Source organism: Sinohyriopsis cumingii, chromosome 19 (assembly GCF_028554795.1).
Source record: "Sinohyriopsis cumingii isolate HCF-2022 chromosome 19, ASM2855479v2, whole genome shotgun sequence".
NCBI classification, from domain to species: Eukaryota; Metazoa; Mollusca; class Bivalvia; order Unionida; family Unionidae; genus Sinohyriopsis; species Sinohyriopsis cumingii.
In genome coordinates this window covers 39,543,901-39,688,079 of record NC_142979.1, presented here as the reverse complement: position 1 = coordinate 39,688,079, position 144,179 = coordinate 39,543,901, and the positions used below count along the sequence as shown (strand labels likewise).

Genomic DNA, 144,179 nt, shown 5'->3' with positions numbered 1-144,179 from the left:
TTTAAGAAACTTTGAAATAATTCTAATACCAACATACTACATCTTGAAATAGTTATTTTGTATGGTGTGTGCATGTTTGCAACTAAATTAGAAACGTTGTAGTGAGTGGTTCAGTAATTTGTAAAGAAGTAGATAAGCGTGTAAGTCTGTCTGTTCGTCCATTAAGAATTGTTGCATTCCGTTATCTGAATCTTGTCATATAATAATAATAATAATAATAATAATAATAATAATAATAATAACAATAGTGAGGACTTTGTATGCGCCTAATCTTTAGAAGTTCTAAGCGCTTTACAAAATTAGACAACACCTATAAGGTAAAAACCATATAATGATATGATTACAAAAACAAAGACCATGAAATTAGAAAAACATAAAAAGAGCATGCTGAGAATATTTAAGGTAGGAAACATGATTAGGTCTTTAAATTTGTTCTTGCAGTCGAAATAAGTGAGTTTTAAGAGCACTCTTGAATGCGATCACTGTGTCTAAGTTCTGTGGGCAATTTATTCCACGTTGCTGGGCCCTGGTATGCAAAAGAACGCTGTCCATATGACTTTGTTTTCATAGTGGGAATAATGAGTATACGATTGTCAGAAGTGGAGCGTAAGTATCTTGCTGGTGTGTACATATGGGTGAGGTCGGATAGGTATGTTGGACTAGAGTCCGACAGTGAAACGTAGCACAGAGAACAAATTTTTTGTTTGATTCTGGATCGAATGGATAGCCAGTGCAGGGTACATAGCAGCAGGGAGGTGTGCTCTGATCGCGGTACTCTAAGTATGATCTGAGCAGCTGTGTTTTGAACTTTCTGAAGTTTCTGGAGCAGATATTGAGATGAACCAGACAGAATTGAGTTACAATAGTCCAGTCTTGAAAGTACTAATGACATGTTGGTGCAATGTGAGAGTACTGTCCAGAGTAACACCTTGGTTTCATAATGTTGTGTGAATTTAATGTTGGTGTTGCTGATATTTGTTGTTTAAGGTAAAGGATGTGAATGAGAAAGTCTTTGTGTTGTGATCAGAATGGCCTCAGTTTTATCATCATTCATCTGCAGCTTGTTACATGTCATCCATGATTTCACATCAGAAATGCGCCTATCTACACCTTGGATGGTAGCATCAACTTCAGTTGGGTGGCTAGATTTTTATATGTGGGTGTCATCAGCGTACAATCGGTGAGACACTGGATGATGATCTATGACACCTGAGAGCGACTGAGTGTATAGAATGAAGAGAACAGGTCCAAGAACAGACCCTTGTGGAACAATACAACATAGTTCAACTGGGCCGGAGTGTATTCCATTTGCAGATACAATTTGTGTCCTGTTGACCAAGTAGGACTTGAACCACAGTAAGGCTGTATCATGAATGCCAAATACATGCTGGAGACGGTGAAGTAATATAGCATGGTCTATTGTGTCAAATGCTGCAGACAAATCAAGGAGGGTGAGGACTGTAATCTTTCCGCTATCCAACGCAGAAAGAATGTCATTAACTACTTTTAGAAGAGTAGTTTCAGTACTGTGGCAAGGGCGATATGCAGATTGTACATTGCTAAAAAGACTGTTTGAATTCAGATGATATACAAGCTGGGATAGAACAACCTTTCCTAAGATTTTTTATATGAATGGGAGATTAAAAACTGGGCGGTAGTTCTTTAAATCGTTATGGTCTAGTGTTGGTTTCTTCAGCAGAGGCTTTACAATGGCAGTTTTGAAAAAGGATGGGAATTCCCCGGATGAAAGAGAGGTGTTAATAACATCAGTTAGTGAAGGTAATACTGGATCTAAGCACTCAAGCAGCAGTGATGTTGGAATTGGATCAAGTTCACATGACTTTGTGCACTCTTCATCACGATTGTACGTACGAAATCCATAGAGACAGGTTCAGATGCTGCTAATGGTTGCCGCTCAAATTCTGTATCCCAAATGTATGTTGACGACGAGTCTGTTGAAATTGTGGTGTCAAGCTTATCTCTAATGGTTTGTACTTTGTCACGGAAGAAATTTGCAAACATGTCCGGAAGGTCGACTGGAAAGAAAGTAGTTGGAAGTGGTGTAGATTTGTTCCTTGACATTAGCTCGTTGGTAATCTCGAAGAGCTCTTTGCAGCTGAAACTTGCCATGATCTTAGTAATGTAGTGGGCTGATTTCGCTACATGGACTCTATTTGTGACATTCTTCTTAGCGGCTTCATTGATTTGCTTATGAATAGTGAGTCTGGTGGAAAACCAAAGCCTCTCAGCTTTACGGCTTTCTCTTTTAGCAGTACGAAGCTCGTCCCTAAGATTGCTATACCATGGGGAACACTTTTGAATTGATAATCAGCACTTGGTAGCTGGGGCACGTTTGTCGATCAATGAACGCAGGCAGTTATCGAGTTGTTCTGCTGTAGGAGGTAAGCAAGTTGTTAGGTTTGCTTTGATGGCGTGCATTAGTTTGGTTCTATTTATTATACGGAGATTTCTCGTAGTAGCAGATAAAGGTGGCGGGTTAGGGACTGATACGTCAAGATGGCATATAATGCAGAGGTGATCTGATGCAAGGTCATGGGATACCAGGGAGGACCATAGGATGTTATCATCAGGTCTATGAAGAATCCAGTCTAAAATGTGACCATGTATATGGGTAGATTGGTTAACTGACTGTTTGAGGTTGAAAACATTAATGGAATCTAGAATTTTTGATGTGTTTAAGTTTCCGGGACAGTCATAGTGAATATTGAAATCTCCAAGAACAATCGGGTTGCCACCTATCGAATTTCCATACTCGAGGAGATTCGGAAACTGCTCCAAAAAGAGAGATTCATCCAGCTAGTTTTTTTTACTAGGAGGAGGGCGGTATAGGCAGACAAAACGGACTGACCTTTGCTCCAGTGTGAGTGTGGTTTGGACTAGTTCAAACGATGTGTGGTCGAAATTGAATGTTGTGGTGTGGTTAAGACGTTTGATCATGGAGTTCTTTGTGATGACAGCAATTCCACCTCCGCGAGAGTTATGGAGGAACGACTTGATGGAGTAACCAGTGGTTGCTAGATCCGCACACTTGGGCTCATCGCCTGATGTTTTTAGCCATGTTTCTGTCAGGAAAAAGACGTTAATATTCTGGTCGTTGATAAAATTAACTATTACTGTGCGCTCTTCCGGTGGACCTACTGACTGGGCATTAAATAATCCAATACGCAGAGGTATCTCTTGGATAATTGACACAAAGGTTGATTTAATAGGGATTTGAATACATCAGAATATATTGTGAATTGTGTTTTCGAGTTGTATCCTCCACTTGTATTAATTTCTAGTATTATAGTATACTTATTGTATACATCAGAATATATTGTTAATTGTGTTTTCGAGTTGGATCCTCAACTTGTATTCATTTCTAGTAGTATAGTATACTTATTGTATACAACAGAATATTAGTATAGTACTAACGTCCCATAGGACTATTACGTCCAAGGGAGGGGTTCATTTCCTTTTTTATTTTTATTTTGGTGTTGCACGTTTTACATTGACTCTGCCAAAGTGGTTTTGTGCTGTAGTTGCTCCCCCTTTAGATGTAAAGACGGCACTATCTAGGTCAAATACATTATAGTTGTACGTTCTGATCTAAACCTATTTGTGTCAAATGAAATTCTGAATAAGTATTTAAAGCCGAAAATAAAATATTTAGTGTTGGAAAAATAATAAAGTGTTTAAGTGCTTGAGTTTGTTTGGTGAATTCATGTTTTGCATATTATTGCTGGTGTTCTAATTATTATATACGCCTTTGCATATTGTGACTGTTGTTAGGATTTTTTTTTTATTGTCAATCGGTAGTACTTAGTTGCATGATAAAAATCCGTCATAAAGAGTTAATCCCTTCCAAGATTTTAAAGTATATTCAGATTATTAAAGTTCGTTATGACAATTAAATAAAAATGGTAAGTATTGCAAATAATAGTAAATAGCAAGTCTTGCTTCGGCAAATTAAAAGTAATTCAATTGAGCTGAAATGTGAAAATCACTAGTTGGTAGTAAAAAAACATTAAGTTGTGGTAATTAATATTTATAATCAAATTCTTGGATGTGTGTTAAAATGCCGATAATTAGCATTTGGTAAGTGTTGCTTCGGCAAATTGAAAGTATTTAAATCGATCTGAAATGTGAATAATCACAGGTTGGTAGTAAAAATTTAACTTGTTCTAATCAATATTTATAATCGAATTCATGTGTTTTGACTAAGAATAAGTTATCTTATGGCAATTTTGAAAGTAATCCATCAAAATCGTTATCCAATAGGGTCTCCTTTCCTTTGGTTCGCGTTGCTGGGTATCAAGATTCTCCTCCTTTATCTTGAGTTTTCTGGGGTTGGCTCCGTTACAGAGTCAGAGCTAAGCCGGGTATACTTCAGACGAAGTACCATATTATTCTTTTTCTAATTTCGTTATTTTAGAATGTCTTGTCCATGTATATTTGTGTTGGTCCAGAATTTTCCGCATGGTTAAGTTGTTCGTTTTGCGTTTTATACCCCTTAGAGGTAATAATGAATCAATCTGATGTCCACCTTGCTGACGTGTCAGGCCCGTCCGCAAAACCCGACATTATGTCTGTTATGATAGATTAATTCTTTGAGTTCCCTTATCTGAAATCACTTGCCTAAATCGAAATCTTTGTTTCCATTCCTGCTCCGTAGATAAATATTTTATTTTGTGGTTTATACCCCTTAGGGTTATTAGTGAATTAATTCGAGGTCCACCTTGCTGACCTGTCTGGCCTGGCAGTAAAAACTGACATTATGTCTGCTTTGATAGACACAGATTAATTCTTGCATCACTATAGTAGACCGCTCACTGACAAGACGTTCTGTAACGTGATGTTTAACTCGACGATATGGTAATTTATACACATGTCATGTAGCCATACACTGCCTGTGCGCTCATGGTATGTCAGATTTCCCATCGTAAACACTTTGCTCGTGCAGCATGGGCCGAACCGAATTCGTCATTTCGAAATAATATACGATATACATAAACCACCCTCAGTTAACGCTGTACACCAAAAGCGAAACCTGACATGTATTTAATCCATATAATGAATAAACGATAGATATATACAATTCCGTGAAACTCAGCATGAGCTCGAGTCCATAACCTCTTGCATCCGAGCCGACGCAAAAACCACTTCAGCTAATGATGCAAGTAAAATACACGATACAAGAATAAATAAAGATCGTTTGCTTACATATTTTGATGTGCTGATATTTATATACGATCTTAGTTTATTCGAACAAAATATAATCATGCTTAAGCAAGATATTCTTTAGTTTAAACACGATATTATCTTGTATAAACAATATATTTTTTTGTTTCACCCTTATATTATTTATTTTAAATTAGATATCCAGCCACCGCGGTATATAATGAAAATTACACAGTCGAACCCATTCCATTCTTAATAATGCACAAGAAGAGAAATTGCGAAAACCTTAACGCAGACATATCTATGGCAAAAAGAGTATTATTCGATCAATTTCGTTCACTACTTTGTCCATAGAGTCTTACTTAATGCCATTATTGTTTTGCACAGATTATTCAATTATTTTTCGCTCTTCTCAAGACAATCAAGATATTACAAATCTACTCCATGAACTCAAAATTAATTTTCACTCACCTGAAAATATGCGGTATTGAGCTATAAAATGCCGCTCTGGTTCAGAACGCAAGGGTATTGTATTCCATTACTGATCCAGAAATATGTGCAATCAATAATCCACAATAAAACTGATGACATATTTATTGAACAAAATATTTATTATCACAGTTTATACACAAGTATAGATAGGGAAGTGTGCAGTCGAATTCTAACTTGATGTCTCTACCTGTCTCAAGGGCTCTATTCACCGAGTATATCCGAACATACCGCACAGTGTGGAAAAATGTCAAAATCATCAGAAAGTTCTATAGTCTTCAAACGTCTTCTTCACTAAGTATAACTGAACATCATGCACAATGTGGAATATCGGTTAAAATCATCAGAAAGTGTTATGCGTTTTAAACACTCTGTTCACCGAGTATGTCTGAACATGCCGTACAGTGTGGAATATTTGATAAATGATAATAGAGCATTATACGTTTCAAAGGTATTTTTTCAATTTTAGAATAGTATTCTCCGCGTATATCACTGACCAGTACATTATTGTCTTATCTTTAATATATGTTTTAATATTCTTCGTGATAAATGTAGATAAATGTAAATGATCTTTGTGGAAAATATGGATTTGAACATAAAATCCCCATACAATGATGGAAGTGTAACAATGCTAATTATATGATCCTCATTTCACTTAAAATGAAAGCTGCCTTCGTACTCCTTGTCATTTACCGAAAATTCATAAAAAAGGAAGAAATAAATAATGAATAATAGGTTGCGAGAGATTTGGTCTCCACGAAAATAAGTTACTGGTATGAACACCTTACCTCTTTAAGCCAAATGACCAAGTTCGACGTTCTATTTTAAGGGCTGGGAAAAGAAATACGAGATGGTACAGAAATCGCGACATACCATCCATCTCAAAGTATAGTCGATCTTATCAATTGCGTCTGATTAACTCACCTAAATTAACGCAAAATTAAACCATATGCGACGAACTGATGAATCTATTGTCCTACGTACGGTCCCTGCCAGATGTGTTATAGAGCAACCCCAGTCTGAGGATGATATAAGCTATTACACATAAGAGTATGTAAACTGTTATACGAATTTCAATTAGAATATATTGTCAGTTGCATCACGATAGCCAAAAACGTGCCAACATTGTAAATTATAAAATGGATATACTAGTATATTTCAGCAAAAATCAGTTAAAAAACGAGCGTGTCGGATTTTAACCTGTGTGTCATGCGACGATGTCTCTGGATACATGAATGATGGCAAAATATCTTCAGTCGAAGCAACGGAAAGGGGAAACTTAGAAACAGAGAATAGAAAGAATTGTATGGTTGGTAGCAATGTTAATAAACTCATAATAATGACATATATGAACAGTATTTACGTTTAAATGTTTTAATTACCACCTGCCGATTCCTCATTCCTACTCGTTTAAATATCATAGCCGCTATATGAAAGTTAGCGTGTTCAATGTTCAAATAGTTAAACACACTGTGTTTAAAGTGCTTTATGTTCTTCACTTAAAGAATCCTTCTTTTTAAGACATAAGTGTGTCTTGTATATATATATATATATATATATATATATATATATATATATATATATATATATATATATATATATATATATTTCTAACGGCAGGGCTGTGCAGAATTCGTTTATTCCGTCAATATACAGTAGTTTTTCATCAGTCTTAACTGGGTTGGAAATGCACGTATGTGTATTTATATGTGACATAAATGATATGTACAGTATTACCTGTATCTTTGATATACCACACGTTGTAGACATTTTTCATGAAAAGAAAACTCGACATCGGCAAACTACCTTTCCTTTAAATTAAACATTTATACAGTGTGGTATACCAATGATACAGCGTACATGCTATACAAATGTGCTCTCTTTATATATATATATATATATATATATATATATATATATATATATATATATATATATATATATATATATTTATATATATGTGTGTGTGTGTGTGTGTGTGTCTGTATTTTGCTGAGTTTAACACACTACGGCTTGAATCTACAAAAGCAAGGTCTGTTTAAGCGACTGTCATCCAATTTTATAGCATTATTTTGGCGAAGTCATATTTTTTAATATTTAAATAACCAGTTGGGAAAAGTAATGATTTTAATTTCGTCGTCATAACACCGACGTTGTCGTCATCATGATCATCACCATCATCGTCTTCATCATCATTTACATCATCATCAAGTAGATATGATATGCTATGTTTCACTAATTATGAAATGAATTAGTAGTTACAGTTGTATTGCTGGATGATTCATATTGGCTATGTCTTATCTGTTTGGCGTTGAACGCAACATCAATATATTAAAGATTATATTGCGCCGAGGCAAAAACTGAATTTGTTGTCAAGGTACTATTATTGCCTCCGACACTACCTGAGCTGAGTTGGATTTGAACCTGCATCCTTATAATCAGTAGTTTTACAGGCTAATCGCTGCGGAACCGGGCACCAACAATAAACAATGTACTCAACTATTTCGAAGTTTTAGAAACGCACCTTCCTTCTCTGAACCGCTGAGAAAAAATATTTTATATAGATTTGTAAGTAATGAAGTGGTTTACATCCATATCCAATTAGCCATCCTTTTATTCCAGCTACGATAGACTTGCAAGGAGGTACGTGTAGGTGTTTACTTCAATACTTGAAAATAGCTAAGTGTGAATTATTATACAACATAATCAACGGGTTACTTATCACTTATCATCACAATACATTATACACTGTAAAATATTGTATTATTTCTGGTCTATCCTATAATGAGAAATTATCACCTGTTTAATGAGTTTGTTCAAATATCAAAATGCAAATATGTTTCTGAAGAGAAGTAGAAATTTCTTACCATATTTTCTCCACAACTGGTTCTTCTAGAAGCTTTGAAATATTCCAAGATGCAATTACCATTATCTGGATCCGTACAGTCCATGAAAAGACAAGTATCCACACACACATCCTTGAAAGAAAGCGAGAGACGCATAACTCGATGTTTTTGAGGACTCTTAGGCTATCAGCTACTGTACTACATTTTCTTCAGCAAGCTGCTGTCTTAGCGGCTGATGATGCCATGTGATACAAGAAACTGTTTCATATGTTTAGATGTAGTATTTACGAATCTCAAGGTATGACAGCGCTTTTAGTTTCCATAGTTTTCTTCCTTTCAACTTCATTTTCGATTAGGTCCAGTTTAATCAGTTGCATGCTCAAATGCAGGAAGAATAGCATGTTTATATTAAGCATTGACACGAAAAACAAAAACGTTTTTAAAGATATCAGGATCGGCTGTACATCACCATCCCGGAATAGTTATATTCGGACGCAAAGACTAGAATTTTAGTGCAAATGATATTTCCAGAACCGACCGAAACGCGCGCATAAAATTATAGAAAGGCTGGTTCTAGCCTCCAGCAGGAACAAATTTGTTGAAATTTGTAATCGCAAGCTCCCTTTAATACAACGCAGAATGTCTTGTTAGTCAAGCTTGTTTAAAGCTTGATTAAATCTTAAACCCACTTTAAATGAAAGATTATTGGATTGGAACTTTTCACTCCTTGAGGTTGATTTTACTAGCGGAAGGTAGACTCATTATGGCATAGCATGTATTTTCTAGCTATTGCCAATTTGTTTTCCTGTATGTATGTAGTTATGTACCGTACAATCTTTGATGCATTTCATTATCCACAGCTTTGAAATTTTCCAGAGACTTGAATATTTCTAATGCTTGAGAAAAAATAGTTGGATCAAATGTTACAATTTATTTTGCTAATTGATTATTGTATTCAAGGGTAATCTCATATTTTTTATATATCGTGGAATTGTCAAAACATGACCTATCCATTCTAAATCATGCTTGAGGCTTCACATATCATCGTTTTGCGTCTATGCAACTTTGTACCGGGGTTAGTGGAAATTTATTCCTTTCTGTTTCCTTTAAAACATTCAGACACTTCTGACTACTTAATGTTTTAGCTAACTCGGAGATTCAACTGATCCAAGAATATTCATTTGACTTAAACTATCGTCTGCGTTTTGGTTTACAATTTGAAAAGCGCAAAAAAGTGTTTTTGGAGATATGAAACTAATAAAGGAGAAAACGTTTAATTTAATCTTCATGAAGTAAAAGTAACAAAATTATTTTAACTATTCTGCAATATTCAGATCTTCATAAGGTAGTTTGTTTTATAAACTAAAGGTGCTGTGTATATTCGCTACCTCACTTTATGCCATTCTCTCTTACTCAGACTAGATCTTGGAAGAAATTCAAGACTTTTAATTACAACACGAACCTCAGTATGTATGTATGTATGTATGTATGTATGTATGTATGTATGTATGTATGTATGTATGTATGTATGTATGTATAAAATGTAACTATATAATTTATATAACTGGTAAAAGATATTACATCTAAACTTTATGCTAGATATTTTGAAACCTCTGCTAGTGATGAAAGCTTAAAAAGGATGTCAGTGAAATTTTTTTATAAAATAATGTAAACAGTCTTGTCCACGGAAATCGATGTAGAAAAATTCTAATTCAGTAAGAATGGACTGCATAAGAATTCTAGACCACTAGTTAATTTCAGCTATAGAAATTTCTCGCTGAAACTACCATTGTTGGTACTGAGTCTCGATGACCTCTAATCTGAAATGAAGTGCTATAAATGTCCTTAGGTTTGTTTATATGGGTTTATGTGCCCTTTAATGAAAATTATTGATGTCACATCTGCATTTTCTAACTAATACACCGTTTCAAGTGACCAACACGAAGTTATTCATTATCCACAACTCAGTTATATAGTCACTATATATCATCAACATTCAGCCTGGAGTGACCGTCACCCAATTATGAATAACCATCGCAGATTTATACTATCCAATACATACACTATAAAAGGAACACACACCTTCGAGTAACCAAAACACATATATTTACCATTCAGCACACAAATATCTACTATTCAATACTCGCACTGTATCAGTATATCGCTGCAGGAGCGACCAATGCGTCACACTTCCTATCCAGTACGCGTGTAGAGCAACCAGCTTCAATTTATCAATTATCTAACACATCCACTTTTATTATTCCACGTGTCTTGGTCTCGTGTGGCCGAGTGGTCTAAATCGCTAGCCTTGACTTATTACTACCATCAAACCTCTGTCCGCGTGGGTTCGAGTCTAGGGCTCGGCTAATGTGGTAATGTGACAAAGCTGCCAGTAGCTTCCAATGGGTCGGTGGTTGTTATCGAAATTTTTTCCGGGTTCTTCCTCCACCAATACCAGTGGTTGCCATTTGTAGCCTATATTGCGCTAATAAATGACGTTAAATACAAAAAGCCAACAGCAACTACTATCCAACAAAAAGGATAGGAAGATATACAAACACAAAAATCCATCTCATCCAAGAGGTTAGGATGTCAAGATAAATGAGAACTGGCTCCAGAATGTGCACATCGTAAAATAATATGAACCACACAGACATCAGAAAAGAAACAAATGAAAAGATATCAGATTATACTGCAAATATAAAGGTCATTTGTCATCAGAGTGACCAGAGAAACAATGAATAGGCAGAAGGATTGGAGCTTTCAGAAGCAGAAACGTAAGTTGGTTTTTTTTGTCGGGGGGTGTTGAATAGCATATCGAAAAATGTGCTATATATTACTGGTGTGTGCAGAGTTGTCATCAGAAAGAGGTTGCTGGATAGTACAGTGTGCCTTGGATTGTATAGATAAACATTTCACGTGGAGCCCTATAATGATAGCAATAAGTTGTGTGTGGGTATGGCGTGTCTATAAACACTCATGCCATTGTGTGATATAATGTATGTATGTCCGTAAAGTTTGTATAACACGCGAACAATCTTTCGTTAGATAGTACTTGTGTGTGTTTGACTATACATTAAAACCGGGTGATAACTAGCTAACATATATGATGTATTGCAATGAAAAGCGGTGTGTCAGGGTCCATATGTAAGATTATAATCAAACAGCGGCTGATGGATTGTTGGGGTGCATGATGCTAGATTGTAATCAAACTTGGGTGCTGGATTTTTGGAGGTGAATGATGCTAGATTGTAATGAAGACACTTGTATGGCATTATCGGGGATGCATGTTGTTAGATTTTAGTAAAAGGCGGATACTGGATTGCAGTCAAAAGGAAGTAGTTATATAGTACATTTAAGTAGTTATATAGTACATTTCGGATTGTTTATATAACACAATGAACATTACGATTCCCGTCTATCATTATTTTGTGCAGATGTAATGTGTCTATAAACAATCCTATTCTTGTGAGATTGTTGCTGTTGTTGTTGTAGGGTTTAACGCCATTTATCAGCACACGATAGGCTATACATGGCGGCCAGTATTAATGGTGGAGGAAGAACCCAGGAAAAGAACCACCGTCCCACGAGAAGCTACTGGCAAGCTTTCTCACATACCTACATTAGCCGAATCCGAGACTCGATTCTTGTGAGATAGAATGTTTATAGTTATATAAGTACAGTGTGGCTTTAGGGCACCGTAGATCCCTAGGCTTTCGATTTCCTTAAGGAATCAATGCTTTGTACGAAACGGAGCGATTTGACATTTTGTGGGTCCTGTTTGAGAATTCGCCTTTTGAAAGAAGTTGACCCAGTTAGGGATCTCTTTCACGTTTTGCGGGAGGTTCATAAGAAACATATTTTGTACAATGATGTTGGAGTACGTCTGTTGCTTTTTGTCACTAATGTTTAGTAGCTGTTTATAGACTGTACATTTTTGTGGCTTGAAATTTGCATGATATCAGTTGGGGAATGTTTTGTCTCTTAACTTCAGAATTAGGTACTTTCGGCTACTAGTGTTTGTTAATTTCTATCTGTCTATAATATTTGCCTTTTCTTTCATTTTTTCATCATGCATCCAAGTTCGCTAATTCCAACGACATGTTTTCTAAACCATTTTGGGTTTGTCGCTGAGATTGGCGAAGTGTTGGGCGCAATATATAAAGGATCTTCATGTTGACAAAAGTATACTGGTCTTAGCTCAACATACCATTGGTAGATACAAGTGGAACTCTCACTTTGTTGTTTTTATTTTCATACATCTTAGGATTAGTATCCCTGATGTCCTTGACATTGTCTTGTGTTCTTGTTTTTGTCTGCCTTTCATTGAGTTCAAGATACTCGAGGCCATTCACATCTTTCTTTAGTGTAACATACCCTCATTTCAGATCGTAATTTTCAAGCACTCTCCTCAAACCAAAATGCACATATTTGTTAAACCACAATGTGTTACCAATGGCTTCAGGTGTTTCCATCCCCATTACTTATTTTGCTATAAAAGGCATTTATTTCTTTGTCTGTGATTGGTTGACTCCAATTGGGTTTATTTATTTTTCCTTTAGAGTTTAAATCTTTTTGCTTAGCCCGAAGAGCTTCCTCTGTTAATGCACAATTTGTGTCTGTTCCTCTCTTGATTGTACTTGCATATTTCTTGATTTTAAGGTGGCGGTCAATGAAGCTGATGATGCTTCATAAGCTGTTCGGTTCAAACTCAGATCCATCTTTTCTCCTAACACTGAATATAAAACCAGCCAGGTGCTAATCCATTTCAGATTGGTTTTCTTGTGTAAATTTCTGAATTCATTTTATGTTGCAAGAATTCTGTCACTAGAATTACATCAAAAAGTGTCTTTTTTAAAATTTGCATTCTACTTTCTATAAATTTCAGTATATCATCAGGCTCATAGTGTATAAATCTGTCTTCCCTAAGAAGCTCATATTTGGACACAGAATGATCATTTTCATTTACAAATGTCTCAGCCATGTCTCCATCAAATTCTTCAATTACTCACGGTTTGTAGATTAAATGTTGCTTCATCATCTTGCTCTTTATCTAATGTCATTGTTTTCGTTTTTCCATTGATTTGCAGTGTTTGATTTTCGCCAGAGGGAGAGACTGGAAACAGCAGTGCTGACAGAGATGACGGCAGACGACACAGGGTGGAGCTCAATAATATTTATTTCCTGGATTGAGCATGGTTGTTTTCTTTTGTATAAAAATGTTAGTTTCTATAACAATCATTTACATGAAAATCATTTTCTTGTTATTTTTATTTTTATTTTTAAATGTAATATTATGTTTCATGTTTAGAGAGTATAATAGCTATAAAAACATGACCATCATGCATATTCATACGCCATGGGCAAATCACAATTTGATATACCGATACTATTTGTATATCAAGTTGATTTAACCAACACTTCAAAGGCCATGCTATTTTAATGTATGTGGTATAACTATATATATATATATATATATATATATATATATATATATATATATATATATATATATATATATATATATATATATGCTCATTTATTTTCGTATCCGTTAGCTTTACATTGTCATACTCGTTCAGTATTTTACGATACTGAACACCTTCAGATTGCACACATTTGCATGGCACGTGTGCCCAATTGTATTATAGTGAAACAGGAACTACTTTGTAAACAAATCTCGTACACTCATGTACTAGGCACTTTACGTTTTGGCTGATTGAATTTGTTTCTGAATGAAGTAAAGCAGCTGTTTCGTGGACTTGTACATACCAGCTGCCTTGCAATATTCAGCGATAACATTTTTGATCCAATGGTTCGGATTTAGGATATCTATAGATGACATACAGGTCATAACATTGATGGGGTTACTCCAAATAGTATACAGTGACAAAGCAAACACGTGTCTTCTTTAGCTGGTAATAAGAATGAAAAAACTTATGTTTCAGTTTTACATCCTGAATGTCCTCAGAAAGTAATCTCTTAGTTCTGCAAATCCGAATAGCACGAGCCATGTCATGTTTTCTAAAGCTTGATCACACATTTCGAAATTGTGTTGTAATTTCGACTACATTCCAAGTGCAATAACATTACTGCTCTCAAAATGAAATGAACATTATATTCTATAACGTCTTTGGATAAATACAATTGAAAGAGTTTATATTCCCCCCACCCATTAAGATTCCAAACATTCAAATTATAAAACAGAAAAACACTTGCAGATGAGTCAAGATGCCTCCCTTGCTGCTCCAATAAGATGTTTTTCATATAGAATTAACACAGATAAATTCGGTCCAAAATCACGAAATTTAGCAGAATCGACAGCAATACCAGAATCCATTCATTTCAGGCCAAATAGAAAAGTTGTCGCAATCAGTATTCATTCACAATATGACTGTAAATTTCAATTTTAAGTAGACCAAAACTACAATTTCTTTTCAAAGTGATGTCAAGCGCGAGACTACATTCAAATTGTGCTTGGCGGAGTTATTTGGGCATTAATATTGTTATTGTGTACTGATGAATCTGCGCTTGTGTGTTTAGTTTGGAATACAGCATACATTCAGTTACTTTATTTCTTTTAGTGTATTTATGTTTGTATAATTAAGTCTTAGGTAGAATACGAAAATGAACATATAAAAAACGGTTACTGCATTTGCATGGGAAGATACTGCGGTATTTCTGAATGTACTGCGATATGTATGGTTTAACGCAGTTATATTAGGGATAATCAAGTCAGTCTTCTATGGCAGAGGACAGACACTTTTTGCTATATATCTGTCTGTAAGTAGTAGTTGGAAACATATTTTGCACTGTTCTACTCCAAAGTAACACCATATTAAATCTGTGACATTATTTGATACAATATGAATTATCTTGAGATGAAAGAAACAAAATATTTCAGCTCAAAATAAAATCACAATTCAGCCACATCCAGAAAAGTAAATAGTGAGTACCGTATTAAAAATGAATTTGCTGTGTGAATTTTAATTGTTATGTTATGTATATCTATACTATGTTTACGTAATTCATGTTTATAGATTGTCAGAGTTATATAGTTGATAATATTTTAAATACAAGTTTTCTGAATGAATGGGTTCGTACTTATAGTACGAGCCATTCTAATGGTTTGTAGAATCATTCATACGTTTCATGGTTTCGTTATCCAAATAAATATCCCGTGATATAGCTGCAGGTCACGTGTTTTTTTTCTTTCGAAAGGCCAAGGTGACATCATTTCTGATTAGATATTGTAACCCAAGCGACCCTGTTTACCAGTTCCATGTGCAATGCAAATGCTTTATTGAACCGTCATTATGTTTTAGTATTGTTTTTATGTAATCTAAACATTAAAATTATTAAGTAGAAGTAGGCATTCACAGTAGTACTGCCAGTCTTGAAAGCTATGTAGTTATATTGCGATTTATTTAATATAATCATTCGTTGGAATTACAGTGCTCGGACGATTCGGATTAATTTGTATCATAACTGTACGGGAAATATTGAGAATTCACATACAGGCATTTGGATATTTAATAATTGTCATGGGAATACTGTAAATTTATTTAAAGACACTTTGGGATTCTATGAAAGTGATTAATCTGTACTGTTGATAAATCAGCAATTAAAGGACATAATTCGAAAAACCATTGGAACTCACTCGAATTATTCGATATTTTTGGACTTGATAGAATGCTTAAGACTGTTTAGGATTTCAGTCACTATACTGTTAGATATTTCTAATTATTAACTTTGAATTTTAGGGAAATAAATTATATTTTCAATTATACAAACTTGTTGCTTTACGCTCGTTCTTTTTCCTTATTCAGAGACCATAGAGCCGTAATAGTTTTATAAGTTGTAATCTAAAAAATGTAACTAAAATATCGGACCTAACTAGCAGCAGTGGCACAAATGTATAATATATGTGAAACAGACATATAAAACATCGAGTAGTACCTCGACGAACCCAAACGAAAAACGCACCGAAGCTGATAATGAATATAAGGGAAGCTCTGACTGTAATGTAAAGCAATAGGCAAGTCAAAAGCAAAATTAAAAAATATGACAAGGTGTACCATTTGCATGTCTAAATACCATGATATATGTGCTGGTATTAGCAGAACAGACCCAGTAGGATTCTGGCTCTGTACTTTATGCAGAAAAATACTTAAAGCCCTTAGAACAGTTCAGGCTTCGATAAATGAACTGCGTGCTTGTAGAATGGTCATTTTAAACCAAATATAAATTATGTCAAATAATATAGAATCACAATTTATAAACATAAACAAAACAAAAAAATATCCAGCATCACAAAATGCATGGCTGTGTATGACAAATCAATCTCAATACAACATCAACATAATACATAGAGTACCTTACATGGTTATCGAGGTAGACTCGATCGTAATACAAGGCCTTGGAAAGGGACTCTTCGATCATACAACAGTACGCACATGATAGACGTGGCGTACCTGACTATAATTATAGCCATTAGGTACGTCCATATAGTTAGAGTGAGGATAACACATATACCTTAGTCAAAAGTAAGTATCATGTTCTTGGAGATATTTGTTCTGACTGTCACTCTGTCCAAAGTACTTATTCTGATTGTACATGCCAGGATTTAACGTATCTTTCTCAGACTCGGGAATAACTAATAAATCTGTATTCATTCCTACAACGACTATAAAAATGTAAACTATATACATTTTGGTCTGAAAAAGAAAGGTTTGCATCTTATTAACCTCATGTAAGACACATCTTACCAATAATCGACGAACTAAGACTTACGATATAAAATGAACCCAACCTTGCAGTACTTGGACTATGCAAAACGTTTCTAGATTGTATTGTACCTCACTGTGTTATCTATATTAGCAACTTTTTTTTGGAAAGACGAGATCGACCACCAGGCATAGGAGGAGGGATAGTCATGTACGTTTCAAACAACACAAAAGAGAAGAACAAATTTTGAAATTTCTACTATAGAATCAATATGGATCGAATCAAGTTTCCTCAGTAGTCAATCTATCTATATCTGCTCAGCTTATCAACCCCACAACTTCCTCTCATCATGGACTGGCCAATTTGAATATAAGTTAGAGGCTGCTTGATCGTCCAACAATGAAGTATTATCATGGGACACCTTGACATTGATTTCCTCGCTGATAATAACACTAAATGGCTGCATATGATACAACTACATGACCTTCCACAGGTAATAAATTCTCCAGCAATAGTAACAGTCTGTACTGCTACACTGTTCGACCACACTACCCGTCCAATCAATCTCTAAGAGATAAACCTACCTTGTTTCCCTGTTAGTGATCACTCTCCCATATGGGCAACTCGTAAGCAACACAGCGCAAAGGAAAACACCTTACACTACTATATACAATACAGATGTTTTAAAACCTTAGCTGAAAATGAATTTCCCACCGATCTGTGTGTCTGTGATTTGGATTTTTAAAGTAGCTTTAACAATTTTTCAGTCATATCGCTACGATGTCTGCAGTATGACAGTTTATAGTGATGTCTAGCACTGGGGTATCATGCCACAGACATGAAGCATAATGTCTCACCCAGTCACATTATCCTAACACCAGGCTGACCAGTCCTAACCTCTTTATGCTGAGCGCCAAGCTAGGCAGCTGTTAGTACCATTTTTGTAAGTCTTTGACCGGGGATCGAACCCATGGCTTCCTGCTTTCGATGCGAACGCTCTAACCACTAGGCCACCGGATCGGTTCTCACCGATCTGTCACAAAACATTAACTCAATACTTTTCCCTAACATAGACCCAGATTATGACTTGTCTATCTGGAATCACTGTTTTCTTACTATCCTAAACAAACATGCCACCATACACATCAAAATAATCAAACATCAAAACAACCAGAATGGTATACTAAAGAAATCGGAGTGGCACAACGCAAACGAAAATTCTATCAAAAATATGATGTTATACTGATGAGCTCGATATTGCAAACCAACTGAACATCATTTTTTTTACTAATATATGTATAACTCATGAGATGTTTAATTTTACAGAGCTTAAATTAAACAAACTTACTCAATTCGTGAATAAAAGAATACCCGATCATGTTAGTTTAAATATTCCCTTAATAACAATAAATGACATTTTTTATATTCTCAATAAACTTGACACAAACAAATCAGCGGGTCTAGATGGAATTCATTCCAAAACTCTGACAATGTCGGCTTTATCAATCACAGAGTCGTTGAAAGTTATATAAAGGAAATGAAACGAATGACCCATCCGACTATCGACGCATATCTGTTCCATCTGTGCTTTCAAATTATAGAAAAACATGTAAACAAGCATATTTTCATGTATCTTGACAGCTCCTCCATAAATCACAATCAGGTTTTCGACATAATCATTAATGTCAAACTGCTTTGTCAAAACCTATTGACCAATGACTACTAGCAATAGAATCACACGAACTTACTGGCATAATCTTCATTGATTTGAAACAAGTATTAGATTCGGTTGACCATTCGGTGGTCATTAAAAATGCTCTCATTCTACACGTTTTCTTCAAATTCAGTTGCCTGGTGCACGTCGTATGTCACTAACAGACACCAGGTTGTTTGCACGGTAAATATACTTCCGAACCAAGTCATATCTTAAGTGGTTTTCCTCCAGGATCTATATTAGGAACTCTTCCTTTTCTAATATTTATCAACGACTTAGCCTTGTATCCAGCGCACTCTAACACAGATTTATTTCACTGACGACCCTTTATTGCGTTTATCTTTTAATCTCTAGACCTCATTACAAACAAACTTCAAATCGACCTCAGCAATATAACAGTTTGGTGTCAACAAAACAAAAATGCATACTAATGTCTCTAAAACAAAATGTATCACAATCGGAACAAGGCAGCCTATATCTACTAACATGGATTTACTTCTAACTCAAAATAGCTAAGACGTGTCTATTGTCAAAAAATCCAAAACGTCTTGGTATCTACATTGATCAACATCTCAACTAGAAAACACGCCTCGAGTACCAAATGTGATATGGTAGTCAAAATAATAACTATGTTAAAATTGCTCTTGAAATGCATACCCGTCTCCCCAATCACTTGAACTTTATTTTTCCGGATATATACGACCATTGAGAGATTACGGCTGTACCATATGGGGAAAAACATCCAACTATAATATATCCAGAATTGATAAACTCCAGAAAAGGGCATCCCGAATAATACAGAAACTTCCTGTTATGACGCGTTCTAATGTTTTATTTTCCGTCTGCAATGTCTACCTATACAAAAACGTATTCTTCATTTTAAAGGAATCGTTACATATAAGTCTTTAAACGATCTTTCTCCAGATTATAAATCTAACATAACTGAACTAAGATCATCCAATACTGAGCGTAATCGCCGACCGACGACTAACAACGATCTACAGATTCCGTGGTCGAAAACCAATCATTGCAAAAGCTAATGTACTGTATTAGCACCTACTGTGTGGAATTCCTTACCACTGAATATACGTAATTCACATTTCCTTGCTTCTTTTAAAATATTTTTAAAGAAAGTTTTTCTTGACCAGCTGGAATGACATATTAAAGGCTGTGAATAGACAATTTTATCATTATCCATAAATAGTACGTCCAGATCAGCGTTGGCATACCTGCCACGTGTGAAGCATGTGATTAAAGTATCATCAATATAAATATATTCGTAATATTCATCATTAATTTGTGACGTCCTATACAACCGTTATGTAAAAAAGATACATTTTGAATTAATTCGTCATGAATAATGACGATACGCTGGTAAGGTTATTAGAGTTTTAACAAGATTACTCAGGGATTTCCTTACGTTCATTACTAAAGGAAACTACCGAGATACTTGTACAATGGAAAGAACCGTGGTACATACCATTGGGAAAAACAGCGCGGTAAACCGATGTATCGGTAATACCGGAAACCTATAGTTTAACCTGTGTATTGTACCTCTTTGTAATTGCCTGACCTCTCCATCATAATCTTATGAAGTAAAGTCGGCAAATAATTTCCACCGGTAGATGGTCCCACAGAGTAACTCCAACTGAGAAAATTTTTGTCTTATTGATTTTGCCTAGGAAAAAAATGTAAAAACTTAAAGGTTTTAAATGTCGCACAGTTTATCAGTCAATAGTCCCCAGATTATAAAATCGTAATATTTTAATTTTTGTCTTATTGATTTTGCCAAGGAAAAAAATGTAAAAACTTAAAGGTTTTAAATGTCGCACAGTTTATCAGTCAATAGACCCCAGATTATAAAATCGTAATATTTTAATTTAACGTTGGTCGTAAACACTATGTAATTATTCCTAGACGTTACAAAAACATATACATTATACTTTAATTACTCGATAGTAATGCATAAGTTAATGTCGCTACTAGCTGTCATTCCCTCTTTTACTTTCTCGTTTACATTTGAAGATAGTAGAATCCTTCAGGAACTAAAACAGGTTTTATTCTTATGTTTAATATACTATAATGACAGTCATCATTTGAATAGTATAACTAGCAATCAATACATTTTCTGTATTAATAATTTTGCAACTTACTTTGGATTTGATTGGAACAAAAATGTCTGTCTCCCTTTGAACTTAGTGATTTTAATTCAGAGACATTAAGAACAGTTGTGAATATTATTCGCTGAGCTCTATTACTCAATCCTATATTAATATAGGACATTTTGTGTGTTTGCGGTCATTTCAAAAACTTTTTTCTACTTAATTTTCTCATGATGTTACTGTCTGCAGATTTTTTGTGAAAGCAAAAATGAATATGCGTAGTAAACGTGCACAAAGCGTACTGCAATGGCTATTGTTATAATTAGTCCTGTAATGGCTATTGGTATAATTAGTCCTGCAATGGCTATTGGTATAATTAGTCCTGCAATGGCTATTGGTATAATTAGTCCTATAATGGTCATTGGTGTACTTAGTACTGTAATGGTTATTGGTATAATTAGTCATGCAATGGCTATTGGTAGAATTAGTCCTGTAATGGCTATTGGTATAATTAGTCCTCTAATGGTTATTTGTATAATTAGTCCTGTAATGGCTATTGGTATAATTGGTCCTGTAATGGCTATTGGTATAATTAGTTCTGTAATGGTTATTGGAATAATTAGTCCTGTAATGGCTATTGGTATAATTAGTCCTGAAATGGTTATAGGTGTAATTAGTCCTGTAATGGTTATTGGTATAATTAGTCCTGTAATGACTACTTGTATAATTAGTCCTGTAAAGGCTATTAGTATAAATTGTCCTGTACTGGCTATTGGTATATTTAGTTCTGTAATGGCTATTGGTGTAATTAGTCAAGTAATGATATTGATGTAATTAGTCCTGTAATGGCTATTGGAATAATTAGTCCTGTAATGGCTATTGATATAATTTGTCCTGTAATGGCTATTGGTGTAATTAATCCTGTAATGGCTATTAGTGTAATTAGTCCTGTAATGGCTATTAGTATAAATAGTCCTGCACTGGTTATTCAAGTAGTCAAGTAATGCTATTGATATAATTAGTCATGTAATGGCTATTAGTCCTGTAATGGCTATTGGAATAATTAGTCATGTAATGGCTATTGGTATAATTAGTCCTGTAATGGCTATTGGTGTAATTAGTCAAGTAATGGCTGTTGATATAATTAGTCCTGTAATGTCTATTGACATAATTAGTCCTGTAATGTTTGTTGGTATAATTAGTCCTGTAATGACTATTTGTATAATTAGTATTGTAATGTCTATTGGTATAATTAGTCCTGTAATGTCTATTGACATAATTAGTCCTGTAATGTTTGTTGGTATAATTAGTGCTGTAATGGCTATTTGTATAATTAGTCCTGTAATGTCTATTGGTATAATTAGTCCTGATCCCATTCTTGCTTTTATTCATTCAGCAGATGTTATACACAGGCCAACTGAAAATGCATCTTAAAAGAAATATTTTAAAAATCTTTTCTACCATTTTAATGTTCTGCCCCTTTAATCAAATCGTTTTGATATAAAACTCAGCTGCAGTTTAAAATGCACATCACTTACCTTGTTTTGTTTTTTTTCTTTCCAGATTTAAATTTATGACCATGACAGATTCGCGTTAAGGCTTTCGTTCTGGACTCCATTAGGTTATAGAGCTTGAATATTAACCCTTTTATTACTGGGTTGCTAACTTATTTGCCTTAGTGCTTTCACATTGCTCACTGATTTATTCTCTTCAAACACTTTGCTCACCGGCTTTAAAAGAACACAATTGGGAAACGTCCCTTCTCGTGATTTTCAGTACGTTTCCTCACTGCTTTAGTATGTTGTGCTTTTCATCTCTAATACCTCAGATACATGAAAGTTCATGTATTTATTTGATTACTTTGTCAAGCAATATTTGCTTGTGCTATTATAAAACCGATGGTAACGTAATCGACATATTGAAATTATCAACTTTTAAATGTTTTTCGCTTTCTTCAGAAATACATGTGTGATGATCAATCTAATCGACAATGTGCTGTCATCTAAACAGCATACTGTTAACTGTAATTACAAACGGTAATGTTGCGTGAAACATATTGTCAATTAAATATTTTGTCTCGTTCGAAATTTATTGCTTGAGAAAGAAACTCTTTACATTACTGGAAATGTACTTGTTTGCTCACTTGAACCAGACTTCTAGAATATGTTCATGAAGGTGTTAATTCGTTCCCTAACTTACGTGACCACTTACGTGATCACTGATTGTTTACTAGAACTATCGTCTCGTCTGTCTTTCTCTCTATGTCTCTTTGTCTCTTTGTCTCTGTCTGTCTGTCTGACTCTCTCTCTCTCTCTTTCTCTGTCTCTCCCAAAAGTTATGAAAGTGTTCCTTTCGTCTTTCTAATTTACTGATTTTGCCTTTTCAAATTCTTGGAAAGTTTTCTATGTTGTATATGAATCGCAAGTCTGTATACGTCTTTCTTCTTTTATGAAGGAAAATTACTCACTACTCACTCACACAAATTTACTTTTGCTGCTACCGTCTGATGCAAGAAGTGTTTCTGAAAATTCCAAGCAAATATGATTATACTTTGAGAGGAAGAAGCGACGATTCGTGCCAATACCGTTATAGACGTGCTAGATATAAAATACGTACAATCGGTATATTTTGACCAACTAGATATTGGATGCAGTGTTTGAATGAAAGTCTCGGGTCAGTATCTTCATCCATTCCCGAGGAACAGCAGCAACATGACTTTTGAAATCGTTTCATAAGCAGACAGCTAATTACATTGGTTTTTAGACTGATGTCACGTTCATTTAGAATCAAGACATTACTTAAGCATTTTTTTACTGAAGAAAATCACCCACTGTTACATTGCAACCATCTGTACTGAGATGCACTGATACTACATTATGCAGGACGCTAGCTGATTCAATTACACAAAATCTATGGATAAAACCAATTACCTATACCTTTTGGATCAAGTGTATCTCATAACCAAGTTATTTACAAAGATGTTTAGCTTTAGTCTAAGTAGGCATATGGAGTAACAAAAAACGAAACTAGAAAACAACACAAGCAAACCAACAAACAAGAAAAACTATTACCGACAGATGACGGACACATACTTATCTAAGGACCTATTCTCATCTTGGACCAGTTGAACTAAAAAATGCAATGCATGTAAAACATTTCGAGTATGAAGTCTTGTCAACCGTGATAGTGTAGACGTTTAACATTTATTATCTAATCATCTGTTCAGAGGGAACTGAAATATGATATTGTTAACTTGTATTTACGCGTCATATAACCGTTGGTATGTGTAGGAGAAGGTAATCTTTTCGAAACATATATTCTATGGAGGAGAGAGTGCTAACAAATAAGCCCCACTTATGTATTAAGTTCAAAACAGTTTAGCTAAGTTTATTTTAGCTCAAATTTAAAAAGTACAATTTATTTGATCACATTCCTGGTGGCCATATGACAATGACAGCGATAACTTACACTGCAACAATAAGATTTTAACACTATTGTTGAGCAGAAATAAATTTAGTGAGTTTATTACTCAACGGTGCCAGAGATTCTAAATAGAAGGAAACAGCATCAGTCATCTGAGTTAACTTTATTTTAATTTTCGAAAAATTTATTGTACATCTTTCTTCAGGCGACAGAATCAATTTTGTATTTCGATTCTACTTATATGTATTCAAACATATCTTTGTGAGAAATCGTATCCTTTTGAGACTTTGTCAGAAAACATATCGTTTAGAGAATGTGTCAGAAAACATATCTAGCTGGAGCATTTTTCAGAAATTTTATCATTTTAGAGACTTTTCAGAAACCTTATCAATCTGAGACTTCCTCGGCATTCTTTTCTTTTTGGAGACTTTGTCAGAAAGCTCACCGTTTTGAGACGTTGTCAAAATCATTTCCTTCGTGAAGACTTTGTCAGAACTTTGTCTTTCTGAAACTTTTCAGGAACCTTTTCATTTTGGAGACTTTCTTAGAGACTCTATGTTTTTGTAGGCTTTTCAGAAACCTTATATGAGACTTTGTCAGAAACCTTATTTTTTGGAGACTTCGTAAGGACTCTTATCTATCTGGAGACTTAGTAGGAAGCCATATATTTTGGATACATTAAAACATAACTCCTCACATGTGAAACAGCTCAAATTGTGTTCTACCATCTCATGCACCTGAAAACCTGATTTTGGCGTTTTATCAAGATCATCTTTCCTATAACGTATATATATATATATATTTCAATGAGAACAGAAGAATCATATTTAACAAGTACTCAAAAAAACATGTTTACGAAATGTACTTTCAACCGTTGAACTTTCCGATGTTATCATTTATCGTCAGTTCTCTACAATTTATCGCTGTTAGTAAAATATAATACATTTATGGCATTTTAAAGTTTTGTTGCCAGAACTAAAATACAAATATTAACTTTTTGAACTGCAGCTCTCAAATAGTATGCGTCATCCTATTTCCACAAAGTTGTTGCAAAATAGTCAGTGAGATAGTACAACTACTAGAACATTTGGTCCAACAGACGTGGAGAAACAAAATATCCTGTTATCCTTTCTTTCAGCTACATTCTCCTTTCGTCACAATCATATCGGGGCAGCAAAAATACATTTATTTTAATATTGATATATTTTGAAATGTCAAAGTTGTCAAATGTCCAGATGTTCATTCTTCCTTTTTATAAAGTACACGACTGTCGCATAGTTGTGTCACTCCTTTACCTGTGATTTTGATATGATTTACTCTCTTCTTCAATTGACCTATTCTTTTGCTTTATTTTAAGCTATACTTATCATGTAATGACTAGATGTATCGTTTTTGTGTATTGCATTTTATTTTATATCAATAATTAATCAGTAATTGTCAAATGGTAATTGTTAAATATCGACCTATGGATACGTTAAATGGCGTTCACCTAATTTATGATCAAAACTAGTATTTATCTTATTTTTCACGAAATATGCAAGTCATATCTGACAAAAATAAAAACTTTGATTTTTTAATTTCTGTTGCATTATTCATTTATTTATTTATAAGAAACATGTCAAGTATAATAGCACAACATTCGAACTCTTAGTTTAGCTTTAGTAAATATTTTTCTATAAAATATTTTATACCCGGAAATTTCGCACATTTAAATAGTGTTAAGGTAAGGAAGGAATTCCCAAGATGGAGGTGAAATTATCCAAGCACTGTAAATTTCAAGTGTGGTCTTTGTTTTTGACTTATTTGACTATTATGATGAATGTGATAATGTATTGCAGGTTTTGCACGAAATGCGACTTTTATCGCTGTTGAATAAAGTCTTTTATAGCATCAGTTATCAGCAATTAAATGCAAAGACTGTACAACAAAAATCAATAACTGACACTACTAATTCACCGAATTGTGTTAACGTACCCAACACTATTGTATGTTTAGTCTATACAAATTAAAACCTGGGGAGTAAAAGTGGCCCCCAATAACCAACAAACACATTACCAGCTTCGATGTCCATCATTACGACTTATTTTAGTCGATAACGGACAATCATTTGGAATCAATTTAATCTATATGTTGTGAATCATTGGGACATATTTTACTCTAATATGTAAACGACGTTCAGTAAATAGGGAATCTCAAATGGATAATGATTTAATATTAAATTTATGAAACAAGTTGAATAATGGCCACCTTTTGCGAGCCTTGGCGAGCAAAAGATGAACAATATTCAACGAGTTTCATAATTTATATTAAATCATTACCCATTATAGAAACATTTTATCACATAGTTTTCGTTTCAGGGAAATTGTTTAGATAGAAAGAAGATGAATAGCTTCGTTCATTCTCACCTTCCTTTCTTGTGCATAAAATATAGTCCCAAACAAAGTTGAACTAGTAGAAGTAGAATGTACTTTTTTGTACAAACAATAAATCAAACAGCAAGGGTCCATCAGAATCAACAGAATATTATACAAAAAGAAAAATCATTTTTCAAAACATAATCATCAATGCGTGTGATGTCACATTGTTCGATACGGTACACAGTAGGCATAGAATATGGGTTTATCCCAACACGTCACTTTCACAACTAAACCATTAATTCTTGCGATTTTCGTGTGAAATACGATTACTGGATGTAGAAATTCCCACTTTTACTGTAATATATTTGTGACTAGATATTTGCAAGTGTTTGATTTAGAACATTCTACTTTACAGAAGACGTAAACTAATTCCTTTATTATGATGATGTTGTTATATCTGACATAGCAAACTCTTGTGGTGGTAAATTGTCCATATTAAGACAGCCGAGACAATTTTTCCTCAATTTCCTTTCGCAAGTCGAGTTGAAAAATGGCCGCCAAAATGTTCATTCGATACAAAATATTCCAGGATGCGGGGTTCAAAAGGATTTCCAACGATCGCAACCAATCGGTAAAGAGAATAGTGTATATTATTTTCATGGGCTTATTTGGACCAATCAGAATCACATAAAATGATATGTTCACACGTTTTAATATAAAAAATATGAAATTGCACACACTATAGACAAAATGTACCTACATTGTGATTAAGCAGAATATATAGTCGATCGGGAAGGTCTCATCTGGACGATAAGGTGTAAATAAAACTCGAATATTATATGATATTTTATCAAGGAAATGTAATACAAACGGCCACGTGCTATTTGTCTATTCAGCGATAGATCTTGATAAAGTGTGTGGCAAAAACATAACATAGCTAGGTTAGAGAATCAGTCTCTGTCAAAAGCTAAACACACACACACACACACACACACACACAGATAGATAGATAGATAGATTGTTTTTTCTCACTATGGCCATGCAATTGAAAGAGTCACTTAGTTCAAAACTACAGAGTTTTCTTTTTGTAAATGAGCGAACACTATGCTTTGTTCTTAAATTTGTTGCATTCAACAATATGATAAATACCAATCCAATTCCTTTTGAGGTAAGTACTGATGTCGACTTATAAGAACCTAATTTCTCTTCTTAAATTTATGTGTAACAGGAAGATTTTAAAAGCAGCCAGTATATCACACTGATTACATGGGAAGAGTTTATTGTTTATAATGTATTAGATGTCAAATCAAGAAGACTTGAGTGCGGCAATAACCATAACATATGGTGCTGATTTCTTGAAACTAGTTAACTGACTATTTTTTCTATCAAACTATCAAATATTGTTGTGCTATAATTATTTTTCACATATATTATAAATTATTTTGTACACTCTATGGAGTGTACTTTCAAAATGCTACTATAAATATATGTGGTTCCGGCAGTGTGAAAACTAGAAGCATGAAGTGCATTAATTATTGGTAATTACATTTACACCAGCTTGGACCCATCTGCGAGTGTCTGATCAAGATGCACACAAATTGCACTTCCCAAACTGTTTACAGCACTCGTTATCAATTTATATGTGTAGCATGAAAATCAATGTACCGAAAGATTACAAGTGAAAATTTAATTTTTAATAAAGGCTTATTATTACAGTTTTAAAGCAAATAAATGAAAAAAGTATTCAGACGCGATGAAAAGTCGACACGTTTGACTAACCTCGTCATTCAATCTATTCAAAAAGCTAATCTGAACATACAGTGAAATGTCATAAATGCAATAAATCATCATAATTTTTAACTTTGCATTCAGCTAAAAATAGTACGTGTACGTGCACCGTAAAGCCATGGAGGTCCGGAATTAATCTTTAAAGTAAAAAGTGTAGATCTTATTTTGAAAATTCAGAAGCAATTAATGTAAAATATTCTCCAAAGGCTTGGTTTCCTGGAAACCAAATTCTGCTATGAAAAATGGACCTTTCTGGGGCAAATCCCTGTTAACATTGACCTTGACCTTTGTGAGGTAACATAAGTCTCCTAAAGAAATCCCAAAGTTCCATCACTCACACTGACTTGAGTTAATCCGTACGAACGTCTTAGAATTAACTTTAATTTAACGCACTATCAACCAACAGGGACTGATATAGGATATATAGCTAAACAGTCTGAGCAGATAGAGTAGGACAAATGTATTGTCTACCATACTGACAAACAAGAGTAACACTCTGTACTCACTGCATCCGTTTTATAGAGCAACCCTAATCTCAGGGTCATATAAGATATTTTATCACTAGAGAATTAAATGTGTACAGTAGATGAGAAGATACGAAGCATTTCGGTGGATTGCACTAAGAATATATTTTGATTGCAACTAATGATGTTTAAAATATTAGGACTATTTTTCAAAAGTAAAATTTAATTCATGCGAGTATTTTAACATGGGTTGTCGGAGATAACAATGCATAGACAATTTTCATATAATGCCACTGCACTTGAAAGCCCTGGAATGTTTCTACTTTATACGTGGTAAAGTGTGAAACACTGCTGTTTGAACCTGTAAAATACAAAGTTTGCTTTAGTTTCCTGTCATTATTCGAATTAATTAGTATACGTTTCATTTGATAATTTTTAAAATTCCATACGCAAAGAATAGACATAATGTTAATAAAATTATTAAGAATATTAGTAATAATACTCTTCGCCATCATCATATTTGCCGCTATCATTCTCCTTATCATCACCATCGTTATAGTCATAATTACGCTCGAATACGCTTCTAATTGGCGGTTTGACTAATCAAGAACAGAATCAATAGCTGTAGTTTGATCAATAATAATTCCAAAAGGGTGTTGTTGTATTAGTTTGGTATTTAAAGGAACATAAACACATACACGGCTTTACTTCACGGTATCAAAGAAAGGGTGTCTGGCCATGTTTTACAGAAATGAAGGCAGACTCCTCGGTCTTGGCACGATTCGAACCTTCATTCCAGTAAAGTGGCTTCTCACAGGCTTACCCATGTGCCAACGTGGCTACAACCCTAAGATATGTACTCACCCATTTCTAAGCTTCGGAAACACACAATCCTTGCATACACCACTGCAAATAGAATGTGCAAGATATATTTGTAAACAATATTTAAATACTGGAGAATTTAATTGCTAGAAACTACGTGTAGCTACCTGACAACAATTCTTGCAAGAAACCCAATATGAACTCATTAAATGCAGTAAGACATTATGTTCCTTCTCATTTATTCATAACCATATCAATAATGGACTTGTTGCAAGTCTGACAGGCATACATATATCTGAAGAGAGGCAGACAGACAGCAGACAGACTGAAAGACAGACAAACGGACATCGAGTGATTACCATCTTTTCTCCACATGTGGTTCCTCTAGCTGCACTGAAATATTTCGACAGGCATTCGTCTGTCTTCGGATCCGTACATTTCATGAAGCGACAAATAGCAGGAGAAACAGCCTTAAAGAAAAAAGTGTATAACTCGAGGTGTATAAGGTGACGAAACGTAAATGTCACTCCAGCTCATATAGTTGTTAGCCTAGGGTATGTGCTCATGATTTTGAAACCAAGTTCGATTGCCGACTGCAAGTTATACATTCTTCTTTCTGTTAAGTTCCTTTTTCCCTACTGAGGCACCGAACTGCCATGAACAGCAGTTCTGTTACAGTGAGATATAAACCAATTATAGCAGCCGTGCATGATTATTTGGATGCGGAATTGATATTGCCATATGTCTTGATATTACCATATGTCTTAAAAGTGGAGGACACTGAACTTGGTATTAATCGCGGTTATCCGAAAAGAAATTACAGATAACGTGAAATCATTGTTTTGTAAGCAAAATGTTATGAACATCAAGTATTCACAATCAAAAGATAACGCTCGGCTTCCGTCTAAATTAACTAATATAGGTAAAACAGTCAATAATGGGGTTTTCCAGAAAGAAGACAGCAATATATATATATATATATATATATATATATATATATATATATATAAGAAAGAGAAGAGATAGTAGTGTCAACAAAATCATGTCAAGAAACAGAAGTATTGTACGAGATAAAAAGTAAATGATTACCCAACTAGTAACACTAACACTATAACGAAAGTGATTCAAGACTGTAGATGCATCAACTGATTTTCATCAATATAGAAAAACTATAACGGAAATAAAGTATGACCAGTGTGCTATGCGACTAGATAAATAAATGAACACTATTCAGTTTCTAAACATTCCAGTATATTGATTCTTTTGGCTAATTGGCGCTTAATATATATATATATATATATATATATATATATATATATATATATATATATATATATATATATATCAGCAATACATCATTAATTAGATTGCCTACATCTGATTAACATATTATCACGATGGTCATTTATGTCAGTTTTCAAATGTTGATATAAATTAGGAGAGTCTTTATTCGGACCATAAATTAATAACATTATGTTCTTATTTGTATTTGCATATATATAAATAATCTTATTTTTCTCTGTGATTTTTCGTATTTGTTTTACTTTATATTCGACATTGTCGCTAAAAAGAACTGCTACTCCTCTATATTGACTTGAAAAATTGCTAAAAAACCATTCATATCTCCAATGACTACGCATTTAATGCTCTTCATGTTGTAGGAACTGTGTAGCTTGTATAATCTGAAAGCTGTTTTTGTTTATAAATACTGTAAGACATATCTCCTCTTGGATTTGGCACGTAAACCTGGCAATTTGTGGATGCAATGGTAATTTTATCAGCTATCCTGTAAAGTCCCAAAGTTACATCTTTTTGGGGAAAAAACTACTCTGGGCAGAGATATCTGGCAATTCAATACATCAAATCTTAACATAGCTGTGCCTAAAATCCTAAGACGCAAATACAAGATTGGTAGGTTTGCTTTTCACACATTAAGAACACTATTAAGGAGAAAGAAAAGAAAATAGAGAAGATACAGAAGCAGTAAGAGGCAAACAAACATAAAATAGTTCTACCTTTCTCTTGGTGTAAATAGGCATATAGATAAGTTAGAAATTGGATAATTTATAATATATTTGCTATTTCTGCTAATATTTCTACAATTAACAATTAATACTTTTGCAACAAATAAAGCGAACAGAAGATTATTGAAATCGCCTGGCAAAATACATAAATAGATTCACAACAAAAGAGAGATACTGTGATAAAAACCTTCGCAGGCAAGACAGAAACCAAAAAACAAAATAATACAAAGCACAAGGCATGTAAAAACTTTACAGTAAAGATTTAGTAATAAAAATAAAATTGGGCTGCAGGTAATGAAATAAACAATAAAAACAAAAGAAAGCAATGCGCAAGTCCTGCCAGTCACATGGCAAAAGCATGACAATACAATGACATGGCAATGCAACCAAAAAATAAAATAGCAGATGTATGGCAATAAGACAAATATCATGGACATTTTAATGTTAGATACATTTTCATAGTCAATGCAAACTTAGAAACATGTCAGAATCTGTTTCTGACTTTCAAATGTTTGAGCAATATATTATGTGTTATTTTTTTTTTGCTGGTAATGGAAATTGAGACCAGGTGAATTCAAATATTTTTGTTTCTATAAAGCAAACCAATTAACAGAAAATAATTTATTTTAAAAAAATGATTTACTTAAAACGAATTTACAGTTGGGGGGGGGGGGGGCACTTCTACAGAATTAATTTAAACAAATTATTCTGTAAGGTAAGGGATTGATATAGATCACAATATACGTACAACACTCTCTCCCCTTGGCTGAAGAGGAACACGAGAAGACATTAGGTCTGTATATAGAATAAGTACATATGGAATATTATTCATCTCATAAAGTGAATTACATTAATATATTATTCATGTTAACTAATTTTGGTAATCCCTGTTTAATTTATATATCTTCCTCCTTCACGTTCGCAGTTAAAGTATTGGATCGATACGAAAACCTAACAGCTTGCTTGAAAACATTTTACGGAGTATGATTTCCAGTCTGTCTTAATATTCGTTAAGTAGAATGGGATCGATCTTATCAAATAGAACTCATTTTGGAAGTAACATTTAAAAGAAAGGAAATAATGCTTATTTGCTGATAATGGGGAAATGTTTAAGGATTTCGTCGTGACTTATTGTACTATATGAATGCAGTGAAATACTAATGAATCTACGTGTGACTTACTAAGTTCACTAGTCAAATATTGAATAACTCTTTTCCTATTTCTTTACGTGTTCATGTCTCAGATATTGAATAACAAGTGGCGAAAGTTTGTGAGGTGCCACGAAATAATCTTGTATCTACCCAAAACAAAGATGAGAAAAGGTATGCCAAAACTATCAAAGAAAGTACTTTTGAGCTTGATGATAAAGTTCTGGCACTGATCCTCCTCATGCTGGATATTATGGTCACTATACAGTTATAATGATCCTGCGTGACTTAAATTGTATCATCGACACTTCCGGGAGGCATAAACAAAATTAATTTTGCCTCTAAATATGTTTTCATAAGTGCAGAGCCCCTGACCAATTTATTGAGCAAGAAGACAAAGTTTTATTGGTCTGAAAAAAATGTCAGAAAGCGTTCGATAAATCAAACGCCATACTTAAAAGTGCGCAAGTTCTTTCAGCACCAGACTCCAAACAATAGTTTAAGGTTAATGTTGATGCAAGTAAAGTTGGGATTTGAAGGGTATTATTTTAGGAAGATAAAATTGACGTGGATCATCTAGGGTGCTATTTCTCTAAATATTTAAATATGTACCGGAGAAATTATTATACCATAGACATGGAATGCATGGCTTTAATTTAGCATTCCAAAACTTTCATGTGCATATTAATTCAGTTCATTTTCTGATAATAAAGGGGCCCCGATTGGCCAAGTGGTCTAAAGCGCTCTCCATTATGGATCACTGCCATCTCACCTCTGTCTGCTCCGGTTCGAGTTTCGGATTCAGCCACTGTGGGTATGTGAGAAAGCTTGCCAGTAGCTTCTCGTGGGTTGGTAGTTCTTTCTGAGGTTTTCCCGGGTTCTTCCTCCACCGTTAATACTGGCCGCCATGTATAGCCTATCGTGTGCTGAAAAATGGCGTTAAAGCCCACAACAACAACAAATCTGATAATACATTTTTATTTTGTGTTCAAGAGAAATAAATTGTTTGTTTCATATTACAAACCTTAATGCTTTTGGCTCTTTTCTGTTACTTAGTCACTTCGAACACACAGTAAAAAAATTAAAAAAAGAACTTGCAGTATTATGTATCAAATCACGAATAGTTCTAATAATTCTATCACAGGTACAATTGTATGAAGTTCCAGTTGAATTATAGTGGTGTTCCTAATAAATTACAATATTGTACGTGCTGCTATGACTGTAGTCTCGAATGTACTAATGTGTGAATATCCTAGAATGTGGGTCTGCATTGAGAGTCTTTTGAAAGATCACTAAATTAGAATCCACAATTTCCATGACTAAATTCATTTACCGGTAATTCCAAATTAATATTTTGTCCAAGAAGTATTAACAAAAAACTTCGTATTTTCAGTGATTAATTTAAGCAAATAAATCCATCCAGATTATAATGAGTGATTTTTCAAGTCAGTAACATTGATATTAAAGCGAAGAAATAATAATAGAGCATGGCTGTAGGTGAGTTTCCTTTCTAAAGCATTCAAAGTTGTCAACAAGTTTAGGAATATGCAAGTGAAAAACTAATATGATAGATTCAAGTTCGAATGAACATATTTACCTCTAATATAGATGATCCGAATATATAATCTATAATGATAGAGAAGTTTTAGGTATGTATTATGTTATTTACAAAATAAATATTACTGGTTAGGTAGACCATATGCTTGATTTAGGACTAAGGTAAGCTACGAAATTCAGATCTACAAAAAATATTATCATTGAAAATAGATACTAATCAATACAAATCAGATATACATAACATCTCCCCTCATAATAAAAATGAAAGATTTATAAAATAAAGTTTTCGTTTTCATATCAATAAACTATACTGTACAGGTAATTAAAATTACATTAGATGAATCTTATCAATCACGAAGCAATCTTGAATGAATTCAATATTTCTATACACTTGAAAGTGCATTTGAGTAGAATATTATTTCCCTCCATGTGCCAGATGCCAATATTGTATTCCTGCAACATCAAACTCTAACTTAATAATATAGGATTTTTATTTTTTATTTTGTTAATTAATGAAAGTGGTTGTGATCACTGAATACAATAATCTGAGAAGGAACTGAACTAATATACACTGTAAAGTGTTGCAAAGCCAATATAAAAGCCAAACTTTCCTTCTTAATTCTGGAATCGCTTACCTGATGCTTGTTTATGTGTTTAGAAACACAGCAAACTGATTAATCTACATCATGTTTATCTCCTTTGACTCTGACAACTCCAACATCGGTTGCATCAACAGACAAGTTAAATGATTGACTGAAATTTAGAGCCACCTGACACATTGCAAACCATTAAAACGTGGCTTTCTTACTTAAACGGTTGACAGTGACTTGGCAGTCATATAAAAAACCTGAGCAAAATTTCGATAATATCCATCCATACCCATAAGTCGCGCCAATTACTTTTAACTGGTTGGCACAGGGAATTCAGAGGTAGTCTTAACTTAACTTCTGTAGTTTTAACTTGACAGTGTCTCACAATATCCCCTAAAATGTAATAAAAGTACAGCAAAACTCACTTTAACTTGTAATAATAGTCACATTTGTATCACTGAGTCTATCAAAAAGTTTTCAAATGATTTTCAAAAATGATCTTTCCAAGTATTGTTTTAAAGGGTGAAGGCATCGATGTAAGCATTACAATTATCTAGACCCGGTGTAATCGTGTTCATTAAACGTAGGAAAGTACAAGGTGAACATTTTATTCAAAGTTACATTACTGTACTTTGACAAAGCCCATCTGGAGTAACGAATGCTGAAATTTCTTTTGCCCTTTCTGTCAATGGAATGTACAAGATTCCTTTCAAAAGGTAAAACTTGTTCGTACATTTTTTGCAATGTCATCATCGATTCTTATCAATGGAAATGAATCTCTTTTTGTCACACCGCTCATGTTTCTGTAGTCGATTCACTGCAGTTTCACAGGTGTATAACCTGCAATTACAACTTTATGGTAGATTTTATTTGTTGGTATTCGAATATCTGGAAACAAGTGCTCATAATTAAATAATAACTGTTTTACTACACTCTTTTCCTGTGGCAGTAGTTGTGAAAGTTCCTGGTCTGAAGATCGTTTTCACCAAGATTAATTCATTCCATCGCTTAAAGTCTCACTGTCAAGGACGGATACATCTAAATTCAATAATGAACAGTACATTCTCTGTCCATTTACTATTTGACCATATTTATGTGGCAAATTTGTTTTTGTTTTAGCCTCCAAGGAAAGTTAATGATACAAACAAGGCATTTATGTTCTTATTTACTTTCAACTGTACCATAATACAAAGCCTTAAGAGGATTTTCAGGTATCGGCAAGAAAGCCAGAATTTTATCATCAGGATGAAAACTGCTTTCCTTTGTGTTTTTGTCAGACCTAAAATTTTCTTTTATCTGAGTAGAGTGAAGATTAGTAATTGCTACTTCACAAATATTTGATAAGTATATTTAAAATCAGATACATAGTCAAGAATATTAATTTCTGAATCTTCAGTTGAGAGAATTTTCTCTTTTAACAACTTCAATGGTCCAAGGAAAGTATGACCAAAAACGAGGCTCCAACGGGCGATAGCCTAATGATTTTTGAACTGATTCACTAACAGAAAAATAACAGTAAATGAACACCATTTCAATCTTATCCGGTATCAAAGAAATATGTTTGACGACACCTTTCTAAAGCCCCTTGACTCGCAGAATCATAGGTATAAGATTTAAATTGATGGATGCTTAATTGATGCATAACTCTCCGTAAATTCCCGACATAGCAGTTGACCCTTGATAAGACTGGAAATATTTGAAAAGGCAAACACTTTATCAAAACTTTAACTATGTGTTAGTTTTAATATTCCTGAAACGAACTGCCTCTGGAAATGTTGTAGATGCACACAGTATTGTCAACTAATAGTGGACGCCTGACTTGGTCTTAGACATGGGACCGAAACAGTCTACCACTATTCTGCTAAATGGTTCGACAAATACCAAATAGGTTGTAGATGAGCCTTAGGTATATTCTGATTTGGTTTTCCTACCATTTTGACAAGTGTAACAAGATCTACAGTATTTACAAACATCATTTTAATTTTAGGCCACCAAAAATGATTCAAGATCATGTGAAAAGTCTTATTGACCCCTAAATGACCAGCCACGTGAGTTTCATGAGCTAGACTAAGAACTTCCTGTCTATATGAATTAGGAAAAACAATATGAGACCTCTCCTTCATCAAAAGCCAATAATGTTCGTGATCTCCATTTTCCTGTTAGGAAACCATTGTTGGAAACCAAATAACGAACAGGTGCTTGTATAGCTTCCGTTTTGCGAATGGCTGTCTTAAACAAAAAAGGAAATCGCAGGATGGCATTGAGCAATTCTCGTTTGGTACCCTGATAAAAATAAGGACATTGAGCAATAAAAAGTGGATCACTGGTCAATACCAGTTGACCTCATCAAAAGTCTGACCAATTCTTATGACAGCTAACGGAATAATTTACTGATCAATATCGTTTCCTTGACCTGTCTCTGCCACAGATCTAGTAACTGCAAAGGTTGGATATATATCAGGAATTTCTTTTTCATTGGGTTCCACCTTCTGATTCAAACAAGGCTTGTCAGTTATAAATGGATTAACCTCTGTCATTGTCTAATATCTTCAATGGGATATCTTCAATGGGGAAAGGCATTCATGTTCAGATTGTCACGGGTCCTGATACTAAGTCTAATAATAAATTTACACATTGGAGAGGAACATTAACAAATCCGCACTCACCCTATTCCTTGAATAAAAACACTTTCTCTAGAAGATATTTCAGATCAAAGCAAAGCAGAATATAATAAAAGTCTCTGATAAGCTCTTGTGTATCATAAACTTTTAAAAGGAATATGCTTGGTCAAATCACTTATTTATTGATATTGAACCTTTCGACGTGCATGGCGGTTTGTTTGACCAAACAAATATATTGCTTTCAGTATATGACTCCAACCATGCCCGCTTAGAAATAAGAGCATTTGATTTTGTTGTCTATGTTTTAATTTGTAGCAATCAGAAATAATGTGCCGTTTCTTCTTGCAATAATTGCACGTAGGAAGAGATAAGAACTTCTGGTCATTCTTATCAGCAGTTTCATTCCTAAACCTTGTGTCAGATTGAGATTAAGAAGTGCAAGTATGAGACTGAGATATTCATATTAACGAATGAAACATTATGAGTCTAGGAATAACCGTCAGCTATTCGAATATCATTTTAAAACGTTTTGACCTTTTGCTCATCAAGGTAGGTCTATACTTCTATGGACATTATTCTTGAACTCTTCAATTATTATGAGTTGTCTCGGGTTATTGCAATGTTGACCACTCCTCCTGGCTGAGTATCACCTATCTTACTTTCATGCTTTCTCCGTAATAATTCGCTATTGGTTTGGTCAGTTGATTTTTTTAAACTCCTAAACCCTTGTTGATATGCCTCAGGTACCAGCTCATAACACTTTAGGATATATTCCTTAACCGCATCATAATCAATACTCTGTCGTTATGACTGTGAAATGATAACATCTTCCAACGACTACACTTTGTAATAACAAAATCCAGTGTTCTCTTGGACTTTTCAAAGACTCTTCAATTTTTTTTTAAAAAAATGATGAAAATATTGATCTATTACTTTTTCTTTAAAATTGGGTAATAACCGAATATTTCTGGCATTATCAAAAACGTTACTTCATAAAACTAAAGGGGGAGTGTGTTTTCCACTTGCCAGTTCTGATTTATTTTATCTAAACTGAAATTTCTTTTCCTCTTGTTTTATGTCTGCTCCTGTATTTCCCTCCCTTTGTTTTCTCTTTCAAACTGCGTGTGTATTTCTCTCTCTCTTGTTTTCTCTTTGCATTTGAATTTTTTATTAGCCCATCTTTCTCTCTCTCTCTCTCTCTCTCTCTCTCTCTCTGTTTCCTATTTATGCAATTGTGTTTCTGTCGCTCTTCTCTGCTTTTGATTTCCGTAATTTATTTCCGAATAACACATACACAAACACATTTGCCTGGTGCTTTTTTGTACAATATTTCGCTTGTGACCATTTATTTCAGGAAGGGAGAGGGGCACACTGTCTGTATACGTTTTATCTGGATATGAGTATGGGCAGAAAATGACACATACAGTAACGATCCTTTTAGGCAGATACAATTGTTTATATGTATGCAATGTCAAAAAGGTAAAAGAAAAGTCAAATCTTAAGAATAATCGCTATACAAAAATCAAATGATCTCACATGTGTATGTGGCATATACAATCATCAAGACAGTGCTGATAAATGATTCGAATTTATGAATACATTTTGCGGTCTTTTGTGAAGAATATAGGAAGGAAAGCGATCTGCTGAAACCGAAATAGCATTACTATGAATAAAGCTGCATGTTTCATTAATCGTATATGTGTGTACATCCGGAATTCGGGCTTGCTTTAAGGAATATTTTCTTATTTATGGATATTTTCAGCGGCCTTTATTCCGTTTGATTTGATACGGGCAATTAATTTTCTCTGCAATATGCAGCAAGATTATTTCTTTCGGAAATTCAGAACCTATTAAGGTTGCGACTTTACTGAACGGCGATCGTTACAATCAACTCAGTGTCATATGGCAAAAGGACCAACATTTTAGGACAACCAGAAGTACCTAACTCCATCTCTGTACAAGACTAGTGTTCTATGTCACATCGTTCGTTAGCTGCGCTTCAGGTCATTAGATACGGCATATCATTTGGAAATTTGAGAGGTTGACATATTTAGGGATAGTTACCTAATAAACCGAAGCAAACCCGAGACGATAATAATGTTACATGAAGCTCAGTGAAAACAAAAGGAATGCAGTGGCGATACGAAACTGTGCAGATGGAAGTTTGTTACGCTGATATGTGCTCTGAGGTAACTTTTGTTTTGGTCAGGCGTCAATAAGAACCTAACTACATGGCCATAGTGTTAGGATCCTAACAACTGACAAGCTTTCCCTGCACATTATTGAAGAAAATTATTCTGTTTATTCTCTAATTGATGTATATAGTTTGCATATACCAATCTGTCCATCACCATTGACTTATATAGCTGACAAAATCATTCGTTATCACATGGATGCTGTGGAAGACAATTCCAGTTTGAATCACTATTACTGCAGATATAATTCCTTAGACATGGCCATGCTTGTAACAGTTTGACCTCACCGCTACAAAGTAGAGAACACAACCTCCAACGCGTTTTTCAGCGGCTGCTTTGATACAAGTATATATGTCAGGAAACTGTGGAATGATAATAATGAGATTGATAATGACACTTGTAAGGAGCCAGATGAAAATTGCGATATTTAAGAACAAACAGCTTTCAGTGCTTTGACCGCTCATGTGGCTTAATGGTTAGAGCGTCCTCCACTGATGCGGTAGGTATCGGGTTCGAACCACGGCCGAGTCATAACAAAGACTTATAAAAATGGTGCTAACATCTGCCTCTCTAGGCGCTCAGCATTAAAAGGTTAGGGTTTGGAATAGTCGTCCTGGTGCCAGGATAATGTTGCTGGGTGGGACATGATGCTACATGTCTGCGGCATGGTGTCCCAGTGCTAGACATATACATAAACTGCCACATTGCATACATCGTAGCAATATGACAGAACAATTGTTAAAGCTACGTTAAAAATCCTAAATCACACACACACACTGTCAATGATATTTTCAATCTAATTAAAATCATTGGATAGACGATACGAGAGAAAAGACAGAACGAAAGAAATAGTTAAAGAGGAATAAACGGAACTCGCTGCAGGTTCGAATTATTGACTGACGATTGACTCAATCATTATACCTTTATGCCACGTGGATGCTTTAAAACTGACACGGAGATTATATATCTGCAGTTTTTATCGTATGGATTTTGGTTGGGTTTAGGATCAGCCACTCCCACAAATTCTGTTATCCTATTTTTAAACAAACAACTCATACATGAATCGCATTGCATCTAGAGACAAATTCATAATACTACAATACATAATCCCTTTCTTCGGTAACTACTTGTTCGATAACTATACGACGTTGCGTTATTTTTGCACCATTTTATTGTCAGTCGGATACTGAAATCTAGTCTTCAGGAGAGGATATTATGAAACTGGATACCAAAGTAATTCATTAAATGGAAAAGATAAATTGTTGTATTATTCTCTTCATCACTTCATTATCTATAAAAACCCGTTAGTAAAATATTACGTAAGCTGCTTGTTGTAGGTGGCGTTGTTGTTGTTGTAGGTGGCGTTGTTGTTGTTGTAGGTCTACTTCTTTTTTGCGCCTGTTACATAATTAACTTATTCTCATTACAATATTTAGAGATCCAGAATGCCCCAAATCACTATCAGAGAAGAGAAAATCTAATACATACCAAAGGCAACATTTTGAATGTAAATTTTATTTTAAAAGCAAAGATGAGAAAAGGGCATTTTGTAATACTTTACGCTGGAATTTTGTTCCTTCTATATCAGGGACTTTCATTTTGATTTGTTATGGTGGAGGTTGTTTAGAAGCGTAAATGATTATACGTTTGAAATGAGCTAATGTTTTTTATTTTGATAAATGTGCATTTTGTCAGATATAATATATGTTCTAAATTACACTAGTAGGTTGTGAAGATGAAGAAAATATGGCTAAACTTGCAGTTTTTGAGGAAAATACGAACGAATTAAATGTTGAGTTCATGGTTTCACTATGCCATGTGTATTGTAATAATTTTGTTATGGATAAAAATTAGTAGATGCGTTCATTGCAGCAGAAGTATCAGTCTAGTTGAATTAATATTTGATCATTGTAGACATGCAATATATCAATTAATGCTGACTCACTGAAATTTTATCGTTTTTCACCTGATCCCCAAAAAAGAAACCAAACTAGTATTCCAGTGAAAGGTTATTCACATATACCTTTATATTTGGGGAAAACATTAATATGGTTGACACACGTGGGGCACCTTAACTGGTTTATAAAATAGCCAAAATTATAGCACAAAATGGTTATTCTGTACTCACATGTGACATTATAAGCTCGTGCCAATCACATGATATCAAATAATCTTTATATATCAATTGCAATACATAACGTTTCAACTGTGAATACATTTTTGCGAATATTTGAAACGTTTTGAAAATATTGGGCCAGAAAGAGGTCTTATTGTACCTTCCTCTTTAATCTTACAAGAGGACATGCTTGATTATAATTGGTAGAGTTCTTCTGCATGAAGAGCACGGCATTTTATTTTTAAATTTAAGATAACTTTTACTACATAATTTGTATTCGGTACTATGTATCCGTATTTATGATGATCTAACCCTCAGCATAAGTACAACCCGCTCAATTTCTGTTCACTGATTGATGTGCTTGTCATCAGATACCACAAAGAGGAGTCTTGAGTTAGATAGACTACTAGAGAAAGCAATCATTATGAGGAGTCTAGCGTTAGATAGACTAATAGAGAAAGCAATTATTATAAGGAGTCTAGAGTTAGATAGACTGCTAGAGAAAGCAATCATTATGAGCAGTCTAGAGTTAGACTACTAGAGAAAGCTATTATTATGAGGAGTCTAGAGTTAGATAGACTACTAGAGAAAGCAATCATTGTTAGGAGTCTAGAGTTAGATAGACTACTAGAGAAAGCAATCATTATGAGGAGTCTAGAGTTAGATAGACTACTAGAGAACGCAATCATTGTTACGTTAGTTGTGAAGCTGATATAGCCTAAGGTACGTCATATTCGTACGAGTTGATGGAACAATGCTCAAGTACAGGCAGGCAGGCACACCCATGACACAAAATGTGCTTACCGTGCATAATGCAGATCTTGGTCCATTAATAAGTTGACATTGTTCGTCCGGTCTGTATATCTTTCCAGGCATATCCTTCACATACTTCATCCATTCGTACTTGTCGAAAAAAACACCTTCATTAATCACGCACTCCCTGAAATATGAAGATGGATGGTTAAGCTGATAAAAACACATAGAGAGACAGACAAATGGATAAATTAAATGAGATCAATGGTATATACCCACTCACTATCCCAACTACCACCTACATGGATACGATTTCACGCTTAGTCACAGGCACAAATGGATATAAATTAATACATGTACTCACAAACTCATTTCGATGGAAATATTACTTTCTCAACAATCATATGCTAAAGTATATTCATTATTTCTATAATACTACTTTGCTGAATTTCCAAACCTACTGATTTTTCTAAAGGTGTAGGTTAAATTTGTGTTCTTACTCAGATTATATTGGTTATGTTGGTCACCCGTATGAAAGTACTTATGAAACAAAGTGAATTGTATAATCCTATTAGGACTGATATACAACGGACATACTTATTGCTTAGTGTCTCTTTGAACGCTTTAACGGAGCAGGTAGAAAATATCCAGGGGTTTCTTGAGTATGGCTTTTTCGGGTCAAATTCTGCATTATCGGAACTCATAATGAATAAATCTTCGCTTTTACAATCTTTGGCTTGATCCTGGCCGTCATGGACTGCTCCAAGACTGGGGAAAAAAGAAAAAAAAACAAGCAAGTCAGTCGCATGATTATACGTGAGAGATAGTGCATCTTCGACTATCCCAACTTCGATTGCTTTCTCAACCTTATGGATCAAGTGTTAGTCCACTATCGCCTAATAGTAAGTTGAGCAACAGAACTTTTATATTTTATTACCTTCGCATCACATTTCTTGAGTTGGACAACACAATACAATCTAATCTATTCCAGTTCTATTTGCAGTTAATAATTATAATTTTAATAACTTTGCACAAGTTTCTGATATTATCAATAATACTTTCCAAAATATTTGTTTGTTTTTTAAAAAAAAATAAATTGTAAGTGTTACCAAAGTTGAAAGTGAATATGCCCAAATGATGTCGTCATTTGGTGCTTTGAGATATGAACAATGAATAGGCGATCATTATCAGCTGTACAATGGATATCATTAATCCAACACAATGTACCAGAATGTGGAGGCAAATAGTGCGCCCGGAGTCAACTTACTTGTGTCCAAGTTCATGTGCTGCTGTAGTAGTCGTCTTAAAATAATCACCTGCCTCAACAACGGAAACTCTGAAACCCGTTTCACACACTTTTCCTGGTAAGGAAAGACCTAAATAAAAAGTTGAAACAAGAAAGATGTGATATTTACATTATGTAAGTTTAATGTTCCTAAGCTTATTTTGCTCGAGGTGAATGGGGAAAATATCCTCGTAAAAAACTTGAATCCATGCTCAGCTTGTACCAATTTATTTTTATTCATCTTAATTATAACAGTACATAACGTAATGCTAATACGGTGATTACGATGGAGTAAACATGCATACTAATACAACTATAGTGACTCCGCTCAACGCCAATATCTATATGTGTTAACCCGAGTGTGTGTTTCACGATGGGACTGGATTTAGTGACTCCTGCATAACCCGAAATGTTAGGTTATTGACATGAGGTTCATAAGTTTATTAAATCGTTGCCCATTTGCGATTATGGTTATCGCATAGTTTTTATATTTTTATAGAGACAGTTCAGAGGAAAAGAAGCAGAAATAATTTCATTCATTCTACTCAGATGCTAAACTTTCATTTGTTGCGCGTGACATCTTTGACGCTAATTCAATTAATAATGTCTAGTGATATTATAATAGATAGTATGTTTGTTTACAATTTACATTAGATTGAGCTGGTGTCATTCCAAATTGATAGAACGTTCGACATAGATGACATCATTGTTCAACACTGGATTGGATTGCGGGCTGTGTGATCTCAAATAGCAGTCTCAAATTAGTTTAGACAAGCTGTACGATTTTGATGAGAATGTTTACAATTTTCCAGCTGTCAGTTTCACGACTAAGTATTCCATTAGTCTGATATCATATAAATCAAGCATTCAGATACTTTGATATCATATAAATCAAGCATTCAGATACTTTGATATCATATAAATCAAGCATTCAGATACTTTGATATCATGTAAATCAAGCATTCAGATACTTTGATATCATGTAAATCAAGCATTCCATTAGGTTAATATAATGTAAATGGATGACTTCTGGATGAAGAAATTCCAGATTTAATGTAACGTATTTGTGACTAAATAAAAAAAATTGGGGGGATAGTACACATATAGACAAATTTTATTTAGAGTCAGAATCGCATAACATAATAAGAAATATCAGCTCCTTGACCGATTTTACTGGTGAAAATGGTCTATTTAGATAACGTTCTGCTGGCTCGAAGAGCGGCGCATGTCCACATTCCTCTCGCTTGTCATAGGGTGGATTTATTGTTACAGCCTCCACTCTCAGCCCACTTTCCATTTACCAATACAGTTAATTTCGTTTGTGCCTAGCCTCTGTGAGATAAACTGACCATATTCCGAGAGATGTTACCTTTTTACAATGCCGTTTTTGGCCATCGCTTACAATGAGGCGCCAAAATATTGATAATACTAGTAAAAAGAAGTTCCAGAAGGCGAGATAAGGCAAATTTCCAAGGCGTTAGAATATCATGGCCTTGTTTGAACTAATCAGAATCGCATAATGTGAATTTCATGTTTGTTTGTTTTTTGTTTGTTTTTTGGCGGGGTTGGGGATTGGAATCCATTACAAAATTATTCGGTTTTAGGCAGCTCAAAGTTTTATTTTATGACCTTCTTCACATTGCGTCAAAATACAGCCGTGGGACAATGTCGACAACGCATGGCAGTTAAAAATGTCCTCGCAATCACAAAATAATATTTAATGAGGGTCAATGTTGTATTTATTTAGTGAGCAAACATGAGTTATGTGTTAAGCAATATATTGTTCTTGCTTTCTCTGCAGGTCGATCTTTCTCAATAAACAGTCAATTTTGTGGTGAAAACCTCTGCTCTTACGTCTTACGATCATGGCTGAAAATAAGAACTGGCTGACGACAATGTCGAGGCTTTGTTTGACAACAGTTGTGTGTGTGCAGGAAGGACTTCAGATTGAGAATTTTCTGATGTTGCTAAGGCGGAACTGAAGTCAGATTGGTGGGGGTGATGACTATTTCGATGTTCGCAAGACCTGATTCGGGAAAAGCTTGATTAGGAATCGAAAGTAGGATTCAGAATTTACTGGTGTGTAGAAAGGTCCTGATAAATATCACGTGACCGTTAAAATCCAATCACACAGCTAATTCATAAAAATCGAAACTATTAAACCATCGCATGAATGTGAAGGACTAAACTTCAAACTCATTTATATATATAATTTATTTACTGATAATGAATCAATGATGAGCGAGATTCATGCAAATACTGTATACGTTGTATTATTACACTGTCACATTTTCATGACATGACGAAAACTATTAGGTAAATGTTAAACAATAGACTTTGTTTTAATTTGTAAGGTTCTGTTTATGCCTTATATCAAGACATTGATGCACCCTTTCATCATACTATACATAACTTGCACTAAGTTCATCTCTGTCCAGTATTTTATTTATTTATTTCTGCTTAGCCTGAACCTCCGAATGGTGTTTAATCGTTTCACCCGACCTACATATGTGTTTTGTATAGAGGCGCTGTATACGTAGATGTAAAAGTTGTTTATATACTGCCTTGTTAATAACAAGGTAATCGAAATAGCAATGATAAAAAAATACCTATTCAAAAAACCACATTTAGAGAATCTATCTATCGATATAAGTATAGAAGAATATACCATTTTACTTTGAAATTACTATGAACATAATTATATCAATGTGTCAAAGATTAGAAATTTAAATAAGATGCAGAATGTCTCTTTTTATTGTTATTATGGCTGCAACTATGCAAGATGAATTTTTCAATATTTCACATCCAACTCAGAGATAAAATGCACAAATACAAGTTGTGCTGGGTCGTCGTCCTAGATTCACGATTATATTGTAAGTGTTCTCCTAGCACAAAAGCACACCTATATATCTATAAGTACGACATTCATACTCATATAAATGTATTTATCGACGTACATATATCCCTACGTTTATTTATTTATCTTATTCATTAATGACGCCCCATTTTCACGGAATTGTATCAATCCTTTTATTTATTAAATGCATGTACTCGGGTTTCATTTTAAGTATACAACGATACCCGAGGGTGATTTATGTATATTGTACAAAGGTTTCGAAATAGTGAGTTCGGTTCATCCTGTGTCGCACGTGCGAAGTGCTTTCGATGGGAAGAACAAAATACTTCCAGCGCACAGACGATTTATTGCGGCATCGTCTGTGTATAAACACCTCCCCGTAGGTCAAAATCTTTACATTACGAAAGCACATGTCAGTGAGCAGTGTACTTTAAGGACTTGCACAACTTGTAGAGGTATGTGATATTTTAATTTCTTGTGTTTAACCTATAACTATTGTACTATCACATTTAATTTTGTATATTTTCTGTGTAGCTTCGGCTTACGTAGTATCATGCATATATGTTCTATTCTTGTTTGTGGCTTAGCAAGAGATTTATAATAGCAATATAGAAAATTTCATTTTTAAGAAATGTTTAGTACCGTAGGATTCTCGTCGGGCACGGTTAGGTCCACTTCTGAACTTGTGTATTGTTTTGTAATTATTGTGCCGATAATGTAATCTGTGTAGCTTACCGTATATAACATCATTACATTTTATCGTATATGCCCGTGTCATGCATAGTACACGGTGTTAAATGTATTTTCAGCTGACCAGTGTGACCAGAGTGATCGGAGTGATCGGAGTTATCGGATTGATCGGAGTGGACGTGGTACCAGCTGCAGAGCTAACCAAAGATGTTGACCATAACAGCCGTGAAGCTCAACCATAGCAGCCGTAGAGCTGAGTAAACAGTGTTGCTGTTCGATTAGCAGGTGATCGGGCGTTGCTGACCGAGATTGGTGGGCGGTGATTGATTGATTGACCCACCTGGGACACTGATTGATTGATTGACCAGTGTGATTGGTAGCCAAGTGTGCTGGTGACGGAGTGTGTAACTCCATACATGTAATCTTTAAGCAGTGGTCTAATCTTTTGGGTTTGTGATATAAATGTGTTTTTTGGGACTGCAAATCTATTTTGTACATCTGTCTCTTTGGTTTCTTTGTTCTTTGTTTTCATCATTTTCACTATTTTTGAGTGAATACATTTTTACTATATGAGCAAAATACCAGATTTACTATCTGAGTAAAACACATCATTCTTTCCTTGTTCTTTCACCCTTTGTTCTTGTACTTGTAAGGTCATTTATTTGTATTTTCATTATTTAGTTCGCGCGGATTATGTTAAGCGATCCAATATTTGGACATTTTACGCATGTATTACTCATAATTCTTTTCTTGTTCAAGTCATTCGTCATTAAACATTGTATTTGTATCACCATCAAAAGTTTTCTGTTGTAAATCCGAAATCCCATCCGGTTATCTTGTTACAAATGGTATCAGAGGTGGGATCATTTCGAATTTAACGGAGCACTTGTATTGTTTCATTACTATTGTATGATCTTTTGTGTGCTTCAGACGCTCTTGACAAGACAGTGAGGTTAAGTAGACACATAACATTACTTTAACTTTCGTACACATTTCATGTTTTGGTTGCCTTTTGAGAAGGAAAATACGGTTCGCTGAAATTATAGCAGTTTTTTCTGCATAATACTGCACTTTAGGTTGGTCATATCAGATTTTTAAAATGTCGTCAATAAAAGAACTTGTATAAATGGGGAAACAGTTTAGCTACGAGGGGAGTCCCTTAGACATTTTGTTCGTGAAGAACAGGCTAGAGAAAGGGATCAAAGATTAAAAGAGTGAATCGAAAGGGGGAAATTAGAGATTGAAAGGGAAGCTAAGAAAAGTTGATAGAACTAGAAAAACAGACCGAAAAGGAAAGGCTAGAATGGGAAAGGGAAACTGTGAGGGAGAATATATAGAATTAGAGAAGGGGAAGATAGCGTTAGAAAAACAAACAGAGAGAGAGAAGATAGAACTGCTTAAAGAAGTAGAGGACAGAAAGTTAGAAAAGGAAAAACAAGTGAGGATAGATGTTTCGGAGATAGAAGATAGAAATAGAGAGAGGGAATATCAACGAAAGTCTAAACTATTGCAAACTAAAAGGGAGAGGGAAGATAATTCTAAACTGAGTTCCGAAATTGCCCCCATTTGAAGACGCCAAGGATAAAATGGATAGTTATCTGAACAGGTTCGAAAGGTACGCCACTGTACAAAAATGGAAAAAAAGACTATTGGTCACTTCATCCTAGCGCGTTATTGAAGGGTAAAGTATTAGTCGTGTATTCGCGTTTATCCGCGAAAGATTCGCTGAATTACCTCGCGTTGAAAGTCGCACTTCTGAAGAAATACGAGCTGACCGAGCAAGGGTTTCGCAAGAAATTTTAAGTATAGCAAACCTGAGAGACACTCGCCCAGTTCGTCATTAGGACGTGCAATTACTTGCAGCGATGGGTGGAATGTGGTAAACTCATTAAGACATGAGGGTTTTATCGACTTCTCGCTTCGGGACTAACCCTTGACAACTTGTGGCAAGGAGTTGTAGGGAAAGTCCTTCACGAATATATATGACATGGCCACACAGCGGATTTATTGGCTGAGCTTGGAGAGGCTGACAGGCTGTCATCTCGCGAAGCAAAGGTGGGAATCAGGTCAAGGACCAAACACCTAGGGAACTTGAAAAACCTGGTATGGATAACAAGGGAAGGCATAAGGACAATCAATGTTTCACTTGCAAGGAGTGGGGACATATCTCCTCCCAACTGTCCTAAGCGGAAGGGACCAGTCCAGAGAATCGTGGTGGCCATTGAAAACTCGATGTTCCTCAGCAGGCTAAGCGGAAAGCAATGTACGAGCCAGTGGTGCGTGCAGAGGTCGGTCGCGGTGCGATCCAATTGATCGGCAAGTGCATTTTCTCCAAGGCAAGGGTACCCACGGCAGGTGGCACTGTCAACGGACAAGAAGTGACTGTTTAACAAGACACAGGGTTCACTAGTGTAGTCGTGAAACGGAACCTCGTTTGCGATGACCAATTGCTTGGGTTTAAATCGCCTTTTATTCTACTAGACCAAACAATCGACCACGTTCCTGTCGCAAGGATAGATATTAAAACACCATTGTTGGCCGAAACTGTGGAAGCGTTGTGTATAGCCAACCCGATCTATGAACTAAGGATTGATATTGTACAGGGATCTAGACTCCCATCCATGTCCGATTTCCAATTCCCGATCATCCGAGCAGTGCATACCAGAGCTAAGGTAAAGGAGGATAACAAACCGGTACGTAAATTAAAAGTACCGGAAGCCATTACCGATATCTCCCGCGAAGAAGTTTTGAATGAACAAGAACGTGACGCGTCTTTACTTGCAGTCGCAGAGAAAGCATTATCGGGTACCGTTAGGAGGTGTAAGAACTTGGGTTCCTCTAAATTTCTACTTCGAATAGGTTTAATGTACAGTGAATACTCTACATTTGATAGGAAGTTTTTGGAACTAGTGGTTCCCCAGAAATTCAGGTCGCATGTACTCAAGATCGCGCACAAGTAGAGTATGGCTGGTCATCTAGGTATGAAGAAAACATCAGATAGGGTAGAAGGAGAATTATATTATCCTGGTGTCAATAGCGATGGAGCGTGGTTTTGTCGCTCGTGTGATGTTTGCCAGAAGACGGTGTCTAAGGGAAGGGTAACTAGATTACCGTTAGGTCACATGCCTCTGATAGATACTCATTTTTAAAGAGTGTCGGCTGACATTGTAGGACCTATATTTCCACATACAGATCGGAAAAACCGATGCATCGTAACGTTGGTAGATTATGCCACTAGGTATCCAGAAGCCATAGATTTGCCATCGATTGAAAACGAACGTGTAGCCGAAGCGCTCGTGGAATGGTCAGCAGGTTCGAAGTACCCGAAAAGGTTCTTACTCACTGTGGAGCGCAATTCACCTCAGATCTCATGGCATAAATTAGTAGGTTGTTGTCCCTTAAACAGTTGTGCACAACACCCTACCACCCTATGTGCAATGGGTTGGTAGAGCAATTCAACTGGACGTTGAAGCATATCGTGCGAAGGACGTCCGAGGAAAGACCTAAGGATTGGGACAGGTACCCGAACGCAATTCTGTTCGCGTATCGTTTGGTACCTCACGAAAGCTTAGGCTTCTCCCCGTTTGAACTATTGTACGGTAGGACAGTTCGTGGTCCTATGCTGTATTCTGCGTGAACTGTGGTCAGACGAGGTCACGAACGAAGTTCAGACTACTTACTAATACGTGGTAGGTTTGCGCGAAAGGATAGAGAGTACATGTCGAGTGTCGCAAGACGAACTCACTCTAAATACCTGTCTGTCTGTCTATATTTCTGTCTGGCAGATGTGACACATCTCGATATGGACGTATGTGAGGTTTGTGCCTCTAGATTGCAGATGTGACACGTCTCGATATGGGCATCTTTGGGGCTTGTGCCTCTAGATTGCAGATGTGACACCTCGATATAGACGTCTGTGGGGCTTGTGCCTCTAGATTGCAGATGTCATCGCGCTGGGAGAAACCAACTCTAAGTATATTTTGTTTAGATTTTTCTGCGTTCCTATCTCTGCTCTGGAGATCAGTATCACTTCTAGGCCAAGGATAGATTGTGGATGTGAGAAGATGTTATATGTAGCATACCATTGGGTTCACCCCATTCATCTTCTGTACCCCTCGTACCATTATGGAAAACAACGCTCGTCTTCCTTTCTGCTTATTTCCTTTATATAGGTCTTCATATCGACTCTCATGGAGATGCCAACGCTGATTGTTCGCTCGTTTCCTAAGACACACGTTTCGCGAGTTGTATGATTATGTTACCATTTATTTGCTATCACTGAAGATCACGACACAATTTTGGATGGTTAGACTGAAAAGCGGCCATATCGTGTATTTTAAAATAAAAATCCAGTAAGTTTGTGCACTTAACTGATCTTTTTTCATGTGCACCTAGAACACATGCCTGCGACATCGTCGTAGCTCTTGTGTAGGGGAGGGGGAAATAGGGTCCATGGTTGCTTTTGAAATACTCATTAGTGTGTTTGTGTACAATAGTTAAGTGATTGGTACCGTTCTCTTCATTTCCTGGCTGAATTCCTGCTTTGACTGAAGTATGACTCTCTAACAGAGAGAGAGAGAGAGAGAGAGAGAGAGAGAGAGAGAGATAGAGAGAGGCTCGTTGAACTTCGAACGTCTAGTATAATAGAACGTTTCGCACTCCTAAAAAGATTTACTATAAAAAATGTGTCAGCAACCATAATATGAACATTTACACTTAAACAAGACTTCAATCATATGCATGTTTTATACATTTGTGGTACAAACTTGTATATCACATCATTTGTTATCAGATAAAGTGTGTGTGTGTGTGTGTGCTTACCGGTAATTTCATTAAACCCATAGAAGAGCTGAAACAAGTCGTGCCTGAAAAGAAAAAGTCGTTATGTTAATATTATCTTGTACGATGTTTTATCGAATTCATGAGAGAAACGTGCTGGATAGACCTGATAAAAAATGTAACATTTTCCAGAAAAAGAAATATAAATTGTTCTGTTGTCTGGGAGAAGGCTTACATGAATACTAAAAGCAAATACAAAATAAAAAGACTTAAATTTAGGAGACCGAAAAGGCTGTTTTCTCCCATTTCCATTAATGATCATATTTTCCAGTGTGAAGCACTAGTGCATAATAACTCTACCAGACATCTCACGTGACCAATTCATGCACTCCTGGATGTTTGACTATTAAACATTTCCAGACTTCCGTCATCATCAGAAAGCTCTCTCATAACAACCAAGATAAGCATTACTTGCAGCATATAATAAATCAATCAGTGGTTGAATTAGAAGTTTCTAGCAAACGTGGTGGTTCGTAATGATACATCTACGACTATTCTAGTGAAATTTCGAATCGACAAGACGTTGTTAATGTAAGTTTTATAAAGTTATTTTTCTCTTTATTTTCTAAGACATAAATCAATTTTGATTTAATTACCTATTGTCATTTCTATGATTACTTAATCCGTCTTAAGTACACAATTGGGACCCTGTGTATTGCAGATCGTAGTGTCGTTAGAAGTAATGTTGTTTTAAAGCTAAAAATGGGCTGAAACGCTATTTAATGTTGACACTAAAGTTTTCATGGTAAGCATATCGATAACGCTTTATTTTAATGTAGGTAATTTTGCAATGGGTGTTTTGCTGTTTGAAGGTTATATATGTATTCACAACACACCATTTTTACTTCAAAGTAAAATTTTACTTTCAGGATTGCGTGAAACAGTCTGCGTGGTCTTGCTTCTGTCCAATTTTTCTGACCCTCAGCTGTAATTTTCTTATCCATCACCGACGCATATGATGGATTCTATTAGTCTCATTTCTACTTATGTTGTGAATAGTTTAATATATGAGAAGCCCCCGCGTAATAAACAAATCCCAAATGATATGAAAATGAACTTCTGGCATTTTTTGACGCAAAATATGTCCATTTCGATTTAATCATATTTAAAATTGGTCCACATTTATTAGTTACGCGATATTGTTTCATGTAAGAACGAAAGATAAATCGTGCGCCGTTGGCTTGAAACTTGACACCAAAAGTTCACATCAGCGCACGGGTTATAAGGGTTTATAGGGTCAAATGGGTTATAAGGATTTATATGGTCAAATGGGTTATAAGGATTTATAGGGTCAAATGGGTTATAAAGGTTTATAGGGTCAAATGGGTTTACGGAGAAACATGGGAAGGCTCATGGGTAAGGACTTTGACTCTAGAATCACTTCTCCCAAATTGTTGATTTCAAGAATATTTTCAAATTCTACATATAAGATGACGTCCATTTTGTTGTCTTCCAGAGCTTGGGCAAACTGAAGTTCTAAACGAATTTGGTCTACTTTTTAGAAGGTGGAAATGTCCTTTTTCACTGCCTTGGTCTGGAATGAAAGCAAACGCCCACAAGGCATACTCTCCTGGAAAATCGTCGTACAATAGACCGTGGTAGGTGTTGATACCTAACTGTCCCGTGGCTTTATAGGGGACAAGTACGATCTCAAGTAATTATTTTTGTGTAAGTTAGATTCGAATGGCCTTGTACGCAAGGTCTGGTCATCTCGACTGAATTAAGTCTCAGACACCACTTAGCATTGAAACTCAAAAGGAGTTTCAGTGATGGTTCCGTTGAAGGCTGAATTCTTGATGATGACGATGATTAAACGTTAGGGTAATTATCCTTCGCAAAGATGATCTTCGATCTTGGATCTGAATCCCATGGCAATGGTGAATGTTTTTATTACGACTCGACGTATGGGATACACGGCGGTCGTTATGCTCCAAATGTAAATGATGTCTTTTCCTACTTTAGGTACAATTCCACACAGAGCACATAGAGTCAAGCTTCTTCGATGACGGATTTCTATGGTCCATCAGCATCAAATAGAAGTCTGCACTGCTTCGATTTAGTGACAGGCGGACATGCACTGTTCAATTAATACTTGCCTTACAGCCTAAACCATGTCGTCGTTGTCGAGCGACACCTCGGTACACAAGATACATGACTCACCGTACGACCACAAGTGTCGTTTGAAATTTCTATCAATGAATATCCGATTGTCCCATGGGCCTCCTCGTGCCACATACCATTACTAACAGTGTGTTGGACTACTTTAGCGCTTAAATGAGGCTGATTTATAGAAAGAGAGGGCAATATATATATATATATATATATATATATATATATATATATATATATATATATATATATATATATATATATCAGACACGTAGATAGATAGATAGATAGATAGACATACGTGAACACACATGTGAATGGAAGAAAGGAATAATCACATTCAGTAAGTCAGGAATAATCACAGAGTACCTGACCAGACACTCTTCAGATATCTTGATTAATTTTCAAGGCTGACGACGACAACGCAAACTAAGAACAATTACAGACCAAAAAGAGAGAAATATGTATTTAGATGATACTTTCTTTGCGTCGAATGATATTGTCATTTTTTTAAATTTTATCTCCCTTGAAAATCACTTGTCCAGATTAAATGAGTTGTTGGAAAATTTGATACCTTTGGAAAGGACATCAGTTGATACACACACATCAATATATCTCTGACGTGAGTGTAATGCGGGCAAAAACTACAAATTTCATCAAATGGAAGGTTACTGAATTAGTCTATAAGTGTAAATTTTCGCTTCTCATTTGTGGGCATTCCTGAAACTTGGTTATGTTTTCGAGTATGAGGATTAGGACATTATTAACTATGTGTAATTTGGCTACAGAGCACAGTGCGTTAAAAGTGCACAGAACTTAGGAGATCAGAGTGACTAGTATTCCACAGTTCACAACGTCTATTCAAAGCCCCATGCTTTAATGAGACAACATTTAATATTTATAGCAGCTGATCATTTACGCACGTGTTTGGAACGCATTCTTTGAATTATTTAGGCGTCTTCCACGGGTAGTAACTATTCTTCTCGTATACAGTTATAGCCTATGTACATTCACTTACCTCGTGAAGAGCATTGCGTGGTCATATTTTTCTTTTGAGCCCGTGGTATTGTCCCAGTTTCCGATGTCTTTAAGATACTTGCTGGCCTCAACAAAGAGGTTTCCGTTATGCATCTGTACAGAAGACGAACTGTGTGGAAACTCCTTCACTGACTTGAAGGATAAGGGAAGCAATTATTTTTAAAAAACGATCTTGAAGTTGTACATATGCAGTATGACTTATAAGTAATAATTGACACAATTGAAAAACGAATTAGAACTTATTTCGAACTAATTCCACATTTGGTATTAAATTGCATTTAAGAATTTTAACTCAGATGAATGGGAGAAAATTGTAATACAAATGAATAGGAGAAAATTAAAACACAAATGAAGGAGAGAACATTTTAACACAGATGAGAGGGAGAAAACTGCCTATTTATTTCTAAATTGTTTTCCCATTTCAAGGTTAGTTGTAGATTGGGGATGATCATAAGGGCAACAAAGAATAAGGTTATCCCGTGTATTATGATTTGTGAAAATATAAGCATTTAATGCAATGAGACATTCATACATGGAGAGAAATAAAAATCGAAGCAGATAATGAGAGACCCTTGATAAAGAAAGTTAATATTCATTAGGTTTATACATCAATTACTGTTCAGAAAGGAATCTTTCCGTATATTAATTATGCTTTGAAAATCTACCACTTATAATATATGCATTCATCTACTCACGTTAAATTTTAAAATTAAATGTCTATCGCATTACATGTACCCATTCTTCCCTTTTAGATATTTAAGTATACATATGATAAAACGAATCATCTCAATGACATACACAGAAAAAAATGTTCACGGTTTTTAAGCCTCTTTCATCTTCAATTTGTCTGTCTGTATGTCTCTCTCTGTATGTTTGTTTCTTATCCTGTCTATATGTGTATATCTCTCTCTTTCTTTATAAGTACTACAACGGCTACGGCTACAACTGAGACGCCTACTAGTACTGCTACTACTACCACTACTACTACTACTACTACTACTGCTAATAATAATAATAATAATAATGAACGTCAGATAAGATGTATCCGTTAAGCTGTTGTTTAATTTTAGTAATATACACATTTAGATACGATAAAATGAACCACGTTGTTGCCATACAGGAGCACAAATTATTTTCATGCTTTTAAGGCTATCAACATCATCATCATCATCATCATTTCTCTCTCTCTCTCTCTCTCTCTCTCTCTCTCTCTACGTGGTTGTCACTTATCGTGTATATATGTCGGTCTGCCTCTCTCTATAACTACTACTACTTATACGAATAATAATAATAATAATAATAATAATAATAAAATAATAATAATAATAAAATAATAATAATAACAATAATAATAATAATAATAATAATAATAATAATAAAATGATAATAATATTATTATTATTTATATTATTATCATTATTATTATTATTATTATTATTAAAGTTAATAATAATAATAGCAATAATAATAATTATACACGCACAGTAATGACAATTCGATATGCACCTTTGCATTTGCTTGTAAGGTCGCTGATAAACAATGCATGTAGATGACATTATATAGTCTACGTATCATGACAGTTTTTGCATAATAGAATTAAAGAGAGAATATCTTGTAACTTTTCATATTTTCAACAATGTTTCTTTTGCTTCAGATTCCATATGGTATTTAACGATATATTGGAATATAAACAAAATATCTCCAACTTCTTTATATAAACCTTTCAGTAATTGATATTATTCTAGATAAGATAGAGTCTGCTTATTTTGAATCAACAAGACCTAAAATTTACATTTTTATTTAACTACATTTAATTCCTTAATTTGTATTAAGATGTATTATTTCCGTCCCCCACCCCAACGTTGACTGTAAATCAGTTTGTTCAAATCATCATCACTACCACAGTCCAATTTTGACTATAAAATCATATTGTTATAATCATCATCACTCCCAGTTCAACTATCAATCATATTGTCACAATCATCACTTCCTCCCAGTCTTTGACTGTAATTCACATTGGTATACTCATCATCACTCCCACTCCAACTTTGACTGTAATTCAGATTGTTATACTCATCATCACTCCCACTCAAACTTTGACTGCAAATCAGATTGTTACAATCACTACCACCCCAACTTTGATTGTAAATCATAATCTTACAATCATCACTCCCACACAATCTTTGACTGTAAATCAGATTGTTATGATCTTCATCACTCCCACTACAAATGTGAATGTAAATCAGATTGTTACAATCATCATCATCACTCCCACTCCAAATCTGGACTGTAAACCAGATTGTTTTACTCATTATCACTCCAACCCAATATTTGACTGTAAATCAGATTGCTTTGATCATCATCACTGCCATTCCAAATTTGACGGTAAATCAGACTGTTATGATCATAATCACTCCCACTCCAACTTTGGCGGTAAATCAGATTGTTACAATCATCATCACTCCCACTCCAAATTTGACTGTAAATCATCTCGTTACAATCATCATCACTCCCACCCCAACTTTGACTGTAAATCAGATTGTTACAATCATCATCAATCCCACTCCAAATTTGACTGTAACTATATTGTTATACTCATCATCACCCCCACTCCAATTTTGACTGTAAATCAGATTGTTACAATCATCATCAATCCCACTCCAAATTTGACTGTAACTATATTGTTATACTCATCATCACCCCCACTCCAATTTTGACTGGAAATCAGATTGTTGCAATCAATATCACTCCCACCCCAAATTCGACTGTAAAATATAATCTTACAATCATCACTCCCACCCAATCTTTGACTGTAAATCAGATTGTTATGATCATCATCACTCCCAAGCCAACTTTGACTGTAAATCAGATTGTTATATGCATCATCACTCACACCCAATCTTTGACTGTAAATCAGATTGCTTTGATCATCATCACTCCAACTGCAAATATGAATGTATATCAGATTGTTATAATATCCGTTACTCCCACCTCAACTTTGACTGTAAATCAAATTGTTACAATCATCACCACTCCCATTCCAACTTTGACTGTAAACCAGATTGTTATACTAATCATCACTCCCACCCAATCTTTGACTGTAAATCAGATTGCTTTGAGCATCGTCACTCCCACTCCAAATTTGAATGTAAATCAGATTGATATAATCATCAAAAACTCCTTCCCCAACTTTGACTGTAAATCAGATTGTTACAATCATCATCACTCCCACTCCAACTTTGACTGTAAATCATATTGTTATACTCATCATCACTCCCACCCAATCTTTGACTGTAAATCAGATTGCTTTGATGATGTTCACTCCCACTCCAAATTTGAATGTAAATCAGATTGCTATAATCATCATCACTCCTACCCAATCTTTGACTGTAAATCAGATTGTTGGAATCATCATCACTCCCACCCAAACTTTGACTGTAAATCTGATTGCCATAATCATCATCAATCTCACCCCAAATTTGACTGTAAATCAGATTGTTACAATCATCATCACACCCACCCCAACTTGACTGTAAATCAGATTGTTAAAATCATCATCATCACTCCCGCGTCAACTTTGACTGAAAACCATAGTGTTACAATCCTATTCACACCGCAATACTGCCCCAACTTTGACTGTAAATAAGATTGTTATAATAATCATCACTTCCACCCCAAATTTGACTGTGATCAGATTGTTATAGTCAATATCACCTACCCATCATCCCAACTTGGAATGTAAATTAGACTTTTATAATCATAATCTACATTACATACCAACTTAAACCGTTTGTTTTAATTGGTTGCAGTAGAGTAGTTAGACTAAATTACGTGTTCACAAATGTATATTATATCGCAGGTTCTCCGGGACGTATAGGAATCCAGAGATCACACAATATCTTACCTTGAAAATGTAAAATGCATGAAGGGCCACATTGATGTGGATGCCAGAATCTTCTATTCTATTGTAAAGCATGTTTACCTATGAAAAAGTGGAAAAACATTATTTAAGAGTAGTTATAATTTACTGTTCTGACATTAATACGAAGAAATACTGTTTGTTTCATTTTTTCTTTTGTTTATATTTTCTCCAGTTTTGTTCTCAGAAAATGTACAACAATAACCTGAGCTATGGAGAACTTAAGAAAGACGCGCACAGTCAAAAAGAATCAATAAAAAACAATTATATATGTTTGCTACCAAAGGCTTCTCTAAACAGGACACTACTAACATTATTACTTTGAACGCGTCAGATGGTCAGTCTATGACGGAATGCTTAATATTATATCTGCCCTTTCGTTTACAGTCTAGGCCGGACTATCACAGAGATGGTCAGTTTGACAGATGGTTAATATATCTGCCCTTTCGTTTACAGTCTAGGTCGGGCTACAGAGGAAACTTGCTTACACTTGAGTCCAGATAATGGAGGAGATCGAGTTACAAGGAGACTGGTTACAGAGATATCATGTTTAAAGCTTAGACCGGGTTACACAGGAACCTATTGGTGGAAGTTTATTGTAATTACATCTACAAAACATTAATTTAACGCCAATGTTTGTACTATTTTGAACACAATTTATCGCTTAAGTTGCACCCAAGTACCCTGAAATCTTCCCTGGTTAGGTAACCGAAAAGAAATTGTGTTGGTTCTCTTTGATCATTCAACATACCTTTTAAAATAATGTTTTATTTGGTTGGCTTTCAAAATATGTGTAACAAAGGAATGTTAATATCCTCTACAGCTAGGAATGTACTACTTACACCATTAAAAACGTGCGAGAAAAATTCTCTTATTTTGCTTTGAACTAGAGCATCCTTGTTAAAGACATCACTCCTTACTACCACCGATGAAAATCTGCAAGAAAATATATATATATATATATATATATATATATATATATATATATATATATATATTTATGAGCGTGCATGCATGTGTGTGTGAATATGCATATTCATATGTGTATTATGCAGAGGTGAATTTCGCTAATATCTCTTTTTCAGGAAATAACTGACTGTAGCAATATGCTTGAAATGACTGAATTACATTTTGTCTGCGTCCTGCTTGCGATTTGATTCGCTACTATGATCTGAAAGACCTTGAAACTTATGAAACTACAGAACCTTGACAGGCGTATTGCATTCATTGTTAATCACTTATTTTTCCAATTTCATTTGGAAATCGCTTAACAAAATACACTTGAAGTTCTAAAAGCTGAACTTGGCCTAAATGTCTTAGTCCATACATATCATCTCCGTAATATGTGGATATAGAGACATGATGGAACAAAATATTTTCTCGTTAACTGGAATGCGCAATAGTTCCCATTCTGGTAAACAAATCCACAAGGATATTAGTGTCACATTATCAAGAATTCATTGCCTGGCTTAATTCAGTCCTTGATAAGATTGCAACAAACTTTGTATTGTAACATTGCCTAAGATCAATATTAGATAGATAGATAGATAGATAGATAGATAGATAGATAGATAGATAGATGGATGGATGGATGGATGGATGGATGGATGGATGGAAAAGAGATGGTTATTTATAAGTAGGGGTAAATATTCAGGTAGTTAGGTAGACAGAGACAAGGATGCAGTTATGTAGAAAGATAATTAACTTAACCTTGGGTGTAGATAAGGAATACGATAAATAGACATAGGTATGTATGTGGGTCGATATATTGTCTATGTGATTTTGCAAAGAAAGTACCGATATATGGATATATACATGTATGTGTATTGTATGTTAGGAGAATACTTACAGGTCCCATATTCCGGAATCTATGAGAACGGCGACCTCAACCCAGTAAACTTTTCTGTTATGTATTTTATCTGATGTATGATTTTGAAATGAGAAAATATTCATTATGTATAGTTACAGCATATACTAACTATGATAAATACAGTCTGAATCTTATATGTATTTCTAATCTTTGACACATTGACGTAATTATACTCAGAGTATAGGAAGAATATAATGCTTAAGAACAAACGAGGGCAAAATAATATATAACATAGTTGAATTGAATTGTGATATATTTACCATCCTCATCCAGGGTTATCTCATGTTCCACGTAAGTTATAATGTCTTATAATCCTCATATGGGAACATATATTACCATCTTGATATGTGATAATATATTACCATCCTCATGTGTGTTAGTATCTTACAATACCCATATGTTACTTTATCTCATCATACTTGTCATTTATTTCTCTGTGACTGGTCTCACCTTTCTTATCTAAGGTGACGTTTTGGGGAAGAAAATGGTTTCGTTTGTCTAGTTCTTTTGGGGAACGTCGGAGTAAATCTTTAAGCTTTTCTTCTGCGTTTCTGTGATTGGCGTTTGCTGCATCTACAAGATGAGATATTCTTTATCTAATACAAAGATCGATAGGTAAGCTGAGATGAAATTGCTTTAGTTTGAAACTACGATAAAATAACAGAATCTAGTAGACATTTCAATGTCATACACAAAGATTTAATCACAATATTTTTTTCGTATTTTCTCTTGATCACGTTTCTCGTTAAGAGTTGAAATTGTCATTACGCCATAGTTGCTACGACGAGAAATATATTAAATAACACAAAATTGGAATTGTAACAGGTAATAAAAATGAAATCATCAGTCATAAGTATACACCATGCCCCATTCGTGTATTACTGCAAAAGTGCTCAAAAGGAAATGTTACCATCGAGGTAGTGCAATAAAAACACATACAAAGTTGCTAAATGTATTATGATCTATATACAATTAAAGTATTACAAACCTTTATTTATTTCGATTGAAATGTCTCTTCGGAGTCTTGATTGGTCCCGTAGGACATATCGTGTGCCAAGATGATCTGCAGTATCCAACCAGTTTCTCGATGTGATATCACCCTCCGCTAGTCGAAGATCATAATTTATCTCTCCTATTCGTACGTTTCCGTTCTGGTATAAGGCGGACAAGAATATATATATATATATATATATATATATATATATATATATATATCAAACATCAGTGATAGTCATACGCGATAAATATAAACAGTATTTCGTTGATTGTTTCTATAGTAATTGACATACATGGTTCAACATTGAAAATACCTCTGTATCTGGAGATGAAATAAATAGCACATGTCAAGTGCCTCGAATAGTATCAAGGAGAACCTGGCGATGATAATGTCACTAGATAAGGGTCTTATAATAATGTGATAATGTGTTGGCGACCACTGAAAGGGAAGAGGGCGCTTGATTCGGAATAAGGCTGAGCGAAGAAATTTTGTTAGTTATGCGTAAATTGGCTTTGGCCTTTTTCATCACCCGAGGATTTTATTCCCTCTTAATACATGAATGATCACTTTCAAATGATGACGGTGATCTTTCTCTAAATAAAATTAGGACCACATATTTCTGCACACTAAAACCTTAGCTTGCTCTATGGAGCGATATTGCGCGACTAGCTGAGCCAATTCATATATAAATCCCTTAATACGACGCTAAACGTGTCTTACTTCGAATAAACCATTATTTTGACTTAGTTTATTCAAAATGTGAAAAAAAGAAACTCACAGTGTCTGCAGACTTCTTGCAAACCGCAACGATTTTCCTCTCTTGACACTGGATTTGTCTAATACACAGCAAGGTCAAACTGGCCTTCAGCTGATCTATTTGGGCAGTATTAAAGTCACTTAGAGTAATTTACTACCTAAACAATTATAAATATCATTTGGTTTTGTCTTTCCTTTAGTTCCGTGGTAGGTTGAACGATGGTGGGGTGGGATTAGGTGGAGCGGCGTTTTGCCCAAGTGAAAATAAATACATGAGAAAACAATAACGTCGCATTTAGTGATCTCAGTCGCTACAGTACTTGTTTCTTCGTTGTCTAATGATTAGCGAGGAACGGAACCTGACCAATGCAAGCAGATCCAACAATATTTTATAATTAGCACATATCTGTGTGCCGGCCTGTTAGTAGTCATGTATTGCATCAAGCTTTTCTTTTTATCGAAGTTTGTTTTAATGATAAATTGGATAATGCAAGAACTAACATTGATGTAGCACTGTATATCCTAATGTTGCATTGAATTTCGACAATCACAATGAACGAAAACAAAGATTACATTGCACAATCGATTCCATGAATTTATTTTGTACATTACTACATCGCAATGCTTGCTGTCATTACATTAAAATTCTTAAAATAATTTTACTAGAAAACGCTGGAGTCATTAAGATATAGGGCTATTAAAACATAAACAGATAGTGATAAAATTTTTACAATGACGATTGTTCAGTATGTGGAATTCTAAAGACAAAAAGCACAACAACAAATAAGTCTGTAAAATATTTAGTCTTTCATGGTCTTAGTAAGCAAGTTCGATAGCGCAAAAGATGTCAAAGTTGAATTTCAAACCAAATATTAGCAATCGAATATTACGTCTAGAATTATTTTTTGAGATAATTGAGCTATCAAACAAAAACCCATCTTACTTGGTTAGGCGAAACAATTACAGAATATATCACCCGTGTAGTTTATATTTACTTACAGGAAATACAGTAGTTTTTTCTAGAATAAAAGTAATATGGTCAGTGCAATTTATATTAACTTAAAAAGAAATAATTTTATAATTTATAGATTAATGGCATTATTACCGGTGTAGTTTATATTGATTTAAATGAAATGCAGCAGTAGTTTACAGAATCAAAATATAAATCTCTCAGAATTACAATGTATGTATAATAATTGTGATTACAACGTCATAAAACAGTTACTTTGCTAACTTCAACGCATCGGGGCAGGATATACATATATAAGTTTCACTAAAGTGTCTTTAAGTTATTTCATGAAACTGGTGTTACACAATGGTCTGTATTGGGCCCATTGTTATATTTAATTTGTATTAATCACCTCCCATTATCTGATAAGTCATCAAATACGGAACTTTTTGTAAACGAAACAACCTTTGAATGCTTCTGTTCCATCCTTATATACCATCCACATAATTTTAATTATTTCAATGATGTCGATTTATAGAGTAAACCAATCGTTTTGTATTAGAATAAGACATAACTTGCCAATAATTAGAACCCTAAATTGAATCATTTGCTTATTTAAATCTTAATGAGACGACAATTTAAATTTTTTTCTGGTTATGATGATATATCTCTTCAGCTGTGTTTACGAGCAAATAATGTATGATTGATGATGATGACATTTGTCTTCTGAATATTCGACGGGTTAAAAATTAATGCATGAAATTGACGATGATGACTATGATATATTTCTATTGTGGGGTTTTCGGGTTAATAATTTATGTATGTATGATTATGACATTTGCCTTCAGTGGTGTTTACGGGTCAATAATGTATGTAAAATGCCCAATTTTACATGCTAGTTAAAGTTAAGAGAACAAAAACCGCTTTTATTTGTTATATTCCTATATTGTACTGCATATATTCAGTTACTGCAGGTTTATTGTCTTGATAGATACAAAACTGTTCTAGACAAGACTTTGACATACTATATGCTTTAAAAAATAAGTAAAACAGACCAACACATATTTATTATTAGATCTTTTCATTCACTTCAATAACCCCTTTTACGAATAGGATTGACAGGAAATTTAAAAACGAACTGGTTGTACTAAATCTTATGTAACATTAAACCCGTTTATCTGCTCTGCAGCATCTGCAAGTATTATTTAACCATATACTACATAGTTATCAACTACATTTTGTAGCAACTGGAAATACTTTGCCACTAAAACCTAAAGTTCATCTGTTTAGATAAACCTTTATATTTTCAGGAGCTTTTGCTTTGAACAGTTATCCTTTAAAAATTAAACAAACATATCAGATCATTTATTTTACAAAAATAATTGTTTCTATACCCTGTCAAATAAGAAGAAATAAGCATGATGTTTCAGCTACTCTACAAGAATGTGTATATTGTATATAGTTAAATTGTAGAGAAGGCCTAATTTTACGTCTATGGGCTTAAGCTTTTACAAAGCAAGGTAAAACCCAACAAACAAGCATTCGGTGTTCTAAAATTAAATGTATTTCCCTAAAATACAAAATCAAACAAAGTGAAATAATTTCTAAACAACTCACATTGCATGAATTCATACAATATTGTATTAACTTGTACTTTCCATTTCAAATTAATAACGAAAGTATCCGAAAGTATTGCAATTGAAGGTTTCAACGTGCTTATGTACTCATGTCATATCACCAATGAAAAATCTCAGTTCTATGTCCAAAAGGTTTACTTCAAGGTAATCTCGTGAAAGTATAAAATTACTAAAGTTATTGAAAGAGTCACATAATTCAACAGAATTATTTAAATGTTCAAATCCTATAATAATTTCACATAATCCTCAATGTACTGTTTGTTTTAGAATAAATATTTTCCACTCAACAATTTCAATGAACACGATTTACTCTCACAACTCTTACAAACTGGCATATGAATTGAAGAATCATAATATGATGCTTTCTTTCTTTTATATTGCCTCCATATATAGTCTCCATGTGCGCACCAAATCAACAAAATCAGAATCACCTTAAAATATTCTAGAACATTTATTTAATTCCACTGTAAAATACTTTAACAGCTAAGTTGTGATTTTTTCAAATCATTGAAGCAATCAATAACTAGGGCTGGCATGACATCTCTAGAGGACAAATGCACACCTAATATAGTCGGATGTTTTCAGGACCTCTATTCAAATTAATGAGTGGCGCACTTGTCCGAATTAGTTGAAGACATTGCCTAGGCAACCAGCCTTGATTTATGAATACAATTTTACACGTATTGTGCATGTACTTTTACTATAACACAAACTAACCACTGAATTTAAACAACTAAAATATAAATATCATAAACCTAAATAGTTAAAATAAAACTATATTATAAATTAATATATATTACAAATATCCCTTACACTAACAATGGAATTTAAAAAGCAATTGTTACCTTCTTTGATTATTATATCAAACAAATATTATAAATAATAATAATAATAATAATAATAATAATAATAATAATAATAAAAACAATTTATTTAAGCTTTTGAAAAGATATTTTGCAAGCTATATTTGTATTTTCAAATAGCAACACACACACACACACACACACATATATATATATATATATATATATATATATATATATATATATATATATATATATATATATATATATATATATATATATATATATAATGCATAAAATGTAGACCAAAACAGAACTCGATGATAGAAAGAAATATATGACAAAATTGTCTAATAATTGTTTAGAAAGAGAAAATATCAACTACATCGTCTGTAGTGCAAACATTTATTCAAAGTTTAAGACTCGTAAGTGGAAATAATGAAATGAAAATCAAACCAGAAATAGGCACCTCTTTTTATAAAACCCATATTAATGAATATTAGTCATGACATCTGATGTCAATTCACGTGTCCTCTTTTGAAGCCATTAATCCTGGCAGCTGTTGAAATGCAAAACTTAATGTATTTGGCCATCTTACAACTTCTGCTTATGGAACTACGAAATTTAAAATAGGTTCGAAAGTGGGCATCTAAAGTATAAATTTATAATTTCGGGAAGTTCTATTTCTAATCAGATAAATAAATTCAGTGCAACAATTTAAGAGGATGCTTACGAGTTATCTTTATTTGATAGAAAAACTGATATCTTCATGAGTGAGCATGTTTCAAAACAAAGGCAACAAAATTAAGTGTCAAAATTGTGTGCTGTTAAAATGGATGAAATGACACTCGTTTAATAGTTTGTGGCCAGAAGAAAATGTCTCATTAAAATCATTACTTTGTTGCAACAATGTGCTATGTTGTAAATGTCACAAACTTGTTTCTGAAGTTTAACTGAGATACCTGCAGCAAATAGTTTTCAGTCTTTGGTAAATTTAGGAAAGGTATAAGAAATACTGATTTTCATTTGTCAGTAAATTTAATCAAAATGATCTTGAATTGCCGAGTATTATTTCCAGGGTAATACGTATATGTAGGCTAGAACTTGCTTTAGGTTCTTACTCAACTCTAATGGACTTAAAACGAAGGGTGAATCATCAAAAAAATATCATAACAAAAATTCAAAGTACGTTTAGCAATGTTTAAGTGAACACAGAATTATACGCGATAAAGTAGAAATTATTATCATCATTTCTTGATTTTAGTAGTTTTGTAAAGTTGTTGGAACAGTACTTATTGAGAATAATATGTCGAAGTTTCTGCGATGTTAGATTATTAAAAAAGGCCAACTTTATTTATATATTAAACTTGAAATAGATGATGCTACTGGCAAATTAGTTTACGTATTTTTGTAGACTGGTATCGAATAACAACAGCGAGCAACACAAGGAATACAAATGAATTTAAAGTAACGATCTAGAACTGCTTGATGAATCACAATTAAAAGGAAACTTAACAAAGGAAGTACACTTGTAATAAGCGTTTGGTTCTTTTGGGGTTTTTGTTTTTCATCAATAACAACAATAACACAGATGATTGCGCAACCAAACGGCTGACATAGTAAACACGGTGTCAGAAGAAGGCTCTATTGTTAAATTACTATAATACAAATAATGATTGCTTTGATTCTAAGCCATGCTTTTTATTATAATATCTTGTTATACGTATTATAAATGAGGGGACACAGGACAACAACGATTTCAATATATCATGAACAATAGAAGCAACAATTCACACACGAACACGAAACATAAGATCCAGCGAGAACGAAAATGTTATTCAAAAAGCTCACTGAAACAGAAACAACTAGCATATTCCACATTAAATGAGTTCGTTGATATTCATGACCATTGCAGAAATAAGGATACTGATACGTGAATAATATGTGATACTTTGAATAATTCGATTTCTCTGCATAAATAGTCAATTATAGGTAGACCCATTTTTATTTCACCATAGATAGTAAATAACGGTACTGTAAGAATTACCATGTGTTAATGACTAAGATTGTAACCAGGCGAGGAATACGTATGATACTTAACTGCTATACTAAAGCAAGGTTTTGCACTGAAACAAACTTAACGATAACGAAATAATAAATAATGGAGAATGCGATGCAACAAGGTCAAAATCATCAATTATGTATTCAAAATGGCAACATTTTCCATGGCTCGGCCATGTGCAAGTCCATGTTTGTTACAAAATGTGGAAAGCACACAAATACAAAAAGAAGGAAATAGAAGAACATTTGGTGTCATGGAGCAGTAGTTCTAATACACTTGGAATTTTAAAAGTAGTTTAAAAATATCCATATATTTACATCTTTTGTTACCAAACCAATGTCCTAGTGAAGTTCGCTTATCTCCACTACGTCATAAACTTAGAAAAATTAAAAATGGTACAAAGCATAAAATGCTTTAATGATTGTATACTATAGAAAACAACATTTCAAAAGGTGCAACGAATAATTCTATTTTGTCAAAGCCGTGGCTAAGTTGAAAATAATACATCTAAAGGACACGAGACATCTGATGAATCTGAGATAAACTAATTTAAGTTAATGAATGTCTTTTGAAAACAGACGGCAAATTGAAGACAAGTACTAATATATATATATATATATATATATATATATATATATATATATATATATATATATATATATATATATATATATATATATATATATATATATATATATATTATGCAGCAAAGAAAAGCTTTAAACTTAAAAAGATATCATTTGCAAGGAGAACAAGAATAAATGAAGATATGGTATTAGCTTAAAGAAGTGGAAAATGGAACTGACAGTTTTATTAGTAGTAGTTTGCTAAATGACCTTTACAACAACAGACTTGAGTCCCGATAGGTGACAACAATAAACTAGAGTTCCGATAGGTGACAACAACAGAGTAGAGTCCCGATAGGTGACAACAACAGACAAGAGTCCCGATAGGTGACAGCAACAGACAAGAGTCCCGATAGGTGACAACAACAGAGTCCCGATATGTGACAATAAGAACTGAATGGCAAACACAGGTTCGACGTGCATAAGTGTGGAAACAGAAAAGTCTGAAATAGCGTGAATTATTGTACGACATAAGCTATAACAAACATAAAAACATATATGGAATAAAATTAGCCAACAAGAAAGACTTGAATTGTTTAAAAATTAACTAAATGGTGTACACAAGAATTTTGGGGTCTTAAGGGTAAAGTATACACTTCAATAACTGACACTGAATACAAGTGTATGCAAAATTATTAAGAAATATGTTGTTAAAAAGAGTTAAAAGACGAAATGCATAAAGAGTCAGAGAACGACGCTCTAATCACTAGGCCACCGGTGAGGTGAAAAGCATGTGTTCCTGCAGGATGACCGTGCTGTGCGGAAAAGCAAACTACTATGCATGTCATTCGTTTGTGTAGGGAATTCATGCTTGATAATCCTCCTACGGATAGAATTCTAGATGCATGGAAGACTGCTATGGATGGCATTGAATGTAAGTCGTTTGCAGTCAAATCTACCCATTGGCGTACTGTCAACATTGCGTCGTATGAAAATATTACTATCAACGACATTGCCTGCAATGTTGAGGCTCATATAACAGAAGCGATTACAGAGAATTTAGGAAACTCTGAACATTTTACAGTTTGTCCACGATCAATCAGGGTTAATCAACGGGGATCACGTTGCAAAGTTCAGATCAAGCTTTACAATAGGTCTGCCAAATGTGTGACAATAACACCTAAGTCTGATATATGTCTCATAAGCAAGGTCAAAGTGATTGACCGATTATCTTCTGATTTTTCCACCAGCAGGTCAGAGAACAGTTTACATTCTACTTCAGAAGATCTGAATGTTAAAATCGACATGGAAATCTGACCCCAAAGCAGCTGGTTAGACTCAGACAAGTAATGGGCAAATTTGACTGCCAAATTTCGAAAGGGCCCACAGACTTCGGAAAGACTGACTTCATCACGCATAAGATAGTACTCAACGATGATAAACCTTTCAAACAACCATACGGACGAATACCCACGGGGATGTATGAGGAGGTGCATCAGCATATTAAAGAAATGCTAGATGCTGGTGCAATTATGGAACATGACAGCACTTACTCCTCTAATGTTGTGTTGGTCAGGAAACGATATAACAGCCTATGTTTCTGCATTGACTACATGACCTTCAGTTCAAAGACCCGGAAGGACGCTTACATGCTTTCGCGGTTTGATGATACCGTCGATATATTGCGAGGTGACAAGCTCTTCTCCAAGCTGGACCTAAGATCAGGATATTGGCAAGTTGAGATGGAGGTAGAACACAAGAAATACACAGCCTTATTGGTAGGTTCACTCGGTTTTTATGAGACGAACCTAAGGAGATTTGCCTTATGCAACGCTGGAGCTACGTTTCAACGTCTTATGATGAAATGCATGGGATAGACGATATCCTCATTTTCTGAAAGACGTTTAATGAGCATATGGACCACTTGGAGGCAACGTTAGCACGCTTACAACAGCATGACTTTAAGCTAAAACCCTCTATATGTGAGTTACTCATGTCTTTAGTTGTGGATGGTATCAAGACTGACCCAAGAGAAAACCTAATAAGATTAAGGAGCTGCGTCAATTTTGTGGGTTCGCGGGTTATTATCGACCATGTTGAGAACTTTTCGCAGATAGTACAACCGTTAAAAGCCATATTAGAGGATCATAGATCAAGGCGTCTCGAAAGAATAAGTCCAAAAAGAAACAAGCAGCTCCTTGGACTTGGGGCGCTGCCCGAGACCGCCTTCGAAAACCTTATAGATAAGTTGCCCTCTATCCTGATCTTAGCATTTGCTGACTACGCTAAGCCATTTATCGTGCATACTGGTGCAAGCAGTTCTGGTTTAGGCGCAGTCCTAAATGAAAAGCAAGATTGTGTAAAAAGGGTCATTGCTTACGCGAGTCACGGATTGAGACCCAGTGAATGCCATTATCGAGCCCATAAGCTCGACTTTTTGGCGTTAAAATAGGCCGTGACGGATAAATTCCATGACTATCTCGTACGTTCCTCCTTTGAGGTGGTGGCGGACAGCAACCCTTTGACATACGTTCATTCGATGGCAATGCTTGACGCTATAGGGCATAGATGGTTGGCAGCTCCAGCAAAGTACGATTTCTCCATCAGATATAGTGTTGGCAAAAATAACGTTGATGTTGACATCCTCTCGCTTTTAACAAAAGTGTTCCCCGATGTGGTGGAAGCCATTTGCTTTGCAGCCACCGTTTATGTTCCCTTGCTTGATACTGTTTCGGATGATTCGGCACCTCATGTCCCTTTCATGTTAGGTTTTCCTCTTGTGTTAACAATTGTGCGAGGAAATATTCTACATGCCATCAGTAGTAGATCGTGCAATAAGTTGTAAATCGCTTCAAAGTGTAGCAATGTCCTTGTTTTAAAGTGTAACTATTGACAAATTAAATGACAATTCAAAGCATGAAGCGTTGACCTTTGCCAGCAGATTTAAATGAGATCGTGGTAAGAAAAGGTTAATTGTGTGGGTTTGTTTTGAACGACAACTTATTATCTATTACTTCGAATGTTAACCAAAATCATGCGAAATATTCGCTTTCTGTTATGTTATAAATGCTTTTGAATTGTAATAAAATGAGGTGGTTGGATTGTTCTATTGCTACTATTTTAAAATTCCTGTCAAGCTTTTCCAAGATGTCTTACAAGTAAAACTCCGCGAGATTCTCTGCTGGGTTTTGCAATGTTACTTTTGAGACCGGTTTTCAGCAATAGTGATTATACTTTCTGCCTCAGATATCTTCAATTTAAATGATGAGTGCATGTGGAAAGAGACCTCTACATCATTCCAAAGTTTCTAAGAAATGTTAGCTGCGAGATTATATACACATTTATGTTTTGATAGCACAGAAAAGGTTTTACATGGAACTGGGTAAAACAACGGATGGGTTTCAAGCCAAGTTGCATGCACGGCAAAAATCAATATATACAATTAATGTTTAAAAACTAGAACGTACTGCAACTCCTACCTACAACCATATGGCAAAAAAAGTTTAAAAAAGACAAAAATGTACTTGAAACAAAATGTTTACACTGGACAAGTGCAAGATACATGATAGCCAGATAAACTTGTGTAAAAATGTCATGATGGAAACGCATAGAAAAGTACAAGAAAATACCCAAACAGAAACAAACGCATAAATCAGTCAAGACGTCTTACTTCATTGTGAACAGTATTGTCTCACGCAGTTTCCACTTAAGCTTCATTCAATAATAGCCGGAGGCTAATGTAATAACAACTATTGTAACAAGTGTTGTTCAGAGCGGGAAGTCCTCTAAGTGCACGTTGGTATTCTCATAAGCCCCACTTTGTGTTGCATTTCTAAATTAACATCTTTGGATTTTTATCAAATTTGCGCTTATTGCATAAAGCAGCAATCCATATTTAAGTCAAATAAACACAGTTACATTAGCAATTTCTGTTTGATGCCTTCATATATGCACTCGTCTGCAGTCGTCTCCAAATCACTTTATTTATTTTCATAGAACTGCTTTTGTGCTTAGTTACAGATGCCAACCATACATACTATTCTTGTCTGTCACCTCCTTTATTTGGAATAATCTTTGTTAAGCATGAATTCTACGTTCTCGACCTTTAAATCATTCAATTGATAGACTACAGAGTCACCTAAAATTATCTAACTTATTTTAATATTCAGCAAGGAAGTCTTTTGCAGACATTATTTTGCTTTTTTAAATTCTGACGGTTTCACGTACTTTAAATCTATGCATCTATAATGAATCAGATGTGAAATAGCTGAATAGATTAGTCCATACTTTTTAAATGGTTTCTGTTTTAGACGTATTATTAATAGAATCATGTCCATTGATAAGTCACAAGGTTTTTATTGGATCCATCATTTTCTTTTGGTAACATGTCCGATCATTTTCTTGTTTTCAATTTGGGTGAAGTACTTTAACTTTTTGGTCTCCATAATTATGCTGGACCTTCCCATCATAGTTACTTTTGTCTCCGTGACTTGGAAAGTATTTACTATTTTTCTCAGCGAATCCTTGACTTTTATTGTTAAACATTTCCCGTCATCAAACTGAACTTTTAGACCTCGTTCTTTGAATATTTCTGTCAAACCATTGTGTACCTTATCTACATATTTCGGTTTACTTTCTCAGCCCAAATTTACTTGAAAAAACAAAATAATTTATAAAATTTATTTGCATGCATCGTTGGGTTATTCGTATGCTTTTAGATCAACAATATATGCATTATACTGGTCATACAACTGACTTTCAACTCTTTAGTGGGCAAATAATTTAGTACGGTAGTAAACATTTTTAGAGTCCCTAACGATTGAAAATATAGTAATTTTGGTATTATCTGCAAATCAACCGGAAATGTAACTAGACCGAAACATTTATTTCCAGTAATTTGCAATGCTTATTTCATTATATCACACGATCGGACTATTTCATAATTAATATTTTGCTATATCTATGCTTGAATCTAAAATAACGACTTGGTGTTTTACTATGCAGTTTTGAATGGAAACTAGTTCATAAAACGATATGCCTCTGTCTTTATGAAATCAACTTTGATTTGTCATCATACAGTTTACCAGACCTATAAACGATACAAATCAGTTATCTTCATTAAGGTACGTTTATGTCTACATCAAATACTTAATGCATTTTCATTTCGCTCTGTACTTTTTACTTTCAGAGGTAATGATGCTTATTTCGATGTTATCATCACTGAGTCTTATCTATAGAGCTGAATCCTTTCTTGAAATTTGTATAGTATTATGGGTGGTGTGATGGTTACTGCCAACACACCTATCTCTGTCGGAAGCCTTTATTAAGATATGTCAATCCGTCATAGGAACATTTCCGCTCTCCATAATACTGGCTGAGTCCAAAGCCAAAGGCATATAAGGATCCATATCTCCTTATGATCGAAGATGAAACTATTTCACGCTACTTGCGGTCTTAAACACGAGTTACCAAACTCTATGGTAAAGATGATACGCATCAATCAATCAGTGTTATGTCTTGATATGTCGTCGAACGTGCCTTTATCTGATTCAGCTGGCACGATATTCCCTATCATAGAAACGCCGCAGATAATTCACCAATACGCTAGTCACACAATTATCATGACCACTGCATATGCCACAATAATAAGGTTCCTCTGCCAATGTGCATGTGCAGTCTATATTATCGATTTACCTAACATTATGCGCAACGAGTGTTCTGGCTTCCTTTCGCAAAGGTAGCGGATGCAGATGAACTATGTTACAATCCAGATGATCATTATTGCTCGCCGTCATCTACGACTCAAACATAGCTCTGAGTCGTATTACTCAATATGGTGCACTAATGTCTGAAATTGATAGCTTCGAATCGAAATTCGGTCAATTATAGACGAAAAAGTACGTGAACCCTGACACTATATCTAAAGTTATATTTCAGTACCTTTCCTTACATTTGAGAAACTGAGAACAACATATCTCAGAAGTTGGCATGTCTAACAAACATGTATTTGTGTGTGTTTCTGTGTAATACCAATCTGTCGTGTTACATACGTAGGCCATGAAGCTTTGGTTACTCTACACCTATTTGTTGGATCAAACCCACAACTTCTGCAACTAACAAGATCACTAAATCTTCCACTGCTCATGACAATCTAGTTTCCAATTCTGCCAGTAGATCCTTCATTGCATGAAATATATATTTGTTAGTTTCATTATGTACTTACGATGATTCTGTCACATTGTCCATTTGATCGTCTGACACATCGGACGCTCATGAATGCTCCATTCTCCTTGTCTTGGTAGTACGCCAGATCCTATTAAAAAACATAAGTGTCAATTTATATTGAAATGCAGGAAGGCAGCATGTAGATATTTACTCTCGATATTTGGGTATGTAGACAAGTAAACGGGTATATATGCCTACTGCAATTCGTTTGTCATTTAATTAACTATTTGCGGATTTTGTTGGTAGAAAGGGAACGGGATGGGTACTAGAGTTTTGGATTGGTTATGTGTCTGGTTAAATGGTTACACAGAGTTTGATAGAGTAAATCAGTAGGAAGGCCTGACGATAACCTAACGCGTTTTCAACACACCTGGTCAGCGGTTACTTATAGTTTTATTTATCACATACTATGAAATCAACAGTTAAACTACAACAAATTATATACGGTTACAATAAGCTCCGTACCGAAATTGGGTTACAATATACCTGTATCGGGGGAGCACAGAGAAAGAACATTATTAGAGAACTATGACATGAAACCAAGTTTTAAGCCATTATATATATATATATATATATATATATATATATATATATATATATATATATATATATATATATATATATATATATATATATATATATTGTACTTGGGAGGAAACCTCTGGCTATGAATGTGTCATTTTCACAATGTACCTTTCGTATGCTGAGCTATACACACCCTTCTTTTCATTGCCTTTACCAAACAAAATTTCTCGTAGATTCTTAAATGTTGTTAATTTAATGTTGCTTGTTAGTCGTAAAAGTAAAACATGTTGTCTTAAACTTTTAAATTATATATCACTAACTGATGTTGTATTCCATCTTTCTAAAACAAACGTTATACTTGTGTTGAACATATTGATACTTTCTGCTGAATGATTATCTTAGAATTGGTAAAACCACTGCGAAGATCTTCGGGATCTTCAAAATGTGCTTTATGATTTAAATCTACACTGTCACAATCTTCAAATGCAAGTGTTTCATTAATTTTAAAACCGTTACTACTTACAGCAGTTTCGAATATATTTAAAAGGCAAGGTAGTGGATAAGTCGCCAATGCAACCGTAATTGAGATTCATTTCCATTGCGAGATCCAGATTTATCCAAGCAAAACTGACCAAATTTCAAAAGAAACAGGAGAGTGCAAGGATGACTTAATCATATTATTGCACATAGAAAAAACATGTAATAATCGATAAAGCTTCAACGAAAACTTTAGACAAAATTAATGCATAGATTATAAAGACGTTAGCGATCTTAGTACATGCTAGAGCTGCAACATATACAGATCAGATATGTAGTAATAATGTACACTGCTATGTCAATAATATGTAACACTATTTCAATAGATATCTTAGGAAACTAAAGTGCCGCACTTAAGGGATTTATAGTTTGTCTATATCTGTAATCTGTGTTAATTTAATAATTATAAAGCATATTGATTTTGTAATTATCTAAAATTTAAAACATACCACAGGAATAACATGTGTAAGGGAGGCTTCTTTTTAATTATATTTGTTACTTCGATCTCATTAGCTACCTAGTCATCACTACATGAACTGGTTAATATAGTATCATAAAGACAGGCAATCAAATAGATTTTACAATGTTTCTTGATACTCTCTTGAGGATAAAGCTAACCATTTTGAATCATTCAACCTTTTCTTCGTGTTTAACATCTTGCTCTGAAGCAATTATACCATATTAGACCTGATTACAATTCGCATTATGTAATTTGTGTTTGTGTCAATGCTCGTTACCAGCAAATACAAGGTTGTGAAATCAGTAGACTGAATACCATGCTATGTCCAGAGGCGGCGTTAGGAGTACGCGAGGTCTAGGGCCGACCATGACCGCGCTAGACCAGAGTATCGGTATCTCGATTGGTATGCTACTACAAACACTGATTATATCTAGACTAGATCGGACAGCCGTTGCCCACTAGTGGCGTTGAGAAAATTGCTGCATCTGTGCTGCCACCTGTTAAGTGCATTACGAAGTTGACTAAGTTGATTTCGCAACTTTGCGTGCATTACGTGCGGCCTGTATCAGCATTTCCAATTTACCGGATAATATAGCTTGACAAACTCATAACGACGACCTTAGGCCTGAAGCGAGGGGCCTCCTTAAGAGCGAGGCCTGGGGCGGTCGCCCCACTTGCCACACCAAAACGCCGTTCATGGCTATGCCAATACTCTGTACAAGCGAATACAAGGTTGTAATGTTAGTAGACTGAATACTATGCTCTGTCAATGCTCGTTACATGCAAATACAAGCTCGTAACGTTAGTAGACCGAATACCCTGCTGTCTCAATACTCTTTACAAGCAAATACAAGGTCGTGACATTAGTAGACTGAATACCATGCTGTGTCAATACTCGTTACAAGCAAATACAAGCTCGTAAAGTTAGTAGACTGAATACCATGTTGTGTCAATACTCTTTACAAGCAAATACAACGTCGTGAGATTAGTAGACGGAATATCCTACTGTATAAAGCAAATACAAGGTCGTGACATTAGTATACTGAATATCATGCTGTGTATATACTCTTTACAAGCAAATACAAGCTCGTAACGTTAGTAGACTGAATACCCTACTGTGTAAAGCAAATACAAGGTCGTGACATTAGTATACTGAATATCATGCTGTGCCAATACTCTTTACAAGCAAATACAAGGTCGTGACATTAGTAGACTGAATACCATGATGTGTCAATACTCTTTACAAGCAAATACAAGATTGTGACATTAGTAGGCTGAATCGCATGCCGAGTCAATATTCTTTACAAGCAAATACAGGGTCGTGACATTAGTAGACTGAATACCATGCTGTGTCAAAACTCTTTACAAGCAAATACAAGCTCGTAGCGTTAGCAGACTGAATACAATGATGTGTCAGTACTCGTTGAAAGCAAATACAAGGTCGTGATATTAGAATACTATATACCATGCTGTGTCAATAATCTTTACAAGCAACTACAAGTTATTGATATTAATAGATTGAATACCATGCTGTGTCATTACTCGTTACAAGCAATTGCAAGATAGTAACGTTAGTAGATTGTATACCATGTAGTTTCAGTACTCTTAGTGAGCAAACACAGAGAATGTTACATCATGTAGTTTCATTATTCGTAACGCGCAATAATGAGGCCTAGCTTTAGTAGACTAAATACCATGTTGTGTCAGTACCCGTAACGAGCAAACACAGAGGGTGTTACATCATGTTGTGGTAATACTCGCAACTAGCAACAACAGGGGCGTATCATTAGTGGACTGAATACCATGTTGTGTCAGTACCCGTAACGAGCAAACACAGAGGGTGTTACAGCATGTTGTGTTAATACTCGCAACTAGCAACAACAGGGGCATATCATTAGTGGACTGAATACCATGTTGTGTCAGTACCCGTAACGAGCAAACACAGAGGGTGTTACAGCATGTTGTGGTAATACTCGCAACTAGCAAGCACATAGGCGTAACATTAGTAGACTGAATGCCATTTTGTGTAAATGCCCGTAACGAGCAATAACAGAGCCGTAGCATTAGTAGACTGAATGTCAACTGCAGCGCCGAAGCTACAAGAGCATATCCACTTTTAGTAAACAAAGCTTCGTTTATTCATTACAGTTTCAAAAACAAGTTAAATATAAAATATATCCTATACAAGAAACACATGCATATCATCTGAACATTAACAATGTCCGAAATATTGGGACGAATGACACTGACAAAGTCATACAAATTCTAGATTGGTACAACCGTAAAAGCTGTATTCAATCGCATTTCTTTTAAATGAATCATATACATATATACTGATCTCGGAATTTTTCGCCTATGACAATTCAAGTGATATATTCACATATCGGCACTGCACCCCTTGCAATTCAAAATCTTTCTCAGCACGCTGTGTCTATTTCTCATATTCTCCTTTGTTTAGAAGATCCCGTGCAGACTTAGTGTGTCACAACTATTAATCTCTTACTAGGAAAATACTCACTTCTACAATTTCCACTTATTTGTATAATTATTGTTCTTAATGTCATTCTATATTATTCATTTTTTCTTCTTGTTTATATTATATTTTGTTTTGTCTTACATAATATTATGAGGTGGAATTAAATGCTAAGGATTATAATTTCCTTAAATATTCTTTTTGTTAGCGTTATCGTTAGAAAGCTTATGGTTCATTGAAATATATATTCCTTTTGGGTCAAATGTGTTCAACAGTATCAAACTTTCCTTGATAGTCTTAAATAAAATTGAACAATTGAATATTTGATGTAATTTATTTATTGTCTGTTACATTTCTGATAATGTAACCAAAAACAAATTTTACAGAAGTAAAACGAAGGAAATTAAATGCAATCTCTCTTTGTCTTTTGCTACCTCAACAAAAACTAATTAAGTAGAATGGGTCCAAAGCTAATATTACAAGTGCTTACAAAAATCTTACTACGATGTGTTTTTAAAATGCTGTATGTTTTTCAAATACTCCGAACACCGATTGTGTAAGAAACCACTTTTTTCTACACATGATCATTTGCATGCTTTAATAAAGTTTACAAGCGTTTCAGAATTACCCTGTGTATACTACTCTCAGTGCAGATGCATTTAAGAGTACAACGACTAATAACGCAACATGGTTCTGGTATAATTCAATGACAGCTTACCTCATTGTGCAAATTTTGGGCTTTCTCCAAAAGTGATTGACCGTTATTTAACTTTCGCACTACATAGACGTTAGCATTGGGATCAATCCCATAATTCCTCTTCAAGTTTAATGTAAGAGCATCTGATCCGCGTATGAGGTGAAAGGTCAACTCATCAGGAAGGCCAAAGTCAGTGTGAGTCCTTCTGTCAATTTCTAAACTTGTGGTCGCATCTTTCAGCCAGACATTTTGTGAATCGAGAGGTACTAAAATGGAGGATGAAACAAAGTCTAAGAATACTAAGTGAACAAACAAGCGAACGAACAAAGGAATGAATGAGGATCACAGATTAAGTAATAAGACGTTATTGACCCCCAACAGCAATCAGAATTCATCAATTTATAAATTTAACAGATTTTTGTTTCGAACAAACAAGTGTTTCTATCGGCCATCTTTCGATTAATTCAAGAAAAATACATAGTGATAATAATAATAATGTTTTATTTCCAAGATCATCACCATCATACAGTGCGCTAAAGAGATCTTCAAAATGTCTCAAAGACAGCAAGAGATAAATTCAACTATTACATTTCTGTGCTATACCTTTAACAGTACTGAAACATAATACTTTTATCCAGAAAATGTGGATATTTAAATAAATCATGTTTGTTTGGTTTGTTGAGGGTTTTTTTTTCTTGTCTTTTCTTGTTTGTTTTCCTTTATTATTGACAATTGGTTCACAGTATGTTCACAAAACTGAGAAATAAATTTATTATTGCTGAACTAGTTATGGCATTAATGGTATAATTTAATTATCACTCTCTAGCTTGGAGTTTACACGAGACTCAAATGTGTTTTATTGACGTTTAAAAATATTTTCTCTACTTTATTTGCTTCCAAATTTCCTAAGTTGTCTGCTTATGAAACAAAAGCTATAAGATTCCGAAAAGCGAAGAAAATGCCGGGAACAAATAAACCTACGGTAAAATTTTTACAACGTGAATAAGTATATAGTCATATATCTTCGGCAAATTTGCCAAATTGTAGGTCAGTATTTTTAAATGCAATTAATACCACTGTCGCGATGATTATACTGATTTTGGAACGGAAAAGCTTGAGTCTAACGTATGATCAAAACTATCACACATTATAAATTTCCTTAACACTGATCAAATTTTAATAATGTTACAAATGCACGCTTTTGCTAAAGGTTTGGTTAGTTTGAATGTTCAAAATGATTACAATGATGATAACTAATGCTATCAATATATATATATATATATATATATATATATATATATATATATATATATATATATATATATATATCTATATATATCTATATATAGATAGATAGATAGATATATATATATATATATATATATATATATATATATATATATATATATACTAGTATTGCAATATCACCAGTTGCGTTTTAAAGTGGATATACAGTCTGCGCATATATGTACCAAAGCAAAGATTTACAAGAGTCAAAGAAAGCGATGCTGATAAAAAAATAGAACAAGTCTAATACTGTAATATTTTCAAAACCATGCATGAGAAAATGGTAAATGAACAGTATCCAAATCCTCTTCTATAACAAAAGTACCGTAGTAAGAATTGTGACAAAAACTGATACTTAGAACATGCCAGTACGTATGATTAATGGATAAAAAATATGGGAACATGGAATAGATATTGCGGCCGACTTATATTAAACGCAAACAGCTTCCACCCTCGTACCCAATTCACGGCTGATGTATGTCTCTAATAAAACCGCGAATTTCAAGACGCTAGAAGCAGACAAACGTCAAAAGAAGATCTACACGAAGCCAACTGATAACGCTAGCACCTTCTCCATTTAAGTTTTCATCCAAAGAAGTGCATTCATCCAGATACACTATACCGTCGTGCAATCATGTGAAACACTAAATTTAATCCTCCGCAACAAACAAGTAGCAGCATGTTGCAGACCATAAAACATCAGACATTATTGTCAGAGCACAATTAACGCCAATCACAGGAAAGGACCATACTCTGACATGATGCCCCTGCGATAAAAAAAGGTGCAAACCGTAAATACACGACAGAGGCAAAAACAATCTCTATCATAGGACGCGTTACACGATCAAAAAAAAAACATGCAAAATAAAATGTAATTAGTATCAACCCTTGCAAGATTTTCGGAACTCAATAAGTTGAAAAAACTACACAGAAATAATAAAGAATCCGTCTAATATATATATACATATATATATATATATATATATATATATATATATATATATATATATATATATATATATATATATATATATATATATATATATATATATATATATATATATATATATATATATATATATATATATATATATATATATATATATATATATATATATATATATATACTCGGCAGTAAGATGGACAGGTTGAAAGATTTACCTGACCGTACATGCAGCAACACACACACTACAAAAAAAATTGCACTTTTCTTCATTCCTAACTCCAAAATATGACAGGCCTCGATAGATAGTTTAACCTTTAGAATGTGTCTTATATATACAATTAGTTGGGGCTTGCTTCAGCTGGTGATGACTAGTTTGTTCCGGACACGTTTTGAGTTTCTTATTCAACCTATAGGTCAAGCTACACTAATAAAATTGACTAGCTGTATTATACAATAAATCTTGCGTCACATATCTGAAATTGAGTAATACTAACTTACGTAGATTAGTGTAGAAAATGTATGTCAAAGATATTGGCAACCACATGGACATTCTCTCTTCATATATATATATATATATATATATATATATATATATATATATATATATATATATATATATATATATATATATATATATATATATATATATATATATATATATATATATATATATATATATATATATATATATATATATATATATATATATATATATATCCTTTTCACCGTACCTACTTCCTTCCGTCCTTCCATCGCCTCACCTTCTCCAACACTCATACATCTGCTTATCTGTCTGGTTCACATAATATTTACATAATATTTTGTACCTGTTTTTTTCACAATAAACAAACCAATTATCTACAAATGTAAGATAGGATTTGACACATACGTTTATAAAACGGAACTTGAGAAACTTCAGACACAAAATCTATTGGTATCAACGTTAAGTGTATTGATTTTGGACGGAGCAAACTACAAGGGAAATAATTCTGCAAAGGGAGACATGGAGAATATTGAGGTACAATTCACGGAAACATTCATTAGTTACCACCTGAGATAGTTTTTATCTGCAGCATACGTTTAGAGGACAGATACAATCCAAATATTCATTCAGCCAGGTTTATAAAAAACACAATAAAAATGATGTCCACTACGTTTGTTCCTTTCTTTTCTTTGGGCAAAAGGAAATATATTACACGGTCAATGAACTTTAGGAAATAAGAGCCCCTATAATTCCCGCGGACTATTTTTGCCACAGGATCTCTATTTACAGAACATGAATATAAACAAATAATATAAATAATTGCCAAGTATGTGGAATTATAACAAGAAGACAAAACGTGAACCTGATCTCAATCGCCCGACTCTAATAAACTTGTATAAAACTGCGCATATGTTGTTCATAATCAATTTGTTCAGAATCATCAATGTTGATGATATTTACTTTATATCGGATACTTCTCATTCGTATCCAGTAAATTATTTTAATATTTGATATTTTATGTTCATTTAAATTTTTTATTCATGCCGTAGTTCGCATTCGCGTTCAATAAATATATTTTAAATCTAAAAATGTTCAGTTGCATTCAGCAGTATTCATTCTAATCGTCTTAATTGGTGATTTTCCGGCGTGCAAATATAGGCCTTCAACATACCTGATAAACAATAACTATTCCTTAATTAAATTCCTTAGAGACAACTTAATCTACAAAATCTGATTCCTTTTTAGTAATATATTTGTTCTTTGTACACAACGAAATGAGATGAACAAAACATATTCAGCGTACGCTGTACATTGTGTTGACATCTTTTTTTTTTTTGGTGTCATACAAGGCAACAATATATCTCATTGAAACTGTTTCTGAACGGCGTGAACTGATATCTTCAAGACAATAAGTGTGCAAGCATTGCATTAGAAGTTGAAGGACCGTGTAACGTAAACTGTTGATTTTCTTCCATATGAAATATAGCCAATAAAATACGAAATGTTGCAACAATTTCCAGTCATAAACAAATGTATTATTTCACGATTTCGAATACCTAAAAACTACTGAATCGCTTCATGAATGTGGTAACGATGCTGGAGATAAGGGTCCATCATTATCAATGTGTTACATGGGTAAATCTGTATCAGATACAAGTAGTAAGTGGCAGTTTTGTGAAAGGACTTTCGATCTACTTATACATAATTCAAAATGATCAGTTCGCTCGAGGATATCCGGATTCTGATATGTATGCTGTTCTTCGTTCGTTTCGATCCCTCCATGAGGGACATGTGGGTTGAGGGGTAGCGAGTATCTAAAGCATCACCGATATTCAACGACTCTACAAGATGGCATTTTCCAATATATTGCTTTTCTTATTATTCCAAACCCCATCTTTCTCATCCGTAATTCAATATTGACAAACCTACAGTACCCTCTAGTAGTACTTAACGTCTTGAACAATCCAAGCATGTGGATTACCTGTGTGTTTGTTGTCTTTCGAAGCTCTTTGTTTTAAAATTAAATTGTTCTACTCGCTGACAGTTCTACACGCTGGTAGTGTAAGAAATATTTTAGTCTCGTAAAGAATAACATTCAAAAAAGAAAACAATTCAATTTCAAATCTCCAGACCGCAAAATGAATATTTAATCTGCTTTTGTAGGTATGTTGAATCGCAGTGGATGAATAAAGGTAAAATCCAGCAGCACAGATCTGAATGGTGTTACCTCAAATCTTACAACAAACAGTCAGCATTAAAAGTTCAGAAAATTCGAACTGAACAAAGATGCCTTGTGATAACGCGGTTCAAAATGCCTTCTGAACCACGACAACATTTAATGTCAACATTAAAATTGCTGAACTTCGAAAGGAACAAAGATGCCTTTTTGATAATATTGTTTAAAATGCCATGTGAACCACGACAGCATTTAATGTCAACCATCAACTGCTGACTCTGCATGTCTTCCGTCATATTTGTGTCCAGATAATTTGATCATAGCGGAATATATTTTACGCTTGAAGGTTTCCAGCGATGCACTGATCAATTTTTGATGCGATCAAATATTTCCCCGTGCTGTTTCGATTAATATGTTTCTACACTAAAAGTATTGATCATGTTGCATCGATAACATTTTTGTACACTAATGGTTTCCCTTTGGTGCATCAATAAATGTTTTTGTGCACTAAAATGTTTCCCCGTTCGATGAATCGATAAAGGTGCGCACTTAAGGATAAAGATATTTTCACTGTTCACAATTTGGTTTTTGGCCAAATAAACTAGACAAGATAGCATAGAATGATCAAATTATGGTTTTACATTCCTTTGTACAGATAATATTTTGCTGTATATGAAATCTTTGTTTTATGTGCACTATTTTTCGCTATCATATGACGATTAAAAATCAACACAATTTATTACAAAAAGACACTTGTGTTGTGCGAACAAAAATCGGATATGCCTTTATTCATTGTATGTGTTACAAATTCTTGATAACTGCAATCCATGTCTTATCAACCTGTTTTTTTTCTTAAGGCAATTTATGTGTGCAAAGTATGACGTCATCGGCTGAGATGTGGCAAGGGTTGAGAGTACCATTGAATTTTGGTATTAGATAGGGCTAAATCAAACTGGTATTTTTTACTGAAAATCAAGCATAATTACATCTCACTTAAAAATAATCCAAAGAACCCAATTAATTACATTTGGAAATACACAGAGCGAAAAATGTTGAAATGAAATAAGTCGCTTAATTCCTGCTTATAGAAGGAAATTTCAGTTTTCTCACTAACCTCTAACCTATGCCGGTAAACTTTGCTTTCCTGTTTTATAGGTGGCATCTGTTCATATCATTATATTATTCGCATTGCTCACATTATTGATCAATGCAGGTCCATGGCCTATTCAGAAAACGATATAGAGCTGTGCCCAAGGGTGCTGTAAATTTTGTGTTGTATTCTTATGCATGGATATTATATTAACGATTTGTTATAATGGAAACGACTACACGATACAATATTAACTAGATATTGGTCCAAATGTTTCAAAGCGAAACATCCTTTGTAAAATTAGTGTTATTTCAATATTAAAGGAATAAGCCGTCAGTAGTACCGATGCAGTAGCACTGATTTCTAAAATATGATAATTATGTTAATTTAAATATATCTTTACGTCGCTATTATGTAACTATGATTTCTGGTTAGTCAAAAAACGGTGCGAGTTCCTAGCTATTTAACCTTTTAGATAATATTAGTTGTGTAATTGACATTAGGTCACTGTGTATGGGTCACAGTGCTTGAGCGTTATCCCAGAACACCTGGCACAAAGACATATGTAGTCTTACGCAATGTATGGTCGTATGAAAGTGCCTTTGCTACGCAAAGGTTGAGCAGAAATTAAAACGAGATTATTCATGAACCAACTTTATATAAATAAATGGATTCGGACACGATATTAACACATTGCGACGGATTTTAGATGTATTAAAACTAACTTCTAAAGGTTTTGTATGTGACTTCTAAAATGTTAGATTCTAAGAAGCTAATTTTGATTCTCACACCTTTGCATGGACCAAAGATATAAGTCACTGATATAATTGTATACAAAGTTGCAAAATGACAAATTAATTCCATAAAATTTCGTTTCTTTCGTGTTAGACTGACGGGGTTTTTGGAATAGAGATATCCAGTCATTATCTTTCTTTCAGATGTCTACAGATATATACGATTTCTTCGCAAACAAAAGAGCAGCTGAATCATGTGTATACATTTATCTTTGAGATATTAAAGGTTTACAAATATACAATAAGCGTTCATTACGTCTACACAATGGAAAGAAGAAAAAATAGAAATCTCAACATGAACCTTTAAAATCAAGATTGTTTAGAGCGACATGAAGAATACAAGTATTAATTCATTAAATGCCGACTAAAACAAGTGTTACTTTCTACCTGTGTTTCATTTTGACGATAAGTGTGTGTGCGATTTGGAGTTTAATGTCGCTTTAACAATGTTAAAGTTATATCACCACGATGTCTGCAGTGCGGAAATTTATTCATTTTAAGAGGTTATACCCGCGTTTTCTAAATTAATGAATTGTATGGTGGCAAACAAATGCACTTTCTCATTATTTCATATACATAAGACATACTGCGTTGAAAAGTAATGGATGGAAGCACGTGGCATCCAGCAGCACAAATCTGTATAGCGTCACCTCCCTCGTTACAACAGACTGTCAACGTTAAAAATGCAGAATTCGAAAAAGAAAAGATGCATATGGATAACGCGGTCCAAAATTCCTTATTGACTACTACAGCAGTAATTTATCGATCAATGTATTTACATATTATAAGTTTCCCCTTGCTGTATTCATCAATGTGTTTACATATTAAAAGTTTCCCCTTGCTTTATCGATGAATGTGTTTACATATTATAAGTTTCCCCGTGCTGTATCGATCAATGTGTGTATACACTATAAGTATTATCCATGAAAGTATAGCTGTAGCAGATTACATATACATATATGTGGCCCTTTGTTATCATGCCAGCATAGAAAAAGGAGCAATAGTGTATAATCCAGATCACAAACGTGCCTCTAGAAAGTCAGAAGTTGAAATATCAAACGCAACTAGACTTCATTAGGTATGGTAACCAGCAAAATAGTCTCTTCATTCTTGCTCTGCCGGTTGTGATACAATATCATAACTGCATGAAATTGGTAAAGTTCTTGGACTCATCAAGAAAGGGAAGCTTGCAGAGGTCTTCTACAACTCCACATGTGCAGCTGGTGAGTTGGTTTTGGCTGTAGAAACAGCCTTGGTTCTAGTAAATCAACTGATACCGTACATGGACTTCGTTATAAAACTTTCTGTGAGAAGATACAGAAGATCGCAACACGTGTCCACCTGAGATCACTGACTACTACCTCTGCTTCAGCCAAATAGCATTCCCCCTGTGTCTACTATAATGTTCACGTCTGGCAAGATAATGATTAATTAGGCCCCATTAGGTGGGGAGGGAAAGAAGTCAAGGAAGCTCTTCTTCCTGTGGCCATTGATGACCAACCACCACCAAGCAGCCTGTTGCAGATGATCAGATGAAACTGAAGGTCTGATTGTAGCACTGCCACATAAATCTGTCGCAAATATAATCTTCTATGTTCTTCTGCCAAAGGTGAATGTTAAGGTTATGTTTGTACTCATGTAAAAAAAAATAAATATATGCGGATTGTGTCCACCATGTTTGTGTTCCGACATCAATTCAAGGTGTTGGAGCGAGCACTGTCAAGACTCGTTATTAACCAATGAGAAGATTCTCTTGGGGATTGGGTGTAATTGCAAAACTGGGGACCAAACATTCGCAGTCGTTACCATGATTGTAAGGTCTATACAATTAACCCTTGTTATACAGTGGCTGATGAGTATTGCAAATTAATATATTGATAATTTGTAATAATTTATCAAATTTTATAAATAAAACAATTTAAATGGCAAACACATATACTTTCTGTTTCATTTATTTTTAACTTACAGTGCATACCTAAACACTGATACCTGACTCGTAGGGTGATTTGTTTAAATATGAGACAAAAAAAGGACTGAGAGACGGTAATGTTGTACATTATAAGTAAGAGTGGAATGAATAGCTTTCCTTGTAAAACATCTATCGCATGCTGTTTTATTTCAGTGATGTATATGCATTTATTGGAACACACGTGTGAACTTGCGATACCATTTTCAGTAAAGGACAACTTAATATAGGTTTGTCTTTCATAAATAAGACACACTTACACTGAGCAGAGACACACGTTCTGTCCAATAGCATTAGTTTACAATAAAACCTAAACACCCTCGAGAGATTTATGCCTTCTACACCTGGTAACTGAATGAAATAATTATTGTGTTTGGTTCAGTGTTTTGCTGTAAAAGAACAAAAAACAGTTTATTTAAAGCTCAATCGAAATGGCTTGCCTAAGGATGCATCAGTAGGTCAGGTCAATCGTGTCAAAAATATGATAAACAGACTTGTTAGAAACCAATGGATTAGAAAACAATACTGACATATTAAAAACGAATGTTTCAAATATATTAAAACCAACATCTAAATTATTTCGAAGTTACATCTATAATATTATATTCTAACTTGCAAAGTTTCATTTCTGATATTTTTCGTTGGACCAAAGATAGATGTCATTAATACTGTTATTTCCAAAGATGCAAAATGAGAAATCGGAAGCAACGAAAATTCGTCTACAGCGTGTTAGAATGACAGGTTTTCAACGGTAGGTATATCCAGGCATAATCTTTCTTTCTTATCATGTGCAGGTCAATACGATTTTTTGGCTAACAAAAGAGTAGCTGATCCCCATGGATATTCTGAGCCTAGAGGATATTAAACGATATACCATTATAATAATAATAATAATAATAATAATAATAATAATGAGGACTTTGTATAGCGCCTAATCTTTAGAAGCTCTAAGTGCTTTACAATATTAGACAACACCTATAACATATATAACGATATGATTACAAAAAACAAACACCATGAAATTAGAAAACATAAAAACATGCTGAAAATATTTAAGGTATGAAACATTATTTGGTCTTTAAGTTTGTTCTTGCAGTCGAAATAAGTGAGTTTTAAGAGCACTCTTGAATGGGATCACTGTGTCATTGTGTCTACGTTCAGTGGGTAATTCATTCCACGTTGCTGGGACCTGGTATGCCAAAGAACGTTGTCCATATGACTTTGTTTTCATAGTGGGAATAATGAGTATACGATTGTCAGAAGAGGAACGTTAAGTATCTTGCTGGTGTGTACACATGGGTGAGGTCGGAGAGGTATGTTGGACTGGAGTCCATCAGTGAAACGTAGCACAGAGAACAAATTTTGTGTTTGATTCTGGGTCGAATGGATAGCCAGTGTAGGTTACAGAGCAGCGGGGAGGTGTGCTCTGATTGTGGTACTCTAAGTATGAGTCGAGCAGGTGTGTTTTTAACATTTTGAAGTTTCTGGAGTAGATATTGAGATGAACCTGACATAATTGAGTTACAATAGTCCAGTCTTGAAAGTACTAATGAACACACAAGTGTTTTAATGGCATCAACTGAAATATTTGCGAATGGAGCTGATGCGTCGCAGCTCAAGATGTGCAGTCTTGCATATGTTCATGACATGTTGGTGCAATGTGAGAGTAATTTTAGACATTCGCGTTCTAAACATGACAGAGAAAGAAACAAATGACATTGCAAGATCTATCTTTGAAGTCAAGATTTCTTTAGAGCAACGTAAAGAATATATCAAACAAACGTAATCAATACCAATTCAGAAAGTTCTAAATTCCACCTGCGTTTCATTTTAAGATGTTATACCTTCGTTTTCTAAATGTACGAATGGTGTGGTGGCAATGAAATGTATTCTCTCGCGATTTCATATACTTAAGACCTACAGCATCGCTTCCTGAGTGTGGTTACGATCGTGGAGATAATGGTCCATCATTATCACTGTGTATCAAGAGTAAAGCTGTATCAGATACAATTGATAAGTGGCGATTTTGTGAAAGGTCTGTCTATCTACTAATACCGAATTTCAAAATGTTCAGTTCGCTGGAGGATATCCGGATTCTGATATTCATGCTGTTATTCGTTCGTTCCTATCCCACCATGAGGGACATGTGGGTTGAAGGCTAGACAGTATCTAATGTAACACCGATATTCAACGACCTGCAGAACGGCTTATCCAATATATTGCTTTTCTATTTTTTCATACCCATCTTTCTGATCCATTATTCAATAATGACAAACGTATTACTTAACTTCTTCACATTCCAAGCAGGTGGTTTATTTGTGCGTTTGTAGTCTTTCGAAGCACTTTGTTTTAAACCTAAATTGTTCTACTCGCTTGAAGTGGTTAGGTGTTGCTGTAAGAAACCTTTTAGTCGTGTAAATATTACCAAACTAAAAAGACAACAATCCAATTTCAAACCGCCAGACCGAAGAAAGGTATAATTAATCTGTTTTTGTATGTATGTTCAATCGAAGTGGATGGAAAAAACGTAAATTCCAGAAGCACAGATCAGAATGGTGTTACCTCAAAACTTACAACAAACTGTCAACATTAGAAATGCAGAATTTCGAAATGAACAAAGATGCCTTTTGATAACGTGCTTCAAAATGCCTTATGTACCACCACAGCATTTAATGTCAACCATGAACTGCTAACTCTGCATGTCTTCCTTCATATTTGTGTCCAGATAATGAGATCATAGCGGAATGCATTCTATGCTTAAAGGTTTCCAGCGATGTACTGATCAGTTTTTGATGCAATACAATATTTCCGATTAATGTGTTTATACACAAAAGGTATTGATCATGATGCATTGATCATTTTGTTTTTACACTAAAATGTTTCCCTTCGGTGTATCGATAAATAACGTTATATACTAAAATGTTTGCTCGTTCGATGAATCGATAAATGTGCGAACATAAGGATAAGATACTTTCACAGTTCACAATTTATCTTTTGCCCAAATAAACTAGAAATGGTAGCACAGAATGCTCCAATTCTGGTTTCATATTCCTTTGTACAGATAATATTTTGCTGTATATGAAATCTTTGTTTTATGTGTAATATTTCTCGCTATGCTATTAAGATTAAAAATTAACACAATTTATTACAAAAAGACACTTGTGTTGTGGGAACAAAACTCGGATATGCCTTTTTATTCATTGTATGTGTTACAAATTCTTGATAACTGCAATCCAAGTCTTATCAACCTGTTTTTTTTAAGGCAATTTATGTGTGCAAAGTATGACGTCATCGGTTGAGATGTGGCAAGGGTTGAGAGTACCATTGAATTTTGGTATTAATTACTGTTAAATCAAACTGTTGTTTTTTTACTGAAAATCAAGCAGAATAACATTCCACTTATAAATAATCAATGAACCCAATTAATTGTATTTGGAAATACACAGAGCGAAAAATATTGAAATCAATTAAGTTCCTGAATTTCTGCTTAAAGAATGAAGTTTCAGTTTTCTCACTAACCTATAACCTATGCCGGTAAGTTTTGCTTTTCTGCTTTAGATGGGATCTGTTCATATCATTATAACATTTCGCATTGCTCACATTACTGATCATAACATGTTCATGGCCCATCCAGAAAATGATATATATAGATGTGCCAATAGATGCTTTAACGTTTCTTATATTCTTATTGGTGGATATTCTATTAACGAGTTTTTATACTGGAAACGACTAAACGATACATTATTACGTAGATATTGGTCCAAACGTTTCAAAGAGAATCGTACCTCATAAAAATAGTGTTATTTCAATGTTAAAGAAATAAGCAGTCAGTACTACTGATTCAGTATCACTGATTTCTTATTCATACCAAAATCTGATAATTATATTAATTTAAACATATCTTCACGTTGCTATTATGTAATTATGGTTGCTTTTTAGTCAAGAAGAGGTATGAATTACTATGTATTGAATCTTCTGGATAATATTAGTGTTTGTAATAGATATTAGGAATATTAGTGTTTGTAATGGATGTTAGGTCACTGTGTATTGGTCAAAGTGTTTGAGCGTAATCCCAGAACACCTGGCCCAAAGACGATTATAGTCTTTCGTAATGTTTGGTCGTATGAAAGTACCTTTGCTACGCGAAGGTTGACCATAAATTAAAACCGGTTTATTCATGAACCATCCTTTTAGACACCAATGGATTCGGAAACGACATTAACACACTGCGAAGGGTTTAAGATGTATTAAAAATAGCTTCTAAAGATTTTGGATGTTACGTCTAAAATGTTCGATTCTAACAAGCTGATTTTTATTCTCACACCTTCTACTGACCAAAGATATAGGTCACTGGTATAACTATAACATGACAAATTAAAAGCTATGAAAACATGTTTCTAGCGTGTTAGACTGGTGTGTTTTCAGGAGTAGATATATCCAGTCATAATCCTTCTTTTGTATATGTACAGTTATATAAGATTTCTTTGCTAACAAACCAACAGCTGATTCCTGTGTATACATTTATATTTCAGATATTAAAAGCTATACAAATATATCATATGCATGCTTAAAATCTAAACAAAGGGAAAAAAGAAATAAATAGAACATCGCAACATGAACCTATAAAGACAAGACTGTTTAGAGAGACATGAAGAATATAATGAACAATGCATTAAAAGCCGACTAAAAGAAGTATTATTTTGCTCCTGTGTTTCACTTTACGATCTGTATGTTTGTGATTTCGAGTTTAACGTAGACTTAAGAATGTTCCAGTCATATTGCCACGATATCTGCAGTGTGGCAATTTACTCATTTTAAGAGGTTATACGCACGTTTTCAACATTTATGAAGTGTATGGTGGCAAACAAATGCATTTTCTCATTATTTCATATACTTAAGACATACTGCGTTGAAAAGTAATGGATGGAAAAACTTAACATACAGCAGCACAAATCGGTATAGCGTCACCTCTCTCGTTACAACAGACTGTCAACGTTAAAATTGCAGAATTTCGAAAGAGGAAAAGAGGCATAACGATAACGCGATTAATAATTCTGTATTTACTACTATAGCAGTAAAGTATGGATCAATGTGTTTACATATTATAAGTTTCACCTTGCTGTATCGATCAATGTGTTTATACACTATAAGTATTATCCATGAAAGTATAGTTGTAGCAGATTACATATATATATACATGTGGCCCTTGATTATCATGCCAGCACAGAAAAAGGAGCAATAGTGTATAATCCAGATCACAAACATGCCTCTAGAAAGTCAGAAGTTGAAATATCAAACGCAACTAGACTTCATTAGGCATGGTAACCAGCAAAATATTCTCTTCATTCTTGCTCTGCCGGTTGTGATACAATATCTTAACTGCATAAAATTGGTAAAGATGTTGGACTCATCAAGAAAGGGAAGCTTGCAGAGGTCTTCTACAACTCCACATGTGCAGCTGGTGAGTTGGTTTTGGCTCTAGATACAGCCTTGGTTCTAGTAAATCAACTGATACCGTACATGGACTTCGTTATAAAACTTTCTGTGAGAAGATACAGAAGATCGCAACACGTGTCCACCTGAGATCACTGACTAGTACCTCTGCTTCAGCCAAATAACATTCCCCCTGTGTCTACTATAATGTTCACGTCTGGCAAGATAATGATTAATTAGGCCCCATTAGGTGGGGAGGGAAAGAAGTCAAGGAAGCTCTTCTTCCTGTGGCCATTGATGACCAACCACCACCAAGCAGCCTGTTGCAGATGATCAGATGAAACTGAAGGTCTGATTGTAGCACTGCCACATAAATCTGTCGCAAATATAATCTTCTATGTTCTTCTGCCAAAGGTGAATGTTAAGGTTATGTTTGTACTCATGTAAGAAAAAACTAAATATATGAGGATTGTGTCCACCATGTTTGTGTTCCGACATTAATTCAAGGTGTTGGAGCGAGCACTGTCAAGACTCGTTATTAACCAATGAGAAGATTTTCTTGGGGATTGGGTGTAATTGCAAAACTGGGGACCAAACATTCGCAGTCGTTACCATGATTGTAAGGTCTATACAATTAACCCTTGTTATACAGTGGCTGATGAGTATTGCAAATTAATATATTGATAATTTGTAATAATTTATCAAATTTTATAAATAAAACAATTTAAATGGCAAACACATATACTTTCTGTTTCATTTATTTTTAACTTACAGTGCATACCTAAACACTGATACCTGACTCGTAGGGTGATTTGTTTAAATATGAGACAAAAAAAGGACTGAGAGACGGTAATGTTGTACATTATAAGTAAGAGTGGAATGAATAGCTTTCCTTGTAAAACATCTATCGCATGCTGTTTTATTTCAGTGATGTATATGCATTTATTGGAACACACGTGTGAACTTGCGATACCATTTTCAGTAAAGGACAACTTAATATAGGTTTGTCTTTCATAAATAAGACACACTTACACTGAGCAGAGACACACGTTCTGTCCAATAGCATTAGTTTACAATAAAACCTAAACACCCTCGAGAGATTTATGCCTTCTACACCTGGTAACTGAATGAAATAATTATTGTGTTTGGTTCAGTGTTTTGCTGTAAAAGAACAAAAAACAGTTTATTTAAAGCTCAATCGAAATGGCTTGCCTAAGGATGCATCAGTAGGTCAGGTCAATCGTGTCAAAAATATGATAAACAGACTTGTTAGAAACCAATGGATTAGAAAACAATACTGACATATTAAAAACGAATGTTTCAAATATATTAAAACCAACATCTAAATTATTTCGAAGTTACATCTATAATGTTATATTCTAACTTGCAAAGTTTCATTTCTGATATTTTTCGTTGGACCAAAGATAGATGTCATTAATACTGTTATTTCCAAAGATGCAAAATGAGAAATCGGAAGCAACGAAAATTCGTCTACAGCGTGTTAGAATGACAGGTTTTCAACGGTAGGTATATCCAGGCATAATCTTTCTTTCTTATCATGTGCAGGTCAATACGATTTTTTGGCTAACAAAAGAGTAGCTGATCCCCATGGATATTCTGAGCCTAGAGGATATTAAATGATATACCATTATAATAATAATAATAATAATAATAATAATAATGAGGACTTTGTATAGCGCCTAATCTTTAGAAGCTCTAAGTGCTTTACAATATTAGACAACACCTATAACATATATAACGATATGATTACAAAAAACAAACACCATGAAATTAGAAAACATAAAAACATGCTGAAAATATTTAAGGTATGAAACATTATTTGGTCTTTAAGTTTGTTCTTGCAGTCGAAATAAGTGAGTTTTAAGAGCACTCTTGAATGGGATCACTGTGTCATTGTGTCTAAGTTCAGTGGGTAATTCATTCCACGTTGCTGGGACCTGGTATGCCAAAGAACGTTGTCCATATGACTTTGTTTTCATAGTGGGAATAATGAGTATACGATTGTCAGAAGAGGAACGTTAAGTATCTTGCTGGTGTGTACACATGGGTGAGGTCGGAGAGGTATGTTGGACTGGAGTCCATCAGTGAAACGTAGCACAGAGAACAAATTTTGTGTTTGATTCTGGGTCGAATGGATAGCCAGTGTAGGTTACAGAGCAGCGGGGAGGTGTGCTCTGATTGTGGTACTCTAAGTATGAGTCGAGCAGGTGTGTTTTTAACATTTTGAAGTTTCTGGAGTAGATATTGAGATGAACCTGACATAATTGAGTTACAATAGTCCAGTCTTGAAAGTACTAATGAACACACAAGTGTTTTAATGGCATCAACTGAAATATTTGCGAATGGAGCTGATGCGTCGCAGCTCAAGATGTGCAGTCTTGCATATGTTCATGACATGTTGGTGCAATGTGAGAGTAATTTTAGACATTCGCGTTCTAAACATGACAGAGAAAGAAACAAATGACATTGCAAGATCTATCTTTGAAGTCAAGATTTCTTTAGAGCAACGTAAAGAATATATCAAACAAACGTAATCAATACCAATTCAGAAAGTTCTAAATTCCACCTGCGTTTCATTTTAAGATGTTATACCTTCGTTTTCTAAATGTACGAATGGTGTGGTGGCAATGAAATGTATTCTCTCGCGATTTCATATACTTAAGACCTACAGCATCGCTTCCTGAGTGTGGTTACGATCGTGGAGATAATGGTCCATCATTATCACTGTGTATCAAGAGTAAAGCTGTATCAGATACAATTGATAAGTGGCGATTTTGTGAAAGGTCTGTCTATCTACTAATACCGAATTTCAAAATGTTCAGTTCGCTGGAGGATATCCGGATTCTGATATTCATGCTGTTATTCGTTCGTTCCTATCCCACCATGAGGGACATGTGGGTTGAAGGCTAGACAGTATCTAATGTAACACCGATATTCAACGACCTGCAGAACGGCTTATCCAATATATTGCTTTTCTATTTTTTCATACCCATCTTTCTGATCCATTATTCAATAATGACAAACGTATTACTTAACTTCTTCACATTCCAAGCAGGTGGTTTATTTGTGCGTTTGTAGTCTTTCGAAGCACTTTGTTTTAAACCTAAATTGTTCTACTCGCTTGAAGTGGTTAGGTGTTGCTGTAAGAAACCTTTTAGTCGTGTAAATATTACCAAACTAAAAAGACAACAATCCAATTTCAAACCGCCAGACCGAAGAAAGGTATAATTAATCTGTTTTTGTATGTATGTTCAATCGAAGTGGATGGAAAAAACGTAAATTCCAGAAGCACAGATCAGAATGGTGTTACCTCAAAACTTACAACAAACTGTCAACATTAGAAATGCAGAATTTCGAAATGAACAAAGATGCCTTTTGATAACGTGCTTCAAAATGCCTTATGTACCACCACAGCATTTAATGTCAACCATGAACTGCTAACTCTGCATGTCTTCCTTCATATTTGTGTCCAGATAATGAGATCATAGCGGAATGCATTCTATGCTTAAAGGTTTCCAGCGATGTACTGATCAGTTTTTGATGCAATACAATATTTCCGATTAATGTGTTTATACACAAAAGGTATTGATCATGATGCATTGATCATTTTGTTTTTACACTAAAATGTTTCCCTTCGGTGTATCGATAAATAACGTTATATACTAAAATGTTTGCTCGTTCGATGAATCGATAAATGTGCGAACATAAGGATAAGATACTTTCACAGTTCACAATTTATCTTTTGCCCAAATAAACTAGAAATGGTAGCACAGAATGCTCCAATTCTGGTTTCATATTCCTTTGTACAGATAATATTTTGCTGTATATGAAATCTTTGTTTTATGTGTAATATTTCTCGCTATGCTATTAAGATTAAAAATTAACACAATTTATTACAAAAAGACACTTGTGTTGTGGGAACAAAACTCGGATATGCCTTTTTATTCATTGTATGTGTTACAAATTCTTGATAACTGCAATCCAAGTCTTATCAACCTGTTTTTTTTAAGGCAATTTATGTGTGCAAAGTATGACGTCATCGGTTGAGATGTGGCAAGGGTTGAGAGTACCATTGAATTTTGGTATTAATTACTGTTAAATCAAACTGTTGTTTTTTTTACTGAAAATCAAGCAGAATAACATTCCACTTATAAATAATCAATGAACCCAATTAATTGTATTTGGAAATACACAGAGCGAAAAATATTGAAATCAATTAAGTTCCTGAATTTCTGCTTAAAGAATGAAGTTTCAGTTTTCTCACTAACCTATAACCTATGCCGGTAAGTTTTGCTTTTCTGCTTTAGATGGGATCTGTTCATATCATTATAACATTTCGCATTGCTCACATTACTGATCATAACATGTTCATGGCCCATCCAGAAAATGATATATATAGATGTGCCAATAGATGCTTTAACGTTTCTTATATTCTTATTGGTGGATATTCTATTAACGAGTTTTTATACTGGAAACGACTAAACGATACATTATTACGTAGATATTGGTCCAAACGTTTCAAAGAGAATCGTACCTCATAAAAATAGTGTTATTTCAATGTTAAAGAAATAAGCAGTCAGTACTACTGATTCAGTATCACTGATTTCTTATTCATACCAAAATCTGATAATTATATTAATTTAAACATATCTTCACGTTGCTATTATGTAATTATGGTTGCTTTTTAGTCAAGAAGAGGTATGAATTACTATGTATTGAATCTTCTGGATAATATTAGTGTTTGTAATAGATATTAGGAATATTAGTGTTTGTAATGGATGTTAGGTCACTGTGTATTGGTCAAAGTGTTTGAGCGTAATCCCAGAACACCTGGCCCAAAGACGATTATAGTCTTTCGTAATGTTTGGTCGTATGAAAGTACCTTTGCTACGCGAAGGTTGACCATAAATTAAAACCGGTTTATTCATGAACCATCCTTTTAGACACCAATGGATTCGGAAACGACATTAACACACTGCGAAGGGTTTAAGATGTATTAAAAATAGCTTCTAAAGATTTTGGATGTTACGTCTAAAATGTTAGATTCTAACAAGCTGATTTTTATTCTCACACCTTCTACTGACCAAAGATATAGGTCACTGGTATAACTATAACATGACAAATTAAAAGCTATGAAAACATGTTTCTAGCGTGTTAGACTGGTGTGTTTTCAGGAGTAGATATATCCAGTCATAATCCTTCTTTTGTATATGTACAGTTATATAAGATTTCTTTGCTAACAAACCAACAGCTGATTCCTGTGTATACATTTATATTTCAGATATTAAAAGCTATACAAATATATCATATGCATGCTTAAAATCTAAACAAAGGGAAAAAAGAAATAAATAGAACATCGCAACATGAACCTATAAAGACAAGACTGTTTAGAGAGACATGAAGAATATAATGAACAATGCATTAAAAGCCGACTAAAAGAAGTATTATTTTGCTCCTGTGTTTCACTTTACGATCTGTATGTTTGTGATTTCGAGTTTAACGTAGACTTAAGAATGTTCCAGTCATATTGCCACGATATCTGCAGTGTGGCAATTTACTCATTTTAAGAGGTTATACGCACGTTTTCAACATTTATGAAGTGTATGGTGGCAAACAAATGCATTTTCTCATTATTTCATATACTTAAGACATACTGCGTTGAAAAGTAATGGATGGAAAAACTTAACATACAGCAGCACAAATCGGTATAGCGTCACCTCTCTCGTTACAACAGACTGTCAACGTTAAAATTGCAGAATTTCGAAAGAGGAAAAGAGGCATAACGATAACGCGATTAATAATTCTGTATTTACTACTATAGCAGTAAAGTATGGATCAATGTGTTTACATATTATAAGTTTCACCTTGCTGTATCGATCAATGTGTTTATACACTATAAGTATTATCCATGAAAGTATAGTTGTAGCAGATTACATATATATATACATGTGGCCCTTGATTATCATGCCAGCACAGAAAAAGGAGCAATAGTGTATAATCCAGATCACAAACATGCCTCTAGAAAGTCAGAAGTTGAAATATCAAACGCAACTAGACTTCATTAGGCATGGTAACCAGCAAAATATTCTCTTCATTCTTGCTCTGCCGGTTGTGATACAATATCTTAACTGCATAAAATTGGTAAAGATGTTGGACTCATCAAGAAAGGGAAGCTTGCAGAGGTCTTCTACAACTCCACATGTGCAGCTGGTGAGTTGGTTTTGGCTCTAGATACAGCCTTGGTTCTAGTAAATCAACTGATACCGTACATGGACTTCGTTATAAAACTTTCTGTGAGAAGATACAGAAGATCGCAACACGTGTCCACCTGAGATCACTGACTAGTACCTCTGCTTCAGCCAAATAACATTCCCCCTGTGTCTACTATAATGTTCACGTCTGGCAAGATAATGATTAATTAGGCCCCATTAGGTGGGGAGGGAAAGAAGTCAAGGAAGCTCTTCTTCCTGTGGCCATTGATGACCAACCACCACCAAGCAGCCTGTTGCAGATGATCAGATGAAACTGAAGGTCTGATTGTAGCACTGCCACATAAATCTGTCGCAAATATAACCTTCTATGTTCTTCTGCCAAAGGTGAATGTTAAGGTTATGTTTGTACTCATGTAAGAAAAAACTAAATATATGAGGATTGTGTCCACCATGTTTGTGTTCCGACATTAATTCAAGGTGTTGGAGCGAGCACTGTCAAGACTCGTTATTAACCAATGAGAAGATTTTCTTGGGGATTGGGTGTAATTGCAAAACTGGGGACCAAACATTCGCAGTCGTTACCATGATTGTAAGGTCTATACAATTAACCCTTGTTATACAGTGGCTGATGAGTATTGCAAATTAATATATTGATAATTTGTAATAATTTATCAAATTTTATAAATAAAACAATTTAAATGGCAAACACATATACTTTCTGTTTCATTTATTTTTAACTTACAGTGCATACCTAAACACTGATACCTGACTCGTAGGGTGATTTGTTTAAATATGAGACAAAAAAAGGACTGAGAGACGGTAATGTTGTACATTATAAGTAAGAGTGGAATGAATAGCTTTCCTTGTAAAACATCTATCGCATGCTGTTTTATTTCAGTGATGTATATGCATTTATTGGAACACACGTGTGAACTTGCGATACCATTTTCAGTAAAGGACAACTTAATATAGGTTTGTCTTTCATAAATAAGACACACTTACACTGAGCAGAGACACACGTTCTGTCCAATAGCATTAGTTTACAATAAAACCTAAACACCCTCGAGAGATTTATGCCTTCTACACCTGGTAACTGAATGAAATAATTATTGTGTTTGGTTCAGTGTTTTGCTGTAAAAGAACAAAAAACAGTTTATTTAAAGCTCAATCGAAATGGCTTGCCTAAGGATGCATCAGTAGGTCAGGTCAATCGTGTCAAAAATATGATAAACAGACTTGTTAGAAACCAATGGATTAGAAAACAATACTGACATATTAAAAACGAATGTTTCAAATATATTAAAACCAACATCTAAATTATTTCGAAGTTACATCTATAATGTTATATTCTAACTTGCAAAGTTTCATTTCTGATATTTTTCGTTGGACCAAAGATAGATGTCATTAATACTGTTATTTCCAAAGATGCAAAATGAGAAATCGGAAGCAACGAAAATTCGTCTACAGCGTGTTAGAATGACAAGTTTTCAACGGTAGGTATATCCAGGCATAATCTTTCTTTCTTATCATGTGCAGGTCAATACGATTTTTTGGCTAACAAAAGAGTAGCTGATCCCCATGGATATTCTGAGCCTAGAGGATATTAAATGATATACCATTATAATAATAATAATAATAATAATAATGAGGACTTTGTATAGCGCCTAATCTTTAGAAGCTCTAAGTGCTTTACAATATTAGACAACACCTATAACATATATAACGATATGATTACAAAAAACAAACACCATGAAATTAGAAAACATAAAAACATGCTGAAAATATTTAAGGTATGAAACATTATTTGGTCTTTAAGTTTGTTCTTGCAGTCGAAATAAGTGAGTTTTAAGAGCACTCTTGAATGGGATCACTGTGTCATTGTGTCTACGTTCAGTGGGTAATTCATTCCACGTTGCTGGGACCTGGTATGCCAAAGAACGTTGTCCATATGACTTTGTTTTCATAGTGGGAATAATGAGTATACGATTGTCAGAAGAGGAACGTTAAGTATCTTGCTGGTGTGTACACATGGGTGAGGTCGGAGAGGTATGTTGGACTGGAGTCCATCAGTGAAACGTAGCACAGAGAACAAATTTTGTGTTTGATTCTGGGTCGAATGGATAGCCAGTGTAGGTTACAGAGCAGCGGGGAGGTGTGCTCTGATTGTGGTACTCTAAGTATGAGTCGAGCAGGTGTGTTTTTAACATTTTGAAGTTTCTGGAGTAGATATTGAGATGAACTTGACATAATTGAGTTACAATAGTCCAGTCTTGAAAGTACTAATGAACACACAAGTGTTTTAATGGCATCAACTGAAATATTTGCGAATGGAGCTGATGCGTCGCAGCTCAAGATGTGCAGTCTTGCATATGTTCATGACATGTTGGTGCAATGAGCAGCAGGGGGGGCGAATCGGACATTTTGTCCAATCGTTATTTTGCTTAATTAATACTTTCTGCAACTCAACGATCTAGTGTCGTCAGCGCCTGGTTAAAAAAAAACGACGACGTCGTTGGGGGATCGTCCAAACGTCATTTGGTTTAATTAACACCTTCTGCGCGTTGATCCCCAGCGTCGTCAGCGTCCGGTAAGCACATCGACGACCGCGTCGATGTCATCGCCCCCTCTGCTGCTTACAATGAAAATTATTTACAACTAACCGAATATTTGGTCAAGTCCGATACGATATCGTGTCCGAGGATCATGTAAATTTATCGTTACGAATCCATGTGGGGTCGACTGAGCATGACTAAAAAAGTTTCGAAAAACATTAAAGTCCATGTCACCGCCGCACCATGTCTGCCAAATATTTCGTAGCGTGTGTGTATCAACGCCGTTGAACACAGCAAGAATATTACAGTTGTCTCTAATTACTTTTGGAATCTGAGTGTATCGTTGAGTGACATATATCACGTCAGTGTTTTTATGCCTGCCTCTGGAAAATATCCTAGCTGGGTTTTTTTGATTGTCTAACATAACATCATCGTACACGACTAGATTGTTAACGTCGCCATCAATATCATCAATACCCGGTGCATCATTGATATCCGTAATAAACTCAATAACATTTTTTTTAGCGATCGCTGATGCATTCTCGTTGAAATCTTTCAACACCTCGTAGCATCGTTGATCATCTACGCTAGGAGCAACCAAATACAACTTATCCCACTTCATCCATCTCATTATTAAATTGAGTAACAATTGCGTCTTGCCGGATCCAGATGGTCCGATGATAAACATCCGGATCGAGTTTGGTAACGCTGCAACATGCTTAACTGGTTCTCTTGTTTTAGTCGCCGAAAAATCAATTATATTCATATCTCTATACATAAATTATGGATCTATATTGTGTGAAGTGTAGAGTGCGTACTGGCACAAATGATATGACAACCGCTACAACAAGAAATAACAGATCGGCGCTTACTGGCAAGTGTGTACAATGCGGTACAAAGAAATTTAGATTTATTTCTATTAGACCCGGAGATGTTTTAAAAAAAAGCGAGGAGGTGACATCGCAGCCAAATTGGCAAAACTCCCCGGAACACCGTGGGCAAAGTATCCAGGAGAAAAACACCTCCCAGGATATAGCTACTGTGGCCCCGGAACACGATTAGATATTAGACTCGATGATCAAAATCAGCCCAAACCCAGTGAGTATCCAATAAACGCTATCGATAAGGCGTGTCATGCTCATGATGTTGCTTATAAAAGTAGCGATCTGCAACAGCGTCATATCGCGGACGTAAAATTAATTCACGCATTAAATGCTATTCCTGATAAATCCATCAAAGAAAAATTGGCCTCATGGTTGGTAAAATCGGCTATGAAAGGTAAATTAATGATTGGAAGCGGAGCTTCTGGCGCTGGTAATTGAAAACGATAGCGTTTATAATAACAACATGGAATCCATCTATTATTCTCCTAGAGGATACTGGAAGGGGAAGGCCGCAATTGGTAAGCTTGCAAGCGCTGCAAAGGTAACAAAGACCACTGCGGCTAATTGGTTATCCAAACAGGCTATATGGCAAATTTATCTACCACCGCCTAAACAAATCAACTTTTCGCGCTTTGATGTCAGCGTACCTAATGAAGTTCATCAGGCTGATATACTATTTTTGCCGCATGACAACGGTTACAAATACGCGCTAACCGTAGTTGATGTTGCGAGTCGATACAAACAAGCGGAGCCGTTAAAAACAAAGTCGGCAACTGAAGTAGCCGCTGCGTTTGAAAGAATTTATCGAAGAGGCCCTCTGCGCTGGCCAAATCTATTACAAGTTGATCCCGGTAGTGAATTTCGCGGCGCTGTTTTATCAACGCTGAAACATCATAGCGTCGCGATACGACGAGGTCATACTGCGCTACATCGTGATCAGGCAATTGTTGAACGATTCAATCGGACTCTCGCTGAACGGTTATTTGGATATCAATACGCGAAGGAATTCATCCAAGAAAAACGATCTCGTGAATGGGTTAAAAGGTTGCCAGGTGTAATTGCAGCGTTAAATAACGAGATTACCCGAGCAATCAACATAAAGCCCAGCGACGCGATTAAATACGAGTATATACCCGGAAGATCAAAAATAGATAGCGTTTCCAAGCCGATTCTCGGCGATGTCACTGTCAGATATCTGTATGAACCAGGAGAGCTTGAAGGCGGTCAAAAAAGAGCTACTGATCCTATTTGGAGTGTTACCACACATAACATATCAACGATAACACGATCAACTGGTAGACCACCGATCTATAGACTGGATTCAACTGCTCCTCAGCGCGGATTTACACGCGAGCAACTACAAGTGATACCTGACGATACTCAATTGCCCCCACGTGGTCTTAACTAGCGCCGTTGCGTCTATTGCACTCAAGACAGGTCAACCTCACATTGTTTTTGACATGACCGAGACTGTTATCGATCCTATCCACGGTAAATTGGCGAGTGTCTTTATCCGAATAACGCCAACTCATTATACAATTGCAACTCGCGCAGTGATTATTCTGTTGTTGTCGTAGCGAGATTATTAATTCGGCATCAATATCAAAACGCCGATGTTTTTTTTTTATCCTGTTGGCGGTAACCCGAGAGTTTTCTATCAATGACGCTTGCATCGATGGTGACTTTGTCGCCGGCTTCGTCGGTGGCTTCGTCAATAACAATTCTTCGAAGCTGATTTATCCTTCGTACTCTGGACACTGCAAGATAGACTAGATTCGACCATTCGATGCGATTATCAACTATCCAAACAATTGTGTCCGTGATGGTTAGTCCCTGCGAGGAATGTATTGTTGTTGCGTATCCTAGCGTCCACGGGGATATTATCAGCACGTAGCGCGTCCTCGACGACACCGATATCAACGAGCACGATATCATTCAGCACGAGAATTTGTTTTTTTGTCCCCGACGCTGTCGGGGCTGGAATTTCAACTTCAATGTTCTGCCGCCGTGTGTCCGCGGGTCTATAACATAACGGCACTGGACGCGTTGGAAACTTTTCCTTATGCAACGTAAACAACTTCCGCTGAAGTGTGTCTCTGACTATCTTTCTACTCGCTACAATCAAATCGTTTGGTCTCCATGTTTCCCAGAATTCATTCAACGGCGTTTCCGGAATCACCTCGCGAATTATTTCACATTGAATTTTATCCGGCTGTAATCTGATTAATTTTTTAACCTCGCGCAGTTGTTCATCAAGTGCTCGGTAATCAGTATCGGTTTCTTCATAATAGTCTACAAAACCCTTTAACCAATCATGTGGACCCTCGCCGACAAATGGTGGTGGTTGGCCATGGTCGCCACACATGATCACCGCTGTATTCGCGCGCAGCAACCACTCAAGAAACATTTGTAAAACATCTAACGAAACAGTACATATCTCATCCCAGATGATAATGTCGGGAATAAATTTTTCACCCATTCGATCAGGAGTCCACTCGCCGCCGCTGTATCGAAAAAAGCTGTGATAAGTAACGGCGTCAACATTTCGTTGTTTTATCTCTCGCGCTAGTCTATGGGTCGGTGTAAGCACGATTATACTTGCCCGCGTTCGAAATAATTCAATTGCCCGAGTCGTCTTTCCCGACCCTCCACAGCCGCTTAAATAAACCGTCTTGTGTCTACAAATTGGATCAGAACATGGTGGTGCATTAGACCATTCTGATAATTTATCACCGCGTAAGTAGTTGTTCTCAACGGTGACATCTGCTGACGGGGAATAATCGCGTCGTATTTCATTTTTAATTCTCCATGTACCCCAACTTTCGTCCGGACTAGTAAACTCGGCTACGTTTCCCTTATACGCTACGTCAACATAAAACGAATCAACGGCTACTCTAACCGCGGTGTCGGGAAATCTATTTATCATCGAGAATAAATTGATAGCGGCGTAACCCAGCATAGACGCCCTCAAATGCGGGTATGCCGGGCTGTCTCCATCGCTGTAGGTAACAACTGTACCCAACCTCGTTCCATTGGACAAGAAAGCTGTTTTGCAGTTCACGTATCTATTTTTTACCACTGCGTCCTTGATTACGAAATCATATTCTGCGTCATCTATAATCAGCCGTGAGCAATATCGTTTGTAGTCGTGGTTTTTTCCACCTTGTGTGAACTTACCAATTATTCTTCTACCGAGATCTTTTGCCTCGCGGTTTCGTTGGTTAAATATCCTCCTGGACCATTCGATGATATATTCCTCGTCGGCATCAATGTTTTTTCTGGACTCGTCAATTATGCTATCTAGACGCTCCGGTTCTGGTAACCAGACTTCAGTCTGTTCCCGGTATGATATAATCGCGTCACTGACAATCAACGAAACTAGCATGCTACAATCAATCATATACCGTAGCAGCGCTATTGGCAACCACTTTTTTTCAGCCATGTGTCTACCGATCCAAATATAACAACAGCGATGAAGTCCTGCCGCGAATTCAAATGATACTATGCGAGCGAATCCGGTTAAATCAAAATCAGGCAGTGGTCCATTAATAGCAACACGAGTCATTTCATGTCTGGGGTGTCCAAATCGTTTGAAATACTCAGCGGCGGATCCATACCCGAGAAAACTCGCTGGATAACAGGCAACCATATCAACGGAAATCATAGCGTCGCGGTTGTATTCAGTGTTCCATAGTCCACCGTGATAGTATTCCAAACAACTGGATTGTACATCCGGTAGAAATTCCTTGCGCGTTGGTCTCCACGCATTTTTCCTTGCTGCAACATGAGCTACAACCGATGGAATCGTAAAACAATTTGTTAGCAGTTGTTCATCATGCTCTTCAAATTCTATGGCGGTTTTTTTCATCCTGTTGTGAAATGCTTCAGTGCGATATAATTCGCCGTTTGGTCTTACAAACTGATCAAAGGTATCAGCGCTGCGAAGTAACCACATTGATACAGGGTCGTTTTTACACAAGTAGGCAATAGCATCAAATAGTTTCCTCTCCGCGAGAAAACCGTCCTTGGAGAATTCTTCTCCCAGGAATTCTTCGGGTATATACTTTACTGTTCTATCCCGTGGAAATATTGTGATCGCGGGCGTCCATGCGTGTTCGTTATGATCAATAATTTTGATTGCGGCTCCCTTCGATTTATACTTCGATTCGTATAATACTTCACCGGTTATCGTTGTAACGGTTATTGGAAATCTCAGCGATGTTTCTAATCTCGCTATGTCGCTGATGGTTGCTCCACGCTCTTTTACGGTTAGTTCCCACTGGTTGATTTTGCTACGTCGTAAATCAGTCAATTTGTTTCCTCGACATGCATTTGTAAAATGCTCTATTATTCGTTCTGCTACACAATTTATCCCAGTTGACTGTTTCATCGGTTTCAGTTTTCCGATATCAGGTTTCTTATTTAACGGGTATATTCCATAAACAACTGCTGTTTCAGGATACGCTCGTTCATAGTATGGTCTATCAATTCCGGTTAACAACCCCGGCTTGGAGTCGCGGCTGACAGTGACTGTTTTCTTGTCGCCGAGAACTGGTTCAAATTTATCACGTATGATCCAATCACCTGATTCCACCCGGACAATGAATTTTACTCTGAAGAAATACCTTTTACCGTCAAGTTGTGATATTATCGTTGCTGCGCGGTCGTCGTTCATGGTAGCATCAACAACACCATCAATTCGAAATGTTGACCAACTATGAGATGCACCATCACGCTTGAATTCATTAATACAATCGCGTATTTTATTCAACAGGGTTCTATCGTTTATTAACGCTTTTGGTGTGTCCTTGAGGACTCTATCGAGATTGAACTTAATATTTTTCCGGGGTTTAATTGTTGCCAATCTCTCGAACTCATCCATATAATTAAAACAAGTATTTAAATGAAAGAATATAGTATAATGAATCACTGCAAATGGTTGATGATTGGGTCGATAACCCCGTGCAATAAATCATGTAGAGGTGAATTCTGCGGGTACCATTTACAAAGCGTTCGTAATGGTTCTCTTGGCCCCCTCCCGTGCTTGGTTTGCCACGTCGGTGTAAGAGGAAAATCGCAGTTATGTATTAATTGTGGCGGAAAGCGATACAGGGAACTAAAACGCTATTACGATAAACGAATAAAAAACGCCGTCATCGACCCCACCGCTGACTTCGTCATCAAAACCCCCCAAGACTATGTTGAAAGATTTATAATTAAACCAAATATTAAATTAAACAAGTAGTATTATTATATAAATGGACCAAGAATTTCAGCCGCACCCCCTGCTCGTCAATTACGAGGCATCTCGCGACGGCATTGTTAGAAATCGTAGACTGAAGAAGCCGGCTGTTACCGTAAATAATCACGGATACTTGCAATTTACTGCAGGAGGAAAAAACTATTATGTTCACAGGATTGTATTTGAAGCATTCAACGGATTAATCGAAAATGGGCTTGTGATTGATCATATTAATAATAATAAGACTGATAATTCTCTTATAAACTTGCAAGCTATCTCTCAGAGTGAAAACAATAAAAAAGGCGGAACTGGTAAATACTCAAAGAAAGCAAAGAGTGTAAAATCACTTGATACAACAACGCACGAAGAAAAAACTTTTCAGTCGATGAATGAAGCCAGTAGATATTTTGATATTTGTATGCCCGCAGTACGATTTGTTGCAGAAAATATAACTAAAACAGCGATCTCAAAAAAGACGGGTCACAGGATTCGATTTTCGTATATAAATATCAGCGAGTGATGAAGTCACCGTGACAAAGCCACCGGCGCCTATGGCGCTGACGAAGTCGCCATGACAGTGCGAACGCGTCTGTTCCGGAAGAAAACAAAGTATGAACACCTCGGAATTGATACACGGGGTTCATTTTTTTTATTTAAAAACAAGATGTTTTATAAGAATAATGAATATCGAAGACATCAATAATATATTAGCCGAGATTTCAAAATTAAAAAATCAAGGAATTGAATTATCTGATGGTCTCGACAGTGAAAAAATATTATCCGATTATGAGATTATTAACGAGCAGTCAAAACGGGGGCGTTTTACCCTGGCCCGCGAGTATTTTTTTATAAAACGATTACAACATACGATCAATGAAAACTTGTACCACAATGACGCAAATGCATTCATTGGACTATTCACTGCCGTTGAAATAATACGAAAAAAACTTGGACGTGTTTATGAACGACGCCGGGAGATTTCTAGTAAGATCAAAAACATTAGAAGGATTATAGACGAAAACTCCGGCGAGAAATTAGAAATTGCTTCGCAATTGCAATAATGGTAGGCGAATCACTTACTACTCGGCTAGCCAGAGAGCGGCTAGCAGCGCTCAAAAAGTTCATACCGTTACGAGACAGGGTCCGAGAACAACTTCAAACGCGGCAGCAACTACAAACCGATTTTACTGTTGGAAGCGAACAACTCTTTGCCCCGGTAACTAAAGCGACCAAAGATGTTACGGCGGCAACTGTGCCCGTCCTCGATGCGCTTGAAAAGATAGCGGCAGAGACAAAACAAACAAAAAGGTCTTTAGAAACACTCCCTGCGAAAATAGCGGCTTCTACAACACGGAGGCCACCACCACTCGCTATAACCGAACCACAAGAACCTTATGTTACAATGGCCGACGAGGAAGAACTAGGCGCTACTGCGAAAGAACCAGAAGAAGAAATACCGGAAGAAATACCGGAAGAAATACCGGAAGAAAAAAAGAAAGAGGGGAATATACCCCGTAATGTTCTTAAAAAGTCCGCAATAGATCAAATTAGAGACATCGACGACGATGAAGAATTAATTAATTTTGTTGTTACAACATCAACTAAGAGCCTTCGAGATGAGTATATCAATGAAGGTTACAAGAAAAAAATAACCTCGACGGAGAACTGGGCAAGAATAGTGTATTTAGCGAGTAAACATAGAGACGCATTACCACATCGTGGTGATCCCGATTACGATGAATTCCTCGAGAAAGTTAAGAGTAGAACACCAAAAAAAGGAAAAGGATACTCTGTTGCTAAAGAATCCTACGGCGTTACCTGTCCTGGTAGTGTTCTCAGTGATATATCACGGCTAGAGGTACTAATTGGAGGAAAACGAGCCGGAAATAACTCTCCGGAAATAATCAATGAGGCCGCTGATATTTGCAAGCGGTTATTTACGGGCGGTATCATGGACATTAGTGCATATCGAACGCTCATAGACGAACTCGTGGATGATTAATTGGAAAACTGGTGTTTTAATAAGGATGATCATACACTACAACCATGATAAACCAGTACTCGTCTACGTGGTAAACTCGCGATTGCCTGTTTACCGCGCGTACTATGGAGATGGTCTCGGTAGCACCATTGCGGGGTTATTTACAAGAATGGCTCCAAAAGTAGCGCCGTTAGCCAAACAATTAGGAATGAAGGCTATTGATGTTATTCGTGATAAGGGTATTAGTGCCATTGGAGATGTTGCCGGAAAGGCGCTTTCAGCCGCGCGGGACACACTAATGTCGTTGGTGAAATCCAAGAGATTTTCAAAAAGAAAACAGAAACCACCGGTAATGCCATCAACGACAGTGATGCCTGCAAATGTCAGTAAAGTAATAAATAACGCCGTGGAAGAAAAATTAGAGTCGTTGGTAAACAATAATCAAGATGACATCGCAAACATGATAGCGGGGAGTGGTTTAAAACGACGACGATGATTTAGATGCATCAGCGTATTATTAAATAAAATGTTTAAACGAACAGCTGATCCGGCGTTTGATATGGACGCACCAGTGCACAAGGATGATTCTGTCCGTAATTATCAATTTTATTCCTATCATGCAGTACAACCCAACATACGATCGCGAATTGAACTTCAAGTCCATGATACCAGTAAATATTTTTTGCCGTGTGAAGCGTTTATTGAAATCGAAGGAGAACTTGTAACAGAGGCCGATACTCCTGCTGTACCAGCACCGTATCCAGATGGTACCAAAGTTGGCTTAGTCAATAACGGCGTAATGGCGCTATTTGAGAGTGCAAAATATCTCATTGATGGAAGAGAGATTGAGTCTATAGAACGCGATGTTGATGTGGCTACAACAATAATCGGGCTAGCAAGATATTCCGACGATTATACAAGATCAGCGGGTCCATCTATGATGTTTGCAAAGGATACTAAAAACACTGCTGGAAACTCGCAATTTGTGGTAAGACGACCAAGAAATAATGCTAATAACAATGACGCTGATGTTGAGAATATGATTATAAACAGCGATCCTAATTTCAACCTCGGAGCTGCAACACGCATATCAATGTTAACAGGACCGCGTAGATCTTTCTCATGCGCGATTCCACTGCATCATATATTTGGATTTTGTAGGAACGTGCGAAAAGTTATCTACGGAGCAAAGCATACCGTGGTACTTGTGCGAAAAGGTGATGATAGAAATGCAATTTGGAGGATTCCAGCGGATCTTGCGAATCCAAATAATGACCCTGGTAAAGTCGTTTTAACTAAAATGTCATTGTGGATGCCGGTGTTGACTCCATCCATTACCACAGAGGCACGATTGCTATCCTTTATGGAGCAGGGAGGAAAATCATTACTAAGTTGGCTAACAACAACAACAGATACTAAGCAATCAAATATCAATGGTGTATTCACATGGAACCTGGCATCACAACAAGGCATTTCGGCTCCGCGTCATATATTTGTTGCGTTGCAGGATATGACGAGAGTTGATAATCAACTATCCAGCCATATGATATTTGATCGATTAGGCGTTACTGACGTCTCGCTGAGAATAAACGGCCAGCAGGAACCATCTGAGGATATACAACTTAATTACGGTCAAAACCATATCGCACGTGTGTATCATCGATTGCTGTCGTACATGGGTCGTGATCAAAACGTCGACACTGGTTTGCAAATATCACAACATGATTTCAGAGAACTATATCCGATCTATTACTTTTCGCTGGAACATCTTGATTTAACAAGACAATCCGTCGTTGATATACACTTCCGAGCTAATGTAACTCGCGGCGTTATTGCTGATTATAGAGCGGTTGCTGTCATTCTCAGCGATAAATCAATGCTGCTAGAAGGTGTTGGTGGACGAATGAGAATCGTTGATGCGCCAGTGGAAAACATGTAATTGAAAGCACAAACGCGTTTACAATAAATGTCGTATAGTGTCGTCAGTGTAGAGTTGACTGATGGTCAAGTCAAGAAATTACGATCAAAGTCGGCTAAACAATGCGGGACCACAATAACGCTGAAGCCGTCGCAGATGGCGGGTGGTAATCATAAGATATCGTTGACGGCGCGTCAAATAAAACATTTCAATGATGCGATGAAGAATAAAAAGGGAGTTCAAATAGATTTTTCAGCCGCAGCAATTAAAAACATGGAAAAGACCGGTGGGATATTTCCGCTGTTAGCTGCGATTCCAGCGTTGATTGCCGCGGCCGCACCAGCAGTGGCTAAGGCGGCGGCGTTGGGGGCCGTTGGTACCGCGGCGGGGATGGCATTGAAGAAGGCAACCGGGAAAGGCTACAAAAAAAAACGACCCGTGGCCGGAAAGGGTCTAAGACTACCGGGAACCCCGTATTCATGGTACTCGGGAAAGGGTCTAAGACTACCGGGAACCGTTTATTGACTCGGGAGTCTATGACTCCTGAGTCTATGACTCCAATGTCTAATTTTGATTTAATAGATGCCGCAAACGCGTTAGCGATAAAAAACTTCAGAGGTGTTTTTATGAGGGATCAATTACCGGCGGCCCCAAGGAATATTGAAACCGGCATAATTAACCTCGATGGGTCCTCCGGAGCGGGAACTCATTGGGTTGCATACGCGATTGATCCGCGTGCGATCGTCTATTTTGATTCATACGGGTTAGCCCCACCAAACGAATTCATGCGGTATATCCGGGCGTGTTCAGCCCGGGCGTGTTCAGCCCGGGCGTGTTCAGCCCGGGTTTTTTATTCCACGTTGGCAACACAGCAGTTAAGTGACCCACCGATATGTGGCCGTGAGGTATTGAACGTACTCGCGGCGATTTCATCATCGCGGAAACCACCTCATGTGGTTGTAAACGAATACACTAGTGGGAAATTTAGAGACAATTACATTAGATAATAATGATTGATATTTGGGGACGACCGGTTTCGGCGCTGAAAGAATCCACGGAAACGGCCGCCGCCGACATAAAAAAACTAATTGAGGATGAAATCGCTGATACGTTGAATCTAACAAGTGTTGACCCGGGCGAAATAGTTGTATTTCAAGACCGCCAGGGTAAATTGAAATCCGGTAATGTGTCACTGAATGATGTTTTAACACGACAGCGTGATGCCGGCGAGGGCACTATCGCGTTGTATACCGTCGACGGACGACTCAAACCGGGTGAACATATATCAGCGGTGACGGATAGGGTAACATTAGTCCAGGACGGTTTTACAAGGTTAGATAGATCGGTGACCAAACTTGACGCGCAGGTGAAAAAATCTATCACCGATATACAGCTCACTACCGCTAGTTTTTTCGGGACCCCGACGGTAACCGAACCGAATCTTGCGGGGATAAAAACTACTATTTCGGAGTTTACAACGCTGTCGGGTCAATTTTACACGTTGCGAAAAAATTTTAACAGGGTCGATAACAACTTTGATAAATTCTTTGGTAAAAAAAATACCAAGCTGGATGAGATTACAACAACTATAAATGATATCACTGCGTATGGACAGGAAATAGTAACGCTCAGAACCGAGGTTGAAGCGAACAAAAAAAGTATAGACTCGCATGAACGGGAAATAGAAATAATCGGCGCTAATGTTGCAACGATCATAAATAATGTAGACTCGCATGGACGGAAAATAGAAACAATCAAAACTGATGTTACAACGATCATAAATAATATGGACACGCATACACAAGAAATAGGAACAATCAAAACTGATATTGAAGCGAGCAAAAAGAGTGTGGACGCGCATACACAGGAAATAGGAACAATCAAAACTGATGTTGAAGCGAGCAAAAAAAATGTAGACGCGTATTGGCGGGGAATAGGAATAATCAAAACTGATGTTGCAGCGAACAAAAAAGGCATAGACGTGCATACATATGAAATAGGAACAATCAAACTTGATGTTGCAGCGAACAAAAAAAGTATGACCGAGAATACACGGGAAATAGAAACAATCAAAACTAATGTTGTAACGATCATAAATAATGTAGACGCGCATTGGCGGGAAGTAGGAATAATCAGAACTGATGTTGAAACGATTAAAGACGGACTACCGAGAATGGCAGAGCAACTCGAAAAAATAAAAACCCCTCATGAGAACATCATCAACACAGTATACACAATTCGGCATGGATCATTCGATTGGACTCCTACACAGAATACAGTAAATATCACCGCAACTGTTAAGGGTATTTATCGATTGACACTGGTTTCAATGATGCAGTTTAATATATTATCGTCGAGTTCATCCGGGTTTAACAATACAATATCAACAATTATAGACAAGAACGCAACTGAACAGTTTACAATTTATGCCGTTGATAGAAATCTAGCCGGGGCAAACATTACATGGTATGTGGAATTTGCAGCGAATCTAAGTAATTAAAAACACTAGCTCTTTTAAAATAAAAATGACCACCAAGGAAATTGAATCAGAGGTATCTCCGACGTCACATCAATATCGATTCGATACCGCAAGAGAATTCTCCGCGAACTTAAAAACGCTTTCCGAACAATACCGTGCAAAAATAAAAAAATACCGCCGAAAAATAACCGCCATCGACGCGGTCGTGTACTCAGTGTCGGGTATAGTAGCCGGTACCGGCGTCGTTTTATCCACGGTGACCACGATAGCCCCGATCGCTGTTCCAATCGCCGTCTCCGCGATGACAACAATTGCTGGAGTCGCCAACGCAATCACTAGGAAGATATCATCGTGTTTTCAGAAAAAACTCAACGAGTATACAGTAAAACATCAAATAGTATCCGACGCGTACTCGAAATTATCCGGGTTGATCTCGTTGTCAATTGATAATTTGTTCGTATCCGATGTTGAATTCTCCACGATGGTCCAGTTATATAGCTCCGCGATGTCAAAAATCGAGGATTTTCAACTGGAAGCCGAAACCACCTGGTTGTTAAAATTAGACACTAAAAACAACGAATAATAATAATGTCGCTGAACCCCGAAGGGTCTCAATTACTTCAGCGGATCGCGGAGAACACCACTCCGGTACAAACAAATATGATATCGATAACGTCAACAAAACCCGAATTCAGTGTGAACTTCCCATCGCCGGTTCCAGTGAAGGAAATAGCGCTGGCAAAATTGCGAGTATATCACAGTTGGCCTAATATCCGAGCGGACGCATTTAACGGACAACAACCTAATAACTCGCTGGTTTTTGCACGGACAAATAAACCCGATGGGACCCCAGACTGGGAGGAGGTTACAATACCAACTGGGTCATACCAAATAGAACAAATCAATAAAGAATTTCAACGCAGGATAAAATCAATCACAGGAAAAGAATCAAAAATCGCTATTACGGTTCATGAACCGACGTTATCGTCGACGATTGAAATAAGCACACCGGGGTATATGGTTGATATTTATAACAGTTCAATAAGAACCATACTAGGATGGCCTAAGAATCCACCTCATGAAAGTCCGCCGGAATTTCACACGAATGAGCAATCGTATCATGAGATTAATCCCAGTTATCGAGATAATTGGTCTATTATAAAAAGCACGTTATTAACCAGCTGGTTTATATTTCAAGACAGGAATACCATGTATTGGTATTTTATATATAAGGAAACTCCTGAATCAGACGTCGAGATCGTATTCAATTTAAATGATATCACTGATGCGTTTGCCGAGATTAATCGTATTTGCCAATCACAACTAGAACAACTACGGAAAACAAAAGCACAAAAACACATCGAGGTGTTAAATCAACTTATATCAGACATGGAATATATTAATAAACGAATCGTCGGGATAATATCTGCTAACAGCGATGATAATAAGCAAAAATTCCTAACCGAGTATAATATCACAGAAGCCGATTTACCCGATTTTAGGTTTCCAGGATACAACGCGCTAGAACTAAGAAAGTCTCTTAATGATTTTTTCGCCCCATCAACTATCCTCAGACACGATAACGGAGATGGTGGTAGGCATATTGCTCCATACAACGTAAATATCGCATCAGTGATAGCGATCAATCTAGTGTGTGATGTTATCGAAGGGAGTTATCAGGTGGATACCAAGCAATCAAATCAAGCTCAACAGGGGTATATCCTTTATTCGTTTTCACCAACAGCCCCTCCGGGATTTTTAATCGTTGAGAGTCCGATTAATCCGGTCTATATGCGATGCCATGATCTGTTTTTAACGAGAATTAATTTCAGACTTACCGATCAGTCAAATAACCTAATTGATCTGCAAGAGGAGGAGTTAGTGATCACTCTGTTTGTAAGATCATAAAGACCCTCATTGTAAATAACCACTTAGCAGCAGAGGGGGCGATGACATCGACGCGGTCGTCGATGTGCTTACCGGACGCTGACGACGCTGGGGATCAACGCGCAGAAGGTGTTAATTAAACCAAATGACGTTTGGACGATCCCCCAACGACGTCGTCGTTTTTTTTTTACCAGGCGCTGACGACACTAGATCGTTGAGTTGCAGAAAGTATTAATTAAGCAAAATAACGATTGGACAAAATGTCCGATTCGCCCCCCCCCCCCGCTGCTCAATGTGAGAGTAATTTTAGACATTCGCGTTCTAAACATGACAGAGAAAGAAACAAATGACATTGCAAGATCTATCTTTGAAGTCAAGATTTCTTTAGAGCAACGTAAAGAATATATCAAACAAACGTAATCAATACCAATTCAGAAAGTTCTAAATTCCACCTGCGTTTCATTTTAAGATGTTATACCTTCGTTTTCTAAATGTACGAATGGTGTGGTGGCAATGAAATGTATTCTCTCGCGATTTCATATACTTAAGACCTACAGCATCGCTTCCTGAGTGTGGTTACGATCGTGGAGATAATGATCCATCATTATCACTGTGTATCAAGAGTAAAGCTGTATCAGATACAATTGATAAGTGGCGATTTTGTGAAAGGTCTGTCTATCTACTAATACCGAATTTCAAAATGTTCAGTTCGCTGGAGGATATCCGGATTCTGATATTCATGCTGTTATTCGTTCATTCCTATCCCACCATGAGGGACATGTGGGTTGAAGGCTAGACAGTATCTAATGTAACACCGATATTCAACGACCTGCAGAACGGCTTATCCAATATATTGCTTTTCTATTTTTTCATACCCATCTTTCTGATCCATTATTCAATAATGACAAACGTATTACTTAACTTCTTCACATTCCAAGCAGGTGGTTTATTTGTGCGTTTGTAGTCTTTCGAAGCACTTTGTTTTAAACCTAAATTGTTCTACTCGCTTGAAGTGGTTAGGTGTTGCTGTAAGAAACCTTTTAGTCGTGTAAATATTACCAAACTAAAAAGACAACAATCCAATTTCAAACCGCCAGACCGAAGAAAGGTATAATTAATCTGTTTTTGTATGTATGTTCAATCGAAGTGGATGGAAAAAACGTAAATTCCAGAAGCACAGATCAGAATGGTGTTACCTCAAAACTTACAACAAACTGTCAACATTAGAAATGCAGAATTTCGAAATGAACAAAGATGCCTTTTGATAACGTGCTTCAAAATGCCTTATGTACCACCACAGCATTTAATGTCAACCATGAACTGCTAACTCTGCATGTCTTCCTTCATATTTGTGTCCAGATAATGAGATCATAGCGGAATGCATTCTATGCTTAAAGGTTTCCAGCGATGCAATACAATATTTCCGATTAATGTGTTTATACACAAAAGGTATTGATCATGATGCATTGATCATTTTGTTTTTACACTAAAATGTTTCCCTTCGGTGTATCGATAAATAACGTTATATACTAAAATGTTTGCTCGTTCGATGAATCGATAAATGTGCGAACATAAGGATAAGATACTTTCACAGTTCACAATTTATCTTTTGCCCAAATAAACTAGAAATGGTAGCACAGAATGCTCCAATTCTGGTTTCATATTCCTTTGTACAGATAATATTTTGCTGTATATGAAATCTTTGTTTTATGTGTAATATTTCTCGCTATGCTATTAAGATTAAAAATTAACACAATTTATTACAAAAAGACACTTGTGTTGTGGGAACAAAACTCGGATATGCCTTTTTATTCATTGTATGTGTTACAAATTCTTGATAACTGCAATCCAAGTCTTATCAACCTGTTTTTTTTAAGGCAATTTATGTGTGCAAAGTATGACGTCATCGGTTGAGATGTGGCAAGGGTTGAGAGTACCATTGAATTTTGGTATTAATTACTGTTAAATCAAACTGTTGTTTTTTTTACTGAAAATCAAGCAGAATAACATTCCACTTATAAATAATCAATGAACCCAATTAATTGTATTTGGAAATACACAGAGCGAAAAATATTGAAATCAATTAAGTTCCTGAATTTCTGCTTAAAGAATGAAGTTTCAGTTTTCTCACTAACCTATAACCTATGCCGGTAAGTTTTGCTTTTCTGCTTTAGATGGGATCTGTTCATATCATTATAACATTTCGCATTGCTCACATTACTGATCATAACATGTTCATGGCCCATCCAGAAAATGATATATATAGATGTGCCAATAGATGCTTTAACGTTTCTTATATTCTTATTGGTGGATATTCTATTAACGAGTTTTTATACTGGAAACGACTAAACGATACATTATTACGTAGATATTGGTCCAAACGTTTCAAAGAGAATCGTACCTCATAAAAATAGTGTTATTTCAATGTTAAAGAAATAAGCAGTCAGTACTACTGATTCAGTATCACTGATTTCTTATTCATACCAAAATCTGATAATTATATTAATTTAAACATATCTTCACGTTGCTATTATGTAATTATGGTTGCTTTTTAGTCAAGAAGAGGTATGAATTACTATGTATTGAATCTTCTGGATAATATTAGTGTTTGTAATAGATATTAGGAATATTAGTGTTTGTAATGGATGTTAGGTCACTGTGTATTGGTCAAAGTGTTTGAGCGTAATCCCAGAACACCTGGCCCAAAGACGATTATAGTCTTTCGTAATGTTTGGTCGTATGAAAGTACCTTTGCTACGCGAAGGTTGACCATAAATTAAAACCGGTTTATTCATGAACCATCCTTTTAGACACCAATGGATTCGGAAACGACATTAACACACTGCGAAGGGTTTAAGATGTATTAAAAATAGCTTCTAAAGATTTTGGATGTTACGTCTAAAATGTTCGATTCTAACAAGCTGATTTTTATTCTCACACCTTCTACTGACCAAAGATATAGGTCACTGGTATAACTATAACATGACAAATTAAAAGCTATGAAAACATGTTTCTAGCGTGTTAGACTGGTGTGTTTTCAGGAGTAGATATATCCAGTCATAATCCTTCTTTTGTATATGTACAGTTATATAAGATTTCTTTGCTAACAAACCAACAGCTGATTCCTGTGTATACATTTATATTTCAGATATTAAAAGCTATACAAATATATCATATGCATGCTTAAAATCTAAACAAAGGGAAAAAAGAAATAAATAGAACATCGCAACATGAACCTATAAAGACAAGACTGTTTAGAGAGACATGAAGAATATAATGAACAATGCATTAAAAGCCGACTAAAAGAAGTATTATTTTGCTCCTGTGTTTCACTTTACGATCTGTATGTTTGTGATTTCGAGTTTAACGTAGACTTAAGAATGTTCCAGTCATATTGCCACGATATCTGCAGTGTGGCAATTTACTCATTTTAAGAGGTTATACGCACGTTTTCAACATTTATGAAGTGTATGGTGGCAAACAAATGCATTTTCTCATTATTTCATATACTTAAGACATACTGCGTTGAAAAGTAATGGATGGAAAAACTTAACATACAGCAGCACAAATCGGTATAGCGTCACCTCTCTCGTTACAACAGACTGTCAACGTTAAAATTGCAGAATTTCGAAAGAGGAAAAGAGGCATAACGATAACGCGATTAATAATTCTGTATTTACTACTATAGCAGTAAAGTATGGATCAATGTGTTTACATATTATAAGTTTCACCTTGCTGTATCGATCAATGTGTTTATACACTATAAGTATTATCCATGAAAGTATAGTTGTAGCAGATTACATATATATATACATGTGGCCCTTGATTATCATGCCAGCACAGAAAAAGGAGCAATAGTGTATAATCCAGATCACAAACATGCCTCTAGAAAGTCAGAAGTTGAAATATCAAACGCAACTAGACTTCATTAGGCATGGTAACCAGCAAAATATTCTCTTCATTCTTGCTCTGCCGGTTGTGATACAATATCTTAACTGCATAAAATTGGTAAAGATGTTGGACTCATCAAGAAAGGGAAGCTTGCAGAGGTCTTCTACAACTCCACATGTGCAGCTGGTGAGTTGGTTTTGGCTCTAGATACAGCCTTGGTTCTAGTAAATCAACTGATACCGTACATGGACTTCGTTATAAAACTTTCTGTGAGAAGATACAGAAGATCGCAACACGTGTCCACCTGAGATCACTGACTAGTACCTCTGCTTCAGCCAAATAACATTCCCCCTGTGTCTACTATAATGTTCACGTCTGGCAAGATAATGATTAATTAGGCCCCATTAGGTGGGGAGGGAAAGAAGTCAAGGAAGCTCTTCTTCCTGTGGCCATTGATGACCAACCACCACCAAGCAGCCTGTTGCAGATGATCAGATGAAACTGAAGGTCTGATTGTAGTACTGCCACATAAATCTGTCGCAAATATAATCTTCTATGTTCTTCTGCCAAAGGTGAATGTTAAGGTTATGTTTGTACTCATGTAAGAAAAAACTAAATATATGAGGATTGTGTCCACCATGTTTGTGTTCCGACATTAATTCAAGGTGTTGGAGCGAGCACTGTCAAGACTCGTTATTAACCAATGAGAAGATTTTCTTGGGGATTGGGTGTAATTGCAAAACTGGGGACCAAACATTCGCAGTCGTTACCATGATTGTAAGGTCTATACAATTAACCCTTGTTATACAGTGGCTGATGAGTATTGCAAATTAATATATTGATAATTTGTAATAATTTATCAAATTTTATAAATAAAACAATTTAAATGGCAAACACATATACTTTCTGTTTCATTTATTTTTAACTTACAGTGCATACCTAAACACTGATACCTGACTCGTAGGGTGATTTGTTTAAATATGAGACAAAAAAAGGACTGAGAGACGGTAATGTTGTACATTATAAGTAAGAGTGGAATGAATAGCTTTCCTTGTAAAACATCTATCGCATGCTGTTTTATTTCAGTGATGTATATGCATTTATTGGAACACACGTGTGAACTTGCGATACCATTTTCAGTAAAGGACAACTTAATATAGGTTTGTCTTTCATAAATAAGACACACTTACACTGAGCAGAGACACACGTTCTGTCCAATAGCATTAGTTTACAATAAAACCTAAACACCCTCGAGAGATTTATGCCTTCTACACCTGGTAACTGAATGAAATAATTATTGTGTTTGGTTCAGTGTTTTGCTGTAAAAGAACAAAAAACAGTTTATTTAAAGCTCAATCGAAATGGCTTGCCTAAGGATGCATCAGTAGGTCAGGTCAATCGTGTCAAAAATATGATAAACAGACTTGTTAGAAACCAATGGATTAGAAAACAATACTGACATATTAAAAACGAATGTTTCAAATATATTAAAACCAACATCTAAATTATTTCGAAGTTACATCTATAATGTTATATTCTAACTTGCAAAGTTTCATTTCTGATATTTTTCGTTGGACCAAAGATAGATGTCATTAATACTGTTATTTCCAAAGATGCAAAATGAGAAATCGGAAGCAACGAAAATTCGTCTACAGCGTGTTAGAATGACAAGTTTTCAACGGTAGGTATATCCAGACATAATCTTTCTTTCTTATCATGTGCAGGTCAATACGATTTTTTGGCTAACAAAAGAGTAGCTGATCCCCATGGATATTCTGAGCCTAGAGGATATTAAATGATATACCATTATAATAATAATAATAATAATAATAATAATGAGGACTTTGTATAGCGCCTAATCTTTAGAAGCTCTAAGTGCTTTACAATATTAGACAACACCTATAACATATATAACGATATGATTACAAAAAACAAACACCATGAAATTAGAAAACATAAAAACATGCTGAAAATATTTAAGGTATGAAACATTATTTGGTCTTTAAGTTTGTTCTTGCAGTCGAAATAAGTGAGTTTTAAGAGCACTCTTGAATGGGATCACTGTGTCATTGTGTCTACGTTCAGTGGGTAATTCATTCCACGTTGCTGGGACCTGGTATGCCAAAGAACGTTGTCCATATGACTTTGTTTTCATAGTGGGAATAATGAGTATACGATTGTCAGAAGAGGAACGTTAAGTATCTTGCTGGTGTGTACACATGGGTGAGGTCGGAGAGGTATGTTGGACTGGAGTCCATCAGTGAAACGTAGCACAGAGAACAAATTTTGTGTTTGATTCTGGGTCGAATGGATAGCCAGTGTAGGTTACAGAGCAGCGGGGAGGTGTGCTCTGATTGTGGTACTCTAAGTATGAGTCGAGCAGGTGTGTTTTTAACATTTTGAAGTTTCTGGAGTAGATATTGAGATGAACTTGACATAATTGAGTTACAATAGTCCAGTCTTGAAAGTACTAATGAACACACAAGTGTTTTAATGGCATCAACTGAAATATTTGCGAATGGAGCTGATGCGTCGCAGCTCAAGATGTGCAGTCTTGCATATGTTCATGACATGTTGGTGCAATGTGAGAGTAATTTTAGACATTCGCGTTCTAAACATGACAGAGAAAGAAACAAATGACATTGCAAGATCTATCTTTGAAGTCAAGATTTCTTTAGAGCAACGTAAAGAATATATCAAACAAACGTAATCAATACCAATTCAGAAAGTTCTAAATTCCACCTGCGTTTCATTTTAAGATGTTATACCTTCGTTTTCTAAATGTACGAATGGTGTGGTGGCAATGAAATGTATTCTCTCGCGATTTCATATACTTAAGACCTACAGCATCGCTTCCTGAGTGTGGTTACGATCGTGGAGATAATGATCCATCATTATCACTGTGTATCAAGAGTAAAGCTGTATCAGATACAATTGATAAGTGGCGATTTTGTGAAAGGTCTGTCTATCTACTAATACCGAATTTCAAAATGTTCAGTTCGCTGGAGGATATCCGGATTCTGATATTCATGCTGTTATTCGTTCATTCCTATCCCACCATGAGGGACATGTGGGTTGAAGGCTAGACAGTATCTAATGTAACACCGATATTCAACGACCTGCAGAACGGCTTATCCAATATATTGCTTTTCTATTTTTTCATACCCATCTTTCTGATCCATTATTCAATAATGACAAACGTATTACTTAACTTCTTCACATTCCAAGCAGGTGGTTTATTTGTGCGTTTGTAGTCTTTCGAAGCACTTTGTTTTAAACCTAAATTGTTCTACTCGCTTGAAGTGGTTAGGTGTTGCTGTAAGAAACCTTTTAGTCGTGTAAATATTACCAAACTAAAAAGACAACAATCCAATTTCAAACCGCCAGACCGAAGAAAGGTATAATTAATCTGTTTTTGTATGTATGTTCAATCGAAGTGGATGGAAAAAACGTAAATTCCAGAAGCACAGATCAGAATGGTGTTACCTCAAAACTTACAACAAACTGTCAACATTAGAAATGCAGAATTTCGAAATGAACAAAGATGCCTTTTGATAACGTGCTTCAAAATGCCTTATGTACCACCACAGCATTTAATGTCAACCATGAACTGCTAACTCTGCATGTCTTCCTTCATATTTGTGTCCAGATAATGAGATCATAGCGGAATGCATTCTATGCTTAAAGGTTTCCAGCGATGCAATACAATATTTCCGATTAATGTGTTTATACACAAAAGGTATTGATCATGATGCATTGATCATTTTGTTTTTACACTAAAATGTTTCCCTTCGGTGTATCGATAAATAACGTTATATAGTAAAATGTTTGCTCGTTCGATGAATCGATAAATGTGCGAACATAAGGATAAGATACTTTCACAGTTCACAATTTATCTTTTGCCCAAATAAACTAGAAATGGTAGCACAGAATGCTCCAATTCTGGTTTCATATTCCTTTGTACAGATAATATTTTGCTGTATATGAAATCTTTGTTTTATGTGTAATATTTCTCGCTATGCTATTAAGATTAAAAATTAACACAATTTATTACAAAAAGACACTTGTGTTGTGGGAACAAAACTCTGATATGCCTTTTTATTCATTGTATGTGTTACAAATTCTTGATAACTGCAATCCAAGTCTTATCAACCTGTTTTTTTTAAGGCAATTTATGTGTGCAAAGTATGACGTCATCGGTTGAGATGTGGCAAGGGTTGAGAGTACCATTGAATTTTGGTATTAATTACTGTTAAATCAAACTGTTGTTTTTTTTACTGAAAATCAAGCAGAATAACATTCCACTTATAAATAATCAATGAACCCAATTAATTGTATTTGGAAATACACAGAGCGAAAAATATTGAAATCAATTAAGTTCCTGAATTTCTGCTTAAAGAATGAAGTTTCAGTTTTCTCACTAACCTATAACCTATGCCGGTAAGTTTTGCTTTTCTGCTTTAGATGGGATCTGTTCATATCATTATAACATTTCGCATTGCTCACATTACTGATCATAACATGTTCATGGCCCATCCAGAAAATGATATATATAGATGTGCCAATAGATGCTTTAACGTTTCTTATATTCTTATTGGTGGATATTCTATTAACGAGTTTTTATACTGGAAACGACTAAACGATACATTATTACGTAGATATTGGTCCAAACGTTTCAAAGAGAATCGTACCTCATAAAAATAGTGTTATTTCAATGTTAAAGAAATAAGCAGTCAGTACTACTGATTCAGTATCACTGATTTCTTATTCATACCAAAATCTGATAATTATATTAATTTAAACATATCTTCACGTTGCTATTATGTAATTATGGTTGCTTTTTAGTCAAGAAGAGGTATGAATTACTATGTATTGAATCTTCTGGATAATATTAGTGTTTGTAATAGATATTAGGAATATTAGTGTTTGTAATGGATGTTAGGTCACTGTGTATTGGTCAAAGTGTTTGAGCGTAATCCCAGAACACCTGGCCCAAAGACGATTATAGTCTTTCGTAATGTTTGGTCGTATGAAAGTACCTTTGCTACGCGAAGGTTGACCATAAATTAAAACCGGTTTATTCATGAACCATCCTTTTAGACACCAATGGATTCGGAAACGACATTAACACACTGCGAAGGGTTTAAGATGTATTAAAAATAGCTTCTAAAGATTTTGGATGTTACGTCTAAAATGTTCGATTCTAACAAGCTGATTTTTATTCTCACACCTTCTACTGACCAAAGATATAGGTCACTGGTATAACTATAACATGACAAATTAAAAGCTATGAAAACATGTTTCTAGCGTGTTAGACTGGTGTGTTTTCAGGAGTAGATATATCCAGTCATAATCCTTCTTTTGTATATGTACAGTTATATAAGATTTCTTTGCTAACAAACCAACAGCTGATTCCTGTGTATACATTTATATTTCAGATATTAAAAGCTATACAAATATATCATATGCATGCTTAAAATCTAAACAAAGGGAAAAAAGAAATAAATAGAACATCGCAACATGAACCTATAAAGACAAGACTGTTTAGAGAGACATGAAGAATATAATGAACAATGCATTAAAAGCCGACTAAAAGAAGTATTATTTTGCTCCTGTGTTTCACTTTACGATCTGTATGTTTGTGATTTCGAGTTTAACGTAGACTTAAGAATGTTCCAGTCATATTGCCACGATATCTGCAGTGTGGCAATTTACTCATTTTAAGAGGTTATACGCACGTTTTCAACATTTATGAAGTGTATGGTGGCAAACAAATGCATTTTCTCATTATTTCATATACTTAAGACATACTGCGTTGAAAAGTAATGGATGGAAAAACTTAACATACAGCAGCACAAATCGGTATAGCGTCACCTCTCTCGTTACAACAGACTGTCAACGTTAAAATTGCAGAATTTCGAAAGAGGAAAAGAGGCATAACGATAACGCGATTAATAATTCTGTATTTACTACTATAGCAGTAAAGTATGGATCAATGTGTTTACATATTATAAGTTTCACCTTGCTGTATCGATCAATGTGTTTATACACTATAAGTATTATCCATGAAAGTATAGTTGTAGCAGATTACATATATATATACATGTGGCCCTTGATTATCATGCCAGCACAGAAAAAGGAGCAATAGTGTATAATCCAGATCACAAACATGCCTCTAGAAAGTCAGAAGTTGAAATATCAAACGCAACTAGACTTCATTAGGCATGGTAACCAGCAAAATATTCTCTTCATTCTTGCTCTGCCGGTTGTGATACAATATCTTAACTGCATAAAATTGGTAAAGATGTTGGACTCATCAAGAAAGGGAAGCTTGCAGAGGTCTTCTACAACTCCACATGTGCAGCTGGTGAGTTGGTTTTGGCTCTAGATACAGCCTTGGTTCTAGTAAATCAACTGATACCGTACATGGACTTCGTTATAAAACTTTCTGTGAGAAGATACAGAAGATCGCAACACGTGTCCACCTGAGATCACTGACTAGTACCTCTGCTTCAGCCAAATAACATTCCCCCTGTGTCTACTATAATGTTCACGTCTGGCAAGATAATGATTAATTAGGCCCCATTAGGTGGGGAGGGAAAGAAGTCAAGGAAGCTCTTCTTCCTGTGGCCATTGATGACCAACCACCACCAAGCAGCCTGTTGCAGATGATCAGATGAAACTGAAGGTCTGATTGTAGCACTGCCACATAAATCTGTCGCAAATATAATCTTCTATGTTCTTCTGCCAAAGGTGAATGTTAAGGTTATGTTTGTACTCATGTAAGAAAAAACTAAATATATGAGGATTGTGTCCACCATGTTTGTGTTCCGACATTAATTCAAGGTGTTGGAGCGAGCACTGTCAAGACTCGTTATTAACCAATGAGAAGATTTTCTTGGGGATTGGGTGTAATTGCAAAACTGGGGACCAAACATTCGCAGTCGTTACCATGATTGTAAGGTCTATACAATTAACCCTTGTTATACAGTGGCTGATGAGTATTGCAAATTAATATATTGATAATTTGTAATAATTTATCAAATTTTATAAATAAAACAATTTAAATGGCAAACACATATACTTTCTGTTTCATTTATTTTTAACTTACAGTGCATACCTAAACACTGATACCTGACTCGTAGGGTGATTTGTTTAAATATGAGACAAAAAAAGGACTGAGAGACGGTAATGTTGTACATTATAAGTAAGAGTGGAATGAATAGCTTTCCTTGTAAAACATCTATCGCATGCTGTTTTATTTCAGTGATGTATATGCATTTATTGGAACACACGTGTGAACTTGCGATACCATTTTCAGTAAAGGACAACTTAATATAGGTTTGTCTTTCATAAATAAGACACACTTACACTGAGCAGAGACACACGTTCTGTCCAATAGCATTAGTTTACAATAAAACCTAAACACCCTCGAGAGATTTATGCCTTCTACACCTGGTAACTGAATGAAATAATTATTGTGTTTGGTTCAGTGTTTTGCTGTAAAAGAACAAAAAACAGTTTATTTAAAGCTCAATCGAAATGGCTTGCCTAAGGATGCATCAGTAGGTCAGGTCAATCGTGTCAAAAATATGATAAACAGACTTGTTAGAAACCAATGGATTAGAAAACAATACTGACATATTAAAAACGAATGTTTCAAATATATTAAAACCAACATCTAAATTATTTCGAAGTTACATCTATAATGTTATATTCTAACTTGCAAAGTTTCATTTCTGATATTTTTCGTTGGACCAAAGATAGATGTCATTAATACTGTTATTTCCAAAGATGCAAAATGAGAAATCGGAAGCAACGAAAATTCGTCTACAGCGTGTTAGAATGACAAGTTTTCAACGGTAGGTATATCCAGACATAATCTTTCTTTCTTATCATGTGCAGGTCAATACGATTTTTTGGCTAACAAAAGAGTAGCTGATCCCCATGGATATTCTGAGCCTAGAGGATATTAAATGATATACCATTATAATAATAATAATAATAATAATAATAATGAGGACTTTGTATAGCGCCTAATCTTTAGAAGCTCTAAGTGCTTTACAATATTAGACAACACCTATAACATATATAACGATATGATTACAAAAAACAAACACCATGAAATTAGAAAACATAAAAACATGCTGAAAATATTTAAGGTATGAAACATTATTTGGTCTTTAAGTTTGTTCTTGCAGTCGAAATAAGTGAGTTTTAAGAGCACTCTTGAATGGGATCACTGTGTCATTGTGTCTACGTTCAGTGGGTAATTCATTCCACGTTGCTGGGACCTGGTATGCCAAAGAACGTTGTCCATATGACTTTGTTTTCATAGTGGGAATAATGAGTATACGATTGTCAGAAGAGGAACGTTAAGTATCTTGCTGGTGTGTACACATGGGTGAGGTCGGAGAGGTATGTTGGACTGGAGTCCATCAGTGAAACGTAGCACAGAGAACAAATTTTGTGTTTGATTCTGGGTCGAATGGATAGCCAGTGTAGGTTACAGAGCAGCGGGGAGGTGTGCTCTGATTGTGGTACTCTAAGTATGAGTCGAGCAGGTGTGTTTTTAACATTTTGAAGTTTCTGGAGTAGATATTGAGATGAACTTGACATAATTGAGTTACAATAGTCCAGTCTTGAAAGTACTAATGAACACACAAGTGTTTTAATGGCATCAACTGAAATATTTGCGAATGGAGCTGATGCGTCGCAGCTCAAGATGTGCAGTCTTGCATATGTTCATGACATGTTGGTGCAATGAGCAGCAGGGGGGGCGAATCGGACATTTTGTCCAATCGTTATTTTGCTTAATTAATACTTTCTGCAACTCAACGATCTAGTGTCGTCAGCGCCTGGTTAAAAAAAAACGACGACGTCGTTGGGGGATCGTCCAAACGTCATTTGGTTTAATTAACACCTTCTGCGCGTTGATCCCCAGCGTCGTCAGCGTCCGGTAAGCACATCGACGACCGCGTCGATGTCATCGCCCCCTCTGCTGCTTACAATGAAAATTATTTACAACTAACCGAATATTTGGTCAAGTCCGATACGATATCGTGTCCGAGGATCATGTAAATTTATCGTTACGAATCCATGTGGGGTCGACTGAGCATGACTAAAAAAGTTTCGAAAAACATTAAAGTCCATGTCACCGCCGCACCATGTCTGGCAAATATTTCGTAGCGTGTGTGTATCAACGCCGTTGAACACAGCAAGAATATTACAGTTGTCTCTAATTACTTTTGGAATCTGAGTGTATCGTTGAGTGACATATATCACGTCAGTGTTTTTATGCCTGCCTCTGGAAAATATCCTAGCTGGGTTTTTTTGATTGTCTAACATAACATCATCGTACACGACTAGATTGTTAACGTCGCCATCAATATCATCAATACCCGGTGCATCATTGATATCCGTAATAAACTCAATAACATTTTTTTTAGCGATCGCTGATGCATTCTCGTTGAAATCTTTCAACACCTCGTAGCATCGTTGATCATCTACGCTAGGAGCAACCAAATACAACTTATCCCACTTCATCCATCTCATTATTAAATTGAGTAACAATTGCGTCTTGCCGGATCCAGATGGTCCGATGATAATCATCCGGATCGAGTTTGGTAACGCTGCAACATGCTTAACTGGTTCTCTTGTTTTAGTCGCCGAAAAGTCAATTATATTCATATCTCTATACATAAATTATGGATCTATATTGTGTGAAGTGTAGAGTGCGTACTGGCACAAATGATATGACAACCGCTACAACAAGAAATAACAGATCGGCGCTTACTGGCAAGTGTGTACAATGCGGTACAAAGAAATTTAGATTTATTTCTATTAGACCCGGAGATGTTTTAAAAAAAAGCGAGGAGGTGACATCGCAGCCAAATTGGCAAAACTCCCCGGAACACCGTGGGCAAAGTATCCAGGAGAAAAACACCTCCCAGGTTATAGCTACTGTGGCCCCGGAACACGATTAGATATTAGACTCGATGATCAAAATCAGCCCAAACCCGGTGAGTATCCAATAAACGCTATCGATAAGGCGTGTCATGCTCATGATGTTGCTTATAAAAGTAGCGATCTGCAACAGCGTCATATCGCGGACGTAAAATTAATTCACGCATTAAATGCTATTCCTGATAAATCCGTCAAAGAAAAATTGGCCTCATGGTTGGTAAAATCGGCTATGAAAGGTAAATTAATGATTGGAAGCGGAGCTTCTGGCGCTGGTAATTGAAAACGATAGCGTTTATAATAACAACATGGAATCCATCTATTATTCTCCTAGAGGATACTGGAAGGGGAAGGCCGCAATTGGTAAGCTTGCAAGCGCTGCAAAGGTAACAAAGACCACTGCGGCTAATTGGTTATCCAAACAGGCTATATGGCAAATTTATCTACCACCGCCTAAACAAATCAACTTTTCGCGCTTTGATGTCAGCGTACCTAATGAAGTTCATCAGGCTGATATACTATTTTTGCCGCATGACAACGGTTACAAATACGCGCTAACCGTAGTTGATGTTGCGAGTCGATACAAACAAGCGGAGCCGTTAAAAACAAAGTCGGCAACTGAAGTAGCCGCTGCGTTTGAAAGAATTTATCGAAGAGGCCCTCTGCGCTGGCCAAATCTATTACAAGTTGATCCCGGTAGTGAATTTCGCGGCGCTGTTTTATCAACGCTGAAACATCATAGCGTCGCGATACGACGAGGTCATACTGCGCTACATCGTGATCAGGCAATTGTTGAACGATTCAATCGGACTCTCGCTGAACGGTTATTTGGATATCAATACGCGAAGGAATTCATCCAAGAAAAACGATCTCGTGAATGGGTTAAAAGGTTGCCAGGTGTAATTGCAGCGTTAAATAACGAGATTACCCGAGCAATCAACATAAAGCCCAGCGACGCGATTAAATACGAGTATATACCCGGAAGATCAAAAATAGATAGCGTTTCCAAGCCGATTCTCGGCGATGTCACTGTCAGATATCTGTATGAACCAGGAGAGCTTGAAGGCGGTCAAAAAAGAGCTACTGATCCTATTTGGAGTGTTACCACACATAACATATCAACGATAACACGATCAACTGGTAGACCACCGATCTATAGACTGGATTCAACTGCTCCTCAGCGCGGATTTACACGCGAGCAACTACAAGTGATACCTGACGATACTCAATTGCCCCCACGTGGTCTTAACTAGCGCCGTTGCGTCTATTGCACTCAAGACAGGTCAACCTCACATTGTTTTTGACATGACCGAGACTGTTATCGATCCTATCCACGGTAAATTGGCGAGTGTCTTTATCCGAATAACACCAACTCATTATACAATTGCAACTCGCGCAGTGATTATTCTGTTGTTGTCGTAGCGAGATTATTAATTCGGCATCAATATCAAAACGCCGCTGTTTTTTTTTATCCTGTTGGCGGTAACCCGAGAGTTTTCTATCAATGACGCTTGCATCGATGGTGACTTTGTCGCCGGCTTCGTCGGTGGCTTCGTCAATAACAATTCTTCGAAGCTGATTTATCCTTCGTACTCTGGACACTGCAAGATAGACTAGATTCGACCATTCGATGCGATTATCAACTATCCAAACAATTGTGTCCGTGATGGTTAGTCCCTGCGAGGAATGTATTGTTGTTGCGTATCCTAGCGTCCACGGGGATATTATCAGCACGTAGCGCGTCCTCGACGACACCGATATCAACGAGCACGATATCATTCAGCACGAGAATTTGTTTTTTTGTCCCCGACGCTGTCGGGGCTGGAATTTCAACTTCAATGTTCTGCCGCCGTGTGTCCTCGGGTCTATAACATAACGGCACTGGACGCGTTGGAAACTTTTCCTTATGCAACGTAAACAACTTCCGCTGAAGTGTGTCTCTGACTATCTTTCTACTCGCTACAATCAAATCGTTTGGTCTCCATGTTTCCCAGAATTCATTCAACGGCGTTTCCGGAATCACCTCGCGAATTATTTCACATTGAATTTTATCCGGCTGTAATCTGATTAATTTTTTAACCTCGCGCAGTTGTTCATCAAGTGCTCGGTAATCAGTATCGGTTTCTTCATAATAGTCTACAAAACCCTTTAACCAATCATGTGGACCCTCGCCGACAAATGGTGGTGGTTGGCCATGGTCGCCACACATGATCACCGCTGTATTCGCGCGCAGCAACCACTCAAGAAACATTTGTAAAACATCTAACGAAACAGTACATATCTCATCCCAGATGATAATGTCGGGAATAAATTTTTCACCCATTCGATCAGGAGTCCACTCGCCGCCGCTGTATCGAAAAAAGCTGTGATAAGTAACGGCGTCAACATTTCGTTGTTTTATCTCTCGCGCTAGTCTATGGGTCGGTGTAAGCACGATTATACTTGCCCGCGTTCTAAATAATTCAATTGCCCGAGTCGTCTTTCCCGACCCTCCACAGCCGCTTAAATAAACCGTCTTGTGTCTACAAATTGGATCAGAACATGGTGGTGCATTAGACCATTCTGATAATTTATCACCGCGTAAGTAGTTGTTCTCAACGGTGACATCTGCTGACGGGGAATAATCGCGTCGTATTTCATTTTTAATTCTCCATGTACCCCAACTTTCGTCCGGACTAGTAAACTCGGCTACGTTTCCCTTATACGCTACGTCAACATAAAACGAATCAACGGCTACTCTAACCGCGGTGTCGGGAAATCTATTTATCATCGAGAATAAATTGATAGCGGCGTAACCCAGCATAGACGCCCTCAAATGCGGGTATGCCGGGCTGTCTCCATCGCTGTAGGTAACAACTGTACCCAACCTCGTTCCATTGGACAAGAAAGCTGTTTTGCAGTTCACGTATCTATTTTTTACCACTGCGTCCTTGATTACGAAATCATATTCTGCGTCATCTATAATCAGCCGTGAGCAATATCGTTTGTAGTCGTGGTTTTTTCCACCTTGTGTGAACTTACCAATTATTCTTCTACCGAGATCTTTTGCCTCGCGGTTTCGTTGGTTAAATATCCTCCTGGACCATTCGATGATATATTCCTCGTCGGCATCAATGTTTTTTCTGGACTCGTCAATTATGCTATCTAGACGCTCCGGTTCTGGTAACCAGACTTCAGTCTGTGCCCGGTATGATATAATCGCGTCACTGACAATCAACGAAACTAGCATGCTACAATCAATCATATACCGTAGCAGCGCTATTGGCAACCACTTTTTTTCAGCCATGTGTCTACCGATCCAAATATAACAACAGCGATGAAGTCCTGCCGCGAATTCAAATGATACTATGCGAGCGAATCCGGTTAAATCAAAATCAGGCAGTGGTCCATTAATAGCAACACGAGTCATTTCATGTCTGGGGTGTCCAAATCGTTTGAAATACTCAGCGGCGGATCCATACCCGAGAAAACTCGCTGGATAACAGGCAACCATATCAACGGAAATCATAGCGTCGCGGTTGTATTCAGTGTTCCATAGTCCACCGTGATAGTATTCCAAACAACTGGATTGTACATCCGGTAGAAATTCCTTGCGCGTTGGTCTCCACGCATTTTTCCTTGCTGCAACATGAGCTACAACCGATGGAATCGTAAAACAATTTGTTAGCAGTTGTTCATCATGCTCTTCAAATTCTATGGCGGTTTCTTTCATCCTGTTGTGAAATGCTTCAGTGCGATATAATTCGCCGTTTGGTCTTACAAACTGATCAAAGGTATCAGCGCTGCGAAGTAACCACATTGATACAGGGTCGTTTTTACACAAGTAGGCAATAGCATCAAATAGTTTCCTCTCCGCGAGAAAACCGTCCTTGGAGAATTCTTCTCCCAGGAATTCTTCGGGTATATACTTTACTGTTCTATCCCGTGGAAATATTGTGATCGCGGGCGTCCATGCGTGTTCGTTATGATCAATAATTTTGATTGGGGCTCCCTTCGATTTATACTTCGATTCGTATAATACTTCACCGGTTATCGTTGTAACGGTTATTGGAAATCTCAGCGATGTTTCTAATCTCGCTATGTCGCTGATGGTTGCTCCACGCTCTTTTACGGTTAGTTCCCACTGGTTGATTTTGCTACGTCGTAAATCAGTCAATTTGTTTCCTCGACATGCATTTGTAAAATGCTCTATTATTCGTTCTGCTACACAATTTATCCCAGTTGACTGTTTCATCGGTTTCAGTTTTCCGATATCAGGTTTCTTATTTAACGGGTATATTCCATAAACAACTGCTGTTTCAGGATACGCTCGTTCATAGTATGGTCTATCAATTCCGGTTAACAACCCCGGCTTGGAGTCGCGGCTGACAGTGACTGTTTTCTTGTCGCCGAGAACTGGTTCAAATTTATCACGTATGATCCAATCACCTGATTCCACCCGGACAATGAATTTTACTCTGAAGAAATACCTTTTACCGTCAAGTTGTGATATTATCGTTGCTGCGCGGTCGTCGTTCATGGTAGCATCAACAACACCATCAATTCGAAATGTTGACCAACTATGAGATGCACCATCACGCTTGAATTCATTAATACAATCGCGTATTTTATTCAACAGGGTTCTATCGTTTATTAACGCTTTTGGTGTGTCCTTGAGGACTCTATCGAGATTGAACTTAATATTTTTCCGGGGTTTAATTGTTGCCAATCTCTCGAACTCATCCATATAATTAAAACAAGTATTTAAATGAAAGAATATAGTATAATGAATCACTGCAAATGGTTGATGATTGGGTCGATAACCCCGTGCAATAAATCATGTAGAGGTGAATTCTGCGGGTACCATTTACAAAGCGTTCGTAATGGTTCTCTTGGCCCCCTCCCGTGCTTGGTTTGCCACGTCGGTGTAAGAGGAAAATCGCAGTTATGTATTAATTGTGGCGGAAAGCGATACAGGGAACTAAAACGCTATTACGATAAACGAATAAAAAACGCCGTCATCGACCCCACCGCTGACTTCGTCATCAAAACCCCCCAAGACTATGTTGAAAGATTTATAATTAAACCAAATAATAAATTAGACAAGTAGTATTATTATATAAATGGACCAAGAATTTCAGCCGCACCCCCTGCTCGTCAATTACGAGGCATCTCGCGACGGCATTGTTAGAAATCGTAGACTGAAGAAGCCGGTTGGTACCGTAAATAATCACGGATACTTGCAATTTACTGCAGGAGGAAAAAACTATTATGTTCACAGGATTGTATTTGAAGCATTCAACGGATTAATCGAAAATGGGCTTGTGATTGATCATATTAATAATAATAAGACTGATAATTCTCTTATAAACTTGCAAGCTATCTCTCAGAGTGAAAACAATAAAAAAGGCGGAACTGGTAAATACTCAAAGAAAGCAAAGAGTGTAAAATCACTTGATACAACAACGCACGAAGAAAAAACTTTTCAGTCGATGAATGAAGCCAGTAGATATTTTGATATTTGTATGCCCGCAGTACGATTTGTTGCAGAAAATATAACTAAAACAGCGATCTCAAAAAAGACGGGTCACAGGATTCGATTTTCGTATATAAATATCAGCGAGTGATGAAGTCACCGTGACAAAGCCACCGGCGCCTATGGCGCTGACGAAGTCGCCATGACAGTGCGAACGCGTCTGTTCCGGAAGAAAACAAAGTATGAACACCTCGGGATTGATACACGGGGTTCATTTTTTTTATTTAAAAACAAGATGTTTTATAAGAATAATGAATATCGAAGACATCAATAATATATTAGCCGAGATTTCAAAATTAAAAAATCAAGGAATTGAATTATCTGATGGTCTCGACAGTGAAAAAATATTATCCGATTATGAGATTATTAACGAGCAGTCAAAACGGGGGCGTTTTACCCTGGCCCGCGAGTATTTTTTTATAAAACGATTACAACATACGATCAATGAAAACTTGTACCACAATGACGCAAATGCATTCATTGGACTATTCACTGCCGTTGAAATAATACGAAAAAAACTTGGACGTGTTTATGAACGACGCCGGGAGATTTCTAGTAAGATCAAAAACATTAGAAGGATTATAGACGAAAACTCCGGCGAGAAATTAGAAATTGCTTCGCAATTGCAATAATGGTAGGCAAATCACTTACTACTCGGCTAGCCAGAGAGCGGCTAGCAGCGCTCAAAAAGTTCATACCGTTACGAGACAGGGTCCGAGAACAACTTCAAACGCGGCAGCAACTACAAACCGATTTTACTGTTGGAAGCGAACAACTCTTTGCCCCGGTAACTAAAGCGACCAAAGATGTTACGGCGGCAACTGTGCCCGTCCTCGATGCGCTTGAAAAGATAGCGGCAGAGACAAAACAAACAAAAAGGTCTTTAGAAACACTCCCTGCGAAAATAGCGGCTGCTACAACACGGAGGCCACCACCACTCGCTATAACCGAACCACAAGAACCTTATGTTACAATGGCCGACGAGGAAGAACTAGGCGCTACTGCGAAAGAACCAGAAGAAGAAATACCGGAAGAAAAAAAGAAAGAGGGGAATATACCCCGTAATGTTCTTAAAAAGTCCGCAATAGATCAAATTAGAGACATCGACGACGATGAAGAATTAATTAATTTTGTTGTTACAACATCAACTAAGAGCCTTCGAGATGAGTATATCAATGAAGGTTACAAGAAAAAAATAACCTCGACGGAGAACTGGGCAAGAATAGTGTATTTAGCGAGTAAACATAGAGACGCATTACCACATCGTGGTGATCCCGATTACGATGAATTCCTCGAGAAAGTTAAGAGTAGAACACCAAAAAAAGGAAAAGGATACTCTGTTGCTAAAGAATCCTACGGCGTTACCTGTCCTGGTAGTGTTCTCAGTGATATATCACGGCTAGAGGTACTAATTGGAGGAAAACGAGCCGGAAATAACTCTCCGGAAATAATCAATGAGGCCGCTGATATTTGCAAGCGGTTATTTACGGGCGGTATCATGGACATTAGTGCATATCGAACGCTCATAGACGAACTCGTGGATGATTAATTGGAAAACTGGTGTTTTTAATAAGGATGATCATACACTACAACCATGATAAACCAGTACTCGTCTACGTGGTAAACTCGCGATTGCCTGTTTACCGCGCGTACTATGGAGATGGTCTCGGTAGCACCATTGCGGGGTTATTTACAAGAATGGCTCCAAAAGTAGCGCCGTTAGCCAAACAATTAGGAATGAAGGCTATTGATGTTATTCGTGATAAGGGTATTAGTGCCATTGGAGATGTTGCCGGAAAGGCGCTTTCAGCCGCGCGGGACACACTAATGTCGTTGGTGAAATCCAAGAGATTTTCAAAAAGAAAACAGAAACCACCGGTAATGCCATCAACGACAGTGATGCCTGCAAATGTCAGTAAAGTAATAAATAACGCCGTGGAAGAAAAATTAGAGTCGTTGGTAAACAATAATCAAGATGACATCGCAAACATGATAGCGGGGAGTGGTTTAAAACGACGACGATGATTTAGATGCATCAGCGTATTATTAAATAAAATGTTTAAACGAACAGCTGATCCGGCGTTTGATATGGACGCACCAGTGCACAAGGATGATTCTGTCCGTAATTATCAATTTTATTCCTATCATGCAGTACAACCCAACATACGATCGCGAATTGAACTTCAAGTCCATGATACCAGTAAATATTTTTTGCCGTGTGAAGCGTTTATTGAAATCGAAGGAGAACTTGTAACAGAGGCCGATACTCCTGCTGTACCAGCACCGTATCCAGATGGTACCAAAGTTGGCTTAGTCAATAACGGCGTAATGGCGCTATTTGAGAGCGCAAAATATCTCATTGATGGAAGAGAGATTGAGTCTATAGAACGCGATGTTGATGTGGCTACAACAATAATCGGGCTAGCAAGATATTCCGACGATTATACAAGATCAGCGGGTCCATCTATGATGTTTGCAAAGGATACTAAAAACACTGCTGGAAACTCGCAATTTGTGGTAAGACGACCAAGAAATAATGCTAATAACAATGACGCTGATGTTGAGAATATGATTATAAACAGCGATCCTAATTTCAACCTCGGAGCTGCAACACGCATATCAATGTTAACAGGACCGTGTAGATCTTTCTCATGCGCGATTCCACTGCATCATATATTTGGATTTTGTAGGAACGTGCGAAAAGTTATCTACGGAGCAAAGCATACCGTGGTACTTGTGCGAAAAGGTGATGATAGAAATGCAATTTGGAGGATTCCAGCGGATCTTGCGAATCCAAATAATGACCCTGGTAAAGTCGTTTTAACTAAAATGTCATTGTGGATGCCGGTGTTGACTCCATCCATTACCACAGAGGCACGATTGCTATCCTTTATGGAGCAGGGAGGAAAATCATTACTAAGTTGGCTAACAACAACAACAGATACTAAGCAATCAAATATCAATGGTGTATTCACATGGAACCTGGCATCACAACAAGGCATTTCGGCTCCGCGTCATATATTTGTTGCGTTGCAGGATATGACGAGAGTTGATAATCAACTATCCAGCCATATGATATTTGATCGATTAGGCGTTACTGACGTCTCGCTGAGAATAAACGGCCAGCAGGAACCATCTGAGGATATACAACTTAATTACGGTCAAAACCATATCGCACGTGTGTATCATCGATTGCTGTCGTACATGGGTCGTGATCAAAACGTCGACACTGGTTTGCAAATATCACAACATGATTTCAGAGAACTATATCCGATCTATTACTTTTCGCTGGAACATCTTGATTTAACAAGACAATCCGTCGTTGATATACACTTCCGAGCTAATGTAACTCGCGGCGTTATTGCTGATTATAGAGCGGTTGCTGTCATTCTCAGCGATAAATCAATGCTGCTAGAAGGTGTTGGTGGACGAATGAGAATCGTTGATGCGCCAGTGGAAAACATGTAATTGAAAGCACAAAACGCGTTTACAATAAATGTCGTATAGTGTCGTCAGTGTAGAGTTGACTGATGGTCAAGTCAAGAAATTACGATCAAAGTCGGCTAAACAATGCGGGACCACAATAACGCTGAAGCCGTCGCAGATGGCGGGTGGTAATCATAAGATATCGTTGACGGCGCGTCAAATAAAACATTTCAATGATGCGATGAAGAATAAAAAGGGAGTTCAAATAGATTTTTCAGCCGCAGCAATTAAAAACATGGAAAAGACCGGTGGGATATTTCCGCTGTTAGCTGCGATTCCAGCGTTGATTGCCGCGGCCGCACCAGCAGTGGCTAAGGCGGCGGCGTTGGGGGCCGTTGGTACCGCGGCGGGGATGGCATTGAAGAAGGCAACCGGGAAAGGCTACAAAAAAAAACGACCCGTGGCCGGAAAGGGTCTAAGACTACCGGGAACCCCGTATTCATGGTACTCGGGAAAGGGTCTAAGACTACCGGGAACCGTTTATTGACTCGGGAGTCTATGACTCCTGAGTCTATGACTCCAATGTCTAATTTTGATTTAATAGATGCCGCAAACGCGTTAGCGATAAAAAACTTCAGAGGTGTTTTTATGAGGGATCAATTACCGGCGGCCCCAAGGAATATTGAAACCGGCATAATTAACCTCGATGGGTCCTCCGGAGCGGGAACTCATTGGGTTGCATACGCGATTGATCCGCGTGCGATCGTCTATTTTGATTCATACGGGTTAGCCCCACCAAACGAATTCATGCGGTATATCCGGGCGTGTTCAGCCCGGGCGTGTTCAGCCCGGGCGTGTTCAGCCCGGGTTTTTTATTCCACGTTGGCAACACAGCAGTTAAGTGACCCACCGATATGTGGCCGTGAGGTATTGAACGTACTCGCGGCGATTTCATCATCGCGGAAACCACCTCATGTGGTTGTAAACGAATACACTAGTGGGAAATTTAGAGACAATTACATTAGATAATAATGATTGATATTTGGGGACGACCGGTTTCGGCGCTGAAAGAATCCACGGAAACGGCCGCCGCCGACATAAAAAAACTAATTGAGGATGAAATCGCTGATACGTTGAATCTAACAAGTGTTGACCCGGGCGAAATAGTTGTATTTCAAGACCGCCAGGGTAAATTGAAATCCGGTAATGTGTCACTGAATGATGTTTTAACACGACAGCGTGATGCCGGCGAGGGCACTATCGCGTTGTATACCGTCGACGGACGACTCAAACCGGGTGAACATATATCAGCGGTGACGGATAGGGTAACATTAGTCCAGGACGGTTTTACAAGGTTAGATAGATCGGTGACCAAACTTGACGCGCAGGTGAAAAAATCTATCACCGATATACAGCTCACTACCGCTAGTTTTTTCGGGACCCCGACGGTAACCGAACCGAATCTTGCGGGGATAAAAACTACTATTTCGGAGTTTACAACGCTGTCGGGTCAATTTTACACGTTGCGAAAAAATTTTAACAGGGTCGATAACAACTTTGATAAATTCTTTGGTAAAAAAAATACCAAGCTGGATGAGATTACAACAACTATAAATGATATCACTGCGTATGGACAGGAAATAGTAACGCTCAGAACCGAGGTTGAAGCGAACAAAAAAAGTATAGACTCGCATGAACGGGAAATAGAAATAATCGGCGCTAATGTTGCAACGATCATAAATAATGTAGACTCGCATGGACGGAAAATAGAAACAATCAAAACTGATGTTACAACGATCATAAATAATATGGACACGCATACACAAGAAATAGGAACAATCAAAACTGATATTGAAGCGAGCAAAAAGAGTGTGGACGCGCATACACAGGAAATAGGAACAATCAAAACTGATGTTGAAGCGAGCAAAAAAAATGTAGACGCGTATTGGCGGGGAATAGGAATAATCAAAACTGATGTTGCAGCGAACAAAAAAGGCATAGACGTGCATACATATGAAATAGGAACAATCAAACTTGATGTTGCAGCGAACAAAAAAAGTATGACCGAGAATACACGGGAAATAGAAACAATCAAAACTAATGTTGTAACGATCATAAATAATGTAGACGCGCATTGGCGGGAAGTAGGAATAATCAGAACTGATGTTGAAACGATTAAAGACGGACTACCGAGAATGGCAGAGCAACTCGAAAAAATAAAAACCCCTCATGAGAACATCATCAACACAGTATACACAATTCGGCATGGATCATTCGATTGGACTCCTACACAGAATACAGTAAATATCACCGCAACTGTTAAGGGTATTTATCGATTGACACTGGTTTCAATGATGCAGTTTAATATATTATCGTCGAGTTCATCCGGGTTTAACAATACAATATCAACAATTATAGACAAGAACGCAACTGAACAGTTTACAATTTATGCCGTTGATAGAAATCTAGCCGGGGCAAACATTACATGGTATGTGGAATTTGCAGCGAATCTAAGTAATTAAAAACACTAGCTCTTTTAAAATAAAAATGACCACCAAGGAAATTGAATCAGAGGTATCTCCGACGTCACATCAATATCGATTCGATACCGCAAGAGAATTCTCCGCGAACTTAAAAACGCTTTCCGAACAATACCGTGCAAAAATAAAAAAATACCGCCGAAAAATAACCGCCATCGACGCGGTCGTGTACTCAGTGTCGGGTATAGTAGCCGGTACCGGCGTCGTTTTATCCACGGTGACCACGATAGCCCCGATCGCTGTTCCAATCGCCGTCTCCGCGATGACAACAATTGCTGGAGTCGCCAACGCAATCACTAGGAAGATATCATCGTGTTTTCAGAAAAAACTCAACGAGTATACAGTAAAACATCAAATAGTATCCGACGCGTACTCGAAATTATCCGGGTTGATCTCGTTGTCAATTGATAATTTGTTCGTATCCGATGTTGAATTCTCCACGATGGTCCAGTTATATAGCTCCGCGATGTCAAAAATCGAGGATTTTCAACTGGAAGCCGAAACCACCTGGTTGTTAAAATTAGACACTAAAAACAACGAATAATAATAATGTCGCTGAACCCCGAAGGGTCTCAATTACTTCAGCGGATCGCGGAGAACACCACTCCGGTACAAACAAATATGATATCGATAACGTCAACAAAACCCGAATTCAGTGTGAACTTCCCATCGCCGGTTCCAGTGAAGGAAATAGCGCTGGCAAAATTGCGAGTATATCACAGTTGGCCTAATATCCGAGCGGACGCATTTAACGGACAACAACCTAATAACTCGCTGGTTTTTGCACGGACAAATAAACCCGATGGGACCCCAGACTGGGAGGAGGTTACAATACCAACTGGGTCATACCAAATAGAACAAATCAATAAAGAATTTCAACGCAGGATAAAATCAATCACAGGAAAAGAATCAAAAATCGCTATTACGGTTCATGAACCGACGTTATCGTCGACGATTGAAATAAGCACACCGGGGTATATGGTTGATATTTATAACAGTTCAATAAGAACCATACTAGGATGGCCTAAGAATCCACCTCATGAAAGTCCGCCGGAATTTCACACGAATGAGCAATCGTATCATGAGATTAATCCCAGTTATCGAGATAATTGGTCTATTATAAAAAGCACGTTATTAACCAGCTGGTTTATATTTCAAGACAGGAATACCATGTATTGGTATTTTATATATAAGGAAACTCCTGAATCAGACGTCGAGATCGTATTCAATTTAAATGATATCACTGATGCGTTTGCCGAGATTAATCGTATTTGCCAATCA

At 36.1% G+C, this 144,179-nt stretch overlaps 1 protein-coding gene across 1 annotated transcript; it reads right to left on the bottom strand.

Moving 5' to 3' along the window:
- Positions 1 to 29,149: 29,149 nt before the first annotated feature.
- Positions 29,150 to 82,728, bottom strand: LOC149775535 (A disintegrin and metalloproteinase with thrombospondin motifs gon-1-like). The gene is made up of 16 exons (XM_089943987.1): positions 82,660 to 82,728; positions 80,233 to 80,477; positions 75,518 to 75,607; positions 62,513 to 62,675; positions 61,975 to 62,097; positions 61,504 to 61,573; positions 60,497 to 60,590; positions 59,640 to 59,717; positions 55,716 to 55,867; positions 52,571 to 52,614; positions 44,185 to 44,293; positions 43,515 to 43,685; positions 42,969 to 43,104; positions 30,273 to 30,383; positions 29,956 to 29,997; positions 29,150 to 29,452 (listed from the first exon to the last, which is right to left on the bottom strand). Exons 1-15 carry the CDS (start codon positions 82,712 to 82,714, stop codon positions 29,962 to 29,964), a joined length of 1,677 nt encoding a protein of 558 aa, XP_089800113.1. The 5' UTR covers positions 82,715 to 82,728; the 3' UTR covers positions 29,150 to 29,452; positions 29,956 to 29,961.
- Between the last annotated feature and the right edge of the window lie 61,451 nt (positions 82,729 to 144,179).

Coding starts and splice junctions, on each gene's coding strand:
- LOC149775535 (XM_089943987.1), bottom strand. CDS start 82,714: ATGAAGAAAAGTGCAATTTTTTTTGTAGTGTGTGTGTTGCTGCATGTA. Junction 61,574..61,974: donor CGTCACCTTAGATAAGAAAG/GTGAGACCAGTC, acceptor ATCATACATCAG/ATAAAATACATAACAGAAAA. Junction 44,294..52,570: donor TGGGTTTAATGAAATTACCG/GTAAGCACACAC, acceptor CTTTTTATTTAG/GTCTTTCCTTACCAGGAAAA.